General features: G+C 38.0%; 2 protein-coding genes and 1 long non-coding RNA gene across 8 annotated transcripts; 1 reads left to right on the top strand and 2 right to left on the bottom strand.

The window, feature by feature from the left end:
* Window positions 1-4,939: 4,939 nt before the first annotated feature.
* On the bottom strand, window positions 4,940-54,975 carry SLAIN1 (SLAIN motif family member 1). Of its 2 annotated transcripts, XM_059839192.1 has the most exons (8): window positions 54,480-54,975; window positions 51,233-51,372; window positions 26,734-26,883; window positions 24,702-24,851; window positions 22,305-22,643; window positions 12,610-12,774; window positions 10,364-10,655; window positions 4,941-6,400 (listed from the first exon to the last, which is right to left on the bottom strand). In XM_059839192.1, the coding sequence occupies exons 1-8, from the start codon at window positions 54,926-54,928 to the stop codon at window positions 6,325-6,327; spliced, it is 1,761 nt and encodes a 586-aa protein (XP_059695175.1). In that variant the 5' UTR covers window positions 54,929-54,975; the 3' UTR covers window positions 4,941-6,324. The 2 variants fall into 2 exon arrangements, with proteins under 2 accessions (XP_059695176.1, XP_059695175.1); XM_059839193.1 differs by lacking the exon at window positions 22,305-22,643 and having other exon boundaries at window positions 4,940-6,400; window positions 54,480-54,971.
* A 9,941-nt stretch (window positions 54,976-64,916) lies between these two features.
* Window positions 64,917-133,968, bottom strand: SCEL (sciellin). 5 transcript variants are annotated; one of them, XM_059839186.1, is made up of 19 exons: window positions 133,740-133,968; window positions 112,104-112,209; window positions 111,914-112,026; window positions 105,664-105,742; window positions 102,449-102,566; window positions 101,771-101,833; window positions 101,395-101,466; window positions 97,252-97,320; window positions 95,482-95,547; window positions 94,243-94,308; window positions 92,163-92,195; window positions 90,803-90,874; window positions 78,032-78,088; window positions 76,969-77,028; window positions 75,397-75,486; window positions 72,005-72,079; window positions 70,636-70,744; window positions 68,229-68,331; window positions 64,917-67,205 (listed from the first exon to the last, which is right to left on the bottom strand). In XM_059839186.1, exons 4-19 carry the CDS (start codon window positions 105,704-105,706, stop codon window positions 67,189-67,191), a joined length of 1,113 nt encoding a protein of 370 aa, XP_059695169.1. In that variant the 5' UTR covers window positions 105,707-105,742; window positions 111,914-112,026; window positions 112,104-112,209; window positions 133,740-133,968; the 3' UTR covers window positions 64,917-67,188. The 5 variants fall into 5 exon arrangements, with proteins under 5 accessions (XP_059695169.1, XP_059695170.1, XP_059695172.1 ...); XM_059839187.1 differs by lacking the exons at window positions 112,104-112,209; window positions 133,740-133,968 and having other exon boundaries at window positions 101,395-101,463; window positions 111,914-112,084; XM_059839189.1 differs by lacking the exons at window positions 101,771-101,833; window positions 112,104-112,209; window positions 133,740-133,968 and having other exon boundaries at window positions 111,914-112,086.
* On the top strand, window positions 125,388-133,330 carry LOC132323686 (uncharacterized). The gene is made up of 3 exons (XR_009485400.1): window positions 125,388-125,543; window positions 131,370-131,625; window positions 132,509-133,330. It is a non-coding gene; the product is annotated as an uncharacterized LOC132323686 (long non-coding RNA).
* Window positions 133,969-144,179: the final 10,211 nt, after the last annotated feature.

The raw sequence follows: 144,179 nt of genomic DNA, 5'->3' as shown, positions 1-144,179 counted from the left end.
AAATTTCAGCCCTGGATACAGATAATATACCTTGTTTAGTAACATCTGCGTGCAGACTGCAAAGTATTAAGCACTGGCTGGATTGCTAGAGCTCAGTTTGGGAATTTGGCCACAGGCTCATTCCTTCTATATGTCTGGCCACAAAGACAAAAGAATATTTTGTTTTTCTAGGGGAATAACAGAAATGTCAGAGACAAGAAGTAACAGAAACAAAGGAGAAATATTATTTCAATTTTTTTTAACACAGAAGAAACATTATTTTAATACTTCTAACTGAAAAAAATTAGTCAAAATAGAAAACCACAACAACAAATGCATGAGCATAGTGAAAAAACTCTACAGAGCAGAAAGATCATGTCTGAAAAGGCAAAACATTATCTTTTAGCTATGCTCACAGAACAAAAATAACATGTTTGAGTATCACTGTCTCGTTGGACTCTGCCCCAGAAATTAGACTCTTTTAAGCACTCAATCTTAGCAAGAAAGGAATGTCTCCTCTCTGGTACCTCCACAGAAAGCAGTGGGCAGCCATGGCTGCATCTGGGTGCCAGGTGTGCAGAGGGGGCACCTGTGCTCCTGGGAAACAACAAGGCTACTGCAGAGCAATGGATCTGTCCTGCTGATCCACACTGCATGGCCAAGTCTACTCCGTGGCCAGGAGCCACAAGGCTTTTTTCTGACCAGCCACAAAAACAACTTGCACAGCTCAGTCTCTTTCAGATGTTCAGTCCCTCTTCAAAGAGAGAATTGAGTAAAGAAAGCAGTGAGTACCTACCAGAGTTGCCTTCATTTTTGTGTATTTGTCACATTATTTTTCAAGTACAAGCCACTTAATAATCTGTCAACGCTATCTATTGCCTATCTAACTGTAGTTTCATACAATTTTGACATCTGCATCTGGGAAATGTGCACCCCTTTTGACTGTGTTAGAAACTGAACTTCTAAAAAGTCAAGACAGATTAACTTTTGAAGTATTTCTCTGCAAAAAGTTTAAAGTTCAACCACCATTCATTGTAGAAACTTCTTACCATGGTTCAGACAGCCAAATCTATACATCTGTCCGTTGTTCACATGAAGCAGTGAAAAACAAGACTTCCAGCCACTTCTATACATATCATATACCTGCTCAAAGTAATGCATAAATTAAGAAATGTGTTTACTTCTTTAAAGAATGAAACAAGAATCACAGAATCATTAAGGTTGGAAAAGTCCTCCAAGATGACTGAATACAACCTTTGGCCAAGTAACAGAAATCAGTATGTATCCTGGGCTGCATCCAAAGCAGTGTGGCCAGCCGGGACAGGGAGGGGATTCTGTCCCTCTGCTCGGGTAAGACCCCACCTGCAGCGCTGCATCAGCTCTGGGGTCCCAGCACAGGAAGGACACGATCTGTGGGAGGGAGTCCAGAGGAGGGAAACCAGTATGATTAGAGGGATGGAGCACCTCTCCCTTGAGGAAAGGCTGAGAAAATCAGGGTTGTTCATGTTGCGGAAGAGAAGACTTCAGGGTAACCTAATTGTGGCCTTCCAGCACCTAGAGGGAACCTACAAGAAAGCTGGAGACTGTTTTCTAGGATAGGAAAAGGGGGAATGGCTTCAAACTGAGAGGGTAGGTTTAGATTAGATGTTAGGAAGAAATTCTTTACACCAAGGGTGATAAGAAATGGGAACACTTGCCCAGAGAAGCTGTGGATGCTCCATCCCTGGAAATGTTTAAGGCCAGGTTGGACAGTGTTCAGAGATCCCTGGCCTAGTGGAAGGTGTCCTTGCCTGTGGTGGTGGGTGGTGGAACTAGATTATTTTTGAACTCCCTTCCAACCAAAACCATTCCATGATTATGCCACAATCAACATTTGGGTACCAAAGGATTCTTGTTTGTTTGTTTACAGGTAAGGGATTCATAATGCTTAAATCACCAAAATAATTCTGGCTTACATAAAATGGCTTATTTAAAAGAGGAATTAGGTTTCAACAATAAGCTTATCTAATCGCTCCCTTCCTTCCATGAGATACTTTATATAAACTATTGTTGAACTGCACATGTAGAAACAGCACATCTTGGACCTCTTTAGGTCAAAGATAATCCCTTGAACTCCCCTTGCAACAAGCAGGCAGCCTGGTCACATCCAAGTGCAGAGCTATGACCCCTACTCACAGACATGCATGCAGTTTAAGCACAACTGCTTACCTTGGCAGGTAAGAGCTGAAAGTCCCACTTATGGAGACAGAAGACACACTGAGCACTCACTGCTCCCCAGCCTGGAGAGTAAGGAGCAGCATAGCAGGGTGGGAATCTGCAGGTGGATGGTCAAGAACTGCACCAGTCACACAAGCCACAAGAGCCACAAGAGCCACAAGAGCATGTGTAATCACTGAGAGAGATAATGAGGTTTGAATCTGGGGAGTGCAAGAGGTAGAAATATTGATGAGGGGGAAAGATGGCTGAGTAGATGGGCTGGTCAAATAGGAAAAAGAGAATTAAATCAGACTAAGCAGAACATACCCTTTTCACCTCAACGGTGACAGGGCAAGTCATCCAGGCTTAGTCACCTCCTTTTTTAACCAATATTTCTGAATTAGTAAATCATGCCTGAAGATTAAATAACACATATCTGCTTTCTAGAGTGATTATGCTACTACCCCAAATCCTTCTAAATGAAACCTCACCCATCATTCACAGTGGATAGTAAAATATCACAGTGGATATTTAAATAGTGTATTCTGTATGAAAATGCTGGGTTTTAGTATGTATATTAGTATATAGGCATTGTAATGGTGGGCCTGAAATCCTACTGGGCTTCACGCCTTAAAAACCCAAAGGAAAAAGACAGCAGTCCATGTCTCCAACAATCTGTAGTTCAGGTATAGCTATAATCACCAGTCAAATTTAAAATGATGGGCTTTAAACCAAAAGATGACAACACTGATAATTTAACAGTTGTCCTGCTTTGACTGGTACCGTGGCACAGAAAAAAATCTTTTAAGAAGGATTTGATGGTGAATTAAAAAATGAGATGCCCAGCAATCCCCTACGGCGAGGGACAACACAGAGGGAGCTAGCAGGTGCTTTGCTTGCAGCATGCACAATGCAGGCTGGCATCACGGACTTTGATAAGGGAATTTGCTTCAACACTCTATGAGAAACTAACAGTGGGGATGGGATAGTGTCCATGGCTTTGCGGAAGAGTACAACTAGATCACAACAATTATTTTCAACAGAGAGGGGAAAATCAGCAATACACATGAAATGGTCAAAGCAGTGACACTGTCAGAGCAGAAAGAGAGAAAAATTATCTTAGCAGTTTTACTTTGGACCAGATTTCACATACTGAAGCCACTACAAGGCCAAAGACTACTTCAGGCGAGGAAGTAATGGATGAATTTCATATGTAGGGGTGAAAAAAAGAAATGTGTATCTTCAACGCAGGACTTCGACTTAACCAGACTATTAGCCTGTGGAAAAATCAAAGACAATGCCCCCGATTATGGGGCTCAAAGACTGGAAACACAGGGGTTTTATTACCATTGACGTAGCTCAAGAGGTGAGGCCAAGAGTACAGTTAGGAATGAAGGAGATATGTCATTGGTGGGATGCAGCAACAAGGATATGGGAGCAGGATTTGCATTCATGGACCAAAAGAGAAGAACCAAAGAGAAAGAACAGCTCTCTTACACTTACAAATTATTTTTTTCCTTGCAAAAAAGTAAGTTTGAGTCTTTATCTTTAAAGATAACTGTGTTTTCCATTGTCCTGGAGGAGATTTTGCCTCTCACAAAACTGAGCCTGACAGAAGTAACTTTGTTCTGCATATTTCACTCAGTTTGCTCCCACTGAGACTTGTGGTGAAGTCTGTGACACTGTGCAGACCCTGGCTGAGTGATGCAAATTAGAGGGGAAACAGCCAGTTCCACCAGCTACAGGCAAACAGCAGCAGTACCACAGCCCATGGCTGAAACTACTGTGATTCTCTTGATTCTTAGATTCAGGTGCTCACACCTTGGGTTTCCTTCTAGAGCTTGTTGGCATCCAGTGTGAGATACTTGACAAAAACACTTAGAACAGAAAAGCTGTAAGGTTACCAAATCCTGACACGATGTGTTAAAAGGGAACAGGGTAATTAAAAAGGGAAAATCAACTGGATCTTCTCAAAGAGCTCATAATATTCAGAGCCTGGAAAACAGACCAGCTTTAGCTACCAAAAAGAAAATATTTTCAAAGTCTATACTGCCCTCTTGTGTACAACTCAGTATTAAATCCAACAGCTGCAACCTATTTCAAAAACTGGAAGTAATGTGGTGCTGTGCTGTCCCAGATAATGTAGGAACAGTGGTAAAATCCTGGCACCAGGGAACAAATTGAAGAGATAGTTCAGACCAGGGCTGTCATCAATGAGAAACTGATCACTGCCATGAGCCTTCATCCATCTTTTATGAAGATCATGCTGGATATCCCTAGCACCAGAAGCCATGAGAGCTGCAGAACTCCCCACAGGCAAAAGGCAAAGCACCCCCAAGCTGCCTCTGAACCCCACCACAATCACAGATGGTACACAAATTACTGACTGCTTTAACTAAAAGTAATTTCTTCTAATTAAAGCATCTAACAAACAATGAGTTTGTTGATTTTTTCATTTCATTTTCATTCACATTTCTTTTTTTTGTGAATTTGGCACACTCCTGCTTAAATACTTACCTGTGTCAGGTTAATTTCTTTTTTGATCATTCTTGATATCTTCTTCAACAGTTCTGTTCTTTTGGAAAAGAAAAAAAAAAAAAGGATTTTAACTGTATTAAAAGAAATTCAGTGTGAAAAATTAACCTTTTATTTCTATTAAACAATACTATGCTGTGCAGAGATCCTACTGCACTAGCATATGTCACTTCTCACTGAAAGTTTTACTCACCACTAAGTACTTCTCCTCTGCTTTTTATTTTAGCTTGCCCTTTTCAGAAAAGCAGGTCCTCAAGCAACTGTGGAGCAAAACTGAGAGCAAATTCATAGCCACAGTGAAAGGTGCACAATCTCTGTTTCCCACTGCAAGTCATACTTGCATGCTCTAAACTGAAAAACTCTCCTAAGATCATAGTAAGATTGATTTGAAAATAATACATATTTGTCTTCTAGCCATACCATGGCTTCCTAAGGCAATTTTAAAAAAATAAATTTTTAGGTAACTCAGTTACTATTTGCAAAAATCTAGCATAATCTTTATAAAAGTTAAGTAAAAACTTATGGAGCTAAGTAGTTGTGAGTAGCTAAATTCTCACAATGTTTATACTGCACACTGAAGAAGAGCATTATTGCTGAAATAGATTCTTTATTTCCTGAAACATTCCAAAACAGCAGTATACACAGTTGTAATCAAATATTAAGTCATATGCCATTATAAGAAAGCATTGATTAGTGCAACTGGATTTGTAAAAGATCTATCAAAAAGATTTATTTGCATTAAAACTCATTTTCCATAAGCAACTGTTAATAAAACATTACAATTTTATTCTTTGTAATAAAGTACTGAAAATCAACAGTAGTTTTAGAGATCACTGTACCTTTGTAAGTGCAATGTGTTTTATGCTGCCATTTAAATACAAAACACTATGACAATAAATTAACAATTCAACAAATGGTGATAGACCAACAAAACCATGCTGACCCAGCTGGATGGCAATTTCCAGTGAATGCTACCTTTTTTTTTGTGCTTCTGCAACATAAATATACTGCTTTGTATTGCCAATTGGTAAGATTTTGTAAGATATGTTTCTAGCACTAAAAAAGTACATTACCCCAAAAATATTTTTTATGGCACAGAAAAAGTTAAATTATCTCTCTGTAGTTCAAGGTTCAGGCAAGTTTAAATGAACTTAAGTATACAAAATAAAATGTACTGAAAACACTAGAAAAAAATTCAAGCACATACTTAAGTACCCCGAAATTCAAAATAAAATGTGTGATGCCTTTACACCAAATAAATTATCTCAGAACTTCAGTATGGCAAAGCTGCCCAAAAGCAAAATCTCCTAGTTTGTTCCAAGGAAATATTCTTGTATTTTGCACATTTATAATACTTTCTTCAGCTCCAAATGCCAACACTGCCATTGTTAGTTTGATAACAATGCAGCTGTTCAGGTAACTGATTAAGTGCAATATTAAGTATTTGACAAGATGTTCATTTTTTAAAAATGACATAGAATTTTAGATGGTTACACATTAAGATCCTGGGGAAAATAATACTGTATGACCCTCCTTTTCCAAATCATTGTTACCCAGCCAGCTGGGTAATGAAATCCACATTATGTGTTCTCCACTGTCGAGGGACATCCTCCATCAATAGCAGCCATCTCTCCAGTTCCCATCCCGTATCGTGCTCAGTGATGACAGTGGCTTTGGAGGCTGAAGGAAACTGTATTAACCAAATGACAAGGGGGGAAAAAAAAGGAAAAGGAGGTCATATTTCCTGTGAAAGATCAAGGTAAAAGACATCATTTACTTCTGCAGTAACATTGGCTTTGGGGCTTGCTTAGAGACAATCCTTCTGGTGCATTTCTGGCTACATATTAATGCACATACAAAGATCTATGGTGAAATTAAGGCTACTTCCAATCAGAAGAGCATGAAAAATTTGTAAAAAGGAATTGAGTGAATAACTGTAGTCATGAATGAGATGCCTCTAAATGGCTAGATTTGGGGTTTCAGTGCTAAAGATAGTAAAAACATGTTTTTGTCACTATGGGCAGCAGAGAGCTAATGGGAAACACTTTCCAAAAATCTATTATGCTCAGCATGCTCATGAAAAACCAGCAGTTTATAAAAATACCGTGCAAGCAGCAAAGAATTTTATCAGCTGGAAAACTCCACCAATTTCTGCTCCAGACCCTCATTTATCTGTCACAAGACATGTGATGATGTGTTTCCAGAGCCACCAGTTCCAGCACTGCAACTCCTGATGGGAACTCATCATCCCCTAGGTCACCACCCTCACACCTGGGCTGCATCTCTTACTCATCAAGGAGGACTTCCAAAACACTTCCTGACCATCTTCCAAACCCTCCAGGTACTACTGAGGCAACTATTTAAAGTAAAACTAAAAAAAGGAAAAACAACCACCTGACTTGATCTAACTACTGGTAACACAGCAGGCTCTGTACCTAATTTGCCACAGCCATAATTATATCACATCCTAATTTACTGAAAAAAATGTGTTCTATTTCATATAAAAGCAGACCTCAAGCCTATTTTTCACACTACTCTACTTTTGTTATAAGTTACTGATGCCTCCTCTACCTTCCAAACACTTTTTGCAGTACAAAGGCAGGGAATATCTTGAAAAGCAGACAGTCAGTAGTCAGTCAACAGAGCAGCTTCAACTCTCTGCTACAACTGTTTTTCTAGTAGCAAAAGCACTGCATCTAAGTAAAAACACTTGGTTAGATTCAGCCAAGCTGCTTTTGTGCAGTTCCACTTTGGTGCAGCATCATTTATCTTTGATGTAAATCCAGTTACTTGAGACTAAGAACATAATCTGCCTCTGCTGTTTTCTGCAACTGCTGCTTTCGTTTCCAGAGAAAAAAGAAAGTATGTTTAATAATCTTCAAAAAAAAATCCCAAACCAAAGAGGGGAAAAAAAAAAAAGAATAATTAGCGCTAACTTAATAATTGTAAGAATACTGCTATGTATCTAGAGGTGAATCTCTGCTACAGGGCATTGAAATCTATTTCAAACAAGCACAAGCTGTGAGTATGACATCATGTTGTTGGAGACAACAGTTTTGGAGGGGCCATAGTGCATTTCTACTTTTCCATCACCAGCTGGATAGCAGCAACTGGCCCCAGTACAAGGCAGCATGAATAAGCAAGCCCTGGCTTTGCAGGTATGCTTACATTCCTGCCACACTTGTGCCTGGTACCTGGCATGATCCAGACCCTGAGCTGCTGACTTGACGTTCTGGCTTTAGCAGGAACCTGTCTCATCACTGTGGCCTTGTCTGGAAACTGGGAGTGTTGGCTGACCATGCTCATTATCAGTGCTGCTGTAGGCTGGGTACTGCAGGGCAGCCCAGCTGTCCCACTCAGCTCCCTGCTCACCCTGCCCTAAGGGCAGCTGCCCCCACCACCCTTCACACTGCATAAGGTTAAAACACAGAGAACTGGAAGGTGGGGTCTGCAAGAAGCCCCACAACTGGAGTTGGAAACAGATGAAGGTTGTGTGGATCCACTCAACAAGAGAAAATAAAAAAGGTGCTGTCTGAATTCTAAGGCTAAGAAGAGATGGATTACACTATTACAATTTCTTTACACTGCTTGAATCGCTGATGGTAAGGAGAAAAACCAGTCAATATTTAGTTATTTATCTCGGCTATTATAATTTTTTATTACAAATTATTAAAAGCACTCCCTTATTCAGTGTTTTATTCTATGCAGTAAATACTAAAGTTCCCTAATGCCACTCCAATATAATGTGTCTAAGAACCCATTTTAAGTATCTAAAATACCAGTAACTTGGCTACTTAACAGTCTGGCCAAAGGTAGGAAGACAGATTTGCTCTGATTGTGCACTTCTCCCTAAACATCTGATTTATTAAAAAAAACAAAAGACCTGTTCTATTTTTAATCAAGTCATGACTACAAACACTATTTAAGCTTGAAAGAAGACTCTTAAAGTGATAATCAGAAATGCCATTAATTAGAAAATACCACAGTGAAAAAACGGACAACTGAATTCCTTCCAAGGAAAGTCTGTACAAATTGAAACCACTTGTGTTTTTCCAAATGAATCTATAAAACTGAACGAGAGTGTTGAGGAACTGCAGGCTGACATCCAGTCTACCTGTGCCTTTCAAGTCCTGTGAACTTCACACTCCCCCAGTGCAAAGGCCATCCATCTTCAACCATCACTGATTTGGCTCTATGGCAACACAGGATGCTGCTAAGGCACAACTGAAGGAAAGGAGACAGGAGCCCACACTTCCTGGACTATAAAGAGCTTTGTAACTGATTTGAATCAGCTTCTAATAAAAACAGTGTTGAGAGTACAGTGTCTCAGTCTCCCACTGAAACCTCTTAATTTTGTTTTTCTTTAATATTGTCTGTTGTATGAGAAGTTACAAAATAGCAAGGGACTGGTCTTCATGACCCAGAAAGGCTTCCTCGCATGTTGCTATGAAAGATTTAAGAGCTCTGCAGAAGAACATGAAGTAGAGGAAAGGAAAAAGAAAAAAGGAAAGAAAACCCTCAGCTATAAAGAAGTCTAACTGAGAGAGCTTCCTGCTGAGAGCAAAGAAGGTTATAATAGAAATCTCATGGTAGAGTCTTCATCAAAGAAGAAACCTGACGGCTCTTTATCAAAGTTTCACCACAGTTGGTCAAAATCTGTTGTTAGTCACATCAGTGTAATCGCCAAGTAACTCAACCAAAGAGAGAATATGAACAATTGAACTTATTCTGGATCTAGCCCGTATGTAGTGAAAAGCACAAAAATGCTGAGAGCTAAACAGTGATAGTTCATCCAACAGAAAATGAAGTGGTCACACAGCAGGCAAGGGGAGACAAGAGGAGGGATGTGTGCAAGGCAAAGAAATAGCTGGAGGAGTTAGCACAAGTTGAGAGTTTTTCCTTGAGAAGACTTAATTCCTATTAATTACAGAACATGCAGCTAAGCGTTTAAGTCCCAGCTATGATAAGGTGATTAAAACACATCTTTCATCCATCAAGACTATGTTATTACTTGAGCTAAAAATAATTCATTTGAAGATTAATTTCTCTCTTTTTTTTTTTTTGCATGCAAAAATTTGCATTTGCTTAACAGTACAGTTTATTGCAGCTACGTGATATCCCTGGACTCCCTGTGTGCTTATTGTCTCCCAGCTGGAATTGAAAAGACGCTGGTTCAACCCATGACTGTACTATCCAGGGTATTTCCTTCTTCACAATGCTGTAATGGTACAACCTGCATTTTTACAGACTACTGCCATTTACAACAACAGGGATGCACCTCTTTCTTTGTGAGCCCTCTAAGATTAGCTCATGCCGTGACACTGAAATAGCAGTAGGCACAAGTCAGGGAGAAGGTAAGCCACATAAGTTAATGATATGAGGTTTGTGTTTGCTTGGATTTCTTACTGACAGGTGGCAATCCATTCCTATTCAAATGTGATTACACACTATCTATTATCAGAGTTTACAGGGGCTACCAGCATGAATTGGCCATCACTATTTCTGGCAAGCAATCTTCACCCATTCAGTGACTCAGCACTGGGAGACAGAAGCTTATGTTTTATAGTTCCATATTCAGAAGGTAAAAAAATTCCACAATTTAAGCCTAAGCCTAAGCCATCCACACAGAGACTGAGGCCTGTTTAACTCTCACCTTCGAACTGGCTGTGCAATTTTACTTCTGGGAATGCCACTCCCATTGACGGCCAGCGATGGTCTTGGAAGAGCACTGCGCCCTACGATGCCTTGACCAGCAGTCTTGTTTGGCATTGGGATCCCAGTGTTGGAGTACAGCTGTGAGTTGCTGGACACTGGAATACTGCTACTGTTACTACTCCCTTGTACAGTTGGGCTTACATAGGCAGTAGCTTTGAGAGGCTGTCTGACAGACACTGGAAAATGTCCCACACTGTGAACTCGGTGTTGAAGCTGTCCCGGTGACGGAACTGTGAAGAGTGGTAGAAAACAAAGCAACAAGGTCAGCATGCAACAAATTAGACCAGGTAGTAATGCTCATTTCTAGATAGATCTGAACCATTATACAATTTACTTGCTGCTTACAAACTGCTGAAAAACCTCTTGAATCCAATACTGTATTTTAGTTCAGTACCACTGCACTGAACTAAAATATCATGTTCCACTCCTATCCTGAAAAAAAATCCCATATTCATATGGGAGTTCATATTCATCCTTCTTTCTCCCCTCAAAGAGATTAAATTAGCCATTATAAGCACACTAAATCCACCTACACACTTAAGGTTCAAGAGGAGAAACTGCTGAAGGTATACATTAGTCACTGTTAGGTGATTTTGATTTCTGTGAGATGGCATGCAACAACCACATCTTGTTCAAGCAACATTGCATTAAAGCATTATGAAGCATTACAGAAGTTTAAGCTTTATGCAGAAAAACAATAAAAAGGCTATAAAAGGTCTTGGATGTAACAGCATATTCCACAGCTGATGTTATGTAAACCATCATTTTAAATCAAGACTATGAGCTCCAGAAGCTTCATATATAGATTTTTCTACCCAATCCTGCCCTCTGGTGTATATTTGGCAGGCATCACTTTCTGAGTCCACTGTCAACAGCCTGAAGCATATAAATTAAGACACTCTAAATTTAGAGCAATCCTTTTTCAAGTCTTTGAAAAAAGGACATCTTTAAACCATTTAAAGACACAGGAAAAATTGCAGGGGAGTGATTCAATTAAACTATACAGCCAATATATTGTTATGGAACTGTTATCACAACATAGCTCCTAAAATACCCCAGCACCGCCACTTACTAACAACTTATTTTTTAAAAAAAAAATTTCAAAAGATGGCATTTTATACACACACATATGTAAGAGCATGAACACACAAATAAATATGTATTTCTAAAATAATAAACAAAATTAAACTCTCAGTGCACAACCATGAAAATCCACCTGGGAACCTGAACTATTTCCATTCTCATATTCAAGCAGGAAAAAATACAACAAAATAACCCATCAGTCAACAATATTTTCCAGAAAATAAGCAATTTAATTGTTTTGAAGACATTTGTAACTTGTGCTCAAATTTAAAAGAAAACACCAACAGGAAAAGATTTTGCCAACCTCTCCCTCCAAAAATCTCTCGAAATGGAGAACATAAGTTAAACCCCTTCTTCCCAAATTATTTATTTTTTCCTCTTTTTCCACAAGCTTCTGCCTGTATTCAGTGAAATCCACTTCTCCCATTTCTACTCAAGAATCTCAACCACTGTGCTAGAAAAGATGGGTCTGGATCTTGATCTATATCTTGATCACATTCTACATTAATAATTAATCTACTAGATCAATATTCCCTTCACCCCCCCATGAAGAAGTTACCTAAATGAAACCAATTACAGAGAAATTTTAATTCCCCCACTCAACATGTATATTATACTTGAGAATATAGCCCTCCTTTTACTGCATTTCCTCAGAAGAAAGTGGCTCAACTTCAGTAGGAGAGCGGTCATGTATTTTAAGACAGTGTACTGTACAATCAGCATTGCATAAATTACCAAGAAAACCAGTTTTCAATTGTAGTATCAAAACTAAAAATGTGAGCTTACAGGAATTAATTGCATTTTTGGTGTTTCTACAATATTACTACTTATTATTACTACCATAATTATTATTTCTGTTTTAATGCTGGCACTAGATAAATGGGCAAAGAAAAAAGAAGTGAAGAAACTTCCAGTAACAACACTGGCAGAATTTGCTTTCCAAAACAGAAACTTTGAAAATTCTGAGGATTATTAAAATCTGGTGCAGAAGAACAGTTTGCTTTTAATTTTTCATTGAACAAAAGATCAGTGACCAGGACGTGTGTTCCACCACTTTCTCCATCCATCTCTTGTGCTCAGCCAAAGAACACAGGTACTTACTACACGACTGCATCCTTGAAATCCCATTACTGGCTCCATGTAAATTGGAGTCAAAGCTCTGACTATTCCTCACAGTGACAGGAGAACCAGCAAAGCCAGCAGTGCTGCTGATGGTGGGGGTGCTTGGCATCCGAGCGAGGTTAGGCATGCTCCTGCGGAGTTTGTCTGCAGCAAAAGAAGACAACATCCATACTCAGGTCAGAACTTCCAACAAACACAAGCAGCCTCAGTGTCAGTCCTGCAGAAAATCAGGAAATCAGAATTATAACAAACGTTTTCAACAAAAAGAGAGGTTTTGCTCTACTAGAAGACCATGAATATGTTATTGACAGCCTTCAAATTGAACCATTATGTCTATTGTAACAGAAAGATTGTTCACAAGGAATTTTGAAGACACCAGTAGGCAGTACATTTGCAGAACTGCAAGGATTTAAACAATAAATAATGATGAGTTTCACATAGATGTGTAAAGTAGGTCAGGTGAACCATGCCCTAAATGTGCCTGTTTCTTTGCAGTGAATACAAAAGCAAGTCTGCACCGGCAGTCAGACACAGCTATGTACTCTGTGGATGTCGAAAGACAGGTCAGAAATCCACCCTAAGTGACTGAAGTCTTGCTTTCAGGTGCCAGTAAGATGCTAAATAAATAACTCCATTCAGAACCTAACCATATTAGCATGTTAAGTTTCTGCAGGCAGCCACAAGCAAAAACCGTAAAGTCTTGATGCTGTTCAGTTGCTTGGAGCCCTGGGTCAATACAAGAATTTTCAAATCTGGTGTTTCTCCCTCCTGCCTCACTTGTGGTACCTGATTTGGTAGGCATTTTCAGAGTAGGTTTTTTTGTAAGGCTTTTCACAAAAAGAAAACTGCAAATGCCCCATATGTTTTTAGGGTAGGAACATCAGCTAAGGCATGTGTCTTAAGAGGTCAGAAGATGTCTTCAATCCCATTCACACTAGATTGCTTGAAGAGAGAAACTGAAACCTTCCTGACATCTCAAGGCAGCTTCCCGACCACAGCACCATGAGGCAATAATCTAAAGCAAAACTCTTCTGGTCTCTTCTGCCATCAGGGCAAAGGAAGATGACTCAGTTATAGGCAATCAGAAGGGACAGGGAGAAAGGCACAGACTGAAGGACCTGGTCTTGTGACATGACAGACTTCTGTAAAGCACTGCTGTGGGAAAACAATGGGCAATTATTCAATTGTCATTGACAACACCACTGAGGTTTGCCTCTTGGCCAGGTTCAGAAGCAGAAGTGATGTGCCCTGATGAGGTGGCTACATCCTCCCCCACAGCATGGCCAGCACAGAGGTCACCAGCTCCTGTTCCACACAGGTTCCAAAGACTAGCAGATGACAGAAAGACTTACACTTCTTACACTGCAACAGAAAGCAGGGGTGTGCTTGTCTTGTCACAGCAGCTAGGACTGCTCTCTTGCACAGAGAGCAGGGCATTTCCAGACTGATGCTTTGGTTTATGCATAGGAACAACACAGCACACTGCTTGGAACTGCTGGCACAGGTCGACCTCCTGGCTCATACAGGGCAAGTTCAGCTCACAGAAACTGCAGATTTATTTAGAAATCTCTGTTGATCAGTCCACATAAATATACAACCTATTTAGCATTTGTCTAATCCTTAAAGCTGCTAACAAGTGAAAAGTAGTAAGACGTGACAGTACAGTTCTATCTATACAAGTTATTAGAAGTCATTGACAGTAACTTCAATATATGTGATGTCTACATAACTCCAGCAACCTGTGTCACAGAAAGGCTGTATCTCCAGCAGGAAAAGGAAATGTAAGGTTTGAATCCCTGGAATCCAGAGAACAATCAAATCCTAATAAAGAACCACAGTACGGACAATCTTTCGCCAAACGAGTCAGAATTGTGCTTCAGTGACTCACTACTGACAGTGGCAGACTGAAACTATCAATGGTACAGCAATGAACACTAGCAAGGGGATCACCACTGTGGTGCAGCCAGGTAGTAAGTATTAATATCAGGGATGTAACAATGATAAAACAGTTATCAGGCTTCCAAAACTGTCCTGGGGATGCAAACAATAGCACCCATACAGCTATTCTATGTATCTATCTCTAAAATATTCAAGAATTTTGAAAACTGAAGAGGGAACTGTCACCCTATCATGCAATCCTTGGGCAAGATTGGCAAAAAAATCATTAATATGGGATGTCTGTAGTACAGTTAATTCTGGAGTCCTAGCCTACTCTTTCAAAGTCCTAAGTCCTGAAATCCTAATTCAACATTACAGAACTTGGCAAAGAAAGGTTTGAGCAGCAGGATGGCACTAGGGAAGACAGCACTTCACAAAATAGCTTTTTAAGTATCGTGTTGTATAGCAGAATTCTTTGGACTCTACATGCTCTTTCCCTCCAAGATTGCATCAGCCACCCTAAGCACTATTAGTGCCTTGAACTGTCCAGTGGATGCAGCTGCAATAGCAGAAAAATAGGTACAGAAGTAGCTTGGATTTCTTCCATATCTTGGGTGGCCATGTCTTTTGCCTCCTGTTCATTAGTCCCTTCTTGTTCCAGCAGTTTGCTCTGCTGCTGATTCATTCAGTCCTCAGGCAGCAGATTCCTGCTGCACCTGCAAATTCTCATCCATCAAGCAGCTGTGTTACTTCTCTGATGGGTCCTTGTGTCTGCTGAGATAAATGGCCCTGAAAAGCAATGAAAATAGCGGGTCAGTTTTGTGCTTGGAGAAAACCCAGAAACGTTCGCCTTGATGGCATTTTGCAGCTTTTATCTCCGTGGTGATGTATCCTCTTTCATCTCCTTCTTGAAGTTTGTTCTGTCACCCGCTTCCTCCTAAGAACAGTGGAAATAGTCTTACGAACATTTTGTTTGTAAATGAAACAATGGCTCTTGTAAGCTTAATACGTGGAAGCAGAAGGTGGGAATTATGTGATTTCAATATTATTTCAGGCCACTGAGATGTGACTAGATAGGAACTTGCTGAAAATTTATGAGAAGAAAACAAAAATATTTTTCCAATCTGCTTTCCTTTTCAGACCTTTTTGCTGTCCTAAGACTGATGAGAAAATTAATAGAGAGGAGAAGGAATAGAGATGTATTCTCGGTTGAGAATTAATTTGCTCAAACATCCTGTTTGTGATGAACAATGTAATTTGCTACAGTTTCTCCTACCTCTTCTGCATTAATCTGGTTCAGTGACAAACCTAAAAAATCATCAGCTGCTTGCAGTTGATTTTTTAGGAAGAAGTGGATGGTAACACCAGTAAGGGACTTCAAAGGACCTACACCTGTTCGAGAAATGACTGGATGTGGCACTTGGCGCCATGGTCTAGTTGGCAAGGTGGTCGTCGTCAGTCAATGACTGGAGTTGATGATCTCCAACAGCATCGGTAGTTATTACTGTGACCCACTACTGAGTCTCAACTATAACTTAGGCTGAAAAAAATATGGTGTTTAAGTAGAATGCAGCCATATAAATCATCACAGGTGTATCTTCACCTTTCCCAGCCTTCTTTGAGATAAAATATTATGACCTACAGACATTGTATTGATGAGGTGTTTGTATGTGTGAAGAAAATTCAAGCATAGGTCATGCAAGGGGAGTTAATAATCAGTTCCTGGTTCTTACCACTTTCTAAGAACAATTCATGCATATACACACATGCTTGTCATTTCATGAGCTTCCTTTAGGCAGTATATGTTGCACTTTCACACATCTGCAGTAGAACTGCCTACTGCATGTTTACACTTTTCCCCACATGTGGCATTCATGCTGAATAAGCCCATTGCCTCTAGAGCACAAGAAAACCTGGGAACTGTGAAATACAGATCCTCTACCCTCAGCTGAAAATGTACATGAAAAGGACACCCCACAGCACAGATCGTATTCACTACTACTAGAAACAGGTCAAAAAGCAGGAAAAAGTGTCCCTTCTTTGTCAAACATTCCGCAAAATGACAGTGAAGACAAGAGTTTGCTCCTCAGCCAGCTGCTTCAGTTCTGATTTTTTGCCAGGAAGTTCTTCCCCTGATGCTATTTCTTCTCTGAAGTCAGCTCAGGATCAGTGGCCCAGCTTCTTTCTGGCAGGACACCAGAACAGGCAGCACCTGCTTTCTGTCTTCTGATCCCCGCACTGCTGGTGGCTGTCCCTGTTCCACTGCTGCTTTTCTCTTTTCCCTTCCCTGACCTAATACTATCACTGGCAAAAGATTAACTCCATGTAGCACGCAAACAGACCTTGTCCTTGGAGCAAAGCTGCTCCAGAAGAGGTGCACTCTTGGTGGGCTGCCAGATGGGGACTTCTGTAGCAGTCCTTGGTCAGTATCATCTTCTATCTGCCAAAATGCCTCATCCAATGAGGTTCTCCTTGCAGTTGATTTTACAGTGTCTTCAAACACATTTATTCCTTCACAGTTATTCTCTGCAAGTGTTGTCAATGTTTTATTTGAACAAAAGGACTCCCAAACCTCACCAAAAGCACAGAAATGTAATACAATTAATCAGAATTACTGGTGTCTCAGAGAAATCTGTATCACTGTTTGAGCTACCTTAGCAGTTTCTCACACACATTTAAACCTTTCACAGAAATCCTGCAAATTCAATTCTGCCTTTATTTGTATTGTATGTACAAATTAGGTCAGGGTAAAGCCATAAGGAAAAAACCCATGCTTCTCAATTTTAAATATTATGTTCTATATTATGTAGACATTCAGAGTGTGTTCTGAAATCCTTAACAAATTTATAGACTCTATAACAACTTCTCTGGTAGACTCTATTACAACTTCACTTTGTGGGATTCATTTCTCTGCCTCATCTCTGAAGATGTGAGATGAGTATCAGCATTATATTTGTCACAGTTATAACATTTGTAACATCCCAAATACACCAGGGTCTTTTTAATGGTCTGTGGAATCACAAACTAACACAACAGAGACATCAGCATGTAAAAGCACAAATACAGATTAAAGCAAGTCCTTCAGTTAAGGGAGTGATCTCATTCTCAATAATGTCAATACCTACATTTTATTCAGAATTATAACAACATCTCATCCTGGTTTCACATGCATATGTCTCCTGCTACAGATTGTTAGAGCAAATTAAAGATTTTTCCATTAGCCTTCCATGAGCTGTCCCACTGATCACTGTCCTCAATATAATCCAAAGGCAGCAAAGTAATATTGTTTTACTCCTTTTCTGTAATAAAGTCCGCAACAACTTCCTAGAAAAAAATTTTTCCTTTCTTACTGAGCAAGAGAGGTTATGAGCAGAGAACACCTCATAAGTCTATGCTGAACCCATACCTAAACACAATGTACTGCTACTCTTCTATGTCTGCCTGGAGTTTGCTTAAAAAACCCAAACAACAAGCAGAAACCACAATTGCAGTGTTCAAAATGGGCAACTGCCAATGATGTCCATAATATTTTTAAAGTGTAGGCAAGAAACAACTAGTAATTTCTGGAAAATAAAAGCAAAGTTTTTTCAATTGAATGGTATCTGTGGTTTGTTTATGAAGGTATATGCCAAGTCAAAAACTTAAAAAGCAACATGAAAAGGAAATAGAAAATATACATTAAGATTAACCAGACTGAATGCATTACTACTCCACGAACCATGTATTTTTCATCCACCTCTCCTTACTATATTATAAGAAACTCCTTCTTTACCTGGAATAATTTGTCCAAAAAAAAAGTCTCCAATTTTTATGTATTATAAAAATGGACACTTTAAAATGTGCGTAAAATACCTGGTGCCAGGACAAAAGGTTGTGAGCAAGCTGATCTCAAGAGATGGAAAGTGGGCCTGAACATAAGAAAATCAATCCCATTTTCAGTATCTTGTCTATCTGGATTTTGATTACTCTGGATGATTTCACAGCACTATAGTTAACCATAACTTCTGAAAAGTAGTAATGTTTCAGAAAATCAGAAGTGTAAAGGGCAAAAATACTATCAGCTATTAAAAATTAATAACATTACTAAACAGAAATAAAATATAATTTTAAAAACCTGAAGTGAAAGCAGTTACGTTTGCATCAAAGTAAGAAAAATAATGCATATTTATGGACAACATAAAGCAGAAACCAGCCTGGTTTTGTGAATTTCAGTGGTATTTCTTCTATGAAAATGATTATATATAAAGTATTTTTGATATTAATAGTTGACAGTGTTTTAAGTTGCTAACCAGTAACTTCTTCAAATTAGACTAAGGGGAGAGAGACATAAGCATAAATCTTTCAACTGCAAACATATTAAAAGCTTTATTAAAGCATGAAACACACGCTAACTAGACAAAATCACTTCAGCTAATTGAAACAGATACTTAAAAGTGTTTCACATCCTGTCTCTCTCAGATTTTCTCTAAATTAATCTATTTTCTGACCCACCAACCAATTACAAAATCCTCACAAATCAGGATACCTTAAAAAGTTTGCAAATGTAATTTTTCTGATGTAACTCATCATTACAGAAAATTCAGGTGATTTAGGAAGAGGATGTAATTCAACAAGAAAAACAGATCCAGACAGATTTCACACAAAGCTTATCGATATTCTTGCCAGAACTGGCAATAAAACCTATTAGAAAGCAAAGAGAACATATACACTCTACAGACAGTGGCTGTGAAAATGCTGTTTAAAAGGTAACAACAAGTACACCTACAGCTCATGCTACAAGTGGCCCCACACACACCTCAAATGCATTGCAACATATTTCACATCTAAACATATTAATACTGGCACACACCTGCCACTTTATGCTGGTGTTTTACCAGGAGCCTTCCAGTACAGCAAGCTGTTGGGGACTGGCACTGAATGTGACTGACACAATTCAATCAGACATGAGAGGAATAAGGCAAGATAAAAAACCTGGACTTGAGAGTGGGGGTAGTATGGTATGGTGTGTTCCAGAGGTTTGTAATTTTATCTTCAAATAGATGTACAGCAATTTAAAACAGGGCAGAGTGTCAATATTACAGCAGGGGCAGCACTTTGCTACAATACATTGGCAAGAACAATGTATGAGCTCACTAAAGGATAGCTTCAGACACAGCTGGAAAACCTCTGAGAGACTCTTCTCACCCCCAGAAAAGGCAGAAGATCACCAGAAACTGCAAACCATTTATCTGCTACCTAAAGTGCAACCATGTGAATGGAGAACAAGCAGACCTTTGGCTCCAGTTAGAGACCAGACACCTGATGCACAAGTCAGTGCCTTTGTGAAGGTACCTCATGGCATCCCACAGATCCTGGGTTGTTTATGGAAGCTAACCAGCACTGACACAGGGTGATGGTGAAATCAGGGTGCATCAAAGTACCTCATGCAGCTCTATCCTGGCAGCTGAATTAGGCCCTTCATACACAGGTGGGCACCCATATCTCAGCACTTAAATGTAGGTGCTTCTCTTCAGGCAAACAATATTCTACTCCTAAAAGAATTATTGAAGTTTTCCAGGTTTATCACACCTTTACCACCATATTTTTCACATGCAGGTAATTAAGTACCTCCCCTAGAGGACCATGACAAAGATCACTGAAAACAAGTAGGGCAGCATCCCTCAAAGTATTTGCCTAAAGGCAAAAAATTGTAATTAAGCTAAATATGTAGACTAGGTTAGCAGAAATACTGTGCCAAAGCTAAATACTGGGGTTTTTACCCTAGTCTGAGTGTCAAAATTCAACAGTTACTTGCTGCTTGTTATTCTTTCATGAAAAGCTCTGTGAATGCCCAGATGAAGCACAGGCCAGACCCTTGATTGCACATACAAGAACAAAAGTGATCTCTTTGAGGGAAGACAAAGGAATAAAGAATTAGGAGACTGCTGGAATGGCCAAGAGCAGTACAGCATGTGGTATGGATCATGCTTTCCACATATACTGAAGGCAGAAACTAAAAGTTCAGTTTTTCCATCTTCCACATCCTTTCTTCTCAAATGCCCTCGTAAACTAAGTGTGGAACACACCATCCATCACAGAGAGCTACAAATTTTTGTTTTGCAGTCTACTTCCATTTCAATGTGCAGGAATTCTTGAGAGACAATGAAATTGTTGCCAAGATGGTAAGTGCCAATAAGCTGTTGTAATACTACACAGACACCCTCAGTACAGTGAACACCTGACTCCTTATCTCCTTGTCTGCCAAAAGAACACAGTGAAACAAAATGCTTCTCACCATCAGTATTTGCCACTCATGTGGATCAGAGTTTCGTGTGTTAGAGGTTGAAGGTGTAGAAACTGAGGAGATCATTCCCTCCCAAAGACAGTGGTACTGACTATTACAGCACTGTTTGTCAATCCTGCAAACAGGTAACTGAAGTCACGTCCCCAGCTTCTGCGTTATGCCAAACACATTATCCAACACCTCAAAGTTCTTGGGAAAAAAAGTCAAACAGGTGATAAAACTGGTGGTCTTTTACATGTATACACTTCACAGTTAAATCAGGAGTCTAATGTTTTTAGTACCTTAAAGGTTTCCATGCCTTTCCATGCAGGAAATCCAATGCTTAAGTTCCACTGACATGGAACAAAAAAAAAAAAAAAAATCATTCAAAACACATTTGGGAGCCACATAAAAACATGGCAGCAACAAATCATTCTCTTACTCCTGAACAAAAATGTCCCAAAGCCTTCCTTTCTACTCCCAACATTTCTGCAAGCCCAGCAATGCTGTCCCACTTTTGTACCTCCCTGACAAGAGAAGTAACATTAAAATTATTATGGCATAAATGCTGTACCAACAGACACCCACGCTGCTCTACCCTCTGTTAACATCACTTCTCCTGCCACTTGACAATTATACTTCCATGCCAGGGCTTACTTTGAATAGAAGTGGTTTGGGCACCAACCTGTCACGTCCTGTTTGTCAGAAAAGCAACATGCATACCTGTAGCACCATAAATAGCAACTATATGTTGTTTTGAACAACACATTTATTTTCTTGCCCAAGGGTGAGCTGTAACCTTCAATGCTACAAACAAGACCCTGGCTGGAAATGGATTGTTTAGAATTAACTTGGGGGAAAGACTGAAGGTATAGGAAATTAAAATGCAGCAGAAAGAAGAAAAATTGTGATCATAATAAGGAAAGAAAAGAAATTAACAGCAAAAATTGAGGGAAACTTAAATCATGAGTAAGCACGGAGATATGATCTTCCAAATTCTGGAATGCATCTCAAATGCAGTGCAAAAAAGCAGCAATATCTCAGGATAGTTTGGGAGTGACGTTATCATGATTCTTTAACAATCAGTCCTATCAGACCTAGAATAGAAGCAAAGCACCATAAGCACTCACCACAGCACAGCTGCACTAACAGCAAACTCAGGAAAAAGAAGGGAAATAAAAATCTGAAAACTCAGATCTGTATTTTACTGCATCCACAATGGACATGTGTACATCAAGCTTGAAAGCCCCAGGGGTTCTTCTAGCCAACTATCAGCCTGCTAAAACATGCTCTTCTTTACCTTCTGTTTCTTTCTTCACTTGTGGCCATCTTTGCTGCATTTTAAAACAGACTAAAGCAACAACTTTCATGACCAGGTCACAGATTACATTCTGCAGAAAACTGCTTAGCAAAAACATCCCTTAATCATACGCAGGCTGAAATTATTTGTCACAACTTATGTACAATTCATCTTTAAAATGGCACTGGCACTTGGCAGAGAAAAGACCACTTCTCAGAAAAGCATGCAACCCACCTCCATTAATCCTATTTGGTTGCTGCTCTGGAGTTTGGGCTTGAGGAGAGTAGAAGGGCTGCTGATAGGTATTTGTAGGGAATTGTGGGGAAGTAGGGCTCCTCCTGCAGTCCCGGATACTGGAGAAAGTCTGTGAGTGAGGAATCCCTCTCTGGAAGGGGGAGCAGCGAGTCAGACGCGGCTGTGGAGGTGGGAGGTGGTCAAACTCTTCCTCATCCTCAAGACTATAGCGGTCATATTCCTGGTCACTGCATGTCCCTTTTTTTCCCGCATGCAGAGAAACACTGGAAGTGTGCCTTGACACAGATGCTGAAGTTGAAGCATAATCTTGCCTAAGGCCTGTAAATTCCAAGAGGAGGATGATTCAGCTTCTGCTAAGTGATTAATTTTAAATATGCACTCCAATCTTGAAAACTACACAGGTAAGTAGAAGGAATTTTACATCAAGAATTGAATTTAAAATGTAATCAGGCTGAGAATCTGATCAGGATTCATCTGATCCACCTTTCAGACATCTAAGCCTGAATTCTCTCCTTCAAAATATTTTTTTTAATAAAATACTAAAAAAGAATACAGTAGTCTCCAAAAGATGTCTTAGATGCCTTTCTTAACAGGAACCACTCTCCATAGGCACATGTTTCTCTGCCAGTAAGGACTACTTGAGTACTAAGTTTTTAACTTCTCAATACTCTTAATTAGAGGAATTACACACATGTTAGTTTTCCAAGCTATTGCTATTGAACTTTTGAATTCATGCAACAAAAATGTTTACAATGACCTTTCTTAAACCTACAACCCATCTAAATCTTCTGGCTCTCCAACCTCCCTGAACAAGAATTAGCTCCTGATAGCATCCAGTCTCATGGTCAAGGCTTAACAGTAACACAACTGTATTTTACACAGGTACACAATCCTACCACCCTCTTCTCAGAATGCCAGGTTTTGAAAACCATCTTACAATAAGCACTACCCTGTAAGAGCCTGTTTGCTCCAGGTCAAGTGAGAGGGAAACATTCAATCCCTTGCACATCCCTCCTTTCTCCAGATGCACAGCAACCAAGGAAAAAACACTACACTTCCAGGATCCAAGTAACTCTGAAGTAGCAGCAGATAACAACCTTCCAAGATCTTCAAGAAGCCCTAATTTTTAACAGATGTCTTTGCTTCATAATGGAAACTTCTTAATATGCTTCCTCTCCCTCTCCTCAAGTGGGAGTTTCTATTTGTGGCTGTGAAGAGAGCGTGCCTGTGTGCACGTATAGAACTGCCACTACTTTCCACGGGATTAAGTGGTCAACAACTGTCACGTGCTCAAACACTCTCCACCAGCTGCTACTACAAGGATGACATACAATAAACTGCACATGACACAGATTTGAAGAGAAACCAGCATTTTTCTTTCCAGTCTGCCAATGCCCTGATTCCTTAAAGAGCTAAGTACCTGAAGTATTTTTTTAACCTTACTCTGAAGGAGATGAGCACAGCTATCATTTAAATAATTCAATCCTTTGTATGCTGGACAGTCATAATTTTTTTCTTTTTAAAATGAGAACACTTGTTAATTTCTCAGCTGAACATGATGCCACCAGATACTCGGCAAGCTCTCCTGGCGGCAGGTGATCACTCTGTCTGCCCAGTCTGGCGGCTTCGGCCCGATCACAGCTCTAATATTTTCTGCTCATTTTATTATTTTTGTTTTATATAAACACTTATTACTTGGCATTTTCATTCAGGCCCCGTCTGTGAATTTCTCTTGCTTTTAATCACATCACTTCCTCCTTGATATCTCACTTGGCACTAACAGGATACAGGAGAAATACTCCACTTATTGCCTCAGTAACCTCTAAGTCAAATGCCCTTTATTTATTAATAAAGACATTTTACAAAAATTACTATTAAGCCAAACTATAATCTATGGCAAAGAAGACTCTAGGCTCAGATTTGTGCATAATTACTAGTTTTAAACCAAGATACTGAATTTAAAAGCCCCAATTCTGTATTTAAGTGGGACTTCATTTCAAAACTCGTCTGAAAATATAAGAAAATTGAAGTGGAGGCAAAGAAAACCAAGAGAGCTGCTTATTTTTACTTTTCCCATTAAATGCATGCATGAGAAAAATGCTTTAGGATCCTCTCTCTCCAGAAATAAAATTATTTCAATTAATATTCAGAAAAACATAAACATCAAATTTTGAAAGATCCAGTACCAGTTCAGATTAACATGAACCCAACAACATGCACACCTTCTCCACGCAGGTAAAGAGTACTTCCATCTGCCACTCAAGAGGCAATACCACTTTAAAAATATTTACTTCATTGAGACCAGACTGGAGCAGTTTTAACTGTTATGGAAAGTCTTCCTCAGACAGTTATGAAAACCAAAAAAGTGCCACCTACTCTCCTCCTGTAGACGAGCCATGATCTGAACATCAGTGAGGTCCTGCAGCTTGTATCCCATGGAGATGGAATCATCTTCCAGCTCCGACGTGCTCAGTTCACTGTCTATCGATGACTGTGGACTCAAAGGGGAACTCCTAGAAATGTACCCTAAGTAAGAAAGCATACACACTTTAGGCTACAAACATCTCTGGCCACCTTCATTCAGAATCATCTGCTCTTTACATTATAGTAGCTTAAAACATTTTCTGAATAGCACATAAAAACTTTCAGAAGTGTAGTGCAATTCACTAACAATTAGCAAAGAGCTTTGATATTCATGAGAAGTAGTAAGTGTAGGAATGGATCATGAATTCCTTGGCTTGTTCCCAAAATAGCATTGCATAGCCCAGACAATGAATAATTTACCCAATACTGTTCTGATACAGCTCAGATTAGTGTAGTCTAACCAACATCTGCATTTGCCTCTCTCTTATGGGACTGTGGTTCTCCCCACTCTGTTTTGAAAAACAAGCGGATATCTGTCACTGACTTCTGCTCAGTACTCAAATGCTGCATCAGAGCCATTTAGCTAAATTTTACTATTCTTTTTTTAAACTATATATAATTATCATATAACCCAATCTCAGTAACAATTAAGGTTGAACATTATGCAACAGAGAAAGCATTACTTTCTTCACAGAGCTACCTTTTGGAAAGGCTCTGGATTCTACTTTTCCCCTGAGGTGATAGTAAAATACCAACTAATCTGCAATTAGTTGCATCAGCTAGTTGTTGTCCAACTTTAAAGAAAAATCCCATCAATTAAAACAGCAAATAATTTTCTAATGTTCTCTGGACCACCAGAGACCCACAGCCTGCAGGGCAAGAACTGCTGCGACTACAGCTCACCAGCGGTGCTTGTATCACAGGTGTGTTGGCATCCTCCAGCACTGCTGAAAGCAGCCACCTATAATCCATCCTAAATTCAGCCATTTTCTAGTAATATCTCCATAAGAAAAGGACAGGCAGGGGATTACTTTGCTTTGGAAGGATTGTATGGAGTAAATGTGTTTGCTTTCTTACACGTCCAAGTTACAGCAGTCCCTGAGGTTCTGCAGAGGTAGTAACAGCTGTGCTCTTTTGGAGCAGCAGAGGGAAGCTGGACAAGGTACCTGAGGGTATCTTAAATAGCATGAGTTCATTTAGGAACTAGGCTTCATCCCATTGAATAGGGAAGACATTTCACTCACATGCAGACAGCTACAGCAGGCACTCTGTTTCTCACTCACAGTGCCCATATCTCTTAAAATAGGGATTTCTGCTGTGATTTCAAGCATTGTAAGGAACACTGCACAGATGGGTGTGACACTGATCATCAGCCCATCCTCAGCCCATGCCTGCTCCTACCAGCAATAAAATGTTAATGCCTCTTGCCCAGAAGATTGTTTTCTCCACTGCCACTGCAGTTTAAGGGAAGTCACAGATACAAAGTGACTCCCAATATCTGTAGTGAAGAAGAAAAATGCAAATCCTTGCAATTTACAGACCACAGAAAGTTTTCTATTTTCTTAGAACTTGTGTGTTCCCTGAAAAATAGTGGAAAACATAAAATAAATCTTGAACATTAGCAACAATACCAGCTTGAAACAGGCATGATTCTGCCAGCTCTTCTTACTGTAAACTCTCACTGCCAATTTCATTACACAGCTGTACATATGTTTCTGTGGACACAAGGAAGGGGCACCATGGGGCAGAAATGAGCAACAAAGCTGGGGACTGTTTAAGCTGACACAGTCACAACTGTACTACTGGGTAAATCATTAGTGGTATTTACTAGCATCACTCTCCCACAACATGCTGCATAACACTTGGAGTTAAGAGCCAAATTTCAGGGCATTTAAAAAAAAAAGGCCCAAACCTACAATTTCCCTCTGAGATATGAGTTCATATACAACCATCCAAAAAGAGTACTGCTGTTAAATGCTAGCAGGATTAGATAAAACCAAGCACTTTTGTAAGCACCGTAAATCCATAAAAAGATAAGCATTACCTGTCCGTTCAGGTGTTAGTATTGCTTTACTGGAAGTTTTAGAGAAGCTGGGACTATTACAGCCATTGGTATATGGGGTGAGTCTTGCAACAGGACTATAGGGAAAAGCCAAGGAGACAGGTGTAGAGAAGAGGTTCCGCCACCGGCTAGCTGTTATGGATGCGAGGGAGGAGGGGGAGAAAACAAGATTTACAGTTATTAATAGAACAGTACTGTCAGAGAGAAAAATCATCTCATCTTAATCTTTTCATCATACATTTTCTACTTATTACAAGAGGAAAAAAATGGTGAAAATTCAGCAGCGAATCAGAGGATCAGCACAGTCTTCTGCATGTAAAAGTGAGCTCTAAAAGGTTTTTTAGCAAATATATCTGTTGACTATATTTTGCATATACACTTTTTTGGTATATATTCATCACATATATCACTGGTAAAAACCGCTACAGTTAGCAGAGAAATTAAAATGAAATTTATAGCGCTCTTCAAGGAATTGTTCATGACAATTAATCATCATACAATTGAATCAGCAGCTAAATTATCAGTTATGGGAGTTCAGAGACAGAGCAGTAAAAGACGCTTAACCATCAAGTGCTAAAAACAAATGTAATCCCACATCAAGCTTTTAAGCTACCATATTTTCCCTTCTCTTTTTACACCACCAAATTCCTGACTGCATAAGCACGATTTTTTTTCCACCCCTGTTTCTGGAATAACCGAACAAGGCACCCCTTTTTCTATACATTGCTTACAAAAAGCTTGCAAGGCATCTGGTCTTCTAAGCAATATCACAAGCAGTCAGAGTCGGCAAAAATAAAGCTAAAGGCTTATTTAATTTACATTTACATTTATTTAATTTATATTTTCTTACCCACCCAGTAAAAGTACTAATACAGCTGTCCTTTGTTTGCCTATTTTACCTACCTTGAAAAAATAATATAAACAACACTCACATGCTCTTCCAAAAATAAATAAATATTAGTAATAAAATTGTTTTAAGAAAAAGGAAAATTTAAAAATATATAAATTTCAGATAACTCATACAAATACAAGGAAAGATGAAAAACATATGATGGGATTGCTTTTTTTTTAATAGAATCTATTTTCTACTCATAGATGTTATGTATAGTGAGACAAGAGGGGGAGTCATGAAAATACTTAAACCTAGCTTTGAAATCAATGGCATAACCTCAATGTTCAGCAGGTGTTCTTTGCAGTGTCACATGCCACAAACCGATTTTCAAACCCAGAAGGGTCCAAAAGCCCCCAAAAGCCATTCTGCAACGCAAGGCTACTAAACACCAGAATCTGCTGTGTATTTGGACTTGTTCATCGGGTCATTTTACATGCTAACAGCCATTCCAATAATACTCAAGTTTTCTGTTTTCAAACCTCCCTACCACCAAAATTATTTAGCAGGACATACAAACTTTATTCCTCCTTTTTGCTAACATCAACTTCAAGTAGCCATGGGAAGAATGTCTTGGTGGGCTGTCAGTCACTTTCTCACAACTTTTGGAGTAATCAGTTTGTTACCAATCCAAACAGTGCCATTTCTCCTCCTATTCATTTTGCTTTGACCTAGTTAAAAGTATCCTGGGTTTTATGGAGTAAAAGCCTCTTCAACTTTTCCCACAAATGCCACTAAGCTCGGAATGAAGACAACTGCCTGGTTCCAGCACAAGCACACAGCAGTCTGCTGGGGACAGGGAGTACCTGCAGGGCTTTGGCTCTGAGGAAGGTAGCTTAGTACACATAAGTAACATATAAAAATTCAAACTGTATTCTTTGCTGCCCCCTCACTGAAGAATTATTGCAATTATCTCATTTTTGGTGATTCTAGATCCTTCAAGCTCAAAGAAACCCAAAGTTCTGAGATCTTTAAAGGCAGCATCAGCATCACTTTCAGATATCGCTCGATGCCAACCAAGGCACACAACACAGACTTCACAGCTGGACTGTTTGTCCTCAACATTCACTAACACGATTAGTTCTAAAATGAAACATGCAAGTGTCTCAGGACAAAAAGGAGAGCAAACACAGATGAACATAACTCTACAAACTAGCAATTAACATGAGTTCATGGGGATGAGATTAATTCACAAGGTGTTAATAACAGCAAATTGACCTGAGATATTCACTGAAAGAAATCCATACAGTAAGAACAGACCTCAGTATCACATCCACAGCTAATGTCTGTCATTTCCACCAGGAACCATCAGTAAGAACAAAGGATGACAGCTGCCTGAGATTTTATTTTCCTGCCTAGGACAAGCTACTGCTTTGTAGCAGCCTGATCATTTGCCAGGCCAATTAGCTGCCAGCATGTTCTCACCCCCAGATGTGGTTGGGCACACAGATAAATAAACATCATTCATTACCCTCGACAATAACCACTGTGAGCTGGCCCACTGAACACAAGGCAACAGTTATCGTGACTCCGAAAGCAAGAACCCACACCAAGAATTTAATTAGTATTTATGGCTAACCAGATTTCAAACTCCTCTTTCAAACAGCATGTGTTCTCAAGGAAAGATGGATGGATGGATGGATGGATGGATGGATGGATGGATGGATGGATGGATGGATGGATGGATGGATGGATGGATGGATGAGGCCAAGAAGTTCTATCTACACTGACCTCTATATATACTAAATTCTAGGGATACCAATGTAAAATATTCCCAATTCTACAAACTCCTCTCACTGTGCCTAAAATAAAACTTTCTAGTTTAAGCATCAGGAAATCATGGATACTTTTTTGGCATATTTGTTTAGGATCAAATATAGAAAACAGCTTTCATTAGATTTCAAATGGAAATATCAACGTACATATTGAACACTTTACCATACTAACAAAACCAGCAAAATTAGACTTTCTGAAGTCTTGTGCTAATGCCAAAACCATAAAAAGGTATGTATTAAGTGAGTGCTATAGACATGTAAGCAAATACGTAAATTCATGTAAAATTTGTAAAATCCTAAAACTGTGCAATAGATAAGTCACTTTAGAACACTTATTTCGCTCCAAACTGAACGTGAGACTGTCCTGGTTAGCATGATAAGCACCACTCTGCTATGCATGGATGAGACAATGTTGTTGAGACCTTTATATTAGGTTTAGAATCCCAGCTATTCAGGTCTGAATTTTACACTATGTGTAGCTTCTTCTTACCGCAGATGAAGTAAGATGACGGGGAACCCTTTAAAGACAAATAAGTTTCTAATCTTTGCACTTGAGTACAAACATAGATAATTCTGCTCTGAGTAACTCATACTAAAGATGCACTGAAGGAAGGAAGAGATTCAGCCATGAAAAGGAAAGCAGGGGCATCTAAAGCAACAACCAAGAGAAAGAAGCCAAAAAATCCGTTTCATTTGCTGACATCGAAGATGCTTTAAATTTCACTTCTTGAAGCGTTAAGGTGGTGAAATGAATACTGTAATAAAATAAGCATAAATTGTCCCAGTTATCTTAAGTCTACAGTTATTAGAAGTGTCCAACTTTTTGTGTATGATTTCCTTGGTTTTGATAAATTCTTAGTAACTAGACTGCTGATAATGCACTGTGTTACATAGTACCTACTCTAATATGTTAAAAAAAGGACTTTCAAACTGACCATGTAAGTGAGCAATCAAAACATTTCCTTTCAAAAATAAAATCAGCAACAAGTGAGACTGCTTATACCTTTAAAATATTTACTAACTGAACTGAAGGTTTAAAAATTAACTAACCTTATTTTTATAACATCCCTGGAGATATCAAAATGCTAAAACAGATGAAAATAGTAACTCATATAGGAAAATACAAACAAGTAATTAAAAAAATAAAAATGTTCACCATACTGACTCCTGTGAATAATCCGTATTTAATAAGAACTGTTGCAAAATTTCACACGAAAGCATTCACAATTCTGTGTGAACAATCCACAGAATTGCAGTGCTCAAAAGGAACCACACACCCTGCAAAACCACAGAATTCTGTACCATCTTTAAAGCAATCCCCTTCCTAAAACAAATCCCTCATTTAAGCCACCTAAGATAAAAAAAAAAAAATTATCATGTTCTAAACATATACAGAAGCATGTTTTTGAAAAGGGAAGATGAAATTTGCTATTTAAATTAATGGAAATGTTCATCAGCTGCAACACAAGGTAGTAATGGGTAGAGATCCTTGTTATGTTGTTTTAGTTATGAGGGGTTACACAGCTGTGAACAGGGACAGTTCAAGAACAGATCCTCGGCTTGACGAATCAGATACACCTAGAACATCACATGTGATATATCTAGGACATGTGGGTGACCAAGCACTGGAACAGGCTGCCCAAAAAGATTGTGGAGTCTCTCTCACCGTGCTTGAAAGCCATACAGACACAACCCTGTGCAATATGTTATAGGATAACCCTGCCTGAGCAGGGAGGGTTCAGATGACCCACTATGGTCCCTTCCAGCTTGACCCTTTCTGTGATTCTGTTATCATATTAGCTAAGGGTATAAGGGTTTCCAAGAAATCAAAACAAGTACATGCACATTTTTAACACCTTCCCATTTTCAAAACTCCATTATGAAACTCAGTGAGCTCAGTTTGCCAGAACAAGAACTTTCTTTCACTCTAAGCAACACAAATAAACAATATTTTTTTGCTATAAAGACATAAAACAATAAAATCATATCTATCAGTGTTGTACTACTGACTAAACATACTAAACTATATGAGGCATCATCTGACTTGTTTATCCACTCAATTAGCTAACTTTTGTATAGGCCTCCAGGCAAAGTCAAACATACTTTTTAAGCTCACATACTTTTTAAGCTCAAGCTTAAAACAAATTATATTGCATACATGCAGACATTTGAATATGGGTTCTAATTACAAAGCCTGAACAAAATCCCCTTTCAAGCCAGCACTGGAGGAACATTTACAATACTGTCAATCTCCAGTCCTGCAAATAATTTTCTGCCAACACAATTTCTTTAGAGCAGAAAACCCAAACCACTTCCCTGGTATATTCTGCATATGTGTGGTTGCACAGCAGCCACATTTAAAAGAAAAATATCTCTCAGGGGAGTAAAATACAGAGACCTACATGGAAAACAAAGGCATTCAGCTGATCACAGGAGAAAATCCAGAGTACTAAAAGGGAAATCAAAACCCTCTATTTACCATAGATAAGAATGCCTAAGCCAACTAAGAGGCATCACCTCAGTGAGGCACAACTAATATCTCCCTCCCAAAGAAAGGTATTTAACCTTCATTTTTAGTCCCTGTAAAAAAGCAATCCAGAGTTTGAAAACTACTCCTGCAGTCGGATATACATTTGGGAATTGCTATGTGTCTAACATGCCTGAAAAGACTGACAGAGGAAAACACAAAGATACTCCCCACAACTCACTGATTAGGGCTGTTATCCAATAACAGTACTGGCTCAATAAGCAGGGAACATGGGCTTCCACTACTCAGCAGCCTGTAGAGATTTATGTGAGTCACTTGAAAACCCAGAGTTCATACAAGAACTTGAAGCAATACAAGGTAGAAGACAGGTGCTAGATAGTTACCAGGAACCAACACTGTCGCCCCTGGCCAATAAGAGAACTTCAGGGAGCCAAGCTTTCAAAAAAGCAGAATATGTATTTCAAGTATTTCAGTAGCTCCTGAACACATGAACCTTCGAACCACGTGCAATCCTTTGGTCTGTTTCACAGGGTGAGGCATTCAGCTTCTGTGCTCAGAAGGACTATAATACGTTCCACTGTTTTTCAAAACACTGTTTCAAAGCTTTCCTTTGCAAGTTTAAGTCCTAAAAATTCACTTTTTTGAAAAAATTATGGGTTAATCATTTACAAGACTGTAAAATCTGAGCTTAAGACAGCAATGTTTTCAGTTCTAATGATAGTGAGTAAAGAGCATTGAGTTGTACCTGCAAATCTGGAAGTTAGTTTGGAGCACATCCATCTTCCCATCTTGTTGAGTGTTATACAGCAAACTTCTTGACTTTTCAAGCAGCACACTCCTAGTTCCAGTCCCCCACAGCCATCAGCTTTGGTCATCCCATCAGCTTATTCCAGTTTGATTTCCTAACCACAACTGTAGCTCAGTCAGCCATCCTACTATTGGCAGAAACTTTGCTATCAGGCATCGTCACACCTCATATGCTTAATGCACATTTGCAGTCACACTGAAACTGTCATTGCCCAGAACTATTTCCCTGCCCTGTCACACAGAGATCACAAAATGCTTGAGGCTTGTTTGTCGTTTCTGTCCGTTGATTTCTCCATCACGAGAGGGAGAGCACCCCCTCATCCCCAACTGCAAAGAGAATAGAAACTTCCCAAGTATAGACTGCACAAAGGGACTCCTTTCAAGAGTCAGAAGAAGAGAGGGGTGGGGGGAAGGTGTTTTAAGATTTGGTTCTGTTTCTCATTATTGTACTCTGATCTGATTGGCAATAAAATGAACTTTTCCCTAAGTTGAGTCTGGTTTGCCCATGACACTACACTACTTGGTGACTGATCTCTCCCTGCCCTCATCTTGACCCACAATCCTTTCACTAAATTCTCTCTCCCTTGTGCAGGTGAGGATGGGAATAATAGCATAGTTTTGGTGGGCAGCTGGTGTCTAGCTAGGAGCAATGCACCACATGGACAAACAGCAACAAATTAGGAGGAGCTGAGAAAATTAATAGAGTGTCCATTTGCCCCTAAGCCTAGGAAACTGAAAAGCAACTTCAAGTGTATGTGAGAACTTCAGTTTTAAAAATGTGAAAAAAACTGGGAGTACCTGAGAAATTTGTTTCCCAGTTCATTCACATGAACTGATCTAGTATTAGCATAGAATGAGAAAGCAGTTCAGTTGGTATGCATCAGTATAAAACTGCTTGATATACAGAGCTACAGCATATACCTCAAGAGCTGCCCCAGAAAAAATAGCACAGACCTCTTTTAAAGGTGGAATCAGAAAGCCTGTCTAAATTGCAGCGGTTCCTGTAACTTTCAGCTAGCACAGCAAGGAATGCAATCAGCAGTGGTGCCTGGCATACTGTTATTGGTGACAAAAATGTAAATCTAAGATTCAGGACTAATACTTTGCATGACACAGTCTAGTTGTGCCAATGATTACCTATTGGTGTGAGCAGGGAAATTTCAAAGGTAATTGTAAATTACTCTTCTAGTTTGATGTATTCCAGTAAAAGACTGACCTGAAAATTGTTTTTGTACACACTGAATGCTGAAAACACAACCACAGCACTGTCCAGCTGCAGCATGCTGAAGAGCATGGAAACTCCAATCACCATTCACTGACCCAATTTTGTCACAAGAATTATTTTATAACATCAAAGGATTCAAAAGACTAGAAAGGAAATGGAATTGCAAGGTGCAAGCTACTTCCTACAAATTCCTACAAAAAGAAGGATACTACATTTTAGCTATGTGCTTTGGAGGGTAAGGTTGTGGGGTTTTTCTCATTTTGTTGGGTTTTTTTAACTTGGCTCATTTTTTAAGGCAAACCTTTTACTGTACAGCTATGTAAACAGACAAGCACAGGGCTTTGTGAAAAATGCAGCTGTCTCAGCATTCATTTTCCTCCTGGGTGCACAACTCTACCTGCATTCACACATCCAAAAGCAAATTTTCTGATTAGAGCTAACAGCCAAACCTGGCTTCCCAGCTTCCCTGCTTTGAGAACCTGACCAAATACTATGCTGAAATACTATGCCTTAGGCAGGACCTTGGGCCCAAATCTCTGTTCCCTCCCCAGTTCCCAGTTCTTACACAAAAAAGTCAGTCTGATGTATTTTTGTTCTATTTGGTGGATTGACCAGAACCCATGAACATACATCAGCAGCTCACATTTCAGCTAGTTTGAAGTAAGACAGACCTTTCTGAGCAGAAGACTCATTCTCATGTACCACTACACAGGGAAACCTGGAAAACAATATAGAGTCCCAGATTCTTCTATCAAACCATTAATATCTCATTCATTAAGAGGAGTGTTTACCCCACTCAATTTTAGAAGCCTTCAAATAAGGCCTTAAGAGCCTTCAAAAACAGGATTTTAGTAAGGATTCTTACCAAAGGGCACTGTGAATGCAAAACTTAACACAGGAAGAATACACAAACTCACAAAAGAAGAATCCACCAAAGTTCAATAAATCACATCTAATAGAGTTCACATCTGCCTCTGTCAGTCACTGAACTGGCTACACAGCTAGGATGGTGTGCAGGGCAGGAATATATACTATTTCCCCACATTCTCTCTCTTCCAGTACCTATTTATGGTGCTTTAGGATGCTGGATCCTGTGTCCCAGACACAATGAAGATGCTCTTATGTACAGACATCAGTGGCTGACCTAGTCACCTCAGGACATTTCCAAGTGGAAGGACAGGGCATGATTCATCTCACCTCTGCTTGCAAAGGACAAAGGGGTATAGCTCCCCTTGCAAAGGGAGCTATATCCCTTTGTCTGCTCTGCCTACAATGGCAGCTCAGTGTGACTAGCTCCAATACAGATCTCTGCACACATTCAAACTAAACTCTCTGACAGCATTCATTACAGAGAACAATAAACAGAGCTTAAAAACAGAGTTCAAAGACTGCCTTCAGTTTTCACTTTTTCTAAGCAACTGAAAAAGACAACTCTCACAGCACTAGAGCACTGCAATGCTTGCACACATCCTCCTGAAACCAGCTTGTATCCAACTGAAGTCACCAAACAACTTTCTCAGCAGCAGATCCAGTTGGAAGGGGACCTCTTAAGCAAGGAAGAGTTTCTCAATCCCCTTTACCAAGAAAATGAAGATCACTTGTACCATCACATTTAAGGGAGATATGGAGAAGTGGAGAACAGCAGCAGGAAGGTGGGACAGCTGAAGTAACACTGCCTCCAAGAGAAACCCATCAGAGAACAGCCTCCGAGGTGTGTGTAAGGGCAGGCAAGATGAACTCCATGTCTGACACCAGTAATTCACACACCCACACAGCACAGAGTAAAGCATGTGCATTTTCAGCATATTTTAACAATTAGCAACAAAAAAGAAAAGAAAATTGTAACCACCTCATGATGCCACTCACTGGATAAAGATCTACCATCAGGATATGCAGACAATGCACCTCAGGCCACTAAATATCTTCCCCCAACTCTTTCTGGGCCAGCTGGATAGACCTCCTGCTTCTGCTGGTTCTGGCTGTACATTCCCAGGTCTCTGGTAAGGTTCACCCAGCAGGTACTGACTGAAATGGGCAGGGAAGCCATCATCCAATCACCTCTGCTAGTAGATCTGAAGGGGCAGCAATCGCGGTAGGCACAAATGAAAAGCTCTGAAGAAGCTCTGAGGAAGTTAGTGCATTACCCAGGGGAAGGTAGGACTGTGGCAAGACACTAATGTCTCTTCTACAATCAGCATATTTTCAAGGCAGCCAGCTGCATCCCAGCAGAAATTAATTTGTTGAAATAACTTTGCCAAACCTCAACACCACACTAATTTAGGAGCTGTGGCCCTACTCCTCTAACGTGGAAAGGGTATCTTCACCAAGACTTTGCTATTGCAGTCTGTGGCACTAAGATTTAAGCAGAGCTGTGCCACAAGTCACATCATATCACTTCAACATTGCTGGAGCATTGTGATCATCATGAATCACATTTTACTCACTGCCTGCTAATCCAAAGGGGAATCATTTCTGCTTGGCACAACTTGTCAAAGTTGTTTCTATTTTCACAAAGAGTTTCTATTTTCCTTAATGAAACACAGGTCTATCATTGATTACACACATGCACACGTTACCACATCATCATATGCAAAATCCAAAGTCTCATATTCATTTTGCAGAAACATTGTGAAACTCATCCCAACCCGGTTTTCCCTCTTGAATTTGCTACCTTCGGTAACTGCTTTGTTTGTATTTCAGTGACAGTGTAATACAGCAAAATCCCACAGAGTACTGTGGGAAGAGTTTTACAATCACTCAGAACTGGTTTAATTGTTCTGTTTGCCGCAATACTCCACAAGCAATAAAAACAGCTATGTTTTGAACAGAAAAAGGTATTTTTGTCTTTTTCTTTAAATGCTGGTTGGGTCTGTGGCATCTCCCAGGTCTGAGAGACAGCATGTCTGGGTCTCAGGACATCTCTTCACTGCCTACTTGTAGAGTGCTAGCAAACTTTGTCTGCCATACAGTTCATACCTTATAAATAAATCCACTGGAGATTTGCTTTGCAGACCAGTTTGACATATTCTTTCTAGGTCTGGAACAGTCAAGGGAATGCCTGCAGATATGCAGCAGCAAGGAGTATGTGGCTGCAGGCATTAACTCCACAGCTGCTGTAATTCCAAACTTGCAGCATCTTCAGCAGAGATGCCTGCCCAGGATGCAGCTCACATGGTAAAAGACTGGTGACCAGTAGTACGACAGCCACTGTGCCTGGTTTATTACCACCACAGTTCTGTGGCTTATGGCCATTACCCAGAATTATGAGGATGTAGGCAGATCTGTTTTCTCTGGCTCAAAACTCCCATACTGTCATCATCTCGCAGAGGGGTGCCTTGACCATAACTGGATCAATGATATATCCTCACAAAGGAAAGAGGCACAATTTCAGCAACCTCATTAGAAACCATGTTGCTTGTAGGGTTTGGCACTGATTTTCAGGTCTGGTGTAAAGAAACAAAGAAAGTTTACAGTCTAAAGCCAGGCCCTGATCAAGATATTTATTAAAAAAAGACAAATTACTTCAACTTTGAGATGGAAAATAGTTACCAGAGCTGTTATTTTGCAAGACTGCAAATCACTTAACAGAAAGGTACAGGAGAGCTGTAGCTCGACAACCCTCCCTGGGCACAATCCCCAGGGGCAAGCTGAGCCCTCTAACTTAGAACTCTTGATAGCAAAGATTCTGGATCAATGAAGAAAGAAACCTAGTATTACATATACAATTAATAATGTATGTTGGAGTGGGAGTTGCTTCTAATATAGGCCCATGATCATAAATCTGTGCACTTAAATAAGCCCTTCATTCTAAAACTTATCCAGTGGTGAAGGTGACTGAGAGGAATATGGCCTGCTGCTTCTTTGGACATGCTTATTTATCACTCAGAAGCAGGCTTTCAAGCTCCCAATATACCTGGTACATACACTGATTATGTGACTTTTATTAGATGTCCTCTTCCTCCCCAGCCAGTCAGCTCTGTCCCTGGTGATTATCCTTATATGAGGAGTTTGCCTCACCATCCAAGAAGAAGAAGCAGTTTCATGCCCCCTCTTCAGAGGGCTTCATCCACCCTCGTACCATCATGGTGGCTGTAGTGACAATTTTTTCAGTTGCAGTAGAAGCTGGTAAATTCATTTTTGAATAGTTCTTTGTCAGATAACTCACTGTACTACTGCTTATGACAGTGCTGCTCTTATTGGGCATCTGCCTTGCAGCTAGAAGATACTTGTTTCCCTTAACCTGTCTACTCCACACATCCACTCATCTGTTTTAGATTCCTTAATATGAAAACCAAGTAAGCCTGTTGGTGAAGGGGCATTTTGCCAATACAGTAGAATAATGTCTGTAAATGACTCTTACACCATTGAGCAAAGCTCCTCTTTATAAAACAACAAGCATTGCCATGAATTAGACAGGCTATATCAATACAAGGAAAACTTCCCAGAACAAACATATGTACGTACCAAGGACTTTGGCCAAAGCAGGTTATGGATGTACATTTTTTCACACTCTTGATGAGCAAAACTATACTGCATTCACATCTTTAGCACAGACCTGACCTTCCCAACACTTGTACAAATGGCAAGAATACCACATGTAGCTCTGCGATATGAGTCAGAAGAACCCCATGGTGTCTATGCAAGTTTTGCAAAAGTCCCCCAGTAGTAAAATCTATAAATATAGGGCATCAAACTCCAGAGTTTGAAATAATTTGTACTGATCACTGCCAGTCAAATCTAGAGCATAAAATTACTTTTTTCTTTCAGCCATGTAGGAAACAATACATGTGGAATCTCATCACATTTTTAACCTCAAATAAAAAGCAGAAGACTCCTCTCAAAGTTATTTGACATTCATCCCCAAAAGCATACAATTCATTGGCAAATACCTGAAGGAACATAAAGATAATGCACAAAGCCCAGGTAAATTAAAAACTTCTAACGACTTCAGTAGGCTTTGGATCAACACAGTCTTTTTCTCACTACATTTCTACTATTTTAAGTTTTCTACTACTTCTATCTAGAGTACGTTAAACATAACCACGGAAGATTTTTTTAAGTGGTATTTATTTAGTTACCTTCCTTTGTACCACAAAACCGGAGACACTTGTTTCTTGTCTCAGGTTAGTCCTGAAGTTCTAGAAAGCCTGTTTTCAACAGATCTAATTCCAGTATACCACAGGGTAAGCAAAAGCTGGAAAATAATTTTGTTTGATGATTAAAAATTCTTATGAGAGTTACCGTATGGAAACCAATGAGAATTTCAGTCTGAATTACAGAGTAGAACATTTGGCAAAATGCAGCATATCCTGCATCTTTAAGAAACTGTGATCTGTATCAAACTCAACTAGTGTACAATATTCAAAGGTGACCTCCAGTCCTACCTAAGCAATGATGCTACTCTCTGCCACTGGAGGAAGACACATCTCATGCTCCGAAGATGTCCTGCTTTTTCAACTAATAACTGATTTCAAGCCTGAAGTTTAAGATGGCTTAAATAAAGCAGTATGAACCTTATCTTGAAAGCACTTACAGCATGTTTAACAATGTTTAACAGACAGAGAGACACACATGGTAACTAGAAACCTGAAAGCCGAAATATGGGAGCTATCATGACATTCATTCATGTTGGATCCCAGCGACAGCTATACCAATGTGCCTTCTCCATGTAGCACTGAGCTGTGTAGATATATTGAAGCTAGGCTGCCTGGCATGCTCTGCAGGGTGTAGAGAGGCTGTATGCACTGACGGGATCAACTGTTACAGTCTCCTGTTAGGTACTTATATTTTGGTAACACAACAAGAACATGTGAGGTCTTCTGTGTGCCTGGATATGCTCTGTACCCTTCAAGGCTAGTAAGAACATGAGAAGCTTTTCTCTCATCAGCAAGCTACTTTCTATATAGCAAAAAAATTATCAGTCTTACAGTATTTTCTTAACTTCAGCCTGAGAAGGAGGCCTGTTTTCAGGACCGCTTAGACTAATCAGGCTTTCTTTGCTGCAGAAATAAATCTCCTCACTCTTTTAAAACTGTATGTTAGACACCCCCACTTCAATCAGCCAATAGCAGATTTAAAACCCCCCTGATAGCAATTCATCCACTCTTTTAGAAATGCTCTCAGTCCTTCGAAAGTAAGAGCTGCTTTGTAATTTCAATTCTTTGTATTGGTTGGTGCTGAGTCACTGCAATCACAGCAATCCCAGAGAACTCTACTGGACAGACTGTCCTTCTGCAGCTTCCATTATCCAAATTGAATAAGTGATAGAAGAAGACAAAAGTAACAGTACCATTGCAGAAAAACAAATTAAGATCAAATCACCACTATGCAATAATCAGGACAAACATTCAATCACATTATAAAAATTTTTATTTTGAAAAAACATTGAATGTATTTCAAGAAGAGCTCAACTGCTATTGACAAAGTGAACGAAGATGAAGGGTGCCTCTGCCCTTTCACTCTGTAAGTCCACGCTTAGGGGGTTCCTCTAGGATAAAGGAGCAAGGCTTCTCTGTGTGATTTAAAGAACAGGTATTAGTTAACTCCCCTTGCAGATCAAAGCTCAGCTACTACACAAGGTACTCTCATCCTAAAAAATGTACCATTCATTTCGTCTATACACTGCACTAGTATTAAAAAATTGCTATTATGAACTGTTTTAGTGGACTCTTCAGAGACAGTAACTCCAGTTAGTAGAAGAGAACTTCATCTCCACACAGAATGTACAACACTTCTCCTAAGTGGACACGTGCTATACTGCTAATCAGATAAAATAGCAAGAATTTGAATCAAAGGTGTATTTTAGCTCTGAACAAGTTGCTGGAGGAAAAACACAGTTAAAAATATGTAATTACATTTCTTAAATTTAAATTTTCTGGTAGCTTACATAATTCTCTCTTTGTTGCCATACTATCGGCAAAACAGAGAAAAATAAAGGGTGAGGGATCCATTCTGTCAAAAACAGACTCAAAGAAGGACCATTTTCCATTCTTCTCCTAACAGCATCTTTTTTATATACCAGGTATAATTGAAATATATGTGGCTATTGGGATATAACTCTCTTGATCATTCATAATAGATGAAAAGACAGAAAAAAAAAATTAGTCCAATTAGTCCAAGATTAACCATACATTGCACTTGTCTTATCATTTACTGTTTAGTCCTGAAATTGCTCTGCATTCCAGCAGCACCAATACAAACAATACAGCTCCCCCTAAAACCGTATCTACTTGCCATCTGCATTCATAGGTCAAATTTTCTGGCAGGAGGCTTTTGCCAGAGAGCTCAATTTACAGTTTCTGACTTCAATACTGTTCCAAGATGCCACACTCCCTTCTTTGTTCAAGCCTATCTGCTGTCTATATTGAGGCAGACTGCAAAAGCTAAATCTTAGGCTCAAATCGAGGTCAAAAGCAGCACTTGCCCTCCAGGAACCCTGTGGCTTTTGGATAAATATAGCAGGTGTCACAGTTATGTGATTATCATGAGAAACTGTTAACACTATTACCAAAAAGCAGAGCAAAGACACAAAACACTTTAAAAAAAAGATACTGTGAAACAGATTTTTCATACTTCTAAAATACCACACAGGAAAAAAATTTGTGACAGTTTATAATTAATAAAGTTCTACTAGAGGTTTAACTGACTGTTAAATATAATAACATATTCAGAATATGTATTCTCATACAGATTAAGGTTCAACACCAACCTTGAGTCAAATTAAGAAGCACTAACCAAAAAACTGCTACCAGGAAAATGGGTAAAGTGACATAAAAATACCCTTGTCATTACTGTCATGGGAGTTAGGGCTTCTGCAACAACTTTGAAGCTAAGCAGACCAGCCTCTTCAGATTCCCTCAAGAAAGACCAATGTCTCCTGACACTAACTCAGAGCACATTCCCACATTTCAGGTTCCCTGGGGGGATTTCAGGTATCTCAAGGGAGACTCCTTAAGTAAACTTTGTCTTGAGAGTACCTTCCAGATATACACTGCACCAAGAACTGCCCAAGCATTTAACAAAGAGGCATTCTTTGCTCCTCACTAACAAGCAACACAGCTATAAGCTGGCAGAAGAGAGAGGAGTACAATATCACCCAAGAACATGGTACAATAGGGAAGGCATGAGAATGGCACACCAACAGGAGCAAAAAGCACACAAACTGCAGAAGCACCATCAGTACACCTACTACACTGCTGCAGCATCCTTCTGCCCCTGTCTTACTGTTCAGGATAAAAGGTACTCTGCAGCATCTTTTACATGCTTCCATCACCAGAACCTGTCACGTCCACAATAAGCAGAAATGGGCTTGGACAATATATTTTGAGCTGTTTCTTCAAGCTTTTCTATAAAGAAACATTTCATTCCTCCAAATAATTATTTCAGATTTATCAGCATCCACATAAATCAGAAAAAGGTAAATATTTTTTGGACTATGTCCAACACAACAAGAACATATGTGCCTACTTAAAAATTGAGATGATTTATAATACAAAAAAAGAGAGATCCATTTGGGACAACAGTGAAGTATTTCACACCCAGGGCTTCAAATGACAGTAAGAAACAACCGTGAGGCAAGTCTGAATACTTGCTATACAACTACAATACATGAAGCAGAAATGACAAAACAGAAAACTGATAACACTATGGAGGAACATGCTGAAGCCAAGATTCTGCCACTCCACCCTGCCCTGTTTCATGCTGGCCTGCAAATCACTCTACATCCTGCCTTTCCTATGGGTTAGGAAGGAGGAATAAAGAACATGGAAAAGGTCTGCTAGCATTTCACAGAGCTGCTTGAAGGACATGGTGGACTTTTAGGATGAAAGGACATCAGTATGCTGAGCCAACTCTTCTATACCTGTAGGCAACAACACAACAGATGACTCAGCTGCTATCACCCACGTAACAGCAGGCCACAAAACCCTGCAAGGACATGTTATGAAGAAAAAATTGCCTGAAGACAAAAGTCACAAATACATCAAGTGCCAAATAAGTCTAAAATAAAAGAAAATAATTTTATAATATGTGGTACTAGTCAGACACAAATTCTAAAGACTTATACTCCATCCTACTCTTTTATTAACTCTACACTGGAATAGGACCTTGAGCCCAATGAAATTGGAATTTCATTATATGAGCCATTCCTACAGAATAAAATAAATTAGAGCCCCTAGCCCTAAGAGCTCACTTAAAATTCTAACACAAATCTTTACGTAATTTTCAAGTGATTTTAAATCAAGTGGCAAGCAGCTAATGCTACTTAAAGTCAACTTGCAGTGGCATACTTTCACCACATGAGTGATCTTGCACTTACTTTCTTGTGTGCTGATAATTTTTCTATGAAATGACAGCATCAATATAAAGTGCATATTGTATTTTCTTATATGTAAAAAGCAAATCTAAACAGAAAAGACAAAAAAAAATGGATACATATACACAGAAGGGCCTACTTGTAGACAGCCTCACTTTAACACCTACAGTCTGGAGCAGAACCAATCCTTCAGCATAAAACAGAAAGGGCATGATTCAGTCATCTAAAACCAGAATGTAATGACATTTTGGTGCTCCAGCTGGTCCAGTTCAGTAAGGCTATTGTGCAGATCCTGTATCATACCCACCTGCCCACCTAGATATGCCAAGGATGCAAAAGAGTGTCAGATTATTCTTGGCACCCTCACTAAGATCAGTGGATCACAGTCAAAGTAACTGAACCTTAAACTATATATTTACTAGACATAAATCTAAAATTAGGTGGAACAAACCTGGACCATTACATGTTCTATGAATTCACATAAATATCTGAGACCCAACAACAAGGTCCTTACAGCTTTTCCTCCATACAAGAGGAAAAGCTCCATGTCTGGAGATGGAAATTGAGACACAAAATTTATGTCCAAGAAAGATTCAATCACACAGATGTCCCTCTGTGATACAGATACAACACAAAACAATATCCCGTGCATCTAACCTAGGACTGGCAGACAAAACAATAGAATTTACACCATTTCATCAGTGATTGGAATGCGGAACAAAACTTTTGTGCCTTTCATAGAAGGATACAGATAGCTACTGGTATGTGAAAACACAAAAAAATCCACAAGAATCCTGTGTCCTCATTTTGGAGAATGAGCTTAGCCCCTAAACAAGTGATTACAAACAAGGTCAGAAATACCATGATTGAAGAAATAGGAGACCATGAGAAACTATCTCTGCATGAAAGGCACCAGGGCTATTGCTGCAAAATGCAGAATGTTGCAGAATGCAAAATTCAAAACTTCTTAAAAATCCTAATCCTTCTGATGCTAAGTACTCCAATGTTTTTTTCTAATTAGTGGAGAGAAATTACTATCTCCAGACTCAGTTCACCCAACTGCTTAAAAACAGCTGGGTGGACTGTCCTTTGGCTTCTTCAGCATCAGTGGACAGAGTTTCTCCCAAGCATCTAGCTTAAATGACTTAAGGGTCAGTGAAATTATGCGTAAAATTTAGTATCAAAAAGGGCTCTTACAAATCCTTATTGTACTTAACTCAGAAACAATCTGTCCACCATCATCTACAGACAAAACAAAGAATGAGCAACTGATCTCTCCTATGCAGCAGAGGACACAATTCATCAACATTTACAGAAGAATGTATCTGACTGCATGAGGGTATCTTCCAAGTTATCCGCCTCTGAGTAACCATTTTAGAATTGTGCACTTCAAGGTACAAGTCTACTCACCCTGAATTAATACAAGGCAGGCAGCAAAATCAACACTGGTACTTGGTACTACCTTATGGGAACAGACAAGTGAATACAAAGGAGCTTTCTTTCCAAATAGCAGGAGAAGTAGGAGACTTGTTCCAAGTCACAATGCAAGAAGTGCAATGCCCCCCTCTGCATTAGAGGGGCACACAGGGTTGGCTAAGTAGAGCAAACAGCCAAAGTGAAAATACAGAAATAAACCTTTTAGTAAAGAAGCAGTGCTACCTCTATCACACTTGTCTGCCTTCTGAAATGTTACTCTCAGCTCTCTTCTGCAGACATGAAAAAAAACAGACTGTGAAAGAAAGACAACATAAAGACAACAGCTGCAACAATAACGTGGGGACTCACAGTGAGTAAATGAGCACATAAGACTATCAGAAGCAATAATGAAATGACAGCATCCACAACAGTCCAGTATTGAAAAGATCCTCATTCCATAGAGAATCCTCATAGAAAAAATATCTCCAGAGGATAGGCTTTCAAATGCCCCCAAGTCAGTTATTAAAACCTAGGTTTCTTTTTAATTTCTATATAGGAAAGTAGTTGCACACTTCAGAAGCCAACCCAGGGACTAGTACTCTGCTAGGGACCACTACATGTGCCTGTACTTTAAGCATAAAGCAATGTTGATCAGACTTCTATTGCTTTTAGACACACACTGCATTGCAGGCTTTGAACTTACATTGCGTGTATAAATTATTTTAAATAAGAATAAGCCTACTGAAGTCCTCACATGAATTTTAACAGTGTTTCTAGCTGTTTAACCACTCATGATGAGATGATAATCCCAGCTCAGTAGTCAGCATGGATTAAAAAAAAAACACACACTAAAATGGGATGGGTGTCTTCTCACCTCAGGCATGATCTAACATCACGTCTCTACCTTTACAGACACTTCAAAATTCAGCCTCTCCTTACAAGTAAAATAACCAGAACTCTATTCTAAGCAAATAATTATGACCTGCACATCAATTAATCAATTCCTAAATATGAAATTAAACTCTTAAATTGTATGTTGTAATTCAATAAAAAGCAGAAATCATATTTAGGAGCTGTAGTAAAATGGCAAGAGATATCTCTGAAGTTAAAACAAAAGTCAAGTGCATGATCTTATACACACTTGTTGCCAGAAGGGTTTTAAACCAAACACTTCCATCTTCAAGTGTACTTGCAGAGCAGCAATGTTACAGAGACAGAGAGAAATATTCTGCTTGAAATGCGAGTCAAGTATCAAACCTGAGTTTTTCCAAACTGAAATACTCTCCAAACTCTCAGCAGCTGTGCCACGAGATCCAGAGAAATCAGCATTTGCAAAACCTCTAAGAAGTGCTTGGGATTATGCAGCTGTTACAAGAAACTATTTCAAATAAATAAAATCTATTACAAAGTAAGTGATGTGCATGTATGGGTGCCCTCCAAGCACTAAGTCTGTACTGCAGCAGAAGATGCCTACACAGCCTAACCTCCAAGATGTCACATTCCTCAAAAGGTGCCAAGATGTGGATAAGAGCTATGGCTGCTCATCATTTTTTATAATCAAAACATACACAAAAAGAAACCAAAACTTCATGCCACTTTTTTCATTCTTTCTAGAGCTTTAAACACTTTATTTATGATGGAAACAACAATCATCTGTAAGCTTCTATACATTATTACTTCCTGCCTCAAAAGCATTTTACATAGAACTAACCTGCATTTTACATGATCAAGAAAGCTACATGAAATTTTATTAATCCAGTTAAGTATCTCAACATACATATCTGATCCATCAATGGACAGCAAATAAAATTAAACCTAAAAAGATCTACCTTTAGGAAAAAAAAAAAAAAAAAACCACCCAAAATCTGCCTTGCCCTTGTTTCATACCTGGATACACCTCAAGCATACAAGATAAAAACTTCTGTTCACTTTTTTTTCCCCCCACAGTATTTTCTGTTTGTTTCTGGTATTAATAAACTACAGCATAAAAATTCCCTATGACAGTGGTTTTTAACAGTTGAAGTGTATTCCATATCTTGAAGATTCATTATTTCATTATGAAGCCATGGAAAGTGAAAAAGAGTTAGGATAAGGGGAGAGAACACTGCCAAGATAAGGGGAGAGAACACTGCCTCTTCCTGCATAAGCCACAAGTTACACATCCAGGTGAAACCTTCTGCCTGGTGTTATAGTTGCCCTACCAGTTCTAACCTACCAGATTCTTTTTTTAATAGGTAAAAAGAACACAGTACTATCAAAATTAATGATTTTGTTTGGTATCCTCATGGTTTTTCTTCTGGGTATGTTGTATGTTTGGATATCAACCTTAACAAGTATATATCACTGGGAAACAGCACAATAACAAATAAAATTCCACTAATGACAATCTTCGTTTTGTGGAATCTCAAGCAAAGGAGAGAAACTGCAATGGATCTGTTTCACAACAAATCTTGTCATCCACAGATGACATAACAGCATCCATTCTGAAGCACAATAATAATTTAAGAAAGAAAACAGAGTTTACCTCTTTAAACTATAAACTACTGCAGCTAACTGCAACACCTACAGACTTCAGCTGCCTACTGTTCCTAAACATCTGAAATGGTGTTTCTGAATAAGAACTCATCTAAGCCAAATTCTGAATCAAGCCAATATTTCATATTCCCCAATAAAGAAGAGCTTCCTATCTGGAAGGCTGAACTGGAAGAGTTACACTTTGAGGCCCTGCATAAAAGCTGAGTTCCTACAGACTGACTCCTTGCTAAGCCTCTTAAGTCCTCAGTTTATCCACCTGCCTGTTTCAGAGCTTTTTCAGAAGCTAAGCTAGGCAGGCTATCTTCAGCCAGGGTGCCAGTCACCACCATCTCATCACCTTCAGAGGGGTTACACCCATCTGCATCAGCTAGGAAGTTTATATGTCACACTTCTCTGCTCACTGAATTAATGCATGTCCCAACATCTTCAACTACTGCAAAGAAAACACAGAATAGGCTCTACCACACCATTAAGACTGTTAGGTGGCCCCGTTCACATCAATTAACCTAAAAAAATAAAATAAGACAGCAAGACTAAAATCCAAACTGCAAGCTAATTGACCCTACAATATATAAAGAACTGCTGTAAGCATAACAAACCAGAAGGGTTTCAAACAAAAGATAACTGACGAAGAATAAGAAGAAAGATGTGATCCAGTTGAGCCCACAGAGATAAAACAACTGAAACAAACAAATGTTACCTCAACACTGTAACTGCTCATGGAAAACAGGCACAATTCCAAGCAAAGATCCTATCACAGGAGGTTACATTAAACTTACATCCTCCTTAAAGCTAGCACGTTTAATCCACAGAAACAGGGTTTGTAATAAGCCTAGTTCATTATAAACATTATAAAAGCTTTACCTACTTAGTGGTAAACCGGAGGAATGCTGAGAAGCTTGCCCAAGTTCTCAGAGTAGCTCACAGAAGAACCACCTGCTGGAGACCACCTCTTTGCTTATAATAAACCTTAAGGATTTATGCCAAAATGAACTCTTAACTTCCACCATGAAATACTCAAAACAGTCATTTTCACTAGAAAAGAAACAGGCTGGCGAGCACAGCAAAGTGAAAAGAAAATACCACCATTCAAATGATTTTCTGGCCTGAAAGACCAAGTAGCTGTTAAACTATTTCACTGCCTTAGACTGCTCTGGCAGAAGTCTCTTACAAGACTTTTAGCCTTGTTATGGAATATCCTAATGCTGGGATATTTCAAAAAACAGATGAAAACTTTTATTAAAATCAGGATGTAATGCAGTAAGAAAAATTCACAGGAGCAGGAATAAATGAGGGCAGGATTAAAAACCTTAATAAGAAAATCAGAATTAGTTACAGCTCAAAAATAATACTGGCAATTTTTAAATTTTTTTTTTTTTTTTGGCTCACAGCTCTTCTCCCTGCATGAACTTATTCAGATATGCTGACTTTGCAGTCAAAAATCAGTTTTTATAGCTTTTTATTACCATGTGCACTATGCTGCCTGAAGAGCTGTAACAACTAAACTGGTTTAATTTTTGGCTAACGCACCATGCACTAAGCGAATTCTACCAAAAGGCCACTTCAGAAATCACACTCTGCTACACTATAAATGTTTTCTGACTAGTCATTTAATAGTTCTCAAGTACTTCAGTGTTAACCATTGATTCAGAGCCAAGCAGAAGAGGCACAAGTAGATTTCAAAATACCTTGAAAATGCCCTTGCAAGGCATATGGCTAAAAGGGGAAAACAGCATTAAACTTAAAAGTACAAAGTTTGAAACTTTAGTCCCAGAAAGAAGAATGCCATACTTAGTGAGTCACTTATAAAACCAGGATGGATTATGTGTACATATCTATACATGTATAATACTGATTGAGTGCCCCGCAAAACAAAATATGGGGAAGTCACATGTATAATACTGATTGAGTGCCCCGCAAAACAAAATATGGGGAAGTCAGGTTACAGAAAGTTTGCTGTACTTCAAAAACCAAATTATCAGATTCTTACAAAAGTCTCACTTCTGGTTGAAAAACTAAGGAATAAATAAATATAGTGAAATCAACTTCTAAAAATTTAAGAGTAAGAAGGATGATGCTTGCTTATTATGTATTATTTACAAAGGTACAGGTGCTAAAAGAAAATATTTAGAAATACTAGTGTTAATCAAGTCTTAACTGAATTATTAATTAAAGCAATTCTACCAAAGAATTGCTGCAGTATAAATACAAGTCTATTCACTCCTTGAACATACTGCTCCCATAGTAGGTTTTATTTATGGCATATAATTTCTCAGAAACTTTTTACAGAGCTCAGGAAATTCATGAGCCAATTTCCATGAGCAGAACATATGGATCAGAGTAACTCATTGTCAACATAACTAGGTGACATATGCCATTTGCTGTGACTTCTGCAGAGGGAGAGATTGAACTGATAAGCATAGAGTGATTTTCATTTGAAACCTTTATTGCCTATTCAATTTAAATAAATCCTTTAAGGGGAAAAAAAAAAAAAAGGTCATGCAGTCCTCTTGCTTGTCTCTACACTGACACTACAGGCTTGACTCAATTGTCCATACCTGGATGTGCCTGCTGACCTGAGAGGCCCTTGGGGAGGCCAAGGTGTCATTAAAAGACAGTAAAAGCATAGGACCTTTGGAAGGTCTGCATCTGTCCTGAACAGAAAACAGGGTAACAGGCCATCTCAAAGGGCACTAGCTACCTATGCAGGGCAATCTGCACCCCACTGTTGGATGCCCAGTCCCACAAAGACGCACCTTCAGGTAAGCATGTGGGATTGAGTGCCAAGCACCCACTACTGTCAGTGGACTCGAGACAGCTACTAAATTCATTGTACAGTAAACACCTAAATCTTGTCACTTGAGCAGCTCCCCAGACTCCTCGGACTCTACACACAAATCTTCCATTGATACTCAAACAAGACATTGAGCTCATCCTACAGACACCTGAAATCAGATATCCAAATAACAAGCCAAAGTCCACCCTAAAACTAGATGGGATGAATACCAACCAATATAGGAACCACAGTTTGGCCCACGTAACTTGAGGCAAATAGGCTCAACTAAACATTTCCAGATCAATAATCATTGTAGCATCTTTTATAGTCAATGCAAAGAGGCTGATGCCTTCAGAGCCTGATTCACTTAAACACTTGATTTTGGATAAGACTTATCCAACTACCCATATCCTCCAAAGCATCCAGGAACATGCTCAATCTCTCTTAATGATGGCTGTAGCTAACTTATACAGCCATATGTTCATGCTGTCATTAACTTTATTCCTTCTGTCATGTTCATGTATTGTTCATTTTCCACTTCTTTCCTAGTGAGTTACAAACCTTAATATCCTCCCTTAACCGCTTTCTTCAACAACACTTAATACAATTTTAATGAGACCCCAGATGGTAAGAAAATAAGAAAAGTGCTGTCTGATATTTATTTAAAACAAATGTTAGAGCACGTAGAGAACTCCACAAGTTCACCAGCACTGATCAGCCATCAGAGAGATTCCAGCACCTGAGATTACCGAGAGGCCAACAAAACAGCACCACAGTCAACTTACAGCTCTTCTTGGTGGGTGCTAAACTTAGCAAAGTTCTAACACTACATCATATGTTGACAAATATGTCTTTAAAGATTTATAGCCCTATGATAATTCTGACTTTACAAAAAAGGAAAAGCACCCTTTTTCAAACCTCATAGATAAACCAATAGTAAAGTTAGCATCAATATTTCCTTGCCAGGAGGTCCTCTATTTTAAGCCCTGGATGAAAACTGACAAGTTAGAATAAGTTGTGCAGGAGGAAAAATGGGTAACAAAGAAGGCAAATACTTTAAAAACTGCATTATCAGAAACGAAAAAATTCAATAATTTGTTAGCATTTATGTAATGAAGGAAGAGTTGCATACATATGAAGAAAACTCCACATCATCCATGTGTAAAGGCTGCTAAACTGCGCAAACACCAAAGAGGAGAGGAACACCAGATCAAAAATGCCAACCTCCTAATAAAGAAATTAACACAATAAGATTACCTTGCTCCAATCTAAAGCATAGGGAACGTTTTGCAGCTTCTATCTCAGGAGTTGGATGATCCAGAACACGTCTACACCACTGCAGAGGACTCAGTGATTTCTCTTGAGGAGTGTGAGTCTTGGTGGGCAAGACGTACAACCTTAACCAAAACACACATAAGTATCAGCAAGATATGCAATACTGCAAAGTTTGCTTTTGTATGCTCACTTTCCTATTAGATCACTAATAATTTATAACATCCAAAGCCCTGCAACAAGATATCTAATAAAAATAAATATATCCTGAAGTAGAAGAGTTTACATTTGTTTTCCTTCTTCCCTCCTCAGAAAAATAGGTGGAAAAATATCAACTCTTCAGCTCTGGCATGTCCAAACAAAGTTCAAGTAGATTTCACATTGAAATCTCCTATCTAATCACTACCATTGTCTGAATTTCAGCACTGCCCAAAGTTCAAATGTATTAGGTGCTGTACACACACCAAAGGTGCTCTTGCTTTATATTTACTGGAGATTTAGACAATTTCAGCATCTGATTTTATCTTCACACAGATGAACCAGATGTTGTTCAAGTCATATTTGTAATGATTAAAAACATGCAATGAGAAACACTGAAAATCTATTTTCAACATTCAACACCAGGAGAAAAGAAAAAAAAAAGCACATTTGCAAAAAAAGGTAGCGTACATGCATTATTCTCAGACAAGAGTTGGCAACTGATCAGTAGCACATCAGGAAAGCAGGTTTCAAAGCACATTTCATGGGAGAATTCTTGAGGCTGAGATCTGGGTTGCTGCTGTCGCCCTGGCAGATTAGCAGGCACAGCAGATGCCAACTCACCTGGGACAGTGCAAATCTTCCAGGGAGCAAACTATTCTTGTCTGCAGGACAAGACTCCAACTCACAGCTCCCTGGCCTGACCACTTCTGAGACATGGGGCTAGGGACACCCAGAGCCAGACTCTCAAGGCACCAGAAAAACACTTAACACACCGTAAAGGGATCTGGCCTGTACAAAGGGAGAGTGAAAGGCAAGACCAAAAACTAAACAGGGGTCACTAACACGTAGCAGCAGCCTTTCACCTTCAAAATTTTGGCTCAAGAGCTACCCACGTCCCACCAGAGCACCCCTTCACCAGTGTCTGCTCCATGGAGATCTTTGCCTTTGAAGTCATTCTGCACTGTCTAACCAGCTCTCAAGGAACAAATATCCTCACTACGACTGCTATCTTGCTCTCTCTTGGCAAACCCAGCAGAGATCAACTACTGAATTGCTCTGAGGAGAGGACTTACTTTCCCAGACTTCCTCCAGTGCCTGACCACACGTTTGAAAAATGATACTGAGAAAACAAAAAAGGAATGGACAGAAAAGCTTTCAGGTTTCCTGTTAACCTGCAGAAGTGCTTCAAAAGCTAAACATCTGACTGATGATCTTCCTGTCAAAAGCTAAACAATAAAAAGTAGTTTGATTTGTCTGCTGTTCAACAAGGTTGGTTGGTTTTGGGGTTTTTTGTAACTGCAGTCAAAAACAAAAAAAAAAACAAAAACAAAACAAAAAAAAAAGGCAAGGAAAACACAAAACCCCAAGGGGTATTTAAGGCCTAAAATTACTAATCGAAAACTAGGATATGCACCGAAGGCTTTGGCTTTCCAGGTAGCAGTTTGCTTTAAAGACTGAGATTACAAAAAAGCCCCAAGCAACTGGCATCACACGCCTGATCTTTCTTGGACAATGACAGATTTATCCTTGAACTAAAAACATTCAACAGCTCAAGAACTACTCCTAGTGCAATAAATTTGTTAACAAATTGCTGTCATGAAATTCTGCCTGTGGACACATACATGCGTGACATATAGGTAAATTTTAGCATCCAAATCTAGGATTGCTCCCATGGAGGAAATCAAATCGGAAATTTCACTATGGCACATAATGCAACCATGACTGACTACAACCGTAAAATGTAAACAAGGAAAGCATTTTGTTTAACAAGACATTACCAAACAAATGTGATATTCCTTAATGCTAGGAAAGACAGAAGTTAGAAACAACGTAAAATTTGATTTAAGTCTAGACTGACAAGTCCAAACCAGCTCTGCAGACCAACCACACACACAATGAAGCAATGCTGACAAAAATTTCCACACAATTTGTACATGATTCTCAAAATCCATTTTCAGAAACACAGTATTGTGTACCATGAAGCACATACAACAATTAGAAACACTTCTGATATTAAGATTAATTTTGAACATTTAATCTTAATTAAGGACCAAAATTAAGGATATTTTAACACATCTCAGCTTCTTTATACTACATTTTTATTCTCATCTGACATTAACTTATAGCTTGATTCAAAAACTAACCTCATAAAAAGCAAAGCTGCATGGAAGCTTAAACAGATAAGCTAAAACTTATTTAAATAAAGGTAATCTATATATTACTATTGACAATTGAAAACAAATTGAGGATCATTGACGTTCCACACAGTAACACGGCGAACACAGTATTCCAGCACTGCCTCTGCGATGTTCGCCCACGTCGCTGAAACAGGTTTTAAGGCACCAGCTTCACTGATTTACTTATAGCTCTACCTTGCAGTCTCCCCTTCTGTTTCTTTTTACGGGTTACACACGTTAGTCCAGGTCGATTTCATTTTTTGCTCTGTTCATTCGCTATTCATTTCCGATTTATTCCATTTACTAGCACTCTGCCGAGCCTTTTGCAGCTACACGGGTGCGTTAAGATACACAATTTAGATCAACATCTAAAAGACAAAAGCCCTCCCAAATCCCTGAAGATGGGAGTCAATTTGGCAGAGGTTTTAGGATGAGCAGGCAGCGCTGCTCAGATCAAGGCTTTCCCGGAACGAAATTCCGCTATTTTTAATTCCTTATGTAAACACGGGGCTGAAACTAGGCTGAGATCTGAACGATAGTCCTCGGGGTGGAAAACGAGCTCTGCTCCCCACGGAGGGCGCGACGCCCCGGGCGAGCCGAGCAGTGAACACCCGACCTGAGCCGCGTCTCGTATACGGGGCCCTTCCCTCGAGAGGGCGGCACGGTTTGGAAGGGGGATGGAAGGGGGAAAAAAAAAAAAAAGGAGAGAAAAAAGCAGATTTCAGTCTAAGCGGGGAGATCAAGTGGATTTGGGGGCTAATGCTAATAAGAGCCGGGAGACCGCTGCGGGAGGCCCGGCCGGGGTGCACAGCCGGGCCGGGCCGGGGAGCAGGGCAGGGCCGAGCCGCATGTACCATGTATCCTCGTCCTCTCCGCAGCCGTCCTCCAGCTCCAGCACCGCCACCTCGTCCAGCACCGTGGCCGCCGCCCCCGTACCGCCGCCGCCTTCCTGCCCGCCACCAGCGGCCGGCGGCCCGGGCGAGGGCTTGAAGTAGGCGAGGGGCTCTGGCGGGCACAGCAGGGTGGGCACCGGGCTGGGTATGCACGGCGGGCCCGCGGCGGGGGGGCTGGCGGGGCGCAGCCCGCCCGGGGCCGGCGGCGGGGCCAGCAGCAGGTGCGGGCTGGGCGGGCCGGTGGCCACCGCGGCGGCGGCGGCGCGGCTCCGGAGCTGCTCGTTCTGCTTCTCCAGCTTCCGCACCAGCTCCTGCAGCTTCTTCACCTCCAGCTCGGCGCTAACGGCAGAGCCGGCGCCGCTCCCCTTCACCTCCGCCATCATCGCCGGCTTCAGCAAGGCAGCCTCCATCCTGCCGGTCCGCTGCCGCCGCCGGCACCTGCTCCGCCGCGCCGCCGGAGGGCAGCGCCCGGCCCCCGGGGGAGGCGGGAGCGCAGGGCAGCGCCGCTCGCAGCGCCGGGGTCCGGCCCTGCACCGCTGTGCCGCCCGGCCGGCCCCGCTCCACCGCTCTGCGCCTCCCGTTAACGGCGGCGCGGGCGGGATCCCCTCCCACTCCGGCAGCCCGAGCGCCGCGCACACGCACTCGGCAGGAACAAAGAGCCGCCCGGCGCCCCCGCCATCCAGCCCCGGGGAAGGGCGGCAGGGACCACCTCAGAGGGGAGCCCCGGGTGTTTAAAGAAAAGTGCCTTCCCCCCACTGCACCCCAGCACGGCTCGCCCCGCCTCGCCCGGGGCTGGATCCGGCCCAGGGCGCCGCGCCTCTCGTGAGCCGTGTAATTAGAGCCTGGTGGTGTCAGGGTTGTAATTATGCAGATTGAGAGTGTGAGGGGAATGGGAATCACAAATAGAGGCTTTGTTGGGCTTGAAAGGAGCTAATTCAGCCAAAAGCCGCCGTTTGTAGGTTTGAAACATGCTGATTCTGGGAGTTTTGGCACAAAGCGAGGAAAGCGACACGTTTTTGAAGTTGCGTTGGTGGTGAAGCAAAGACTGAACCGAGCATTGCTGAAAACTACGTAACTATGTTTTGGTTATGTATAGGAGAGCTCCTGAGGTGAAAGATGCTGAAATGTCTTCCTTAACACAATCCAGGTACATAGGTGGGCTTGTAGCTTGCAAACCTGAGAGAGAGAGAGGTATTACTAATGTTCACTTACGCTAGTGGTTTTGCGTTGTCTTTCATTGCCCAGCACTGTAAGAAGCCATTGCCTGTGTCCCTTGTGTCACCTAGGAGGTGAGCAGGGGTTCAGTGCTGCCCAGGAGAGCTCAGACATCACACAGCCCTCGTTCAGTTCATTTCCTCTGGCTGCAGCTTTAGGAGACACCCTTCTAAGTCGCATTCCTAAGTCACCCACGGCTCTGATATGAAATCAGGAGCAAATCTCATGAAGTCAGGGCAGGTTAAGATTAGATATTATAAAATATTTCTTCACCAAAAGTGTCATCAAGCATTAGAACAGAGTGCCGAGGGAATTGGTTGGGTCACCATCTTGCAAGTATTTGAAAGATGTGTAGATATGGCTAAACTTGGGGATGGTTTAGCCAGGAGTTGGCAGTGCTGGGTTAACAGACTCAGTGATCTTTGATGTCTTCATCAGCCTAAATGATTCTGTGGGTCTAAGGGTTGTAAGTTGCTCAGCTGCCCACTAAAAATAGCTATTGGTCAGTCACTACCCAGTTCTTGAACATCAGCTTTAGGCAGAGCAGTAGCACTGTCAGCCCCTGCTGCCTTCACCCTGCTTTGTTGCTGTCTCAGGTTTCTGGTGTAAGGAGGAGCAGACAGTGATTCTCTGTTCAGGGCGTAAGTCAGCTTTGAATTCATCCAGCCTGTCACAATTTTGTCTCTTTTGTTTATAATCTGGAAACTTTCTTCTGCATGTGCACAGGACAACAGCACTATTGTTTGTCAGTCTTTGAAGCGCTCTTGCAGTATAGATAATAACAACCAGTCTTATAGGAATCGCTATAAAGGAAGCTAGAGTGGAGTACAAAGCATTGACTTCCAGATGATACAATTTCTATCAGAGGAAAGAGAGAGAGAGTAAATATTTCCAGTTGCCCCCAGTAGCCCTCAGTGTACTACTTTGCAACCAGATAGCATTTAACCCAAAACTTTGGTTGTGTCTTCTCTGTCCCTTTGGAAGAAAGAAGGGGGAAATGTTGAGTGTAAAAACCATCTGGCCCCAATTCTGCCATGTTTTATTAGAATGAGTAACAGAATCCAGTTTGCTCTACTACAGATGGCTGTAACCTTTATTCCCACAAGTAAAAGGAGAATTGAGCTTCTACGTGTTTAGTCCCAGGCAAAATGTGCATCTCTCAGTTTGTTATCCCTAATAATGGTACTAGCCTTAATTCTTAGATGTGCATTGCTACTCCAGTAAGATTGCAAAATTATATAAAAAGATGAATTAGCAGCATATGTAATATTGAGTTTATTATTCATCAGTAGTGTGTAATGAAAAAAAGCCAAGAAGAAGTTTATTATAATATCAGTGCTGGAGGATGCAATCAGGCAGTAGAGCTTCAGTTATATATCATAGCATTTTTTTTCACTGAAAGAGTAGTTAGGCATTGCAATAAGTTGCCCACGTAACTTATTGCATTAGTGGTTCCACGACTCTCTCTGGAAGCATTCAAGAGGTGTCTGGATGTGGCAGTTTGGGATATGGTTTAGGGGTGATTATAGTGGTGCCAGGCTGATGGTTGGACTAGATGATCTTGAAGGTGTCTTCCAACCCTGATGATTCTGTGAAATACTGAAAAGAGATTCAACATGGAGGATTTTTTTTTTTAAATTTGAACCAAGGACCCAAAGTCTTTTAGTGGACCAGCAAAAAAACCCATTAAATGGGTTTTTATTATTTAAATTTCCAGTTATCATAACAGGAATATGACAGTGTGATCTGGATATTACATCAGATAATATCTTGATGCAGACACCAGTTTGGAGATACATCTGGAGACATATTTGAAGGCAGGGTAGAGCATGTAGCATCATAGCACAGGATCTTAAGAGTCACCATCGGACTGCTTGTCCTCAGTTATGAGTACAAGCAGTTGAAAATTTTCAAATGCCCTCTACTGTTTGTGCCACCTATACAAATGTTTCTTGCAGGCATTCATTTCAGAACTCGGTTGCCAAAGAGAAAAAGCTTAGGACTCAGTGTCGTGCCCTAGCATGGGTACAAATGCATCTTTTCCAGACAGATGCATTGATCACAGACATCATATCACCAAGAAACGATCCAGAGATTGGCTCCTCCTTGACTGGGACTTCTTAAATGAAATACCCAGTAGTATGGGTAGGAAGAATCTTGAAGTTCTGCATACTTCAGCTACTATGCTCACAGTCAGTGTGAGACTGTCTTTTTCAGGCCTTTCCTGTACAAGTGGATTTAGTAAAGGATAAAAATGCGTTTCACTGTGTTGTATTCGTTGCTGTATTTTAAGTGTACTTGTAATTTCACTAACACATAATTCCACTGAGAACATAGCTTCACAGAGAGGTGCTGGCAGGTAAAATGTATGTTGATGAATACACTGTCCCATGGTTTTCAGGTTGGTCAGTTTGAATACTGCAGAGATGATTTGAACATCTTAGTCGTTTAAATCGTTAACCTAATTGTTTGGGTTTTTAAACATAAATTACACTCTTCCCAATATTGACATTACTAATAAATTGTTAATGAGGTCCATTCAGTATGCCAGCAATAGATGATGAATTTGATAAACCCAGAACTTCATCAGCACTTTACAAACCACACTGAAGGCTTGATGCTTCCATTCTTTTTTTAAGGCATAGATAAAATGTGTCTAACACTAACCCCAAACATCTTAATTGGCCCATGAAACCTGTTACTCCTGGACTTGAGAAATTATATGCCCTAAATCAGTAGAAATCTACTATAGAATTCTTCTTACACTACATCCTATGTTAGGAATTTCTGAATCAGTGTAGTCACTAATAGGGTGTTGATGCAGAGAACAAAGAAGCAGGAAGTCCGCAAATCCCATCTGCTCTTTTCTGGTAATAAGCTTGTTGCTTTATGCTGCAATAGCTGCAGGCTGGATCTGCCTTTCAGGCAAGCCAGTAAAGAATTAATTGCTGTAATCCAGTCTGGGCTATACAAAAGATATGTGACAATAAGGTCAGAGCATGGACAGTAAACTCCCAGTCTTGTGAGATTATTTTAAAATGCAGTTCCAGTCTGAAAAATTACTGTGAAGGTAGTTTTATAAAAATAGAGCCGCTATCATACCAGCAGAAGTGCATCCTATCCAGTATTCTGCCTTTAGCAAGGGCTGATAGTAGCTTTGTAAGGAAAATGTCTCAGAAACAAGAAAAATATTGAGGGATATTTTCCCTCTTTCAGAAGTCATTGAATCAGGACATCTGGATCATTTAATTTTGATAGCAACCAATGTGTAATAATATTCCATTTGCTGAGACCCATTTTTAAGCCATTTAAACATGAGGGCTCTACAGCCCCCTGTGGCAATTAGAGCTGCAATTTAATAATGTATTGTTAGAAAAACTACTTCTTATTATCTACTTTAAATCTGCTGCTTAGTAATTTGATTGGGTGCCCCTTAGTTCTGGTTTTCTGAGAAAGACAGAATGATTAATCATTCTCTATTCAGCTTTTCTTTGTCATTCATGACTACATAAAATTTAGATACTTCTCTTCCCAGCTGACAAGCCCTAATTTATATAGCCTTATCCTCACAGAAGTCGGGCCAAACCTCCCATTGTTTCCTGTCTCACTCCATAATGAAAATGGAATTTTCTAACCCTGTTTTCTTTCTATTCTCACTTCGTGTTTTCTTATAAAGCCAAATTTTCTCAGTTAAAGGAATCAGCTTAACCAAGAGCATATTGATTTCTTCAGAAACACTCATATATTCATGAGCATGCCTTGCTTTAAAAAAATCTGTGTAGACTCTCCTCCAATATATCATACATATCCATAGCTTCTGTATTCTGTTATTTATCCCAGTTGGTACAAATTGGCTTTTTAAAAAAAAAAAAAAAAAAAAAAAAACAAACAAACAAAAAAAAACTAAATGAAATGTAGTTCCCCAGAGCAGTTTTTGTGGGTTTTTTCAAGGCTGATGTCCCAGCTAATGCTTCCAATTTGTTTGGCACCAAGCCTGCTTTGATTGGTAGGGTAAATGTTTGTGAGAAGTTCAACATTGTCACACTTGAGCTGCCATAGATATTTTGCATAGATCCTAGACCTAGCAATTTGTTTTTGTTAAATTTATATGTTTACTCTGCATTATTTGAGCAATCAATCACTTTCCTGAAGTTACAGCATGGATTCTTCATTCTGTGTGTCTTGCAAACATTTTGACTCTCTGGCTGTTGCTAATTTCATGCTAATTGACTTTCTCTTTTTTATACTGTTTCCTTCTCTGAACTGCTTTAGTTCCTTTGGGCTTTTTCCTTATTTAATTAATATTAAATTGTAATCACCATTAGAATGGGTTTACTATAAGAACAAATCCAAAATTGCATCATTTCAGTGAGCTCAAATTGCTCCAGTGCCTATGGTGTCCAGAGATACTGTCTGTGAATTAAACTTAGGGTCTGCTAGTTCATAGATCCATCTAGACAGAATTATCCATGACAGCTCTTGTGCAAGGGGTTGTTATTTGATTGTTATCAAATCACTCTGACTTTCAAATGCTTTAGACTTCCTTCCCTTCCCTCCCCCCCTTCCCATCCCTTCTGTTTATTATAAACTGAAAGCATCAAGCTGAATCTTGCAAATCAGGATGGGTTTCTTTCCAATGATCCTCATTGATAACAAAGACTAATTAGACTTTCAAAGAAGTTTGAATATTTACATTGTCTCCAGTATACAAAGATATTGGAGAGTATAATTTGGTTTATCACTGATGAATAAGAAAGAGAAGGTTGAGGGGGAGATGTGGTGTTCAAGGTTGTTAATAAATGAGCTGATAATCTAAAAGTTAAGTTTTTGAAACACTGAGTGTGAAGTGCTGAAGATCACAGTGACAGAAATACAGCTTCTCTACAGGAGGCTAAAAATCCATGACACACCTTCTGCCAAGACTCTAGGTTTCAGCTTGACTTATCTTCAGGGAACAGTGGCAATTGATTCAGGAAAAATGCCTTATTTCCTGATAACATGATTGTAGGAATCATCTAATCCTGGTTATGATTTCTTCATTCTTTTTTTTTTCCTTTTATTCATCTTCTGTCATCTTTACTTTTTGTCTATTTGCATATAGTTGGGGAAAGAGATTGAAGAAATTCATCAGCTTTGCAAAAAGGTGAAAAAAAATTGCTATCCATATTAGCAAGTCCATCATGTGGATACATAAGTGATTTTTACAGTTTGCAAAATGTTAGTAAGTGTAGGCCAACAGACTCAAGACTTTATGATGCTGCAAAGTGGTTTAGAAGTTATCATCCTAAAAAAATAAACAGCAATGTGCTTAGAATTGGTTATGTGATGTATGTAGGAAAAAAATTAAATCATAGAAAAAACCCTCAGTCCAGCAGTAATTGTGTTTGAGAAGACACATCTGAGTGGCACCATGTCAAAGGAGCATGGAAAATTTGCAGTTGCTTGAAAGCCTTTTCTTGTGTCACAGTGGGCATGTCAGCTTTTCAGATAGGGGATGGTTTAAAAAAATAAGTACCTGAACTTTCATCCAGGTTTAGTTAGGTTGAGCAAGAATCTTTGCTGACTATCCAGAAAAACTCATGTCATTTATTTTTATAATTTATTTTTTACTGTCAGGTGGGATAGAAAAAAAGCCTGTAAAAATATTGTGTAAAAACTTGTCCTTGCACTATCTATTACCCACTGAATCACAAAAGATACAATAAAATGGCAGAGATACCTAGAGGGTAATTTAGGTACAGTTAGAAAACTTACAGCCAAATGCTTTTTCCTGGACCCACTATTTCATAAACTGTATAACTTGCAGAGTACTTGAGATCTTTGCTGCAGCATCACTAGACTGACATAAAATGCCTTGCCCTTCCTCCTGCCATGCCAGAACTCCTGGGTCTGGGTAGTGATGGATCTATGACAGGCAGTGATGGATCTATCAATCTTAATCCCTCTGGGTCCCTTTTGTCCATCCTTGAGATGTACAATCAGTGCTGGATACACTTCCAGGGCTGGAGAAGAGCTGGTCTAAAATCAGCCCTTTCTGGGACAGTCTGGAAATAGAAGAAATGCAGTACAGCAAAGGTATTTCTTGAGTACATTCACTGGATTGATGAAGGGTGTATGAATTGTGGTTTTACTAAAGGAGTGTATTCTTCTTAGCTATATCTTTTCCTTGTGTTCGCTTCAATTTCATCATGAGAAGCAAAGTCCCTGCTATCTTCACTCCCAGTTTCATTTATGTTTCTATTGAGGAGATTCTGATTCTGAATTAGAAGGCAGAGGAGTTTTTAAATAATCCTGGTGATCTCCAAATTAAAACCCAGAAACCACAGTTCTCAAAGCATGTGCCCTCCTCTGACTGGGTATTTGGGATGTCTCTCACTAGAGTAGAAGAGGCAGAAAAAAAACCATTGCTCCTTCCTAGCTTTTGTCCTCCAGCTTTCCATAGATGTCAGTCATGTCAGAACTGCTATGCTTGCTCCCAAGACAGAATTTTGCTCTGAGAAAACTGGTGTTTTCTTCAAAAGGCTTTTCTGTTACTTTCACATATGTCACTTGGGCAAATGGATAAAGTCAATGCTCAAATGCATTATCAATTGTGAAAACAGCTAAGAACAGTGTTCAAATGCATTATAAGTCACATACTTCTGTAGATTTCCCAAATATTGTTTAACTATTTGTCTATTTGAAATTACAATGCTGCAAGTATGGATCCAGTAGCTGGATTCTCAATCTTAATTCCAAGATTTGAACTACATACAGGGATAATATAATTCAAAGTTCCATGGGTGGAAACTTCCTGGAGGAGTTTTATCTTCTCCCTGGAGAAGATATGATGACAGACCAATGTTTTCTGAAATACTCATCTTACAGTCAAGTTTGACTATTAATTTCAATGGCACCATTATTTACAACAACACTAGTACTGTTAAAATTCCTTAATTGACTTATTTGCATAAGGCTTTCATCTTTTTCATAATGTTTTCTCCCTTTTCTGCTTCTTTTAGTATTTACACATGCAAAAATGGCTTGAATGACAGAAGAAGTTTGTCCTTTCTTTCCAGAATTGATTGTGTCATCCTTTTTTCCTGAGTAAGTAGTTTTAAAATGTTGGCTGTCAATTGTTTTGACCACAATAGCTGTCTAAGCTCCCTAAACAGATGTCTGATGACTGCACAGCAATGCCAAGATTCAGACAAGTGCTTTTGGCATGATTATATTCCAATATTGATTCTAACAGGACCAAACCAGTCACTTTTTAAGTCCTGGCACAGCCTACAATGCTGTAGCTGTCAATTTATAACTGACGAAGTTATAAAAACTCCATGAAAAAATATTCCATTTCCAAGCAGCTTTCTTGGAAAGGGAGGTAAACTCTGAATTTTTCTTGTGTCATTCATACAGGTGCAGCAGTACCACCCAGAGGCCACTGCTGTGCTGGACACTGCACAAACTGGAGAGAGTTCCTGTCCAAAAGGGCTCAGAGGCTGGAAAGGCAAAGAAAACACTAAGGCTTAGAAGAGATTATCGTACAAAGATGTATTTGTAATAGTCTTCAGATGAAATCCCCCAAAATTTCATTCTCTCACTGTCCTACTCAAGCCAAATCTGAATGTAGACATCACCTCTAATCGTTGACACTGCTTTTAATTCTTAATTAGACCACTTGGACGAGATGATGAAATTCCAGGATTTGGTCCTTGGCCCCAAGGCAACGTATTTTTTGTTCAGGAGTCATTCCTGAGCTATCGATAAGCATATAATGAATGTACAAGCAGTGTGGCTGCAGTGTGGCTAGTGGAACATGGGCCATTAAGATCCAGCCTGCTCTGGGCAGGGAATGTGGCAAAAAGACTACCAGGAACATCTTGTTTATTCTACACACCCAGCTGTTCCACTGTGTTACACAACCTCATTAGGTATGTTGGGGGAGACACTGAACCTGGCACTCCCATTTTCTGGGCCCAGTTCCTCTGTTCAGAGAACATAATCCATGGTTTTAAAAGATGGTTGTTATTGAGGTATTCAAGAAGGTCTCATTTTAGCAGATTGTGCCAAACTTATTTATTTGAGAATACCTGCAGATTCTTCTCTCTGAAATGCAAGGAATGTTTGGAATGCTTTTAAGTCCTAGTTTTGCTGATGATATTAGAGTTGAGTTGCTCTGACCAGGCAAAGCACAAAACAGAAGAGGAAGCCTTTGAAGTCAGTGAAGGACCTTATCAGTTTAAGAACTCAGTTGTTCTGCATCAATTAAGCAGCTAAACAGAGCTATTTTGGTCAACAATTTCAGACTTCAGCACATCAAACCTACCTATGTATTTAGTTTCTTTATCCTTTGCCTTTATGAAATGATGGATGTCTCTGCTGCTGTGAGGAAAAACGAGGTGTTGTGATGCAGCAGAAGGAAGAAAATGAGGCATTTCTCCCTTGTAGTCTGGCATCAACTAGTCTGAAAGCTGAAATTACCTCCTGGTGTAATAGAATAGCTACAATGAGCAATGTTCAAGTATGATCATAGAGCAAAATCAACCAAGAAAGTGGGTACTTTTCATTCTAAGCAATGAGATTATGTTAAAACATCAAGTATCAAGGAAGGCAAGCAGTGTAGGAGAGTTCTGACCTTATTGTTGTGAGTAAATAAACTGAACACCTGAAGCTATCCCAACAGTACACACATCCCTATACGAAGAAGCAAGGAACAGAGGTGACCTACGAAATAAATGCAAGATCCATTTGATGTTTTTTACAAGCCTAGGTAAGGAGACTCTGCAAAGTAACAGAGAGTGTGTCTTGTCATACTGACATGATCTTTATTTCTGAGGAAGAGGATGAGTGGACAGTGTTACAGATGTTGATCACTCTGTGTCAAGCACTGACAGGGAGGGATGCTCAGGCTGAGTGTTCTGTGGGACCCTACACAGGATACAAAAGAATATATTAACACTGCAAAGATGTTCTTATGACATTCCTTGTTCTTGTAAGTATCAGTAGTTTTGAAGCAATCTACATATTTAAATGCATCAATATGCATTATATGCATTATTTCACTCCTTTCCTCTGATTGCTTGATTCCCCTCCCCATAGAGCGATGCCCCAGCTTTGTAAAATAAAGTATCCATTACACACTGAAAAAAATGGGCCTGATGAATCACAAACCCCCACATAATTTAGTACATCATCTCTCAATACAGCTTTTCAGTCTAATTTAATGCATTATTGAAGATAACACATTCATTAAAACAGCTGCCAGCAAACTCTTCATTTGTATTGTTTCATGGAAGGACTAGTCAAAGGGAAATGAAACACCACAGGCTAATGATATGCAAAAAGGACAAAAAACATTTAAGTTTTGATACATTGGTATTGAGATGTTAATATGATTTTTCTTAATGAGTACTGCTCTGCCAGATACGGTAAATCACAAACCTGATGTTTCTTCTTAGCCAGCTTGCAGCATATAATAAAAAATAACAAAATAACACATGGCAAAATTACCGGGGCTGTTCAGTGAGGATGGCTTAATGAGCACAGAATTATTGTTTCTTATTGCTACTTCTCTGTCAGTGAGCATTTAAGTAGCAGATATTTTCATCCAGAGTTCCTGGTCTCTGGGGGAGTGAACCGAAATCTCTCATCCCCTCAAATACTAGGAAGTCCTAGATTCTAATGTGCTGGCGCAAATTAATGTCTAATATCTTCCATTGTAACTGGGCTTTAGCAATAAGTGTTGGTCTCTCAACAGGACCAAATTTGTGACGTTAAAATTTTGCCAGTACTTTTTACACCCCATTGTACCATTGTTTACTGGTAAAGCACAGAGTTTTAACAATTATAGTTTAACTAGGACATGTCATCTGCAAGAGACACACACACCAGAAAAATTATCAATAACTAAAGATTTATTAGAGTTACTGACATTAATTAATAAGATATTCATAAAATTAACAAAACAAAATATCTGCTGTCTCATGTCTCCATTGCATAATCAGTCTGAACATCCTTTAAGCCAGATACATACTGATTCACCTGCAGGCCCAGTGGTTTAAATTACACAGACATCCATACCTCCTGCCTCCCCTATGAAATGTGCAGTCAAGGAGAGAGAGTTTGACTGGGACAGCTACTCACCAGTCTAATATTAACCTATGGCTGTAGTACTTTGCATGCTTTTAAGCTCTTGCCTAGGTCCAGCAGCCTTCAAACACTAGCTCTGTCTTTGTCATGTCCAGGAAGTCCATTTAAACTGAGATGTAAGAAAGAAAAATCCATTCTGAATAAACCATAATCCAAAGCATCTCATGACAAAGACTAGTAGTCAATGCGTTTGTCTGTCCAGTAAGCTACTGAACTATTGATTATTTTAGACAACATATTATAACTAAGCAGGAATTCTTCTTTCAGTTTCTATACTTATATTCTCTCCAAAAGGAAATTAAAAAAAGGTTTCATTGTAGTCTCAAAAGAAGGAGTGTAACTGACATAGTGTAGATGTCTAGAAATCTGAGCTGTTCATTCCAGGTTCCTTTGCAAACCATGGAAGTAAAGATGTATATTGATTAATGTCACAGTAAAATAGATGTTTGCAATCTGACCAATTGAATTGCTTCCTGCAAATGTCTGCTTTTCTATATAGGATAGAATAAATCAAGTATCTCAGAAACAGAAATCTACACTGTATATGTATAAATTTAGGCAAGATGAATCGATCCAAAGTGTTTCAATAGCCAATTTAAGTAGGAAAGATAAATACAACAAAGTAGATGTTTCATTATTTCATGGCAACTAGTAAGTGTGCACTGCTTAAAAAAATGGTGATACCAGAATTGCAAACATGGAGTGGTGTAGTTCTTAAAACCCTCTAGCAATTTTTGTCCAGATTCCTTCTGCAGTAGTAGAGATGCATTTTCCAAAAATTATTTGTTCCATCTCAAACTTATCATTTAAGTTATTTGAAAAGAACCTTTCTCTGGAGTTTGATGTCTCCCCTTGGAGGTGCAATATGAACCCACTTCCCTCTGCATGAAAAACAATAGTTTAAACTGAATTACTGACTTCTAAATGGCTAATCTTGATGAGGAGAATCCCATTCATGCTATATTAAGCAAACAGGTCTTTATATTGGAGGAAAAGAGAATACAGCCCCTTCAAAACAAATATGTAGGAATGTCCTGGCATTCAGAAAATTTCAATAAATTATCATTGATTTTACATAAAATTTAGTGGTTTCACAGATCTGATAAATATACTGACCAATGTCTTGTTTTTCCTCCTGCAATGAGTGTGAAAATGCATCTAAATTCTCATTAAAATAATTCTTTTAATAACCATGCTGTAGGACTTCATTCAGAGAATTCCCAGCAGTAAAAATGAATAATTTCCCACAGTGTTTTGAATTAACAGGCCAATACAGGTAACTAAACGATAGTAATTTCTTCGTCATACGTTCTGTACATCAAAATTAGTAGATCCATTTTTCTGCAAGAGAGAAAAGATTGATCAGAGATGCCAAGCAAAGCACTATGCTCTAAGTGTCCTACAAGGAAACTTCAGATTTTTTTTTTTCTTTTTTAGAATGTCTACTGAAGTCTGACTCTCTGTCTTGTAACTTGATGAAATAGGACATGCCAATTTATTGTGCTTAATATAGAGATCCTTGGTATGTCTTTCTACAGTTTTAAAACTGTTACTATGCTTTAATAATTTTCTAATCTGATTATTTGCAAAATTCCCCATTCCCATCAGATTTTGTAATGAGTTACTAACAAAAGTATTCTAAGAAAACAAATTTTTAATATAATTTTAGTTAACATGATCTTATCTCAGAATTACATAGTTGAAAATGAGCTTGTCAGAGTATTTCATCTATATCTCTGTTTGTATTAATTTGGTACAGAGGCTGATTTATAGTATTGTGAAATAATAATTGCCATGAAGAGAGAAGACTTAAAATCTAGCAACTTCTAGAAAAAATAAAACAAAATGTTTATTTGTTCCTGCCTTGCACATTTTTTTACCCACTTTGCTCCTCACAAAGGTAAGCATCATAATCACATGTAATATCTTCATTATGATTTCACAGATTTTGTATCTTCTCTCATCATAATTACTCCACTAGGTGAAAAAACCTCTGCACCCTGGCTTATTTGTTTCAGTAAAACAATCTGATTCTCAGGTGGCAATTTATTCTCACTTCCAGGGCAAGATGCCATTGCCTCCCTCTGCATGTCTCTATTGATTGCACAGGTATAACTCTACAGAGAGACCTGAAGAGATGAACTTGCAGTGTGACTAGATCTCCCTCACAGATACAGAATAATTGTGTCTAGAACCTGGGGTTGGATATCATCCTAAGCACCCAGACTTACTGAAGTAAATGCTTTGAAAAGGTTTAAGTACACACAAATGATCAAAAACTGTGTTGTCATATATTGAAGTCTTCTGAATGAAGTTCACTAAATGGTTTTTCCCACCTTCAGTATTATACATCTTGTGCCTTACCTTTAACTTTGGAATAACAAGGCTCACAGTGCACAGTTTGTTTGTAAATCCAAATGCTGTCTCCTGCTTTTAGATCTTCCAGAGGTCTCTTACATACTTCACACTTCAACACACAAGTCAAAGAATGAAGAAAAATTAAAATGAAACATGTCTCTAATACTCTTACCCACCATGTTTTCCTTTAGGAAACAAACAACCCCAGACTAGAATAGGAGTTATTAGTACTGCAATATGAAAAATGAACTCTGAAAGAGTAGTTTAAGAAAAGAAGAAGTTAGATATCTGACTATGTCACTTTTAGATATCTAAAAATCAGTTACCAGTGTCTCAACTGGTTGCCTAGGTACTCATTGCACTCAACAACCCTGTCCGTCCTCCAGACATTTCCAAAGGGCACTGTTACTTTCTCTGTCTTAGCTTAGGGTTTTATCCTACAATAAAATGAATTACTATTTTGAGAACCTTTTCCTTCTTCACTGAACAAAGGGAGAATGATCACACATAATCATCTAACAGAGAATAGATCTTAAAGAATCTAGATCTGCTTATTTCAAAATATCTTATGGCACTTTATCTTAACAGTTAACTGTGTTTCCCGTTCTTGCTGTTACCTGGACACTGCTTTCACAAACGTCTCAAAAAGGGTAATTTTTTGAGATAGAGAAGCATTGCCCATGTTTCACATAAGAAAATGCACAGATACACACAGAGTATGTTGACTTAGCAAGATCACAGGGAAAGCCTACAGTGGATCAAGAAGCATGGTAATTTGATACAGAAACTAGGATCTTGATACCCAGATAATTTTATTTATTTATTTAAATCTGGTGAAAGAATAGTAAATTCTGGTTTCTTTGGATATTTTATCCACTGATAAGTGAAAATCACCATTAGTATTAAGGTGCTATTAAAACAATCTGCTGTCTTCCCTGATTTTGTATTTCTTTGTTTAAATCAGCAAAAGGGTGGCCATGTGTTCAAAGCTCTCATGACCAATATAAGCTAGAATTTTTACACAGAGGAAAAAAAAGATCTAAAATTTGGGTTATTTAATTAATGTACTTTTTGTATATACCTTTACAAGGAAATTAAGATGGTGTACTGCTGTCAGCTATGTGCAAATCTCTAATGGATACAGGGTATTTGTAAGGAGCTAAATGAATATAAGAAATTGCACTACTTAGCTAAATATATACCTACAAGCATGAACCACAGACCTGCATCAATTGTTTAATTTTTTTTGCCAATGCTGTCATATTTGTAGTTATACAAAAATTAAGCTGAATATTCCTGGCCAAACAGGTCCCTATTTGATAGTAGGTAACAAAAAAAAAAAAAAATTTCAAAAATGTAAGTATTTAACAGATAATTCAGCCACTACCAGCATGATAATACTCCTATAGAAAAGCCCATTCTTTTTTATGTGGGTTGATCTGTCTAAAAAGAATGGAAGCAGGCCAGAACTTATATTTATTTGCAATAATAGTATTGAGGACATATTATATAGTAGTTCCCATGGAAGAAAATGCCTTTCTGGTGCTCAGAGAGCTCAGAAAGCCCACAGTAAACAAAAAGGACGTGAAGCTTCATACATGTGAAGTGCAACCTTACTGCTGTATTCTGATTAATGTTACTTTTCATGTAGTAAATAGGGACTGCTGTCAGAAGCAGAAGTAAAAGCTGTGCATGACTGGGTAGAAATATGAGCTATGCTAATGCAGTGACTTTGCTGAGTATTGTTTGTTAGAACAACAAAGTCTCTGTGTAGATGCAAGCAGAAATAAGACAAATGAGGCAGAAAGAGAACAGACTATGGGACTGAGAATTGCTAGGCATACCCTGAGAAAAGTTTAAGAGTGAATTTTAGTCTGAGGCCTAGGGTTTGGAATTACAAACAAAAGACAAATTTCTTCTGTGCTTTCATACTTAATGGAAATAGGAAAAAATTACCTTCTTTTTAATAATTAAGACTGGTGTGGATGTCAATCAAGAACAGCTAAAAAACTTCATAAAAACTGAATAAAATTTTACAACATGAAGAAAGTATAAGTTGATATGATTCACTGTATCAGACTTGAAGTGAAGGCTTATAAATGTGTAGGACTTTAAGAATACATTTAGCTGCATCCTTTATCCTGTTTATGGTTGCAAGGGAAGAGAGGCAAGGAGGAGAATAGAGGGAGAAGGAGAGAGGGAGATAGAAAGAAAAAGGAAAGGATTGTGTAGGGAGGAGAGGGAAACAGAGAGATTAGTATTTCCTACATTAATCTTCTCCTCCAGTCTCAAGACTACTTATTCTCACAGGTGGAGAAGGCCTAAGGCCTAAATAATCTCTTATTATATGTGTACTATAATGCAGGTATTACAATCAAATTTTATTTCTTGATAGCAGGTGAAATCTTCTTACCTTGAAGCAAGTCGAGTGACAGTGAATTTGCAAGGCATCTAAGATCATTTTGGCATCTATGCCCAAGGGCTTCCTGCAGTATGTACATATATCTTTTCCAATTATACTCCTGTGTATATAATATAACATCAGCTGTCAGAAAAAGAACTGCCATTGAAATCTCAAGCAGAAATTTGATAAGGTTAGCACACTGTGTGAGAAAGACATTTGTATACTGTACAATGGCCATAATGGGAAAATGTCATTTGTGTATTCTCTCCATTCCTGTTGACAGGTGTCATACACATGCTCCTATGATGGGCAAATTGCTGAGCTTAATTTTCAAGTTACAAAAATACCTTGGTAGATAGAATGGTCTTCTCTGATAAACTGAATTAAGCTGCTGAATGTTTGAGAGCATGTATACTAAACAGGGATAAGGTGGAGGGGAATGATTTTAATGTTTTAATCTCAAAAGTAAACTCGTCGTTGAATTCAAAGTGCCATAATTTGATCAGTCTGGTTCAAGAATTCTCTGTGATGCAGAGGTGCCTGAAAACTTTTTTGACTTTCTGCACTGCAGGCAGAACTCATACCTTCTTGGCAATTATAGCAAATTAATGTATGAACAGCCTACAGGGTATTCGTGACAATAACATTTTAAAAAATTTTCTCAGCTCTTGCTGCACTCCTATGTGACATCACTTTGTATTTTATCTAGATACAACTGTTGGTGTTGTTTTAGCATTACTAAATCAATGGCTCTTGATCCTTCCCTGTCAGTGACAAACTGCTGTACTAATATGTAATAATCCCCAGAGTTCCTTATCCTTATGATGGAAAGGATACAAGTTTTTCTGATTAGGTATTTCCAGGTAGTAGGGCTGTCCAAATGGAATTGAAAATTGTGGGCACTTTTCATTCTTTTTCCCCATGAGGTAAGTTATTACAGACTGAGCAAATATCCTGCTTATATTTGGGAATGTCTTACTGGTGTGAAAAGATGGTTTTCAACAGCACTGTCACGTGAACCTGTTCCTCCATGCTAGTACATAAATTTGGTCATTACCATTCTCACAAAGGAAGGAAATTTTGCAGAGTAAGCGGCTGCCTGAGATAGAAACCTACAGAATCACAAAGCCAACTTTGTCACTTAAGGCATTGGCTCTTGTTTCTATAGATATTTTCAAATGTCAACTGTGACAAACATAATATTAGGCTGCTGAACTGTGGTAATGATTTGATGGCAAGATCTCACTGAAAGAGAGCTTTGTACGAAAAGCTGTCTGATGACGGTGACTTCCAGGGCTCTCTTTTGTCTGAAGACTTGAATGCTTATGTAAATGTCTGTGTCCTTTGCTACTCTATGATGTTATTAATGTGTACTTACCGATCAGAAGTAGAATAAACAGTTTTGATAGTATTTCCAGTTATATTTTTTTCATAGCCACCGAGTGATGATTTGCTGTGAAGCAAAGAGTACATAGCTATCACTAAACAGTACTACATTTTTAAAGGCTTCACTACATTGATGATAATATGCAAAAAAAACTAAGACAACATGCTTGTAAAAAAACTCGGTGATGAGTTCTTTTTCTGTTTTTTTTTCACAATCATCAAGAATAATATATCAAATAAAGAGTTTAAACTAGTAATATAGTAAAATTTGTAATATAGTGTCCTTAGACTGTGTTCTATTTTTGAATGATTCTTCAGCACTTCAAAATTAAATCCATGAGCCCATTGAGCAAAATTTACATAACAGTATTGGGTTTCCTGTGCTGATATCTCAGCCTAAATGATACATATCAGAAAATGGTGACAGACTACTTTTTTTCATTTTCCTTTTCTTCTTTCACTTGTCCTCAAAAAGCTGTCAAACAGCCAAACAAAATTATAATATGTCCCTAGAATTAGAGTGAGAGTCTTCATAATACAGGCTTTTCAGTATATGATTTGTGTTCACTACAGTAACTGTATTGTTCCTTATATCAGAGTGGAAAGGAATATACTGAATTTGATTATCAGGGAAGTTAAATCTTGCATTTTTAACACTCCCATTTCCAAGTTACATAAATGTCAGTTTTGTTTCCATGAAAGGGATGAACATGTATGTGACAGTTGAAGAAGTAATCTTGCCATATGTGTTTTGAAGATTTCTGGATTGATTTATTTATCCTATTCTCCATAAATTCTCAAGGTATATAGTAATTATTACATGTTTCATATCACTCTTGAATAATGCTCTGCAGACCAGGAAATACAACAGATTGATAACATGTGTGTGTAAGGTGTTATGAAGCTCAGATACTCTTTTCTACATACCTGCATTTTGTAAAGTACATATGTCTTATTTGATTTCTGTGCAGCACCAGAAATGTGTTTAAATTGCAGTTACTGATAAGCTGAAATGATAAATGTTTTATTTATATTTCATAGAACATAACATAGAAATAACAATGGGCTTGTTATTTAATCAGAATGTAACAAACCTGGGTTTGCTCACCACAGAGGAATTATCTCCTCACATGAACACCTAGAGCTCCATTTACATTTCAGGTGAGATAAAAGTAAGCTTACTAAGTAGGAATGCAAACTAAAGTTAAGTGATCACCTTTTGAAAGAGTTTCTCTGACTGAGAAATTCTCTTGACCAAGAATGTGCTCAACACATGCCACAGGGTGGAGTATATTGCTAGTGTAGTTGCCTAAAGTTTCTTGCTACAGTGAAAAGTGGCAAAGGTATATGATTTTTTTGTTCCTGTAAAGTATGAGCCTGTGCTTGTTATTTTTGTTGTTAGGCTTATTTTTTCCCAAATCTTCCATTCAGCTTGTATTTAACTGTGGAATCTTGGGGAAAGTCGTGAGTACTGTGCATTGGACACTCAACATAATATGGGTATTTACATGCTGCATGCCTGAAAGTTACTTTATCTTACTGGAAATCAAGTGTCCTAGTGTAGAGAACAGCAGCCCTTGGATTTTACTAACTGTATTATGGTTGAAATACTCAAAAATATATATAATCACAGCTTAGGAAGAAAACCACAACTGGAGTGTGTAAAACAAAAAACGCTGAAGCCACAGCAAAAATATTTCCAAAGCATCAGTTTCTAACCTTGTCAACTGAAAGTGTATGGAAACTCAGAACATTTAAATAAATGCATAGTCTGACAGCTTGACAAGACACCAAGTGAAAACTGAGTCCCAGTGTAGCCTGAGAATTGTGCATCTGATCACGTCCCTTCTTTCAGTTCGTATCAGTCGCTCCTTTACTTGCTGTGGTGTGACTTGTTCATACAGCAAGTTACTCAACAAAAATACTCTGTAGAACCCATTGCATAAAACCTGAAAGAATACCTGACAAAGACCATTCATTTAATAAGTTTTCATGAATTAAAATGGGATTAGAGGTTCAGGTAGAGGGTATAAAGTCTATCAAGTGTAAGGTAACGTTGCATATTGCAGCACATTCTTTGCCCTGTTATTCTTCTACTACTGTTCTCTATTTTAACTTTCAAAGATAATCGGAATATTAAAACTCAGAGCCTGTATGTGCACAAAATGCTGAAAAATGCCAATTAATTTTTCTGTTGAATATTCATTTTTAATCTTAAATTGCTTTGCTTTTATTCTCAGCCATTGTATGGGTTTGTCCTTCAAGGTCATGCAGAATTTTCAGAATACACAGATTTCAACTGTACTCCAACTACAGATATAAGAATATGAGGGATTAAAGATCCTGTGCCCAATCATATCTACAGGAAGGATCAGGTGTGCATAATGTTAAGGATGGGGACATTGACTATAATTCCTATTAAGTGTCAGACTGTGACCTTTACTTTCCCTGTCAGTAAGCTCAATAGATTTCTCCTCTCCCTCCTGAGTCATCACCCCTGGCTCAGGCAGTTTGCAACTATTATACAGCAATACAAACCTATAGGTTATGCCTTTAAACAATCCTTCCTACATAAATAATCCATATAGATGGGTGGATTGATACTGAAGAGAGGTTTTCTTAATCCAAAAAGGTCTTTCACTCAAGAACTATATATTATACTTCTTGTTGTCATATTTTGACAAAAATAATTTTGACCATGAAGAACAAGATAACGTTTCCTTTTATTTCAGTTATTTTCTGATACCAATAGACATGGTATACAGCTAGTTCTATTAAATATCCCTACATCACATTTTTCACTCAGGTTTGCAATATGTGGGTTTGTAGAGGCAGAATCCAGCCAGGGCATAAGTACTGCAAGAGAAATGGTTTTTAAAATAGTTTGTTCTTGGTCAAAAAGTCAGAATCCCATGCCACAGTGTCAGTGGTTGGGTTGATGATATGTGGGTTCAGATTCATCCCATATAGGTTTAGGAAGTTAAAAAGGAACTTTAAAGGAAGGCACTTTAAGGGGCACTGTTTCCTTACAGTCTCATAAAGAAACAAGTTCATAAGAAATAAGAGCATTCAAGAAATGCCTTTCCTCTATTGATTAGATAAGAATTCTGGCTTAGCTGCCCTCTTAAATTTTATGTTTCAGCTCTCTCTCTAGAGCTACACATGGTGTGTCTTGTACTCTCTCTGTGCAGTAGAGTTAGGATTTGTGACCCTCTCTGCCTGGGATCCTGGAAGCAGATTTGGAAAGGGGCTGCCATGATTCCAGAGACCAATGAGAACTTTCTAAGCATTCCTGAAATTTCTTGCATAAAAAAGTTTTTTATGAATTTTTTTCAAGAAATGCCACTTTAGCCATTACAGTACCCAATTAATTTTCCACAGTACCTGGTCTTTTTTTCACTGTCACTAGAGTAGTTTATTTCTGGGAGATTATTTGGAGCCCTTGGAGGATTTTCATATGCTTTCTCAATTATCCTAAAATAAAAAAGAAACCACACAACAAGAAAATAAACAATTTTTAGAAATATGTTTCAGCTACACAGTTTTAATTTACACTTACAGTCATGAATTCAGAAGCCTGGACTAGAAAAAGCAGGTAAAATAAATTAACTTATTTTGGTTAAATCATTGCTGGTGAAAAATAATACAGTCATTGACCTATAATTTTTAGTCCTCCTTTATGCTGATATATTCATATATATACAACTGAAACTTCATCTAACTTTAATTGAACTCTATTTTCCTCAAAGTGCCCACTGGGGTTTTCAGCTATGCAACTCTCAGTTGTTGATAGCATTCCACATTTTCTTGTCAGTATTCCATTATGTTGTATTCTTAGGCTTTTAGTTCCAAATTTTCTTTTTTGGATATACTACAGTTGTGTTTTAATTAGAAATTACCAAATAAATGTAGATACATAGACTAATTTCAAAAAGCAGGACTATAATTCAAGCAAGAGAAACCTCCTCCTGCAGTTTTCCCTGCCACAAAACATGACAGGCAAACAAACATAAAAATAGACCTTGTCATACAAATTATGGGATATCAGGAATAAGTGCTAATAATATTTTTGATGATTTTACAAAGTAGCTCAGACAAAGGCTGCTCTTGTTTGGTTCTGCCAGAGGTTATATTAGGGAACAACGTGATCATTATCTGCCTTAACTCTGGATGTGTGGGCTGCAGCTTGATTATTTCAGTGAGCTTGCCAAGGACAGAGGCTCTGCTGAACGACCCTCACTCAGTGCTTGTGGTGCTTTATATGCAGAGCGGGGCTGCAGGAAGCAGCACCTCCTTTGTGCCCGACTCCTGTTGGGGCAGGCCCCTGTCAGAGCTGAAAGAGAAATTCATTCACTGGAGATGCTCAGTATATGCTTCCCTGATCAGACTGTCGAGTGGAACTGCTGGGATAAAAATATTTTCTATTAAAAAATAGAAAAACTGCCTATCTATACAGATGACTACATTCTCTCTCTTCATGTGGGTATACTACTAAATGGAAGACTCAAAAAAGACACCATCAGAATGGTGCCTAAAAACATATTACTAATCTCACTTTAATTGTCCAAAATGGATCCTAGATTTTGTAATAATGAAATCTAGTAGCAGTAAAGCTTTTCTACTAGGAATGCATTTTCTTATATTTGTTTGAGATGCCAGCAGCTGAATTCACAGAATACTTAGATAAGCACAAAAATACTTAGGAGGATCTTGTCACTAGTCATTTTCATTCTCCATGAGAGATTATAGGTTTGACTCGTTGCTTATCAAAATACATGCAGTTTTATTGTTATATTTGGTTAATCAGGCACATTTTAGAAACAATACAGATATCTTAACACTGGGCAAATTCTGTTTGCTTGTAATAGAAATTCATATTTTCTGGTTCTGCTAAACAGCTACAAGTCTTGATATTTGATCATTAAACTTTAGAGGGAATTATGCATTGATTCTCACCACTTTTTACTTTGGCCATCAGGAGACTTTACTTCAGTGTGATCCCCAAGATCCTCATCTCTGAAAGTGAGAAAGACCTCAGAATTAATAGAAGTATTTTATTTAACCTAAACATATTAAATGGTCTAAATTATTTATGCTGAAGAAGAAAAAAAAACTCTATGCATTTCTCAGGTAACACTCCTGACTACAACAAGTGAGTTATCTGTTCAGGCTTCGATATTTTTCAGTTTCTTTCCAATGTGACACTGCAAAAGAATTACAAGTGGCTCCGAAATGTCAAGTCCATTATAGTATTGTAGGGTAATTCAGGTTGGAATTCAGGGACTTCAGGACCTCTTTGGTCCAACCTTCTTCTCAAGGCAGGGGCAGCACTGAGGCCCGACCAGGCTTCTCAAGTATTTGTCTAGCTGGGTCTTGAAAACCTGCAAGAAGAGAGATGGCACAATCTCTCCAAGCAAGCTGCTCCAGTGCTGGACAGCTGTCCACACAGCCAGTCAGAATGTCTCATGTTTCAGCTCATGGCCGCTGTGTCACATCGTGGTGCCACCCTACCGGTGAAGGTCCTGCCTACATCTTCCAAACTGACTGTGTCAATTCAACTTGGTAACTGCCTTTCATTCAGTTCAGGCATCAGTAACATGAGCTGTGGAAATGGCTATCAAAGTGTGTCCCTTGCTTTGTTATCATATCCTGTCCAAATCTCTCTTCCAACTGCTGTTATCTAGGGTTGTGTACAATCTCTAGGTCCAGGTAGTCACATTTATACCAGTAACTCACCAATCATTGGCTGTGAAAAAGCTCATTTAATATAATAAACTTCATGCATTAACATATGTCAGGTATATAAAATATAATTTTATATTCATATTTTATATTAAATGCTCTATAATAAAAAATATTTCCCATTGACAAATTAAGTTTGAAGAAAGATCACAGTTGTCCTCATTTGAAAACAAATAAAAATCTAATTGTTTTTACTGAACAGAATCTATTAATACCAATATCAAATCCAAAATAAATATTTTATAAGTATATAAGAGGCAGATTATGACAGGCTTACCTCTTATTTTTCTGATCAGCAGTATTTTTCTCAGTCAAATCTGAAAGGTCTTTTCCTCTGAAAAAAAAACCAAAAAGAAATAGAACTGCTAAAATATTCCCTCTATCTAGGAAGGGATAAAGTGTCGTAAAAGAAAAAAATATATCTATGCACAAACATTTAGTTAATTTTATGTTCAAAATTTGCAAAAACTAATGTTCTTGAAGGAAATATGTTTGTTATTTTCCCCTAGGGAGGGAAAGTTCTGTACTATTTATTTATTTATAAAAATTGTTATCTAATACATCCAAGAAAATAAAAATGCTTCTTTAAATTGTATTAAATCCATAGTTTAAGATTGTTCTTTGCCTGTCAAGACAGTGAAGAAGAAACATGAACTTTCAAAGAATTTAGAATTAATTTACAGATTCCAAGCAGCTTAATCCATGTTTGCATCATTTATTTGCAAAATGAATTTTTATTTAAACTAAGAAACTTCAGCTTCTGAAGATAATACCAAAATATATGGCCAAATGTCCAAAATTTCACTTCTGGAATGACAAGAAATTATCTCTGTGTGTCATCACGGTTAACAATTAAAGCACTGATCATATCTGTATTTATATTGAAAATGTTAGTATCAGAACACTCGCGTATTTTACACATAAGGAAACTTTTTTCTTTGATTTCTAAATACAGTTGAACTAGAGACTAGATTTTCCTTTACTATTTTTTAAAATGGTTCAATGAATTCAAGAATGGAATGACTTATGCAAATACTGTAAGAAAAACCCCATAGTTCTCTTTGGGTAGAAGTAGAGAGCAAAACAGAAGGCCAAGTTAGCTCTGTGAAACTCCTAATTTGGTCTCTTCAATTCATGATAAGCATAAAACTTTGAATACTACTAAAATTCAATAGTGTCTCAAAACCTTGGACTCTATCCTATTAAATTCTCTGTGAATGAACATAAAAAAAAAAGATACCCAACTTAGAGTTTAGTGCTAAATGTGTATCTGTATTTATGCCTATGTGTGCATATATGTAAGATTGTCTGCTGTGAAACAGATGATCAGAGGTTGGCAACATTTATCTGCTGTTACTGTTTAGGACATGGTTCTTGAAATTTGTCTTTAGCATATCAGTGCTCAATGTGACAAATATTACATAGCTCTCACTAGCACAGTACCCCACCAGTTCCTCTCTTTCTCTGTGCTGAAAAGCTGCTTGCAGACCTCCAGAAACTTGACTTGAAACTCATTGAACTGACACACTGTTCAAAAAAGAAAATTCAAGCTTTCTTTCTTTATGGATTACTTTCCTTGCTGATTGAAATGCTTTGTTACACCTTGCTGGGCAAAACATTATCCCTGAGTTCTATAATATTTTGCTTACTGCCTCTTCTCTAACCATATCAAAGTATTTCAGTGATAGTTTAATTGTGGAAACACGTGAGGCATGTATGGAAGCTTGCCATAGGTAGTACTGGTTAAACTGACAGTGCACATGCCAGTGAATTAAGCTGTATTTCTATATTCATCTTTCTGTATAAGGAATACTACTCATTAATCTATTAACATTTTACAGCTTAGCAACATTACCTTCCCTGACATTCTCATAGTTGCAAACTACTCACTGCCTTGGAAAAGTCGGAACTTTGAACATTTACTCTTTGTCACTTGTGAAAGAACTAGGAATCACTTTGCTGAGGTTATTGAGGTCTTGGTTCCTTTAGAGACAGAACAAAACCCAGATCAAATCACAATTAGTATAGCCAGCTGTCAATTAGTCAAATTAAATACTCGTTTTAAAAAATGTTATAATTGACACATTCTTTATGAAAGAAAAAATTTAACTGATGACAATCATTTTAGTAATTCAAAGGTATTCATAGATACAGCAATATGCCCACCATATGCACATTAAGCACATACTCTTCCTGGAATAAAAAGACCAAATTATGTTTTGGAAACAAAGAGTTATATCTAGTGCTATTTTCAAAATGATAATTCCTGCTGAACGTGCATTGTGGACAACTTCAAAGAGTGTCTGACCTCAAACATGCTATGAGACAAAAAAAATCTTTACCAAGTAGCACAATCAACCAAGTACTCCTGATATGCGTGTGAATCATATCTTACCTAAAAAGTGATTATGGACTAAGTCTTTCTGTCCAAATTTAAAAAAAAACAAAGTCCTTTTGTCTATTTGGTAGGCTATCTAGATGAGCTTCTTCCCAAGTAAATTCTCATTTTTCACAAGAAATGTCATATTTGAACTGAGGGGTGCTGAGGTCTGGTTACACCCACTGATTCTTGCTCTTCCACACAGGGATAGAATGTCATTTATCATTACTATCTGATGTAAGGAAAAAAATCTCCCTTGAATTACATCTTGTTGGTTACTAATATTAAACATGTATTAATGTAACAAAATTATTAAAAATAGAAATGTAAATTAATGTATTTTATACTTTTTGAATGAAACTTTTAGAAGTATATGGCAAAACATGGAGTGTTGCTTTGAGTACCTTTATTTTCCTTCAAAGTATTGCACTGGTGTTAATGTTTCTGTCAAATACTTCACTTCTGTGAAAGTACATTTTCAAAAGACAAACTCCTCTATTTGAAAATTTTCAAGCAGCTTTACCTAAAAAGCTACCATCTAGCTCACTACAAAAAAATTATAATTTTACTCCTCAAAAGAAAGCAATGGGGAAAGAATGATGCCTTTGATGATATGAACTCCTATAGGACCTGTTATAAAACCTGGCAGTCCACAATGTTCCATATGTTTGTTTACTGACGTTTCATTCTGACCTGTTCTGTCATGAAACAACATCTCCATGGAACATAAAGGTAGCCTTTCAGGTTTCTTCTTGGTCATATTTGTCAGATTTGGGACTCCCTTTGATAAGTTTATCAAGATTTCTATTTTTTTAGTAATTAAACAGTCCAGTGCAAGGAGAGTCAACTGCCATTTAGCTAGAATTCCATAGCAGTCATTAATAAACTATATACTTGTGGAAAATCTCTTTATATTATCACAGATTTAGCACTTTTCAGAGTATTCCTTCAGAAACTGAAGCCTTGCAGTTATCCACAAATATCCTTTCCTTGCTGAACTGGATGGCAAATTGCTTCCTCACAATGTGAAGGTAGCAACACTAAAATTACAGTAAGTGTAAGCAAGAGCTCAGGTAGTACTTAACTTATATTTTTGCAACTTTTATTAAAAAAAAAAACAACAAACAAACCAACCAAACCAGATGTGCATATATCTGGCTTGAGTAAATATGTATTATTATTCTTGTCTCTTGCATCCTTCATGTCTTTCTGTTCTTAGAGGTATTTTAAATATTCACTTCCAGTCTTCTCTAAAGTCTGCTGAAGCTTTGAACTTGCAGCAATCTCAGTTATGATCTTTATGGTCTGTGCAACCTGTATTGTATATTCACCCAAAGCATAGGAAGCAGATTTGAGGCTCCTGTTCACATTCTGCTTGCAATCACAGGATTATGTGCAGTTTACTCAGCACAGTTATCAGTAACCTTTCTGCTGACTTCTGCTGCCTTTCCCAGCATGGAGCAATGGGAAAGCTGTGACAGTAGCAAAGCTGTGCCCTGCAGGCCACTGTCTGCATCCTCCTGTGTCTGGTTGTCAAAGGCATGTAAGCATTTGCAGAACCAAATCCCAATGTGCTTCCAATGAGATTTAGCTCAGTAATACAGATATTTTTGAAATTGTTACTCATGGTGTAGATGTAAAATATTCCATTCACTTTTTTATAATTTTCAATTTAATAGTTTTAATAATTCCTGTGGGCTCTTTCAGAATTAAATACCTTAATTGAAGAAGCCTTCCTATAAAAATATTCCAATACAATGCAGATAAAATATGCTCGGACAAGGTCCAAATACTGGAACTTTCTGTGTTAATCTTTGTAAGAAATGTTAAAATATCTCAGTATTATTGAATACTACATAATTGCATGAATAATGCTATAGAAATGTATTTTAGAGCGCTGGGAAGTTGTATCACCTATATTTTCTTGTACGTAGTAGCTTTCTGTCAAACAGGAAGCAAGAAACTCCTTTGAGATAAGCAGGAAAGATTCTGGCTCCAAGACATGTTCTTTTTAAGTTTTCACATATATTTTAACACTCTTCCCACATAACTTCAGATTTCTTTACCTTAAATTGCTCTGTTCACTTTGCACAGAGTTTTCAAAAACAGAATGACAGTTAACTGAAATAGCTGAAACTTGGCCTACTGCCTGTTTGGAAATAAGAGGGGAAAGAAATTTCCAATAATTTAAGACTTATTCCTTCAGAAATGCATGTACTAGCCCACATTAATCCTTGGTGCAACTCGAAGGATAGAGGAGTTAGTTCCCTTCTGTAATCTTTAAATCATCATGACTTTGTTGCCAACAGCATTTTGTTACTTCATCTCACATTATTCTGCTCTTGTCAGTGCTTTGGGTATCCCAGTGCACTGACTGGCTTGCAAGAAAGATTTTACTTGCTATCTAGGTGAGCACTCATTGTCATCTACTGATGTCCTGCAAGTTCTTTTCCTTGAGATGGCTGGCTTAGTGCAAAGCACAGGTCATGGGATACACAACTGCAAGCTATTGGTTCAAGCATAGTTTAGGTTTTTAGCAACTGAAATTAAAGAGCTGTTATTTATAAAAAGGACAAAATGTAAGGTAGAACAAACTGTAGGACATGGGGCATAACTCAGAATTTATCTGATTGTGCTCAGGGCATTCTTTTGCTGACTTTTTACATCTCTCTTTTTTCGCAAAGCTACATTTACTTTAGCATTAGCACACAGCACTATCAACCAGTTGATATTAGAACATAATCCAGCCTCACATTGAAAGTTAGAGTAGATCTGAATTACAGAACCTAAACAGAATTTCAGGTAAGGTTTCATTTGAGAGTTGTTACTGTGTTAAAAATCAGCAATATAAGTTACATATTTTTTAATACTTCTAAAGGATGATAAGTATTAAAGTAGGAAAAGACTAACCTATATTCATACATTAAAAAAGCTCTTTGAATATCAGAGTATCAGATGCAGTGAAAGGCTCCTGTGGAGAAGAATTTCCAATTGCAAGTATAATTTTCGCTTGAAAAAATAAACTATTGTTGTGTCCAAGGCTGGTAGAACTGAATTCATACTTCTTATATTTGTCAACAACTTTTTAAAACATAGATGATGATGGAAAACAGCAGCATAAAACTTCTATACAAAGCAGTTTAGACAAACTAGGAGGAATATATTTCAAATACACTAGGTGGCTTTGAATAGATGTTGACATTTTTCATAGGTCATTCCAAAGGATGCCACCTCGAAGTAGAGTATTTTCTGAGACAGCCATTAAATCCCTGTGAACATTCTGCCTAGGGTGAGTATTTTTGAAATGGATGAGAATGAGGTAGGTCAGACAGCCTGCCAGGAGGAGAATATATAGTTTGCTCACAAATTTAATAGGATGAAATATTTTAATAAAGACTCAGGATAGGACTGGAAGTTTTTAGGAGCACCTAACTCAGGATAACTAATATGCATTTTTGCATTCTACATAAAAATACTTGGAATGGCAGTGCAGAAGATTTTGTATTGCACATTTTACAAAAGGCTCTCAAGTACTGAAGAAAACAAATTAATTTATTTTAAAATAGAAACATTAATATTTGGATTAAGACCTAGGTATGCTTGTCATTATTGTTAAAGTATGGAAGACAATTCTCTTGATTCATTTACTTTTCTGTTTGTAAGTGACCATCTCCTGGAAAAAAAAAAAAAAAAGCCTATTCTGCTTTTAACAACATCTTTGCAGAAAAATGCACAAATTAGCTCTGTGAATACAAAGAAAGCCCCACCCTGAATGTGCAGCTGGGCTGCTGTGGGCCTCATGCTATAGACTTGTTAGCCATGAAATTTGCTGCTGCTCTCTGCTATTTTGCCTCTAGCTGCCTGTGTAAAATAGGATTAGAAATCTGACAACTAATGAAGACAGTCGAGCAGAATTAAAGAGTAGCAAAGAGTATAAGTAGGTTTAAAAAAAGCTGTCAAGGCAGGCTGCATGCAAAATGTATTGTTCAGTTTAGCCAGGGACTCCTGTTCTGCCATATCTTGGATCCCTATGCCTCTCAGACACAAGCAGAAAGGGAAATTATATAAGGCTTGTGTGACAAACTCTACAGAAACCAGCTAATATCTCAAAAGCTGGATATCTCTGATCCTATATCAATATCAGCAAATGTTCCTTCTTTATGGAACAAGTGGGGTTTGCATTACCTGATTGTATTAATGTTAGCTATCTCATGCCTTCCTTGATTAAATATGGACATTGTCTCTAAGCAATCTTTAAAAGTAGAAAAATTAATATAATATGTAATCACAAAGAGTGGTTTTTTTCTTTTTATGGTCTGTATCAAAAGTTAGAGAAATTGAATCGTCTATGTTTTGTTTTGCTTTTCAGTCTGCCTTTGTTTTCTAACTCAATTCACTTGAGATAGAGCAATAATATAATACTTTTCAGTTCTTCTGCTCTGTGATCTGTGCTTGTGAATCTCACTTATTTCAGATAGTAGTTTTGAAATTCTGGTGTATCTGGTGACAAGTCAGATTACCATCAAAAAGAAAAACACAAATTAATCTGATCCACACATTCAAGCACATCTCCTAGTTCTTTCTGATTTCTTGGGGTTTTTTTTAATCTTGAAAACATACAGATAAAGTTTCAATCAGGAAACATGAATCACACCTACAAAAAAGATTTAGTGATGTTATTCTTTAGTGAAAGCAATTAAAATCTTTCTAATATTTGCATTTAAAAATTCTGAAGGCAATGAAGAAAGCATCAATGCAAATAAACTGTCCCTAATGCTGAGGTGAAATTGAAGTTGATCCTAGACATGTGGGAGTGAAAAACAAAATTTTGAACAGATCCAGCTAAGCTCTTGAACCTCAAGAATCAGGAAGCAGAGTATGAGCCCATGACTCTCTCATTATTTAGTGAATACTTACCTAACCTGTAAAAGTCCTGAGCCTCTATCTAGTTCCAAATGTTCCCTAATTCTTGAAGGCATTCTTGCCTTATTGCCTAGAATTTTATCATCCCTCTTTGCTGCTACACCAACAGTTGACATAATACCCAAGCAACAATAGCACCAATACTTTGTTATTTTATGGACTAGAAAACTAAAGGACCATGCATATTTCATATTTGTTGGAAATGACTGGGGCACTTGATGTGAAATCCAGGGATACTCAGTGAGGCTTTGAATTTAGTCACTCTGTCATCATTGACATAATCATGAGCAATCCAAAGGCAGCTTTATGAAAGCAATCATATACAGTATTTTTAATAGATCTGCATCTGTTTTCTGATTAAAAGCCCTGAACAGGATTACAGGATTATAAAAACTACCAAGATGACTCCCTATTTCTTTTATATATATATATATATATATATATATATATATATAAAAAATATCATATTATATATGATATAATAAGATTATATATATATATATATAAATATCATATTATATATGATATAATAGGATATATATAATATGCTTAAATGTGATACCAAACAAGGTGCATCTGATACTCCTTCTTCAGTGATCTCCCTTTTGACCTACAAAGCATTCTGATCAACAGCTTCTTCTTCTGACGTGATGGAATATGAAAAGAACACAATAAGAAAGTCTGGCTAAAATCATAAGGATATTTTTGAATTGGTAATATCAGCATAGGAGAAGAGAAAAACAACCAGTTGCCAAGGGGGCCTTCCAATACTGAAATAAAAGAGTTGGTTTAGAGTATATTAAACAAGTCAGCCATCTTACTGGGTAAAGTTTAGCATCATGGCCCCAGCTGATTTTTGACCCTCTGTTATGGCTGCTTTACTGTCCCTGTAAATCCCTGTCCATCAGCTTTTGTGAAGTATAACTGAGGATGAATAAAGGAACTTTTTGAGAAAAGATTGGCATTTATCCTGGAGCAGGGTGTGATTCCTTCCACATTGCTATGCTCTCTAATCACTGCCAGGAGCCTTTGCTCAGACCTTTCATCAATAACAGCTGAGAGTTAGGGCACAGAAGATGACTGCAGTCAACTGTGAAAACCAATTTATAATGTGCCAAAACAAGTGTAATGCTTAGCCCAGAGGATTTTGGAGTTAAATACAGAGGAAGAAGCTGTTGATCAGAATGTTTTATAGGCGATAGACTGGGAAAGATCACAGGAAGAAGACAACTTATTCCATTTTTCTGGAAGGATATGTATCACCCTGTAAACACTGAATTAAAATTTCATTTTGGAATAAGGGGCTTGGATCTCTTAAAGAAGCTGTGCAACAGTGAATCATTTGTATCAACATGCAGAAAAGCTGCAAACAAGTGTTACAGTGAATGCCAAATCTATCAGAATTGAGAAGGAGCCTGTCACTTGGAAGGGCCTTCTGCTGAAATGCAAGAAAAATAAATTAAAAAGTACTGTATTGACTTATATTATAAAAAAGAAAAATTAGAAAGTGTAAAGCGACTTCACTTTACCATAAATAAAAGACAATTGTAATTGTAGCAAAAGCAAGCTAGTGAATTATAGATGTGCTTATGTAGTTCTGTTTCAGTATCCTTGCTTCCAACAACTTTTGAGGGACTCAGGTGACCTCCAGAACATTTTGGAGGTCTCTAGATGGTCTAGCTAAAAAGTCAAAGCAAATAAAAGACATCCCAAAGGATAATTCATACAGGAATTACTCATGTAGGAGCCATGTCTTTAAATTTTGGCCATTTAAACCTTAGTCCAATCTGAGATAATTCCATTGAATATTTCTCATGGCTTTTTGGAATTGCATATCTTACAGACTCATAGAATGGTTTGGGTTGGATCTAAAAGACCATCCAGCTCCAACCCCCGTGCCCTGGGCAGGGACACATTTCACTAGACCAGGTTGCTTAGAGCTCCATCCACCCTGGCCTCTCCCAGGCCAGGCAATGAACACTTGAACACTCCCAGGGATGGCAGTCTAATGAGAACACATAATTGGTCAATGTCTCAAAATGCACCTACATGTTCTTTCAATTTTGTGCTTAATGCAGCTCTAGAGCAAGAAAGGTTTTGTCAATAAATGTTTGTTTAGGACTTGTTATTGAGTTGGAATGTTCCAAACCAGTTCTATTGGTTTGGAACATTCCAACTCAATAACAAGTCACTAATGTTTTTTTTTTAATAGAACCCCTGCAACTTATCTTTTTTTCTACTTTTAAAAGTTCCCCAGTGTTGATAGACACAGCAATGTGAGTCCTTATTAGAAGAGTTAGTTTAAGCACAGGTAAATAATGTGTTCTTCTTTCACAATCTATTGCAATGATAACTGGGAACACATTTTGGGTCAAACAGGAATATCATTAAAAAGGAGCATAATACACACAGATGTACAGCATTGTCTGAATTTTCTGCTACCTGAGAGGAGTAATAATAGCGAGTTATCCTGTACACTAGGAGAAAAACTTGTACAGGAGCAAGAATATAGCATTCTCTTAATTATGCCAAAAGAATTTATTCTAGTCCCTTGTTTCTGTTCCCTAGAAATTGCCTCTCTCACCCACATACTTACAAATAAACAGCTGAACTGTTTTCTTCAAGACAACTTCTGTAGCTGGCCTACCAAAAAGACATCTTTATGTAAGGGTTTCTGCAATATGCCCTTTGCCCTCACAGACTAATAGTCTTTTCTTGGTAGCAGACAATCTCTCTACAGATGCTTTAAGAGCTGAGTGAGAGCTCTCTCTAATCTCTTGTATAGCCCCAGTTACTATCACCTCAAAGCTTTTCCTAAGTTATGTCTAACTTGAATTAATTCTGATATATCTATGAAAAATAAAAGATAAACCAATTAGTTCTACAGTTTATGAACTTATGGAAATACAACCTTTTGATTATTCTGCAATCTTGGGTGGTAATAATTTTGTATGCCCTGATAAATGTGGCTCACTGTGCCAAACACTATTACTTTGTGTGACTATGTGTAGTTCAATACATGTGAACCCCATTATAAAGCCTTTTTATAGAAACATCGATTTTTTTGTATCCTAGTAGTAATCATTATTGAAAGACTGACTAAAGCTGTGTTAAACACCCTCAAAATGTTTGAAGTGGTTTAACATGATTTTCAACAGAACATTGTTCTTTAAAAAAATGCCAGTTTTAAACACCTGCATTTAATGGTTAATACAATTATGGAAAGGAAAAAGTCAGAGTGAGAATCTTGCATCATCACTGATGTGGAGAAAAGCACAAAAAGGACTTGATTAGCCATGAATAAAAGGCCCATTGAGGAAATCAGAAAAATGTCTCTGTATATATCCAGTGTAGTGCTCATCTCCTGCTGCATTTGTGAGATACCAAAAGACCTAATTCAACCTGTTATGCTCTTAAATGTGCACAATTTTTAAGCAGCAATCTTCTCTTCTTCTGTGTCCTAGCCTACTTATGCTGCCTACAGTATCTGTAGATGCCCTGGCTAGTCATGAGATGCCCATTCTCTTAATCATATCCAATGGGTCAAGGTCCATAGATCCATGCCTTCAGATGTGAGAATATATATATTCACACACTCACACACACACACACACACTCTCTGTGTTTTAAGATGGATGCCAGGTCTAACTTAACTGCTGTCCTTAAAAACAATGCAATAATTGCCTTTTTTTTTTTTTTTTTTTTTTACAATTTTAGCCAGAAGAGAGTATCTGACATTCTTTTCAGGTAAATCCCTTCTGAAAGATTTTCCTTGTATCACTGAACAGTTTGTTAGAAAACCAGTTGCCATTTTCCAGTTATTTTATATTTAAATGAATTTCTTATTCCTTTAACATCCATATCAGAATCCTGAATGACAGACAATTAATCAAGTAAGTCTGATGTTAAAAGCATGACCTGAAAAATCTTTCTATTCCAAGTAAAAATATAGCTAGCTAAAGGATGTAAAAACAGTATTCTAATACACATTTATATTACTATATATACTCTTCATGTAACTGTTTACTTGCCCTGTATGACACAACCATTTTTGCCAATAATGTAGTATTCATGTGACAACTTTAAAAAAAGGGAACTTTTGCTGGCAGCTGATTAATACAATTTTTGTCTAGTGAAAATGTAACAAAAATCTGTAGTTTTGTGAAGCTAACCCATCAGCAGCAGATGGATGACATCTGAAGCACCAGCCAAATGTAAGGGAATTATAGCAGCAGTAGAGAGGGCTGAATTTTGCCCGCTAAGATTACAGACTACTTACAGTTTATATACTGACACAAATAGCAGTGCAGTGTTGCCATAGAAACTTGTAGACCAGTAAAATATTCCTCCAGCTCTTCACCAATGAAGGGACAGGAATACAGAGCTTGGTATGGTAATGAGAGCAACCAGGGGATGATTAATGTGAACTGATTGAGGGTGAGGATTAAGTCAGACCTTAACAAGCCCTTAGCAGTGAAGAATGGCTGTGACTTCCCTAGTTAATACTAGGCGTATTTAATTCTCTAAGATCTCCCATGTTTGTTGACAGGAAAATGTTTCACTGAAATGTTGCCTTTTTTTTTCTTTTCCTAGGGATTACACTGTCAGACATCTTTGGGATGCTTTCTTAGTCATTTTGTATGGTTTTAGGACTTTGGGGGAGGGGAACAGGATTCAAAATAGTATAGACTGTAGCTTCAGATCTCATAAAACTGAACTTTATGAATCAAATTAAATAAAATTAATTAATTTTAATTAATTTTAATGGTTGCACCATTTAATATTTCCACATAAAAACTGCAAATGAGCTATTGTAATTCTCAGTGCATATCTAGAAATCTCTTTCTAATTTAGTTCATTTCAAAATTGCATATTCAGGCATTTTGACTCTGGTCAAGGTCACAGAGTAAAATTTTTTGCATGCTTTTAGAATCATAGAATGGCCTCGAGTTGGAAGGAACCTTAAGAATCATCCTGTTCCAATCCCCTTCCCTTTGGCAGGGGCATCTTCCACTAGACAAGGTTGCTTAGAGCTGCATCCAACCTGGCCTGTAACACTTCCAGGTATGGAGCAGTTATTGCTGATTGCTTTGAAAAACACAACATCTCTATCAGTAGATAACCTTAAAATTTGCTGAAATTTTAGTTTAAAATTGTAAAAAAAAAAAAAAAAAAGTCGGTGTCTTTTCCACCAACAATTTTTATGGTATTCTGCAGACTTTGAAAGATTAGTTGATCCATCTAACTCATCCCTCAGAAAAAAGTCCATCTGTTGAGACATGCTAATTTTGTCACCCTAAAGGGTATATGCTGGGTTTTCACTACTCAAAATGCTTACACCTCAGTGCACAACTTGGGGTGTTTTTACATACATAATAAAGTATATTTACTACCTCTCCCATAATGTCTGAAGAGCAAAGAAAATACACTGTATAATCCATACTACCCTGATTTTTCTGTTTCCAAACATTTGCAGCAACTTAAGAAACATGCTGCTTTTTAGGATGCAGGCTGGACAGACTGGAAGATTAAAAAATGAAACAGTTGAGATAACCTAGCAAGTAAGTGAGAGGGAACTCAGAGTCTGGACTTCAAGGCCAGTAGTTAGGACTGTTTAAATGCTGCATTAATCGCACACCATGTCCAAACAAGCTATCAAATATAGAAACAAAGCAAACTGAGTACTTAATATCCCAATAACCAATGCTTGTGAAAACACTGGTTTGATTATACTGTTTATGTTACCTTGCTGTAGCTTGATCATCCACATCAGTCTCTGACTTTTGAGGGGTCACGTGTTTTGATGAAGGGGCAGCCCTGCAACAGCAATGGTGAAAACATACTGAATACATAAGGCACAAGAAGGCATTTGAAAACATTGTATCACTTAAACGGCTTATCGTTGTAGATACTACACCTTCTTTCAGGTGTAACTACAATGAGTTCGCATTGTCTTTGAGAAATTTTTTCTGGTTTTTTGTTTAAATATATATATTTTATATATATATATATAAAATATGTATAAATAACTATACATTCATTTAAAAAGAAATATAATGCTTTAGTTCACTAGATTACCACATCTGCTGGGCCTTTTGATAAACAAATATCCCTAGACTAGTTAATTGGCTAGTATGGATATAGTAATAAAGTGGAGTTTCTTTACTGTCCAAAAAATTATTTTAATAGTTAAAAACTTGAAAAACCTCTTCTCCTACCTAATGTATCTTGCTTGGTAAAGAGTAAACTTTTATTTAACTAGAAAAGAACCTATTTTAAAAAAGCTAAATAAATATTTACACTTTCCTATTTTTCTTTATGTGAACAATCAAATTGGTCACTACAGGGATACTAAAATTATTAGTAATTATAAGAAAAGGAGAAGGTGGCAGATAGAGTTGATGAGGGTTACCTGCTTCTTTAGAGTACTTTTCTATTAGTATGGCAACTAAAACATGACAAGTTGCATAGCTCTCTTAATTACAAGTCATGAAATTGCAGGCTGGTTAAATAATCTTTTCTTAATTTAGACCATGTGAAATGGACATTTAATTAATGAATTAATTTAATAAATTTATTTTCTAAAATTAAAGCAATCTTGCAGACATTCAGGTTTAGAGTACTTTGCGTCAATTAATCTTGATGCCTTCTGTTACTAGCCTTTGCATGTGCAGAGCTTCTTGATTTAACTTTCCTTTTATTCACATTGCTTACATACTCATTAACAGTTTCATTTTCTTTGCATAGCCCACACTCTCTTTCACTGACTTTTGAGCAGCAGTTGCATATAAAAGAGTATTTGCATTAGCAACATATATGACTGTGGAACTAAAACTGCAAAGCAGTTTTTAATGTTTTATGCAGTTTAATGTTTTTTCAATTTGAGTAAATATCTAGTGAAATATTTTAAGCTATATGCAAATAATTGCATTTCTGCAGGGAACGAAGTCTTATTTATGCTCTTCTGCAACACCTACTACAGAGGAACCCTCCCAGGTAAATTATACAGTGTTTGTATTATAAATAAATGTAAAAGAATAATTGAGATTTATGCAAAGGAGCATGTTAAATTTCTAAATCTACTAAGAAGCAAAGTAAGACATACGTTGTTGGAGCCTCTGAGTTTTCTGAAGTGGTTCTAGAGAAAGAAAAGAGTATGGATTTCAGAAACCAAGTAGCCAAATGCTAGTATTGAAGTACTTTGCAAGATTTAGGTCAATCAACAGCAATTACTTTTACTTTCCCTTCCTTCCAAGATAATTTTTTTAAAATGTAGAATATATGTTTAACTCTGGAAGCATAATACTAAACTCAAGCCATATTCTTTGTATCACTGAGACAATCATTCTTCAATTAACATTCTCCAGTTAATCACTTTGATTAATAGTGTTTTGTTTTCAGCACACAATCCACAACCATAAAACTCAAATACAGTGAGCTGCTTATAGTCTTAGCTCGAACTGCAATTTCTTTCAAGTGTTCTGTAAAGTGTGTTTAATCAGCTGGAACTGAGGCAAAGAACTCTGAAAGTTTATATATCATGTTTAACTACAAAAGTCTGGAGCATCTCAGAATCACAAAAGTACATAAATAACCCTGACCAAGAAAACCCACATATCCAATCCATGGTTGCTGGACTTCCTTCCTGAGGATAGCAGAGCAGTCAGCCATTCTCAAATGTGAAGAAAAGACACAAATAGCAAATAGCTCTTTGCTCAGTCTTTAAGACTGATAGTGACCTTTAGAAACTCTGCTTATTAGCATCTATGCATGGCACTTTATTTCCTGAAACTCACAGGCAAGTAAAAGGCTTTCCTTTGATGACTATTTTTGGGTATTATAATATTCACAACTTGAAATAGCTTTCACATCTTCAAAGCACTTTTAAAAGCTAAACCAAGTAATCATTAAATGCCCATCACTTTTTTTTACCAGCTGTTTGTGATGGCAGCATTGTTAGAGGATCTAGGCAGGCTCATGAAAGCTTCAGAAAGAATATGCCTGTTTGCAGTCTTCTCTGAACTGTGATGCTGGAGGACTAACTGGATAATTAGTGTTAAGAACAACACAGGAATTCCATCTTGCTATTGGAAGCTGGGTGGATGCCATATAGAGCATTATCCTATGCTTTGAAAATTACCATGATCTTAGCAAGATTTTGAAATGAAGCCAGATAAATTCTTCTCAGTTGACACATTGAGAACATCTAGTAAGGACTGACTTCAAAGAAAATAAACTTTAACATCTTTGAGCCATCTTTCTTCTGGGTGGAGAGTGAATGAATCTTGGCCAAAAAGATAGAGGGTAGTAAACACAGCATAAGATTAAAAATTATTGCTAAACTTGGTTTTAAGTCTTCCAGTGCCAGACATTCCATAAACTCCTAGGGCAATAGTCTACCAAGGTTTATATCTAACATCACAGCGTATCCATTCATTTCTGTTTCATTTCATTTTCATCATGAAAATGCTGCACATGAGACTCATGTTGGAAATTTCCCAGGTAAAAAATAAGGAAGCAGAAGGCCATGCAGCAGCAAATAGTGGGCACAAGAAAAAAAGATCATGAAGGTTTATTTATTAATATTTTAAACCATCCAAATTATGTTTTTAGATAAATGCACAAGAAACATTCTCTGTTCTCTTTCTATTTGCCAGAAAACAGCTACAACTTCAGAAATAAACATCAAACATTCATCTGCAAGTAACTTAAGTCAGATTGTTTGTTCTTGGATACTTTGATGACAAGGTACTTAGTAGATTTTGAGGTTTTGTTCACACTGGTACCCAAAAGGGCCGGGCATGAGCCCCTGACTGTCAATCCAAATGGCACCAACAAATCCCTGCCCTTATGGCCAGTCTCTCTACAACTCATTTGTCTTGAGGAGAATTAATTGGAATAGTCCAAAGTGAAACCGTGAAGAAAGAATTGCAAGCATGATAGAAAAATTTTGCCATCACTCACATAACCTCAGCTTGCTGGCACTTCATATGCTCAGGCCCCAGTCAGTGGCGGGCATCAGACCAAGAGCCAAGAGCCCAAACACGTACTTGGGCATGGGTTGCTTTCTCTTTGCATAGCATCTTCTGCATCGAGCTCAGTCCACTCAGACTGCCCTGCTTTCTTGCTCTCACAATGACCTCTAGCCAAGAGTTAGGAAATAAGCAGTGATCACTGATACACACCGTTTGCTTTCCACTTTTTCTGTTGGAGTCTTACTACTCGAAACTGGGGGAGGCATCCAAGATTGCCTGTAAATTTAAATAAATAATTTTTTCAGTATTAGTTTAATGCTCTGGGCCTCAACAGTGAATGTTAGAATAGAAGTGAAGTAAAAATACCTGGAACTTTCCCTAAATTATCAGTAATTTTAAAGTCTGCATGTTGATACTTTTTAGACCATATTTACAGAAAACTGAGTGGAATAGGAAATAGTACAGTAATTTTATTTATTGTGAAAAATGTTCTGTGACTCTAGGTGTTTTTTTTCTCCAATCTGAGTGGTATAAATAAATGGATCATTCATGGAAAGGACAACAGATAAAATGCACAAAGAGTGTCAAGTATCAACACAAGAAACACAATCAGGCTATTAGAGGTCACATAAACAGCACAAACAATTTCAGTTCCTTTTTTGTTTGTTTTTTTTTTTTTACCCTCACAACTATCAATCCAGCAATTGTTTTTGAGATAAAAACAATTACACCAGAAGCAGTGCAACTCATTGATGGCCTTCCATATCTTCCAAGAGCCTGAAGAGAACTACTGGACTGAAAACAGCATAAACTTCCACTAAACAGGTCTGTTAATATAAATACAATGACATTTTCATTTCTACATTCATTAGTCTACTGATCACTTTTTTATGCATTAAATATAAAATAGAAAATCATGAATGAACAGTATTTTCAGCTGGGAAGGATGCAGAAAATTATGGCTATCACCAGCAGTACAATTTAAATTAAAAATGTGTTTAGTTGTATACCCTGTTTTTATTCTTGCCTAGATAATGCTATCTGAAATCCAGATTTTTAAAGGTAGCTGTGTATCATTAAGAAAACTGTGTGATTCATATGCATTGCAACAGCACAGGGTGAAGTTTGGCATCAGAGATTTCACATTTATCGTGAACTACAATGCTTTAAAACTGGACACTGAAAATGAGTACACCAGCTGAGTTAGCAGCTGTTGCCAAGACTTAGCACCCATTGTGCCATGGCTCACCAAACTGGCTCTACAGAGACAAAAGCTGTAAATCACCTGGAAAAAGACAGAGGATGTAAAAGTTTAATTCTTGAAGCTTGCTGAGGAGTTTGAGTGTGCTGGAGGAGGAAGTAGGTAATTTTTTAATGTAATTGTGATACATTACTGAGATTTAACACAGTGCTATAGACACTTTGTCAACCAAGCCGTGGTGATAATACCTCTTTTTCTTGATTGGAGAAGTGACTGTAGTGGTTGTGGATGCTGCATTAGGAGTCCAAGACTGTCTGTAAAGGAAACATATTTAGTGAGTTAATCTTCAGAAAAAGCATAATTTTAAATTATTAAATGAAAAAATCATATTTCTGCTATCAGAATGATATAAATGGGTATGGTAAATGCTATAACTATGTTTATATACTTCAAAGGACACAAGATGTGGGAGACTTTAAGGGGTTCTGATGTTTACACAACTGCATTTTTACTTGATATCCAAAGTAATTTCTGACTTCTTAAAATCTTGACTTCTGTACCTACACTTTAGTCTCCAAACACTATAATAATAATATCTTTCATTTTCTTACTTTAAATTTTGTTTCTTTTTCAATTAGAATGCTTTATGTTAGGATATGTTTGTAAAACTAAAGTATAAAAAACCAAGCCAGTGATTTCTTATAACATTTATCAAAAAGTTATTGTCTTATCCTCTGCAATTCCTAATGATAGTAATTGGCAATTCATAATAACAGTAATTGAAGAAGAGTGCTCTATAAATCATTTTGCTCTCTGGCAGGAAAAAAATACATACAATTTAAGTCTCTTTTAAGTCCCACTTCAGAATTAATTGTTGGTCTATAAAAAACCCTCTCCAAAAAACACCCTATAAAATTCAATTTATATGATGCTTCATGTGTCATCATCAGCATGATTTACAACATAATAGTGCAAAATTATAATTTGAAAGAGTGACCTCCGTTGACCTTTAAATGCCAGAGATACTGATTTGCTTTTCAGAGTAATATCTCAATTCTCCACAAGATGACTTTTAATTGCTGTGCTCTCTAGCAACTATGTTCTGTGTAATTTATTACTGACACAACTCTACTGACATTGATGAGGACACAAAGTGATGCATTTACAAGTATGGTGGCTGAGCTCTTCTGACTTTCTTAAATGAAAATGAAAATTTCAATCAGGTACTAGGTGGAAGTTTTTTAGAAAAAAATTTTTCAGTGTTGTGGAATTATATGACATATATAGAGTGTCCAACTATGAATTATAGCAACTTTTAAAATAATGTATCAACAATGTTGTGCTAATTTCTTTTAAATTAAAACTGTTTTAATCAAAATACTGGCCTTCTGACCAAAGAAAATGTTTCCACTGGAAAAATCAGCTAGGTTAGTAAAAAACTATTTTTTATGTTTTGGTACTCAAGGTTTCCACTGGCAGTGTACAATGGCATTTTCCACTGAAAGCATTAAATAGATTTTTTTTTTCTTTATCCTTCCTCAGAATTATGCATTGTATTTGGTAGATTTTATGCAGGGAATTCTAGAGCTCTAGAACACGCCCACATTTTTCATAATACTCTTAGTCTTTTTTTTTTTTTTTTAATTTAAAATCCCATTATTATTAAATAATCATTATGCTGAGTAAATGTGTAATCTGAGGTGGTGTCCCTTTTAAACTGTGTGGAGAAATAGGATTCTTTAAGGAAAATTCTTCTGGTTTTAATGATTTTTTTTCTCCTCACCAACTATAAAAAGAGATAATTTAGATATAGTTGCCTCCATTCCAGAGGTCAGGTGGTCAAATGAAGCCTAAACCAGGCCATATGCCATACAAATAAGTTCTCTGTATAATCTTGGTGTGTATATGAATTCTAAAGTTATGGAAATATATAACACTTAGATGATAATGCATGATGAATGATACATAATAAATTATAATACATAATACTTAGATGATAATGTTTCTGAAATTCATACCTGTTGTTTTGCTTATGGTTCAGAGTTGGCGACTTATTTGTTTTATCAGTATCACTTCCAGCTGGAATTCTGTCAGGAACAGAGGAATTATTTATAATACACACTCTATTTTTTAAAATCCATTTCCAATTAAATTAAAAGATGGAGTATAATTTTGTGCTGTGTACTGATATCCCAGTATCACAAATATCCCAGTATCACTAAAGGTAGAAAACAGAAGCTGAAGTTATATAAATTTAGTACATTATTATCTAAAGACTCTGAGTAGCTCACTGAAAAAGTTTTCCAAGATGATCTTCAAACAATAACACTGTATTAAACGTCACTGTTGCTAACAATTTATTACAACTCCTTTGAATTAGGTCAAAATACCAGAAAGAAAGCAATGTTAAGTCAAGCAGTACACACAGAACTACTGCCTTTTTCTCTGCCTCACCATTCCTAGAGAGATGCAACAGTCTTATTTTATTTACAGATTTAATGGATCAATGTGATGCGAAAATAATCTAGTGCAAAATCCCTGGCAAAGCATGGTATTGACCTACAGGAGTAATTTCTATCAAAGAAGTTGGATTCTTCGTGCTTGAACTGATTTCATTAAGACATGAAATTTACATGACGAAACAACCACATGATTTTCAAGCTCTTTATGGATTCTACAGTTTCTGCCTAAAACCCTTCAAAATTTTTACAGAAAACACCATGTAGCTATCATAACTGAAGCAGTTGAGGTTCTTATTTTATTCCAGCTTACTTCCTATATAGGGAATATTTTTTAGTAAGGACTGGGGGACTCTGAAAGGCTTAATGTATATTGAAATAGAGGACAAATACTAAGTTGAGAGGGTGATCTTAAATATTTGATTAAATCAGCTGAAACACATCTTGAGCTACAACTGACATGCTTTTTTTTTATTTTAGTTATTTGTTCTCATCTATAAACTGAAACTATAGATGCAAAATAATTAATCCTAGAAGTAAAATCTGATGTTATGTATAAAATATTTTGTGTCCTGCCTTCAAGCAGCAGAGGATACTATTGTATTTAATGAAAAGCCTTCCAGGAAGTTCTGGGAGACAATCTGCACCAGCGTGTGCTCTGTGTCTTTTGCAAATCTTAAATGCAATTTTGCAAAGAACCCTCTCCTGTCAGGGCAGCAAGTGATATGACAGCAGCTATAGTTGCCGGGAAGGTCACTAGAGGTCTCACTAACCCTGCTGGCACTGCTGCGGATGCAAACCCGAGCGTTCCCTCTCATTCGCCAGCGAACCACCTTTTCTTTCACGTTTTATTACGTATTTTCAAAATTCCAGCACAATGCTTTACATAGTTTTGTATGTTCTCATTTTAAAGCCAGCACTTTTTTTGCTTTGGAAAAAAAAAAAAAAGTAAAAGAAAGGTAAGCATTGTGTTAACGTCTTGTATAACTTTCAAGCTTCTGATAAGGAATCAAAGAATATCCTCGGTTCTCACCCACAACGCTGTTTCCAACAGACACCCCTGGACCAATGGTCCATTTACACAAGTAATGTTTATCTGAACCAAGTTAAATTTCTGGCCTCGACAGTATCCTGTGGTGGTGACTCCTATAATTAACATGCGCATTAAAGGAAAAATAAATGTTCTTTTCCTTTTCTTTTCTTTCATTTTCTTTCCTTTCTTTCTTTTTCTTTCTCTCTCTCTCTTTCTTTCTTTTGCTTTTTCTCTCTTTCTTTCTCTTTCTTTCTGTTTCTTTTTTTTTTTTTCTTAATTCATTACTCAAACATTCATAGAGTATCTCCCCATTCTTACAGTACAACAAACAGAAAATATTCTTTCATTTTTCAGTTTCCCTATATTATTTTTTCAAAGCTGAGAACTTTTTGTCTTTTCAGACATTTTTCATATGAGAGCTATTCCATCCTTTCTCACCTTCCTCTTTCATTTTCTTTTCTGTTCCTATTGTAGTTTCTTCACATCAGTGAAATGATGCATGCAGCGTTCCAGATGTGGAAAGCAGGTTCATACCACACACTGCAATGGTTTCTGATTTGCTCTTTGATCCTAGTAATTTCTATCATTCCAAAGTATTAGATTATTAATAAAGCAAACAATGAAAGTATGTGATTTGCTTCTGTCTCATCTATCCAGATCTAATTGCTATAGAGGCAGTTGGGATTTAGTGTTGCTGGAAGCTATTCTGGGCTTAGGATCATTTAGTACATGGAAAAATAGCATTGTCATTTTCATCCCTACCTGACTTACAAGGTTTGTCTCATCTTTTGTCAAATACTAGTGAGTTCCTAATAACACTTCTGTTTCCTCTGGGAAGGATATTCTCCACTTGGTACAGTTCTTATTTACACCTAAAGTCCTCCTTTGTTATACTTTGTCATCAGTTGCACATTAAGAACCCTTTATGTTAGATATTTGTGTGTATGAAAAGACAAAGGTAATCATTTTATAATCTGAAATAATTCAGATACTTTAATATCTGAGCATAAACCAAAAAGATATTGAGTACAAAAGAACAGTGCTCCTCAGTGACCCTGTAGAAACTGGATTTGTCCTATGACTTCTAAATTAGCAATCAGGGTTTGAGGCATGAAAATCAAACTTTAAAAATTGTTTTGAAGTGAGTGGCCATCTGAGAAAGTGTGACAGAGGTGATATATGCTACTTGAATTTCCAAAAAACTTCATAGAAGTCTGTTTTAAGTGTTCTTAAGTAAACTGACCTCCCATGGGTAATAGAGAAAAAAAACTGCTTAAAATGTAAGAAACAAAGGTTTGAAATAAATGGCAAGTTTCCAGAGTGGAAGGAGAGATCTGTACAAAACCTGTGTTCTTCCATACATTCGTGAATTATCTGTAAAAAAGGAGAGTGGGATGATGTTGCTTGCCAATGTCATTACTTCCTGGTAGTCAAAACAAATGGCGACTGGCAAAGCTTTTCAGAAGTCATCTGCTAACATGTCAGATTTCTAAAATGGCAGATGCCATTCACTTTTCTTGGATGAAAAGTAATGCCTGTCAAGAGAAACAATTGATCTCTGAACCAGCAATTATCACTCAGAAAAGAAATCTTGGAATTACATAGATAATGTTGTGAAAATTAAAACTCAATTCTTAGCAGCACTCAAAAGAGCAAACTCAATGTTATGAAGTACAACGGGAAGAATTGCAAATGAAATAGAAATCATTGTTATTACGTCTCTGTGTACCTATAAGGTGTGCACAAATCTTAAATACCTACTTGGAGATTTGGATTCCCAGATCAAAAGACTAATATGGAAATAGAAAAGATACAAAGAAGAGCAACAGGTAAATTGAAGTTATAGAATGGCTTCCTCATGATGAACAATACAGTGAACCAGGATTCACTGGGCTGTACAAGAATAGGCAGGGTGATGGCACTGCACAGGTCTCTAGCCTATTCATTTTCAAACTCCTGTAGAGAGGGTAAATTTTATGTAACAATTTTGCATTGTTTCCTAAAAGAGAATTAAGGATCATGAAATAAAATAACACAGTGCTAAACCCCAACTAAATAAAGTGCACTTTTCCCACAGTGTGCGTTTCAGTGCTGTGTGCATTTAAGTACTGGTTCTCGTAGCCTCAGCATGTTCTGGATACCAGATGTTAATGCTGATTGGATTTTGAAGATGCAACACAGAAAGAATCTGCAAACACAAGCATGGTCATGTCTTCACTGAGCAGGGGTCAAGGCTGAACAGAACATTCAAATTAAGCACCTCTATGACAAGCATGACTGATATTGGTACTGATCGTAGTATTTGCAAAGAAATGTGGGTTTAGCCATCTTGTGCTTAGCTATTGAAGATAGGACTTGGGTTTAGAATTTGTAAAGGAGGAAATTAGGGAGGAGTGGTTATCAGCTGTGGAAAGATACATTTATGAGGACAAGAATACATAGAAACAGGTACCAAAAAAAAAGAAGATATCAAAAGAACCTTTTCTCAAATCACATTTTCATTTGTCTCATTGAAGATTCAGGCAAAAATCATTCAAAATGTTTTGTTTAGATGCTTAATAAATAAGAAAACTTTAAAAAAACACTGACTTCATTCATGCTTTACTTTTAAAGACCTCTCACAGGTATGACAATCACAACATACAATCCATCCAGAAAAAGAGTCCTACCTGTCCAAGGTGGTATCAGATCTGTATCGTCCAAGAACAGCTTTCTGATCTTCCTTTCCATTTGTGCTACTGCTTAATAAAAAAATTAGAAATGCCACTTTGGTCACTGATTTTATTAAACAACACATCATTAATGAAAGAGTATCTATGTCTCAGATTAAAGTATCATACAGGGGTTTAGACCATCCAGGTGTCAACAGATCAAACCCTGGATCCACTGCAGTGATCAATTATTGACACTGGAGTCAGATTTACAGTGAAAATACGTATAGTCTAAAACCGAACAAAGTTCTTTGCTTTGTTCATGATATAGTAAAAGGATACTCAGTTTTCTTTGGTAATATAATTAGAAAGGTGTTCAGATACTCCACCATACCTGTGTAGGCTATCTTGGGATTTGTATTGGTTAAGCACCGCCCTTCCGTAGTTTTCATCAGCACTTCAAGCAAAAGTAAAACAGTAAGTATTAAAAATAGATAACTTTTTCTTGGCAAAAGATATTCTGTCTTCAATCAGATTTCACAACCATCCACTACCACTGTAACTTCATCAGCTGCAGAACTCTGCAGTAGAAAACTCCAGACATTTTAGAGTAAGAATTATCTCTTTCTACAAGAGTTCACCAGATAATGATAACATGGTCCCAAGGCATTGTTTCTGCTGTAATTCAAGTCACAGTTTACACTAGAGGAAATTTAACTGATTCTGACTTAGGCTCCTTAAAAGAACTTGCCAAGATTTATAATCCTCTTGCTTATAAAAAGATCATAGTCTTGCAACCTAGATATGTGGAATGTGGGATTTTACTTGTAGGGCAGAACTTCATTAAATATTCATCACTCAAAAGTCCCAATGAAAAACAGTCAGTGAATATTCAGCAAACTAAAACTTCCAAAAGGCAATCAATACCTCATCAAGATAAATAAATAAGAATTACTTGATTGAATTCCCCTAATTTTGGTTGACACCATCCATGCAAAAGTAGATGCTCCATGCAAAGGTACATGGCATAGTGAACTAAATATGGAAGAAATGCATTTCATGTTTTTCTTACCTTTCCTCCTCAGGCCTCTTCTTTATCCAGCTGTTATCTTGCAAAAGGGTCCGTCGTTTATTAATATCATGAGTAGCCTGTTGTCTGCTTTTAATTGCAACAGAGGGGCTCTTCTTATCTGCAAATGCAGAGAAACATGTCTTGAAAATGAACATGTAGAAAAACTTTGGAAACCTAAAGTACTATTACATAGGTTGAAAGAGGCAAAAGTTTAATACCAATTGAATTTTCAGTTATCACACCTGTTTAATCCAGATTGCTTCTTGAAAAGTTTGTAGCTTCACCTTGAAGGGCCTGCAGAAGCCCAGCTTAGCAAACTAAATTCAGTTTCATCCTTAATATGAAACTGCTTTGCCTGTTTCTAATGTAAACACATTTCACAGATCTGATAAAGGAATTACGAAATTTGCATACCACAGTAATCCCAGGAAAGTCATACTAATGAATCCTGTTTCCTGGGTTGTTGTCTGTGGGTTTTGTATTTGCAGATGTGTGACAGAATACAAATTTTGAATGACAGCTAATCTTGAGGTGACCACGTGGCACTCCTACTACACCCAGCTCAAAATATGTGGATTTTCATGTTTCTCAAAGAGTCAGACTCCCTCTGAAGCTTTTTCCTCAAAGGCTGAATGAACAGAGTTTCTTTACTACTCAGTTATTTAATCTTAATCTGAACTTTAATCAAAGCAATACCTTTACATCAAATTTAACTAAAATTGGTGTATGGTTTCAAAGGTTATTGGGAAAGACAGACTGACATGCTGAACAAACAGGGAAGCCTTACTTTTGAAAACAAGCTAAAATATCTTTGTCCAACAAGGCTGATATTTAGTGTATTGGAAAAGTAACAGTATGATATTCACTTGATTTGGGAGAATACGAATTCTTCCCTGTATTAGAAAGCTGATGTTTATCTCCTTTGGTTTTTTCATGAAGATTTTGGCCCTTTTTGTAAGCAAAATATGCAATGACTATTGTTTAGTATTCTCAGTCCACCTAAGTTTCATATCATCAGCCTGTTTGAGGTAAGAGGAAATGTTGTGATATTTTAACATGGCCTATTAAAATGAAAAGATAGAAGTTCAGACCAAATAGAAATTCCATCTTTTTAATTGCTGTATTTGCCCCAATTTTTTTCAGAGAAGAGAGGGTGAAATATTAAATATGCAAAATTTTGGTGAATACAGCCAATTAATTAAGAAAAAAAAAAAGGATGAAAAGTACAGAGGGTCTTGTGTTTTCCTCTAAAGACCCTCATGGTTTTCTCCATTAATTCCTCACTCTCTGAGCATTCAGGCAAAAGGATTTTCAAATTTCAAGAGACATCACTATCTGGTGTTCAGTAATTAGACTGTAAACATCATGCGTAAAAAGAACACGCTCCAGAGAAAACACATGCAGTCAGTAAAATGTCATTTTTCAGAGCTGTGTTTTGGCATTCTGCTCTGATTTATAAGAAAATGTACTCCTTGCATTTAATACAAGAACTTCACCTGTAGTGATAACATTAAAAAATTACAAATAGCTACAGTGAGTGGAAGACCAAATTGTAATAAAGCACCAAAACATTTATCTTTAGTGACAATGGCCAAGAGTGAATTTTTAAATATTTTTTTCCCTAAAAGTTGATAAAATAGAGATAAAATTCTGTAAAAAGAATAAAAAAGAGATCTGTAAAAAGAGATAAAATTCAGTCTAAAAATGTATAAATGTCTGTAATTCAAACTGTGCCTGTTTCAATTCCCTATAGATATTCCATACTGCCTAGTGAAAGAGAAGGAATGAAAGGTTTGGACTCATCACTGATATTGCTTAGTTGCGGATGTTCTCTGGTTCTGTGTTGGACTTGCTCTCCCCAAGACTGAGGTGCTAGAGAAGTGGCAGGTGTTTTAGGAGCCATGGCTGTGATAGCACAGATGTGTGCTTCCATCTCTTGGCCTTGATACCCAGGTTTAGCTTTCTTCTTTTTAAGCAGCATAGATCCAGCCAATTGACAAATGACCAGGGACAGGAAAAATGCTCTTTGTAAGAATGATCTGACAATCATGGTAAATTAACAAAAAACAATCTATCCTCACTGCATGAATTCTGCATCAGCCTGTTCACTGCCTATTGAGCTAGTTTTTATATTAATAATATTTATTAAAATCTGACTTTAAAGTCTTCCAAAAAATTATGGCATCCCAGGCTTGCCTGAATAGCTTCAATGGGTTGTCAAAAATCACTCAGATTTCTCAAAAATCATGGCTTTTAAAATGGCTAAGTGCAAAGAATGCTTCAAGAAACCTTGTATAAAGCTGGTACCCCAGGAATATATATTGTTTTCTTGTTAAGAAACACTTGACAAGTGTTTAGCAGATTAGCAAGCAATCTGCTAATGCCTGAGGCCCTGGGCTAGCAGAACAGTACTCTTTTCTGGTGTAATGAATTTTCTCCCAAGCTTCAGCTTTAAAATTAAACATAGATCTGATACAACAGATTAGGTCACACGAGCACAGGCAAATGCAGCTCATCCCAGTCTCTATTTGACAATAAAAATTTATGTCCTCAATACAGTAGAGCCAAGCAGCTCCCTGCTGTGGCTACGTGAATTTTGGTGCACTTGAGCTTGGCACATCCCACCTGAACCAGGTCCTCATGCATCTCAAAACCTTTCAGTCTATAGAAATATTTTTGAGGTTCAGGGAAATGGAAAATTTCATCATGTTTCTAGTTTGCTTCTGGTTATTTCTCTGCATAGAAAGCAAATTCAAGCCCTCCTCGAGTTTTACTTCTCCAGAGGACTAAACAAACCCATCAGACAATGATTAAACAGCTTTTTTCTCCCCTTTCCCCAGTCTACTTTTCCTCATTTTCTCCTCATTTTCTCTGTGTGAGTCAAAGAGATGGTGGGGAGCCCAGTGATCTTCCTATTGCCCTTGCAGCCGCTTTGCTCCTGCGGGCTTTCCATGACAAGCACACCCCCTTGCCCCTCACCACCCGGCTCCACCACACTCTGCTGCCCAGTGGGACGTTCTGGCCTCAATCCCTGCCAGCCACATGCACAACACCAAGAGTTTGGCACTTGGAGCGGCTCACGATGGCCCTTGTCACCCCCGCCACTGCCCCGTGAGGGAGCTGCGCCAGGGGCACGGAGAGGCCTGCACAGGAGCAGGGCCGCGCCTCAGCCTGCAGCGCCCCGGCAGCAGGAAATGGAGGAGACTCAGTGTTACCTCCTTGATGAGGAGACTGTTTTCGTATGTTGAAAGCTGACATTGGTCCCGTGGGGTTGTTCCGTCCTTCTGCGGGAATCTGAAAGAAATAGTTACAAAGAAAGGAAGTGAGCGTTGCCAGCAAGATCGGGAATCTGCCCCAAAGACAGGTCAGGTTTGCTGTCCACTTCGGTCATCTCCTTGCGCAAGTTTAGTCCGACAGGCTGGAATGGCTGAGGGCTGGCCACAGCCCTGCTTAGCCCTGCGGATCTGGAGGCTTTTCCCTGCCTGGTGACAGCTATGTGCATCCCTGCCCTGCCCCTCTGCCTGTCACCCTGCCCCTTCCCTGTTGGGAGCTCCTGCCCTGAAGCACTCTGTGTGCTGAGAGCCCTCAGGGGAGAGGAGAGCTGCGGCATGGGCTGAGGTGACAGGCTTCAGGGGAAGGTGGTATCAGTCCCTGGCACAGCACCTGGAGCGCAGGTGAAGTCACCCAGCCCTGCAGACGGGTCCCTCAGCCTCAGTGGCCAGCAGCTGGTGCAGAGGGCCAGGACAGAAAGCAGTTCTGCTGCTCTGCAACAGTTTTCCAGTCACTGACTTCTCCCCTTACTTCAAATCAGGTTAAAAGCCTCTAAGACTGATGATTAAAAAATAAAAAAAAAATTGGGAGTTGAGCCACTCAAAAGATTTCATGTTTTGCTTTGAATGTGGATTGTGAATACCAGGTTTCCTAGAGAAAGCATCAAGCAGAACATAATGACATTTTGATGACAGAAAATTGTCCTTTAAGTTAAAAAAGCCCCATGTGCTAACATTGACTTAAGAGTTTGGGTAAAACCATCCCTCTTTAGCAGATGGATTCCTTTTTGTAAAGCAGCATTTTCCAAGAAAACAGTGTTTAGCTGGAAAGCTCACAACCAACTCCACTGTCTCCATTATATTTTCTGCAAAAATTTACAGAAGAACCAGAAAGCTGACAGAAGCAGTCCTTAAAAAACAGAAGCATTCCTGGTTCTCTGGATGACAGAGCTATCCTTTTTTCCTTTTTGCAGATGTAAAGTGTATTGCTCACACACCTAAAATAGAGTGGAGACACCAAGGCCTGTGGTTCTTTCTTTACTGATGGAAAGTGAAGATTTTGGATTCTGGCAGAAGCTTAAGAATAATGCTTATGCTGACAAAAAAACATTGTGGATGTCACAAAGGATTGCACTTAGAGCAGATTTTTCTTTTCTGTGCTTTTGCTGCCCAGCAATTACTAAAAAAAGCTTATGGTCAAAAAACAAACATACAAACAAACACACAAAACAAACAAAAACCAAAACAAAGCAAAGAAATCACAAAAAGAATCCCAACCACTCCCCCAAAAAACCCAAAACAAAAAATAGCTTCTCAAAAAATATCACAACATAAACAAACAAACAAGCAAACAAACAAAAAGAAGCATTAAACAACTAGAGATTTTTCTAGAAAGTAAATATATAAACACAAAACTAATACTAGAGTCCAAATTCTTCATGAATCTTAACCAATTGTGAAATTCTAAATATTTCTTAGAGTTTAAAATTCTGGTATTTTGAAAGCCTCCTACCTGCATTCCAGGTTTTTAACCTTAGTTGTTGGTATCAAGCAAGCATTAGCACAGTGTGTGTAGAAAACATGTGACTGCTGGATCTGGTTCCCACACAATAAAAATATGCTCAGGGCTATGGCGAGGCTTATTTATTTTGCAATAGGTTATAAAATGCCTTTTAAAAATATCTATGTAAGGTTTTAAGCATATATGAACTGAATTTCCTAGAAACTGTTCAGATAGGTTATCAAGCAATCAGGTTTTTTAGATAGTTATCACTTTCACTATAAATTTTCCTGAACTGTCCCAAGGTGATGGAGAGGTCTCTGATTTACTTTTTCAGCTTAGGTACAGCTGGACATTTGATGTAGTCAGTCCCAGGATAATAGAAAGTTTGAAATTTCAGTGCATTTTCAGGCAATGAGAACTGGAACTTCTTCATCTCAAGAAGTAGTAGTTTGCATAGAAGGATTTTGGAAAATTTAGAAGATAAATAGAAGGATTTAGGATTGATTTTCTATTAAGTATTTTAAAGCCATTTGCTAAGGGAAATTAATCATAAGACTTTGAAAAGGGAGACTTCTTTTGTGAAAATTAAACCAAATTACAAACAAACTATAAAGAGGCTTACAACTCCTCTTGTATCCATGAGAGTCCAGTGTGTTTCTTTCATCCTCCAACATTTAATTAATACTGGGTTTTTTCTCATCCTATATTAATTTTTTTAATATTTTTAGGGCAAAACAATATTTCTGTTTCACATGTGTACAGCATCCAGAATAAACTGCTGCGTAGTGTCCCAACCCAAAAGCAGTATGCATAAATGAATCTAAGAAACAGGTACACTCCCTTTTACAGTCAGCACTGAAAATGTGCCAGGTAGTCTGAAATTTTAAACCCAAGCATTTTAGTCCTACAGAATACTGCCATTTTGTCCTTAAGGCCTTCCTCTTACCTCTGAGCTTTCAAGGTGTATATCAAAGATTAATTCATTAAAATTTAAAATTCAAATTAAAAAAAAATCTTACTTTAATCTGTAGCACAGACAGTCAAGAATCATCAGGGTAAGATTTAAATTTTAGGGCTTAGAAGTGAAAAGAATCTTGCATAAAGAGTCAGAGCTCATCAAAGCATTTTTCCTTGGCCTTCACTATTTTGAACTGTGTGTGTTTGTATCTGTGTATTTGAAAAGGAGAGTGGACTAGACATTATGAGGATCCCATTAGTTTAAAAATATCAGCTCATAAAGATCTGGAACTATCACATTATTCACATAGGTCAGTGAAGAGCTCATCTTCCTACCACAGGGAGATAAACAACAAGTTTTTAACTTTGTAAATGAGATAGTGAAAAAGCAGTGTTATAGCTTTCTGTACTATGCTGTAGTAGTAAATTATGTTCAGACATTTTTAATAAGATCTCAACCACCGAAGCAAAACAACTCCACTGGAATGCAAAACAAAAACAAACAGGAATGCAACTCCAGTGTAATTTGAATTTAAAAACAGCGTCAGGAAACTCTAAATGAAAATTAAAACTGCCCTGGCCAGTCCAGTAAGCAGCTCCTAAATGGTTTTAAGACATGCCAGTCCTAGATTCAGGCCCTCAAACATTTTGTGGGAAATCTGCACATAATCCCAAAGAAATTCAGAAAAACTACAGACACGGCTTCAGGGAAAGTAAAAGTCCATCTAACCTGGCAGGAAATTCCTCCAAAAGCAGCACAAGTCTATAGCACTATTTTTATCACAAATACCTATATTTACACTTCTCCATCTCCTTTTCATCTCCTGCAGTGACTGATCAGCAGAATACCTCAGGCCTGTCTTAAATTCTGAAAGCCAGACCTTCTAGTTTCCAGATCATCTGACCACACCCATTCCTCCACCACAGTCTCCTTTTGCCTTCCTTCTGCTCTTGGCTGTATGTCTATGTGATTAGGCTTCACACATATGCATTGCTGTATTTAAAAAAATACATAATAATAGAAGCATTTCCTGTAAGATTCATGTTTTCCACATCAGACTAAACTAGTTCCAACAAAAAAATCTTTGCTCTTTGCCTTCTAGCTATGACAGTCATTAAGACCTTATTCATAAGAAGTCAGTTGATATGTATTTTGCTTCTAATAAAACAATATTAATTTCCACAGCTTAGAGGCAAGAGGCCTCTGCATTATCATCCCACTGTATAATAAGGAATTCAGCATAGTAAATGTTGAAGGAGTGTCGAGAGAGATACACCTTCTTCTCTTAAAAGTCAAAATATTTGTTTTTATACTGAGGTTTTTCATATAAATCATTGCCAAATTCAAATGCCTAAAATGTCAAATTTCCCACTATTATTAATGAACTGGGTGATACAAAAAGTGGTAGCTGAACAACTGACTTAATAAAGAAATGTTTCAGAATTTGCCTGTCATCCAGCTTCTTGTGCTGTATTGCTAAACTAGCTTCAGTTGTAGAGAAGTTGCTGAGATTGTCATGTCCACATGAAACACCAGCTAGAATAAACGGGTTCCATATATGGCTCTATACAACCAGAGCTTGCTGGCTGCTGTTTGCTACATGATCTTCAAGTTCCAGCTTTTTGAAAGCATCTAATATTTGCCATGTGAAAATAAAAATTGGCCTATACTTCATTCTTTCTTTATCCCAGATATGAAGCTTGCCACCAAAATTTGATCTTCTTTAAGAAGTATTCTGCTCTGATCCAAGCCAAACAGTCAGTATCCTCTGAGCAACCAGAGCTTAAAATTTTAGAATCATTCCATTAGAACTGAAGACTTACTTGAGCTCCACCTTTTGTTTTCCTTTGTTTTCTCTTGTAACTCTTAATCTTAATTCTATAGTATGTGGCTTATCTTTCATTTATGTGAGCTGAATGTAGAGAATATGATGGTTTAAAGAAAAGCACATTTGGTCTGAATCACAGTTATGAAAGACACAACAGTGTTTCCATGCTTTCAGTTAACAACTTTCAAGTCAGCAAACTTCATTATTTCCTCCATCATTTCTCTTGAATATAGCGTGAGCAAGCAACTGAATTAAGTAATCCTGACTTGATACAGGATAAAGATTTCCAAGCCCTACTAAGACACTGAGGACACACATAATTGCAGCTTTTCTTCTAGACAGGCACCCATAAGTGTGTGAGGTAAAATCTTTCTGGTCTGGAAGTCAATAGCAATTTTGGTGTTGTCCACATCCATCCTTTCTCCCCTCAGATAACAGTGCTGTAACTGGGCTGTCAGATCTGTCTACCTATACTTACACTCAAATAAGAATTTCCTGATTGCAGATAAAGGCTGTTTTGCAAATCACTATCACAGCCAGAACCATTCAAGGCTGTACAATCCTTCATAAATCCAAACTTGTTATTACAGACAGGAATATGATCTCTTCAAACCGCCTTAAAGGCCCCTTCTGTCAGGTGCAGATCTCTATGTATAACTGATGCTCTAATTTCTTCCCACACAATTGCCAACAGTAACATGATTCTGTTTGTTTGGCAATTAGCTAGTCTTTTTGTCTTTTTGCTGAAAACTACATTTAAAAATTGCTACATTTATTTTACAGATATTAAGCAATCACAAAAATGTGTTCCTAGACAGATTTTTTTTTTAGGAGTTACACATCAGAGCAATAGCCATATAATACGTTCGTGAACTTCTGAAAATAACACATTGTGTTTAAGTAAATATTTTACTCTATCACCTCGTCCACAGAACTAATAGCACAGAAAAGAGTTCACACAGAAAATGGAAATAACATGTGTATTTGTGTATGAAAGAAAACAGGTAAGATAGGACTAGAGACCACGTGAATGTATGACAGCAATCATTCATGTATTTGTAGCTGAAAGAGCTCTCAAAACTGGTTTTTCAAGATGTGGGCGGAGGAGATTCTGTTTTGAAAGAAGCTGTGGAACTGTCACTAATGTAAAATCAGCCAAATCACAATCCAAATATGTGTGTATTTTCAAATTAGAAATACTCATTCAGTTTTAAATGGTTTTTTTTTTTTTTAATAGAGTGTAGGAAAGGGGGTGAGAATTTTAATTTTCTTTATTCAGCTCTGTCATTCAATTCATTAGATTTTTGATTAAGAACCCTTCCTGTTTATACATGTGTTCTGGTCATTGTATAGATAAGTCCTTGCATTAAAGTAGAATGGGCATTTTTGCAAGGGTGAAAATTAAAGGGAGCTTTTGTTTTAGGTTTGTTTTGGTTTAGTTGTTTTTTTCCCTAAAATAATAAAGATAATTCAAGAAAATTATAAAAGAGTAAATACTCATTAATTTTAGACAAAAAATCCAAATAAAGAAAAAAACTAAACACTAGAATGAACCAAAGACCAAAAAGGACATTAAAACAGCCATTCATGAGAAGTGGTCTGAACAGTGAATTCACCAAAGAATTATCACTAGAATAAAATACAATTAGCAATATAATATAAATAATGAAATAATTAAGATGGTATGGACAGAAGAAGTCAGAAAGGACCCAGGAATCTGAACACCAAAACTGTATAATTTTCGGAGCTGCATTTTCATAGTCAAGTTCTCCATACTTTTTGAAAATCAGATCCTTTGAAATGGCATCCTAAACTGGCCATTAAGAAATCATAGAACAACTGAAAATGTAGGAATTTCCCTACAAGGTAGAGAACAGTATAAAACCAGAACAGTTAACATCCTTACCTAGGTATGGTAGAAGTTAGTGTCCTAGCGTGGCTCAGTGTGGTTAGTCAGCCTGGAAGGGAGGCACAATCAAAGCAGACTGAGAGCTGAACTGTTCTTCCCCATCCAGCTGTCTGAAAAGTCAAGAGATTTCTCCTTCAGAGGCTGAGTCACGTAAGGAGGAGGTAGGAGGTGTGGAAAAGGGTGGCACCTTGTAGAAATACCAGATCAATTAAGAGTACGGGTGAGTTGTTGTCCTTCTGTGCTTGCTGTTCTTTTCAAGTGCAGTAGGGTTGGGTTTCACTGCCTTCACAGACCTTGAAAACAGAAAACCAAGCAATTACCATTTGGAAAAATATGCTAGAGTAATTTGAATTTTCCACAGAAATACATGTTGCAGAGCTATAGGGCTGCCTCTCAGTCAGAGTTGCAGGTATTTACAGGGATGAACATGAAGTATCACCATATTTCACCAAAGAGAAGTTCTGCAGAAGTGTTATGTGGGGATCACACACTGGGATCTGATCTGCATTAAGCATTTACACCGTTTGGGTATGTGGGCAGAGGCAAAAGATCTGGGGGGAAATCCCTCCCGCATGTGATCTTGTTGCATGCCTCTCTTATCTCTGCGCATTTGCATTTCTCCTTCTGTACTGCCAGCAATAAACAAAGGAGGGAAAAACTTGTGTTCACTTTTTTTTTCTTTCTTAAAAATGGCTGCAGATAGGTTTGTAAGCTAACAACTGCCTTACTGTTAGTAAATACAATAGCATGAAATCAGTACTTTTCTTATAGGAATACTGTATACAACTCCATGCTTCTCTTTAAGATACAGAGGCTGGTTTTAATGTATCTAATACAAGCCCAGGTTATTTTATATTTGGGCAACTTTTGTAGTGACATATGTGAGAGGTCATTTAGCAAGATGCTAGCCAATCTTTAGTCCTATTATATTTTGTGAAAATTAAAAATTTCTTTGAACACAAAAAAAAAAGCAAACTGACATGAATCAACTTAATATCCTGTATTTTTGTCCATGGTTATCTTTTCATAGGCTTGGTACTTAGTAGTATGAAGCTATTCTCCAAACATTGGTTCTATTTGATAAAAGACAGCTGTTGAAGCAGAGCAGCAGACAAGAAAATACCACATATTATACAAATGGTATAAACTATTAACTACCACAAATTGAGAATTAATGAATACAAGCATGCACACATTTCTAAATTTTGTACATCTCAAGTTCTGTGTCTCTTAAAGTCAAAATTCTTTACAGCAGTCCTGGAATTTTCAGATACTATGTGTTTATCTTTTTACAGTCCAGAAGAAACTTCTGTGAATACGGCTTTACAGACACATTGAGAATTTAGTTGCTTCCCATATGAAACAGATGCCTTTCCCCATAAGAAATGAGGAATTAGCATTAAATGGGAATTAGCTTTAAAAAATCTACATGCACTTTAATTTGAAATTGACATCTAGCTTTTATTTGTAGTAACACCTGAGAGCGGGAATATCTTATTTTTGAAACATTTTTCTTTCAAAATTTAGGTGCTACGTGATATGAATTTGTTATCAATTTCCATTCAGCAAGACAAGCCCCACTTGTAAATTAGACATATGCTTAACCTGTCTTACAGCACTACTTTCTTTAGCCAAAGTGTTTGGGAAACACAAATAGAGATGCAAACAATACAGTCTGAAGAAGTTAAGTTTATGTTTTCCTGGTTTTGTGGCCTTTGAACTCAGAGACGAAACTTTGAGGCAGAGCAGGCCAGTTCTGCTACCCCAAATGAGCCCAAGGCTTATTCTAAGGCAGTCCTTGCTAAGTCTTTGGTCTCTGGTGTGGTGGAGTAGACAGCCTATAGGAAGATGCATGCATATGAAATTCCAACAATGGTGCTGACCTCAGCCTAGGAATGAAGTAGGCCAGCTGTCTTTTAGTGACAACCACTATATTATTCATTGGATGGTGAATTTTTGGTGTTAGTTATGCTGATTACTTAATATTTCAAAGCTGTAAAAAATAATTCAACCTTTTTTTAGACTAAAGTAAACTGACTTACTTATAAACAGTCTCATTTTCTGTGTTGTAACCACATGCAGGCATTGTTCCTAGAGAATAAAGAATATGTGATGCAGTGCTGCATATCAGGAATTGAGCAGTTTCAGCATAACTATAACAGTGAAAATCACATAACTATTTTCCATGAAAAAAACTGCTCATACTCTGAAGAAATTCAGCTTTCAGAAATTCAGAGGAACTCAAACTTTGCCTTTGGATCTCAGTATAACATGTAACACTTACAAATCCAGCCATGCCCAGAGTGTGAGAGCTGTTCTGCAGTCACATTTCATTTTTCTTTCAATTCTCTAGCATAAAGTCCATATTAAATTGAAGAAAGGATAGAAGTGAAATACAGCAAAATGTAATTTCTCAGACTGTTTCAGAACTTGAATTATATTTCCCTTACTACCTTTCTTGCTCTTAAGAAACATCCAAGTTTAAGCACAGGGAGACAGTATTCTAGACACAAATTTTTCTACAGTGTCAGAAAAGAGCAATGTAAAAAATACAAGTTTGTACTGACAACTGATGACTATTAACTGAGTAATAATTTAATTTACCTAATCATTACACTGGGTCATGTGCTACTATTGATTTATCACATTTTGAGGATTTTTAAATTTTTCTTTTTAGTTCAACCAGTGAGGTGCTTTGGTGCAAACAGTAACTTGTTTCATAGCTATCTATCAATAATCTACTTGCTGGAACTTAAGTAAATACTCTGCTTTTGCTTGTTGTTCTCTCAAGAGGAAAGGAGGAAGTTCTCTGAAAAGTAGATACAAACATAACTGGCAACATCCTAGGCTTATATAACCACATTCTGATAGCTTGATTTAGCAGAGTGTGTGGCCTATCCTAATTTATGATAGAAAACAAGAAATATCTTAGAATTCCTCCCTACAATAAATCCTCTTTATCCTTTATTAATAACCAGCAATAGGGACACATCAGTGATCAGTAATGAGAGGCCACTATCTCTTGCAGCTTAGATTTTTGACACAGTTTGGAGGGCATTTCAAGCAGGTTCATTTTAAATACCTCATCTACAATGAAGGCTTATTGGCCATCCAAGGAATTCTCACAATGCCTGCTAAGAAACTGCCAGTAGGGGATGTTGACTTTTAAAACAGAGTAGCACTGGCAGAAAACTGAGCAGAAGTATTTCACAAGTGCCATAATTTAGTTTTGAATGGCTTATTCAGTGTCATTAAAGTCAAAAGCTTATAGCACCCTACAGTGGCAATACATTACCATATTTCCCAACTCTCACAGCTTCCTGAACAAGATGATTGTGTTCATTGTTCTTAGCTTCAGCTTATTCACTTTTCTAAAAATTCTATGTCCCTTGATTGCTAGTAAAATACATTTTTCTCTCCATGATTTCCTTGTCAATTTTTGTTGGTTTTCCATTTTTCAGTACAAAGCCTACTGCAAAATATTGTGCTACCTCCTCCTTATAAACCTTTGTTAAGGTTTATAAGACAGCATAATGAAAATAGCATAGAGTAGCTTAGCTCCATTGAGCTTTTATGTATATTCACAACGCAAAGTTGGGAATGAGCAGTGACTCAGAAGAAAATTTTTAGACAAATATGGTTCTGTGACTCCTCCCAAAAAGGGAAGAATACTTTACTGAATATATTTTTTCATACACTCAGTCCTCCAGAAGAAAAGTCCTGTAATACTTGAGATTTTCCAAGTAGGATAGGTTAACTGTGATGTTATGGATTATGAGATTCTATAACTGGTATGTCCAAAAGATTTGAAGACAGCCTAGCAAATAATGTTCAATTTTTTTAGTTTCAAGATAGGGTAAAGCAGCTACATTTAAGCTATTAAATGAAACATACCATAGCCTATTATCTGGCCTGAGGGCAGGGAGCACAGCATGTTCTGTACCTCTATCACTAAAGTTGCTTTTCAAAAAAGAACTGTGTGGCCTCATCCACACTCCTACTGAAAGCAGTCCAGAGCTTGTAACAGGGAGATCTGTCTATGCCTAAGTCTTTTTTCAGAGACAGATAATTGTCATGAACAATACTGTGTCAAGGACTGTGTGTAAAAATAGTATGGACAAACAGAGGATATTGCACAGGTCCAGATCCTATTCCTACTAAGTTAACTAGTATGGTCCTATTAATTGGCCCTGCTTTCTCCTAATTTAATTGTGTTCAGTAGAGGTCATGTCAAAAGATGACTAAAACTAAACACTCTGAAATGTATCAACAGGTGTAGGCAGTGGTGCCCAGCTGCAAGGCAGCATTTAGCAGACCACCACAGCTGGGTAATGTAATCCCACAGATGTGGGTTGCACATCTGTGCCACGTGCACATTTTTCTTGCTCAAGCTTAGTGTAAGCTCACCTATGTACATAGACAGCAGTTCCTACGGTTTAAGTCAATAGGGAAGGGGTCACTTATGCAAAAAACCCAGTGCAGCAAATAGAAAAGGAAGTGATGCTCATGCATAGAGTGACACCTTCCTCTTGAAGGTGACTAACACAAGGCCTGCTCCTCCCTGAATTCCCAGTCCAGCCCTACATAAAATACACTGATGGTTGGGTCCTGTGCTATGTCTTTATACAGAGTTACTTTTCACTCTGGTCAAAATTTTCAATCAAGAGAATATATTGCCTATGGGTGCACCCTTACTAAGAGGTATGTGTGACTCAGAACCAGATTATGAGTGTTTCTATAAATCCTAGCAGCATTCATGGCTGCAACATATAGGAGAGGGAGAAATAAGAAGTGTGACTGTTTTCCATGGGCGGGTTATTCTAACATTATGAATTCCCCCTGGAGATCCTGGTCCTCATGCTCCTTGATAGACATCCTAAAAAATGTATATACTAATGATCTAATGGGAGATGGAAAGCCCTTTTCTTCATGGGCTTCCTTGTTCTTACTAGAATATGAGTTTTAAAGGTAAATAAGCAATGTCCTGGGCTTCCTTGCAAAGGGCAACTACTGGCAGTGCCAAGTACCTGCAGTACTTTGTAACAACTTTGTTCTTTCCTTTATGCTCAAAAATTAGAATTCTTCTGCCTAATTCATGTGCAAGGCTCATGCTGTTACAACCCAATGATTAAGATGTGCCTCTGCACAGGTTTGGGTGCAGATGAGACCATATGCCCAAGTCAATATTACAGATTTATTTGAACAGTGAGTGTGAGGTAGAGAGATAGAAATAAATAGAAGAGAGGTGAGGGAGACAAGGAGGATGGGGGGGAAAGAAGAGGGAGAGAGAGAGATAGAGAGACATGGGGGTCCCAGGCTTGTTCAAAACTTTTCTCTACTCTACTCTAAAGGTAATTAGTCTGTATGCTCAGTCTTTCTTTTCTTTTGATTTGGTGGGTTTCATGGGTCAGTGGGTTATGAGTCAATGGTTATGATCTCCCCCTGTGAATTGTGTTTATTAGTTTTTTCTTATCTTTGGAGTTCTGCCAAATGTCCTTGTGGTCTGTAGACTCTGCATTCTTTGTGTCCACAATCAGTGATACATTTTTCTTCCCAAGCTTTGCTAACCTCCCCCTAGGCCTGAGATCACTGAAGTGTGTCAAGCCCTAAACTTCAGCAAGTTCTACAGACAAGTAATTTATCCTCCAACACACAGACAACAGTACCACCTTTACACAGCCCAAGTTCCAGGTATCCACAGAGACATATTTTGGGGGCCTTGGTGGTCATTGGTGGTCGCAGATGCCATCTGTCCCATAATTGGAGTGATCCTTGTTTGACCAGTGGTATGTATATGAGCCATTGTTTCTTTTCACACAGTTTGCCATGGTGAAAATTTCTGTCCAGATCCATTAACCAGAATGTGCTGACCAGATGTTGCCTTTACCAGGCTTGGAATTAGGGCCTTCCTATCTCAAATTTGTCCCTTCTGTGCCCATTGTGTGGCTTATTTTGTGGCAAGTTCCTTCTGTGGCCTAACAGTGTTTGAGACAGGCAACTGTGCTCTTTAACTCTTCGACACACAACTCTCTCAAAGAACAGGACAAGAAAGCAATAGCTCACCAAATGGAAGGGTCACTTTAGCATATGACTAAACCCAAGTTCAAATAATTTCTCCTTTTGCTAACAGCTTATTTTTACCAGCAGACTACCTTAATCACCAAGTTATAATTTTTTGTGTAAGGGAACACAATTACCTGGGGTTTTCTACCTCCTGAAATTTTAAATATTCACTGGAGAAAGAATAATGCTACAGCCCTTTTACTATGCCAGACAAATATTGGCCTCAGTACTGTCAAAATTAATATTTAGATAATATGTATGGAATTATCATTTTTATTTCATACTGTAATTTTTCAGCACTTTGTCACCTGAATGATTAAAATAGGTAGACATAAGAGTTATTTTTTAATATGGTGGAGCAACAGCTGTTGTGCAGAAGCAGAAGAACTTAAAAACACTTTCACTAGATTAAATTACTGTCAAAGTGAGAACAGCATTTCACAAAGTCTGGTATGAAATATCATAATGCACCAGAGATAATGTTGTGTTTTATGGATTAACTTTTGCCAGCCAAGCCATTTCCTTTAGTTATTGTAGGTTGCTTTTCCTGGGGAAGACCTTTCAACTGGATAAATTAAGGCATGTAATCTTTTTTTAACCACACCTCTCTGAATACAGGAAGGAGCACTGTCAGATCTTTTTCATATGCATTTTTTGAATGCTAAGAAAACCTTAGTCACAATATATATGTATTTGCAGCCCATTGTTCTCCCAAAGGGTGTGGCAAAGTTCATAAACTAAAGGAGGAAGAAAAAATGCCATAAATATTATGCAAAATGTCTCAAACTTTTCAGATCTTCTAGTTGCCCCAGAAAATGTCTGAGCAGTGTCTTCTGTTTATAGCAGGTGCCAGTACATTTCATGGAGGTACAATGTTATTTGGCCTGATTTTCCCACAATTTGAATAGGTCCTGACTCTGCAAATAAGTAAAATATATTTCAGAAGTCCCCAGAAGTCTGGTCCATAGCATGCTAAACTTGAGTATTTTGATCTTGCACCACTGCCATTACTGCCTTAGCTACAGAACAGTTACTAGTTTTATCAGTTACTGATAAGATCAGTTATTTGAGGAAAATTGTGCTGAAAATCTGGCTAAGTCAAATGACATCTGTGTGGCACCAGATGAATGGGTGTAACCAGTTTTGTAGCTTATGTCATTGATAAATAGCTTATTTGTTAATTTGTTACCAGTTTTTGAATTAACAAAGAACATTCACATAGGTGGCTAAAGAATCAGATTGTGACCTAGAGTAGTAGAGGGAGTGTGAGAATTAGGATTAGATGGGTTTTTTCATTAAAAAGTGACTTTGTAATATCTCTATCAAATCCCCACTGAGAGAGCTCTGGGAAAGAACAAACAGTGCAGATCTCAGGAAAAGCCATCTCTAAAATATGTTAGAAGAGGCAAAGTTAAAAGGAGAAAAGTTTTTTCCTGCTCCTTGTCTGAAATTTTCTTATAGCATTTAATTGGTCATGGGCACTGTAAATACATAGGAGACAACTCCCACAGGCTGTTCTTTTTTATGGTGCAGATAAGGAGATGTATCTGCCCCAAAGAATGATATCCATGTGGGGAAGTTCACATTACACTTGTCTGATGGACTGGTTCTCTTCTCCTTGCCCTGGTATTGTGTTCCGATTTTCTGCTAAGGCTAAGCAGCCTTCTCTTGTAATTCCTTCTTTTATTATTTGGATCAAATTAGTTGACTGAGAACTGGATTGTCATTTGAAAGCCTACATGGAAATTCCATACCAATCAAAACAACCCAATGAACCAATACCCCACCTATTTAATGAAATCTTTGATTACTGGTGTAGTCAAAGGAACATTCCTTACTGGTGTTATCAGCTCACTTAACTGCTATGCATGATAGCCAAATGTTACAGATTGTGATCCTGTTCTCTATCCACATCAAAGCTGAATATGGACATGGAAGAAAGGAAAGTTCCTGGAAGGTGCTGGCTGTGGTATAGTTAGCACAGAAAGCTTATTGTAAAAGAGTTGTTAGAAAATGTGTTCTATAACCAATAACTGCAAAAATAAGACACAGACCAAAAATGTGAATCAGAAAGGATACAGTTGAACTTAAAAAGGTTCAGAGAAGAAAAAAAAGGTGATTGAAGATGCATAATTACTTCTCCCCACACTGAACAAATGCATCAGCTAAGAATGTCTTAGTGTGGTGAAAGGAGGTGTAAGTGTAAAAACATGACAAACAAAGCAAGAAAGGTTTATTTCAATTCTCCCCCCAGTACAAGAGCTATTTGGCATCAACGAGAAGAGAAGAGAAGAGAAGAGAAGAGAAGAGAAGAGAAGAGAAGAGAAGAGAAGAGAAGAGAAGAGAAGAGAAGAGAAGAGAAGAGAAGAGAAGAGAAGAGAAGAGAAGAGAAGAGAAAAAGGAAAAAAAGAGAGGTGTTTCTTTTTATATGTAGGATGTAAGCTGTCCTTGCTGCAGGAAGACATATCTCCAATAGTTTATGAAATGCAAGTTTATTTATACTCATGCCTGCCTGTACTTGTGCATGTGTTTGTGTTGTGTGTGTGTGTGCAAGTATGTACTTATTTAGGCATGTGTGTGTACCCATATGTCAAATAGCTGAATGAGACACAAGCTTGAGGAAGAGAAAAGCAATGATGGTTACTAAATAAACAGAAATTTCATTGGGCTAAAGAGGAGCCTGAGAAGCAAATTGATAGAGACTCTAAGGACACTTAAATGACTCTAAGAACACTTAACTTAAATGCTATCCCTGTACTTCCACTCTTTCCTGAACTCCTGAATTTTGCTTTTAGCAACTGTTGGGGCCAGTATATGGGGCTGACCAAGGAGTGCCACGGTCATGTTATACCCCTATGGTCAAAATTTGTATAATGCACATAATTTAAATTGCATTAAAATTCTTTTCTAATTCTTTGATGATAATGCAAACAGCTGGCAGTACAATCAAAGTGATACCATTTTTCTGTGGAATGTTGATGCATCAGGTATTAAAATAAGCCTTAGTGAAGGGCTTGTCATTCAGCCCCTCAACTGAGAGTCATACAGCGTTGTCACTTTATTTCTTCAGACTTTCTTCTCTGTTTACATGACAAATGTGGAAAATATGCAAATATGTAAACATGGAGAGAATTTTACTTTGTTCGTAGATGTTTAAGACCCTTTCCTTACTAATAAATACCTTTGCAATCCAGTAAAAATTTTCACCTGTTCAAATAACAGAAAAAATAGCAAGGCAGATTTATGTAGCTCATCTGCAGGAGTAAAATTGAAAATGGTATCACAGAAATGGCATCAGCCCTCCACATTCCCCTTCCCTGGAAAAGAATTCAGCTGGCTTGTTCTCCCTTATTCACAGAATTAGAAAGTTTAATAGCATTTCCAAGCATCTTCCAAGGAACAAACTTCAGCTGCAGATTTCAATCACAAACTGTGTGAAGGAAAGGAGAATATATTTTCTTAATCAACACATGTGCAGACAGGGCCTTATGAGCTGGGAAGCTGAAGGAATAACTGAGCTTCCTTCTTGCCTTTTCAAGATACTTGTCCTTTGATGTAAACTGGCCAACAGACTGGTATCAAAGTCAGTACGTTTTAAATATCAATTTTTCCTTCCCTTTTATTTTGAGTACATTATATTCTTCTAAAGTATTTTCCAAATTGTGAGTACTTTGGAAAGAATGTTGGCAGAAAAAAACCTTTCACATGAGTTTTAATGTTCAGTGCATGAAAAAGAATTGAAGCTTTTTAAATTTGTTTTTGTTGCTGTTGTTAAATGAAACTAAAACAAGGCTGAGCTTTGAAATTGGATGATTTTTAAATAATTTGGGTGATATTACAAGGGAAAGAATCAAAACAGAATGATTATAATTATCTGGATGTAATCACAGAGGCCCAGATAAGTTCCTCAGGTTCCAGATCCTGCCACAGTGCAGTAGGAGCATAATGTGAAGAACCCAGTAATTTCAGGTGTGGGCTTCTCTGGATCTCTCTCTCCATTAGCTCATCTTCTCTGGATCTCTCAGGCTATTAGCCTGAGAGAACTAAATGCCAATTAATGTGTAAGTAAGGAATTTGAATTCTACTCAATGAAGGAGACGCCAGAGCAGTGACATCAATTTTCAAACACTTGTTTCCTCGAAGCTGGGCGAGACTTCCATCACAGGCCCTATTTAGCAAAAAAAGCTAGACTACATCAAAAGCTAGGCTCCTATCTCTAAATTTATCTCTCAAGACACCCCTAATGTAATCTCACACAAAACAGATGAAAGTAGGTCAGAGGATTGGGCTGTGAAAGTTACTATTTCTCTCCACTGTTTTGAAAGGAAGCCTAAAAATGACAAGTCAGATGTAGGTACCTGCACTGTAGACACTGTAGGTATCTATACATGTCAAATGAATTCCTTGTAGTGGCAGAATTTCAAAATTTTTTTTTCTCTTAGAAAGCAATGGCTTCTTGTCATATTAAAAGGAAAAGTAAACAAGAATGCAGGGGTTTTTTTTCTCTCTGTCGGAACAAAATTCAAGCTTATTCTCAACAGTACTGCATGTATAAAAATGTGCTCCCCTACTGCACTGTGGCCCCTCACACACAAAAAATGTGTCTAGAAAACTATAATATGGCCATGTAGGAGTCTGACACAGAAAGAAATTGTAAGATGAGAGAAAAGAGAAGAGAGAAAAACAAACAAACAAGCAAAAAAGTGCTTTTCTGACAGTTTCATCCCTTTCAGTCACAGATACTAAGGAAATATTACTTTTATTCTTAGAAAGAATATGTCATGTTTTTCTGCATTTGACTCCTCTAGCTATAGTAACAGTAAGACTTGAATTTTGGTATTTAACTGATTTACTTGTAGGTGTCTATAGTCTCTGTGTTCACATCCCTGACCTCCAGATAAAACAGTATAAATGAGTTTTGGCATTTTCTACAAATTTGTGAATAGAACTTCATAGCATTGTACATAATCACAATCTTTGAATTCTAATTTTTTTTCATAGTTTTCTTAATATAATTTTGAAATGAGCAATTCTGCTCCAGAATATTTGAGACTTCTAAACTCACAGTGTTGAACTCATTTTAGGTTGAAGCAGAGAGCTCCAAGCCAGTGAGCTTTGTTGTAACTTAATTATATGGCCAAGCTGGGTGTGTGAAAATATCCAGTGCGCACTGGAGAATAAATTGCTGGGTTTGGTTTTTCTTGATTTACAAGTTGCTGTAAGTGGTGCATGTTCCCAGGGAGTGGTGAAAAGTAGGGGTGTGTAAAACAGGTTTAAGAACATTTTAAAGAAACACTGTCAGGTTTGAAACATAGTGGATTTGGTGTATATCCTCCCTCCTTCCAAATAACATTTTCTGTTCCTGTGGTTACAAACAGCTGATCTGCACGCTGACTCTCTGTTTCAGCAGTTCCACAAAATCCAGTGTAGCAGTTTTGTGTCATACTGTTGCTCTCCTTTTTTTTTTATTTTTGCCATCAGTGAGGAAATGAAACTGCTGTTGTCTGCACTCCTTGGAGAGCTCAATACACATGCCATTTAGTTCAGCCAGTAAAATCTTGTGGTTTTCTGCAAAAAATAGCTGTGGTGAGGATAAGCAGATTCTGGATCAAACAATTTCTCTGCTCAGAGTTGTACCATAGTTATTTGATAGTGTTGCTGGGGCCACCACTTCAAGGTCTGAAACTCCCCAGTACAAAGTCTGGGCTGCAAGTTCCCAGGAATCTTGGAAAAGTCACATGATTTTGAACCTAAATATTTTTTGTTTCTCAGAAGTTTTGCATGGAGAATGGACATAATTTTAAGTTTTTTATACACATAGCACTGATTTGGAGCCTTGAAGACCTAGTGGGTATTTCAATCTTCTGGATATCCTACTGGATCTAAGGATAATTCCAATTGAAAATAAGAGTAAATTTTCTTAAACAGAATTCACAAGAGATTTCTGGAATATCCACTTCAATAGCTAGTTTAGTGTAGGAGAATAGAATCAGCTGAGCAGAGTGTATATACAAAATTCTGTACATACAAAAAACCATTTGCCATTATTGCAAACAAAACTGAAGCCTTTGTTTGGAAGGATTCAATGTTATTCTCTAGGCAACATTTTGAAACCACTTTTTCTTCCCATAGCTGGTAAATCTGTTAATTTTATTTCTCTCTCCTGTGGCATTATGCTATAGTACTTACATTGTTAGTCAAAATTCTGTAAAATAAAAACATTCAATACCAGAAGGTCCAGGAGAATCATAGAATATCCTGAGCTGGAAGGAATGCACAGGATCATTGAGTCCAACTCCTGGCCCTGCATGGGACATCCTCAGGAACCACACCCTATGACTGAGATCACTGTCCAAACACTTCTTGAACTCTGGCAGGCTTTGTGTCATGACCTCTTCCCAGGAAACCTGTTCAGTATTTAGTTATTTGAGTAAATACATCTTTTAAATTCCCCCTTCCAAAGGTAATAAGGGAGCACCACGACATGCTCACAAATCATTGTTTGCCAGAACAGCACTTACTCCATGAAAAGGGGAGAGTGGAGTTATGATTTGCAAGTGCCGCTGTTTGGAAGACACAAAGCAAAGAGAGACTGAAATTTGGAAGCAGGTATCAAAGTAACTGAAGAGGATTTGAAATAAGAATGAAGGAAAAATATGTCAAAGGAAAAATGGAAGTAAGCAAGAAAGGATCTCAAAGGTCAAAGATCAGTCTGATTTCATATACTGACAATGCAAATCCTCCATGGCAGTGTTCATGAAAGGTTTCAAGAACAGTATCCTCGTAAATGAAGATTATTGTATCCTTCTGTTTTAAGCAATGGTAGAGATGTTTGTGTAAAAAATAGAAAATCCTTTGCCCGGAAATTGTACACTTTAGAAAAACCGCAATCAAATGAAGAGAGACGGGATGAGCAGTGGTGTTGCATGAGAACTATGTCACGAACAATGCATGGTATGTCAGCTATTCTATCCACATGGCTTGTGTTTGGAGCAGATTAATATCTGAATTATGCTGCAGAAAGAGCAAATAAAGGCAAACACAGAGGATGAGGAAAGAGGGTTGATGAGTTGCAAACAAGGGAACCAAATGATTTGAAGACAATGCCGCAAACAAGCCATACTCAGAAGTTTGGGCATGAGGGCAAGGGCAATTATAGCCTCTCAATACAATTTTTTCTCAGGGTTTTGCAAGGTCAGCCTCCTGAATAGCCAAAGGTATCACTGCAGGGACTGCATGTTCAGGAAACACCACAGAGATTGGCATGAACCATTATCTCTATCATTTATCTAACTGTACCATGCAGTGATCCAGTAAATGGGTGTTGACAATAGGTTTTGCAGTGAACAGCAAGGGTGTGGTTTCTTTATCAGTTTAAACTGATCTAGTACCATATTCCCACCAAAAGTAAAAGTGGTGCCTGGCCTGTCCTGCCTTTGGCTGTGCTCTCCAACTAGTCCCTTGGATTGCCTTGGTCAGATCACCAAAGATCAAGACTTAATTCACTGCAAGTCTCATAATCAAAAGGACTGAAGCAAAGCATGTGGAGAAAAAAATATTCCAGGTAGGCCAAGTCCGTTCCATTGCCAGAGTGTGTTTGGGTGGTTTACATCAGTCAGGAAACCAGCTCTTTCAAGTTAGCACCTTAACTTAGTAACAACTGGAACAAAAAAAACCCTCAAAATTAATATTTTAACCTCTCTCTAAATTCAGTCTTATTGTTATGAGCGATTGTTATTAGTAATTTCCCGGCCCTAACAGCTACAGTGTTTTTAATACAAGAGGTGTCCCGCAGGATTTCAATTGAAAGGATTTTCTAACACTTGGAAGGAACTGTCTATAGCCTTTCTGAGGGTGTCCAAAGTTTCTTGAAGTACTGCATTAGCTTTTCTCTCATCTACAAATCACACTTTTTTTCAGATCTCTACATGCATATTTATGGGAAAGGTTAGTAAAAGCATAATTTGGTATAGATGGGTAATTTGCCAATTATTACCAATTCATGTCCTTTTCCATATGGAGTAACTTTGTCTGATATCAACACTTTTTTCATATTAGTGGTGTTTCATATCTTTCAGGCACTTCTGGGAAGGGAAAAATTTGAGGATGGGATTTGATTGACAGAAACTGTTGTCACTTGAGGTTTAAAAGAAGCTGTCTGACCTCCAAAGTAGTGAAATGTGCTCCAGTACTTTAATCATCACCGCACTGGACTCACTCCAGTGAACCATATCGTTTTTGTACTGGGTAATCCAGAACTGGACACAGTAGTCCAGATGTGGCCTTACCAATGTTGAAGAGAAAAAGGATCCTCTTCCTCATCCTGCTGGCAATGCTCTTACAAATGTAGCCCAGGAAGCTGCTGCCCTTTTTTGCCATGAAGGGTGTGTTGGCAGCTCATGGTCATCTGGTTTTTCATTTCCTGAAAACTTTCACTCCAAGGACCTTTTAAGCAAAGCAACTTTCCAGCCAGTGTGTCCCCAGCATGTACTGGTGCTTGGGGTTATTCCTCCACAGATATAAGGGCTTGCTTTTACCATTGCTGAAGCTGAGATTCCTCTCTGCCCTGCTCTCCAGCTTGTTTCAGTCCCTCTGAATGGCAGCACAACCACTGGCACACCAGCCAGCCTGCCCAGTTTGTACCAGCTGAGAACCTGCTGCAGGTGCACTGGGCCCCTTCATCCTGATCACTCATAAATATGGAGAACAGTATCAGCCCCAGCAATAAGCCCTGGCATACAGCACTAGTGGCTTTATCTGATTAGATTCAACCTTCTAAAGCACAGACCATCCTGCTTCTTGTGATGAAAGCCAATTTCTTTTTTCCCTAAGAAGCATGTACACCATATAAATTGCTACTACCCCAGAGGGAAGACCAAGTCAGAATTAATAACTTTGAAAAGAAGCCCGTGCTTTCTCTCTTTAATTATATAGATCTTCTTTTCATGTGACAGCATTAACCTGCTTCCTTCCTCATTTTGTCCCATTCTTGCCACATCCCATCTCTGACAACCACGCAGAAAAAAATTAAGGGCTTCCTTGAACACTTCATTTAATAACAAACAAGAAGGAAGGAGGTAATCACCCATACATTGGCAACTCTATAATTATAAAGTCAATGAAATGTAAACCATCTTCACTACTGCCTTCTAAATAATTTCTTGTAATTACTAAAATGTACTGATTTATTTTCATTCTTCTGTTATGACAGAAATTACAATTAAAAAGTTTGCAAAAAGAAAGAATATTAGAAGCCCAAAATCCAAAATTCACTCAGAGAAAGATGTTTAAATGTAAGCATAAATTTGTATTAGAAGCAAAGGAGATGAACATAATAAATAGGCATGTTTTATTACAGTATTTCCACTGAGGTATTTAATCACTTGCAGTTTTGTGTAAGTACAAGAGAAGTTGTTCCATGATGAAGATCCAAGATAATCTGAGTACAGATGTACTGTATCTCGTTAGCAGTAGTACTATGGATGGTAAAATAAACAACTGCTCTGATTTATCAACAAGGTACAGAATATGCATTCAGGTAAATATATGACCACACACTAGAAGCAAACTTCATAGATAGTATGCAGATGAGTGAAACTTTAAGTACTAATTTATTTACTACTTTTAATTCCACAGTAAATTTAATGAATGTATAATATAAATAATAGTTTACTGAGATTAAATATGGTCATGTACAAAATTAAAGTTCCACATGATGAGCTTTCTCTACAGTTGTCCTGAAAAGCATGCCATCCTACAATCGGGAGGCGTCTCAATTCTTGCTCCTGGCACGTTCATGCATTCTCTGATCCCAAGGTGGCCACATGTCCCTTGCATTACTTCCTCATTAATTTGTAGTTAATGGAGTGGTCCTTAGTCAATACCTTGAGGAAATGGTGGTGAACACCCACCTGTCTCCCATTCCAGATGGCTAGAGCTCAGAATAAGGCTCCTGCAAGCCAGATGCAAGACATTCTCTGCCCTCAGTAATTCTGCACTGACCACTCCTGGGTGACTGCACAAAGGGAAAGGGAATTTCAGGTGCCTCTATAATCAGGGATCTCTGGCTCCATGCATTATTTAAGGCAGGGAGAGATGGCCTGACTCAGGTTTGAGTATAAAGTGGCAGACAAGTTACTGGTGTGGTGAGGTCACATATCCTCTGGTTATGTCTGACCTCCCTCAAACTTCTTTAATTTTATTGTTGAGACCTTTGAAAGCTCTACCCATAAATTCAGGGAGAAAGTTGAGATTAAGACCAAGAAAAGTACAAGTTCTGAAATTCTCACAAAGCAGCACCAAACACAAAGATTAGATTACTCCCTTGTAACAGACACAAGGAGATATCTGCTCATCTCTCTCAGTGGATAGTGATTTTCAGAAAACATACCTAGGCATGTCCAGGTGTGAATTGTTACAGGTCTTGGACTGGTATGTGCCCCATCTATTGCTGCCCCTGCCTCCCAGCCCCATGCAGTGCCTTCAAGTCACAGCAGTCATTCCATTTTGTTACACTGAATCTTCAAAGAAGGATCAGACTTGAGAGCTTCTGCCAGAGCTCAGAATCACTCAGTGCAATAGACAGAAAAATCTGTGAAGGGTTTATTCATTATCTTTGGCATCACAAGATGAATTTTCAGGAGGTTGCTCAAGCTGCATGGACAGATGTATTACTTTAATATTAGAGGAAGAGCACTGCCCTTACTTCTGACTACAGGTCCTTGCACCTTCCTCTGAAGCATCTCCCTCCAGGCTCTGTCAGAAACAAATTACTGCCCTGGATGGTGGGTAGGTCTAATCTAATGTGTCCATGCCTCTCTAAAGGAAAACATTAAAAGCAGAAGGGCACTTCTTCCTACCACCCTGTGCAACAGAAAAGAGCAATTCAAAAGATGATATTGCCATTGAAATGTTACAAATATTGAAGCAGGGTTACCCCTCATTTTTAAGTGCGATAATTTATTTAATTGATTTAATTTTCTACACTCTCAAAAAAAGAACCCAAACCATATTTTCATCCAAATACTCATTAGTGCAAAGATCACAGGACAGGACTATATAGACAAGTCTGAAGAGGAGACATAGTGCTAATTTAATTTAATCATCTATTAAGCATTTACATAAATACAGTCCTCTAAGGAAATAAGCTTTTATTTTGCCAAGAGCAGTTCCTTGAAAGATGATACGGCAAGAAACTCTAAACATATTATTACGAAAGATTATTTAGGAGTAAAAGTACTAATTTTAATTATATTGGATAATACTGAGGCTTCCCGTTCTTTCAAAAATTAATTTATTCTGCTTGCACCAGTTGATAGTTGCTTTCAGACACAGGCAGTAGGTTTTTCTCCTGTAACAAAGTTGTATGTTCCATCCCCTTGGAAAGACACACCATCTCTGAAATAATACAAGCCTCAGATAGTCTTCACCTGACTGGGCAACTGTAGAGAATAAAACAGCCCCTCACCTTACTATGATCCAAGACAAGAACAGCTGCTTCCAGAGGGCTGGGACTTTCTCACAGACCCCACATACAGACCCTGCTGTCTTCAAGGGCTGCCTTCTCTACTGCAGTCACATCCACAGCAATCCCTTCCCTACTTTACATTTCCTGCCAGATCATTTAAGGCCTCAAACCAAAGCAAACCTATGCTTCAATGCAGGAAACTTTCTTTCAGGAATGAGGAGCTCAGGTAGCAACAGTATAATACAATAGTACTGTTCACTTACACCTCCCCATGTATTCTCCATTAAAAGTACTATCTAATTAATATTATTTCACAAATACAGAGAAAATAAATGACTGTAAATAAATTTTGATTTTGCTATTCAAGCAAGAAGGTTGCATAACAGAAACTGGTGTAAACTTGAACGATTCTGTAGCTCAGAGTTCATTGCAATGTTCACAGTGGTAAAAAAGATACAGTATTTTAACATGGAGGCTCTGCTAGAAAAATGCTGACCTATACAGTCCTATGCACTTAGTCTTTTGAAAGAAGAAGTAAGTTGTTCTGTAAAATGAAATTTAAATCTAAAACTGGAACTTCAAAAAAACCTCAGCCTGCCTGTTGCCTCTACCCAGAAAAATGTAAACTCTGTAGGAAGATCACTGTATTTGGAGTTCCCTACTGACATACATATATGCCTCTGTAGAGGTATCTGCATGGCTTGAAGCAAATAGCTTGGGGTCTGCCTCACGTCTAAACTGTGAGAGGAGTTTCCAGATGACCTAAAAGGAGTTTGGTGCACTACAGGTTTTCAGGGTGGCTTAGAGCAGCAGTCAGTGCTGGGCATATAATACACCAGAGGAGATGCAGAAACTTTATTATAAAACAAATGTTATTACAGCTGGTAAAGTACAAAGGGGCCTCTCTTGTTTTATTTAGAGTTTATGACATGTTGTTTCATTTGTGATTGGTACCTTGCTTTTACCCAGGAAAAGGTGGCCACAGCTGTGCTGCCTCCTGCCTGTTAAACCAGAGGTTACTACGCTCTCCTAAACCAAGGACATGGCAGTTTCTTAGTCTGGGCATTAACTCATCCATATTTTGCACACACTCAAAGAGAAAGCACAAGGGAAAAGCAGGAGCTGAAGCTGTTTTCCTAAAGAAAATGTTCAAACTACAAATTATGGAACAGGAGGTTTCATCTTCCTACACGTCAGACACAGGAGAAATAACCATCCTGTGTTTTTCAGATGGTGCCTGTGGTACAGCTAAGAGTTATTTAGCTATTTTGTTTTTTATAACCATATATACCATAAAATTCTTTCTTGGAACCTGAAAATGATTTAAAACATCACTTGTCCTGTCTGTGTATGATTGCATCTGTCCATAAGGCTCCGGCTACATTTGACAGAGCAAATTGGCAAGTTGTGTCTTCAACTCTTTTCAACCTCCTGAAAAAAATACAGATTTCATGGTCTATCACAAAATCTCTCCTTTTTTTTTCATCCTGCAACACCATCAAGTTTTTGAATCCTCCATTTGTGTTACTAAAAAGTTATGCTTGTTTTAAATTGTGAAAGGTGCTTTATACCCTGAACATATGGGGAAAGACTATCCAGATGAGCCCAGCTCAGAGCTTCCAGGCGTCTTTCTAGTCTGCATCCCGAGCATTCGTGTTTTCCTGTGAGCATAATGAATATCTCTCAATTACTGTGGTCCTTTTTATTCGCATGCATTCATTTGTCTTCAGTTAACAAGAGAACTACCACCAAAAAATGCATCCACAAGAGGGATTCTAAGAGTTAAACCAAATAACTGACACTCCTGCTTCTGCACAGATCGTGCAGCAAAGACCATATAGACACTTGACAGATTTTATTCCGGGAACAGGTGCTTTTTATAAAAGTGATATTTAATCTTACACTTGCTTATTTGTACCGCAGATTCCCTGAAAACAGAGAGCCACGCCGAATTGCCGTTCTGGGTTCTAGAACATGCGTACAGCTTGGTGCAATGTGCACTTTGAGCACTAGGTGGAAACAGAGCAATGAAAATGAGACCCGTTATCAACCCTTCAGCACAACAAATGGAAGAGCTTTTCTCAACAAACGTGACGGATCCCAGAAGGGAGGAACGGCAGCTAAAATCCACTTCATTTTGTTGGGGGGCTTCTATCATTCTATCTCCTTTCACACACAAGTAAGAGAAAATATTATCCTTAGTCTTCTTAAAATTGATTTTTAATTTTCTTGCTTTAAATTTTGGGATACCTTTTTTCAGAATGCTCAGATACATTTCTGTTGGCTATTCTTCAATTTTTTCCATGGAAATTAGACACATAGCAATCTTTCCTCCATTGCTATTGCAGTTTTTGAAAATTTTATGCTGAACATATACTGCTGCTTTTGTCTGCTCCCATTTCCTTGTTATAGATTCTAAACAAACAAAATAGGGATAATGCTTTCCTTTCACTTGCTTATGCAACAAGAAAATCAGAGCTAGAAAAGTTACCCTAATTTTGCTTCTTTTATCAGACGGTTCTAGGAGACTGTATCATAATGTTTTTGGTGGGTTTTTTTATCTCAGGAAAAAGAACTGGAACAATATTTAGCTTTGGATGGCAGCCATATTTTATATATTATGTTGCTTGTGGAAAACTTGGCTACAGAAATGTCCATATGCAACTGCAGAAAAAGCCCACAGAAATGAGGTGGAATGATGTGGCATTACACTGGAAACCACAAAGCAGAAGTGAGACACACCACAGCAGTTCTGGTCCAAGCATTCATGGTCAGGATGGGACATCCAGGCCTTCTCATGCTACTTCCAAGATCAATGGTGTAAGATCATCCATTTGAAAAGATATAGTCATGATTTATGCAGCCTCAAAAGAGCCTGACCTAGTCATTCCTCACCCTTTCATCTCTGTCTGCAGAGCTTGAAAGGTCTGGGTTAAGAAGCTGGTACAATAGCAAGGGACATCTCTAGTTTTGTTTAGAGTTCATGACATGCTGTTTCATTTGTGACTGCTATCCTGTTTCATTTTCACTTCTTCCAAATTCTTCTATTTTTTTTTCTTTAGCTATAACACTGCTGATTACCAATAAGCTGCTCAATTTCATTATGCATGTTTGCCCAAGTTCTGCATCTGTGCCCACCTTTTAACCAAGAAGAGGCCAGACAACTCATATCTCAAGCCAATTTTACGAATTGAAGAAGATTTCAACTGCCTGAGGTGACTTACAGCTCAGATGCCAGAGCAAGTACTCATACTGATGGAATTCAAGTCAAAATCTGAACCGAACTTGAAACCTGTTGGAGCTTGGGAGTCACTAAGACTATTGTTCCAGATCCAAGAAAACATAATCTTCTATCTACTGAGTAAATATATTCAATAAGTTAGATTAAATTATTTCAAGCACATTTTCTAAACTCTGTAGGGGCAAATGCTAAGCTAAACTCAAAGAGCTAGTATCATATAGGTGCATAAACCTACCGTCCACAATCCTGAAAGAAGTTTGTGCGTGATGTGTACAATGAAGGTTAGATAGGTCAATATATAAATGCAGTTATAAAGTAAAGCCTTAGGATGTGGAAAGGTTTTGAGGAATTCAGTTACAGTTGCCATTAAATTAAACCTGCCAGTGGGATACTGTATATTTCCTCAAAGATTTTTGAAAATAGTTTAAAAAATAAATAAATTCCACAGGACAAGTAGTGTCTAGCTTAGTCCTTTATCCCTCATGAGGTGGTCATCCCAATCCTTATGTTTATCTTTTAGAGAAGACACACATTAAATAGCATGAAAATCTCCTTGCAATATAATAAAAGAGTGTCACTTATCCTTCACTTACAACTGAAAGGTGATGAATTCCTTAATAAAGTACAGGAATTGTTAAACACACCTTTAAGAGGCTCTTGTGTACATTCACTAACATCTCTGCTTGAAATAGTGTCAGAAGATACTGGCATGCATTCAATTTATCCTGTTTTTCCAAATCTGCTAAGTATTTAGAGACTGGATTTTGTACCAATGGGACTTTTCAGTAGTCTAGCTACATGACTGAACAGCTTCATGATGGCAACATAAAGAATTCACCTATTGGTTCTGAAATAAGAAGGAAAAAAGTACTTTTCAGGAGAGTCAGAGCCCACATTACAGATAGCAGGAGTACAGGGGAAATTCTACTTGTAAATTAAACAGAGATTATATGGAAAACAGTGCAAGTCAAGCACAGATGTTCTTTTATTATTTCAAATTAATTCCCATTTTAAGTTCCTCAGGTAAGCTTATTGCTACAACACGGACTTACCAATTTTGACCCTGAAGACTGTAGCTCAGGAGAGCTTTCCAGATGCAAAAACTTCTACTGCTCACAAAGCCTTTGAAGATTTGACCACTGAATAGAAGATGCCTGATGTGCTTCCAGTTACTTCCAACAGCTAAAATCCCTTTTCCACCAAGATTCAGTTTTTCAGACTAAAGCAGACTGGAAGTTTACCTCTGCTTGTTATCTGCTTTTGCTGGCTGGCAGTTGCTGTTGGTGACTGGAAGTGTTACTAGGAGTGGTTTTGGCTCTGAATAGGAGAGCTGTGAGTCAACATGTGGGATAAATCCAGACATGCCCAGCTTTCCTCCTGCTCTGTAAACACAGGGATCTGATACAGAAATCTGACTTTAAAGCACTTAGATGCATTAAGTGTATCTCTGCCTTTCTGACACATAAAGACTGGCTTCATACTCAGCCCAATAGTCATGTGGCACAGGTTCTTTTTTGAGGCACTTGAAATTGCAATGACTTCCTTGCCTGCAAGGTCAAGCATGAGTGATAAGCATCAAAAGTGAGATCCTGGCTGCTGTAAAGCCAAGAGAAAAATCCCATCGATCTCAACAGAATAATGGCAGTGCCTCAAGACACTGCAGCTCGTGTTAGAGACTTCCCACAGAACCCAATTTTTTCCCCCTCCATTGTACTGTTTTGGCCACTTCTTTAAATCTTCTCCATCTGAAGCCAGTATCTTCTACCAGAAAATTCCTCATGACAAATTTCCCTGTCCTATTTCTTCAAACAGGCTGCTTGTTGATTCTTGTTTGTTTTGATCAAGTGAAATTCCAGCTAATACTGTTATCTGGAATATTTACATACTAATTTTATTTTTTTTCTGGGTGAGTAGCTGTGTTAAAGTAAGAGTCATTCTTTAGAGTATGTCTTTATGCTACACATCAGGAGGATAGCAATTGCTTTCCTGGGTTTAATATCATACATACCACACAAGTCTTGGCAGTGTAGAGTATCTTCTGCAGACAGACTGGATTTTAAGCAGGTGACCAGCAGTAAGCTGTATTTATTCATTGAAGCTACTAATTGACACAGTAAAAATGTAATTTCATATATGGAATGTTAAACAAATATAAATGTGTTCAATAGACAAACTACTACTGTGCTTTTGCAGGGGAGGACATCAGGAATTTGTGTTTCAAATGTTTAGAAATAAGGTGGTCATAGACAGAAACAGACATACATGGCCATATTCTTTTCAGTCTTTGCCTAATCCTGCTATCTCAAATATGCAGAACAAACAGATATAAACACAGTTTTCAAAATGTCTATTTAGAAAATTCAAGGAGAAAAGGAGACAGAAAGAAATAAGAAGATTGACTCCAGTGAAGTCAGGATTCCTCAGTGAGTGGCTACTTATATCACCTACTTATGAATCTGTGCATTTTTGTCCCTAAAATATTTTAGGATGAAAAAGAACCCTTTCATCTTTACTCTGACATCCTGTAAAGGCCAGTGAACTGCTCTGAATTTTGTTTATATTAGAATGCATTTTTGTAAGGTGAAGTGGATAATATAATTTATCAGCCACTGCACTAAACATTTATCACAGCAGAAAACTGGATCCTTGCAGTGATGCTAAATCTGCAACCCAGGTATTTGCAAAATCCATATACAGGGCATAAAAAAATTTGCTCATTACTCAAATTAGGCCATCAAACTGGCAGGGCATGAAAGAATTCTCAAATGGTCCTCAGATAATTTTCCACCATCCTATAACACTGTAAAATTTATTTGCCATTGGATCTTTGAGTAAAAAGTATAGGTTAATCTATCCCTTAGTCAACATAATTTTGACAGCACTTGATTAAATTGTAAGCATCTTAGATGCAGAGCTGCTTGTAAGGCATATTTAGAAGTTGAAGACTTATCTAAAGCAAAAAGTATTTTATCTATGTGGCTTGCTTAGCTTTTGGATGCTGGTCTTCCTCTTGGTAACTAAAATAACTGAAAGCAATTAGTTATGAGCTCTGTATACACAGGTGTGCACATGCATGAGCATACTCATATTTAATTGTCTCTACATCAAATTCCTCTTAGGAGTCTTGGCTATCATAAACTGTAATGATATTATACAACCAAATAGACCAGTATCTGACAATACTCAGTGAGCAACACTGAAAATACCACTTATATAATAATACATTAGGTTGATACAACCCTTTCCAATTGAACTAGTTTATAACTGAACATTTTTTAGAATATTTAGCATATGCCATCATAAAATCACAGTGAATCATTAAGTAGCAGCCTTAAGAGCATTTTAATATGACAAGAGTGTATTTAATGTCAGTTAACAATGAGTGTAACTCTAAAAATACATACTGTCTGTGAGCCTGTGTTTCTTGGATAGTAATTCAGGATGTGTTAATTTTATAATGTCAGACCTCTGTCACCCCATCAGAACCTTTGATTCAGTGCCCTGTGCAAAGTGGCACAAGTTCAAGAGCATATCAAGGAGTGGAGAGCTGAAAGCACACACAGTCATTTACAAGTATTATCATGCACTCAGAATAATTGCTACTAAAAAAAGCCAGAGGCTATCAGGCAACATTTTAATCTTAATTCAGAGTAACTACAGTGTATTAAGCCCCTCTCTGCAGTTTCTAACTGGAGATCCTTAAAAATATTTTCCTTTCCAGCTGAAATTACAGGAACTATTGAGGAATTCTCATTGACTGGTGTTTCCTTGAAGTACAGGAAATCACAACAGATTTTCAGTTGCAAGTAGACACAACTCCTTTTTCATTGTTTTATTTAGATTAATTAATTTAGATGGTTTTTAGATAAACAATCCAAAACCAAGCTGAATTTGACTGATGCATATCTTCTCATAGCTGTGCTTTAAATAGAAGCCTATTTGGCACATGAAAAAGGAAATCTTGTCTTACTACACACAATATATAGAAGTGTAACTTGTATTTTAAGAATTCAGTTCATAGCATTTTGTGTTAACCTACTGTATTGTACTTTCTCTCACTCTAGAGAAGACAACTAATAAAAATGCATATTGTATATAAATTAAAATCGACTGCTTTTGGTCTTGAAATCACCAAATCGTGTAATCCTTTACAATGCAGTATGAACACATGAAACTTTAGGAGAACAAAAATTGAAAACTCCCAGAGGTGCAATTGTTTCATTCATAGAAGGTAGCTCAGCAAATCTGTTCTTCATAATTTAAGTGATACATCCTAAACTATTCCAAGACACAGAGGATGAATGCCAGTCTTAAAGATGGCAAGAAATTCTTATAAAATCTGCTGTGAACAAATCCAGGCCTGGTAGCTAAACCAGAAGGAAATATAACGTAATTACTCCCAGCGCTCTCACGGGGCCTTGCTCAGAGTCATAACAATGAGAAGTAAAGCTGCGCATCACTCTTCTCATCAATTAACCTGCTTCTTTCTACAGGTGTGACATAAGAAAAAATAAAATTATGGAGACATAAACTGTCACCAGGTCTCTGAGCTTTCTTGTGCAGAGGGGCTCCATGGGAAAACCCCTTTTTCACCAAGTAGCAGGGAGCAATGCCTGTGTCTTGCTGTGCCAGAGGAGAGCACACAGGCGAGCAGACAAAGCAGTCAGCTGGTCACTTCAGCTTCGCAGAACCGGTGATCTCACCCTCTCCTCCCACTAGGACAGAGTAAAGAGCTGCTACAATTTGACTGATTGGTTTTATTTTATTACCTACTCTCCTGGTATTTAAGAGAAGTTCACGCCCAGTTCTTGATCACTTAAATTCATTTCAAATTGTTGGATGCAAGCCAACTGATGATGACAGAGCTTGGGATTTTCATCTCCCTATATGAAAAGGAAAACAGTGCTGGACAGTTACATCAGCGCTTTTTAGCAAGGCATTAATAAATCTTGTGGAGATTACTGATACTGATGATTACTCACAAGCAATACTTGAGAGCTCAAGTTCCTGAAAAGAACCAGGTGCCTAAAATATGTATTTCAATGATTATTTGTGTATTGAGGATGTCTGCCTTCTCTGTGCTAATGACATGAAGCTAATTCATGAATTATAGAAATACTATGGAAATGCTTTGCTTGCTTCAATGTTATGTTTGTGTTAAAATAGTATGAATATGAATGGAATCAGCTTCATTTTGGGAATCTTTTTATCATGAACAGATGCCTAGGTTTATTCATTGTCATTTAATAGCAAAGTTTAATTTTGTCTCATAAGTAACAAAAAATATTGGTAAAAAAATTCTGCTTCTCACTGCCATGGAAAATAGCAACACTATTTTAATGGATGGACTGGTTATCTATAGAACCGAAAAATGGATACCAAAAAACAATCTACATGCCCAAATTCTATACAAGTGACTAAACTATTTCAGAACTGTGACAGCAGACCTACCTTGTCATTTTGCACACTGGCAAACTGCTGAAAAGAAACGCATTTAATATAGTTTGGCTCTTGTGATTCTTCCTTGCTTTGTGGTTTTATACCCATCCCTGGATGTTCTGCAACCCTGCTTTTCTATTTCTTTAAATGAAAGCTGCTGCTTTGATCATCTCTAGCATGTGCCAAGAAACACAAGACAGATGCTCCAATGGTGCAGTTGTGCACTCTCAGAAGGAAACTTAATACTGGAGAAAAAATTACCTCTGCACTTGAGATTAAAGAAAGGATTTACTCTTCCATTGGTTATTCTCCTGCTGCAGGCAAAGTGCAACTGCCTCTGCAAAAGGAGATTCCCCCTTTTCTCAGCAGCAGTGAAAAACAGCTTGGGCTGGATTGCCCAGATTTGCAAACACAGGAAACCACCTACAAAGAGCTCTCAGGAATTCAAAATGTGCAATGAAACATGTGGCAACACTGAATGATTAATAAATACATCACAGGTTACACAACTAAGTGGTAAAACAGCCAGCTTAACAGGATAGCTTATAGAATGCCTTCACTTTTAAAAATTTAGGGAAGGAAGGAAAGAAGAGAGGAGGCGAAGGAGGGAGAAAGGGAATTGAAGGGAAGGGAAGTGGAAGAAAATATAAAACAAAAGGGAGAGGGATGGTGCCAAAACTTTGTATTTTATTTATATATATATATTTATATATATATATATGGTTTTTAATTTCTTGATGAACTGCATGAGTAAATAAAAAGATTATATTAGAGCATCATGGAAGTTCTACAAAACAGCCTTCACAATTTACATATTCTGAGTTTATTTTTGTTTTAACAGTTTTTGCTGTAGTAGAAATCTGTGCTCCATCTCTTTCCCATCCCCTAAAGATGTTCTGACATAATCACCGAGACTGTGTTAACATTTCAGAATGACTCAGTCATGTTCTTCTGCCAGATCAACCAAGTGTTCCAAATCAAGCAGGAACTCCGTGGTTTCAGTTAGACACTTCAAATATTTCCTTCTGAAAATAAACATTATCCCTTATTTCCTACGATCAGATGAGAAGAGCCACATCTTAAAAGAGTCTTGAAATTTCTGAGATACCAAAATAGTGATGTTTATTGGTCCAAGAAAATCCCCTGTAAATAATTATCCAGAGTTAATAGTTTAAATACAATAATAGATTTATACCAGAAATAACATTTATTGATGCACCCATTTTGCTGTTACATTTTTGTACCAAAGAAATGACCCTCTCCGATGACCAGGTATGCAATCTCTTTCAGAAAGGAACAAGATGAAAAATAAACCATTCCCTTTTTAATAGGGCTCTGTCATCATTTCTTCTAAATCTCAGATGTATTTGTGCTTATACAAGAGTCAGTTACAGTTCATCATGTTGCTCCAGCTCTACATTTGTAGCAGCACAATGCCATTAGTCATTTCCAGAACCACAGCTATTAGGGATTGAAGTGACCTTTTAATGTCATCACATCCTACCCTGATTCCTACTATCCATGGCAACAGACTAATGTCAAACACACAATTATGACTTCACAAGTGCAGCAACAGAGAAGCTGGTTTCCAGTTTTAAGCTAAATTTCAGAACTCAGAGACTTTTGCCATCCAAATCAGTGAAAGATACTTGTATTCCATTTGTAAGTTGTTCAACAGTCAAGGTATTTCTAACCACCCACCTCGCACTGGTACCTAAATAAAAAATTGATTCTTTTTGGCAGAGGAGAGAAAATTAAAATGGCCACATCATGCAGAAATTGGTGTTTGATCCAGGAATCTTTCATACAAAGAACAGCTTTCTTATAATGTGGAGTGGACATGGTTTTTCTGTCTTCCTTACCCCAATCAAAGCATGAAGGCTCCTGTACTGCAGGGGTGGAGTATGTACAGGCTCATATCTATTATATGTAATATGGACTCCAGTGCAAAGCAGTTCACAGTTACATCCCCCATCCCCCTGCTGGAACCACCCTGCTCCACATCAGACTAAAATAACACATATGCAATACACGGTGTTGGAACATGGGAACCTGGGATAAACACAAGGTTCACCAGCATTGTAGTGTAAATACACTTTTGGAGATGAGCAGTTTCTATCTGCTGCACGTATCTGGGTGTGCATGTGTCTGAAATGCATCACTATGTGAAGATATTGCAGCTTGCTTTAGCCTAATTGCAATACAATGCATTTTCAATGTGGCATTACACTTATGGGAATTAGCCCTTCCTTGCAGGTGGGAATACTCACCCTGGGCCACTGCCATACTAACACACATCTACTGCTTGTAGGACCTGAGCTGATGTGCATACAAGGATATTTACTGGACCATACCTGCCCATTCCAAGTGCATTGTGCTTCACTGAAACTCACTGGAGGGTTTGCTTGGTAAAAACACGATACCTTAACATAACAGAAACAATCAAACCCCCTTTATTTGTGGTTAATGACATTCCTGCAGCAAAGTTGCTTGGCTTGCAAGAGTTTGAACACCAGGAGTAATCACATCAAGATCATTTATCAAGAACTGAGATGTGTGACTCGATTTTGTAGCTGGACCTCCATCTCTAATGGGATTTAAAGGACATTTCAGAAATAATTAAAACCCCTGCAATTATCATAGAGAGTTAGAGTCCTATGACATCTCACCTCTGATATAAACCCACAGGCTGCTGCAGCTAGAGACCTATGGTAATATAACACTAGGTAAGTGCAAAGTGCTTAAAATGTACTCCGACAAGGTCATGTGGGAAAGGGAAATTATTTTGTAATGAAGAAGATTCATTTCACACTGACATTCCAGCAATCAAACAGAACAAAAGAGTTATATTCTTAATTTGTCTCTATTCAGATGAATTCATACTGATATAAAAAAGATACCCTTAATTTCTCTTCAAAAGGACTGAACAGGACTACATAAGGGCTTACTTAAGGAGCTGGCTCAGAGCTTTGTAAAATGCAGTGTTGGGAAACTGAGCATCTGTGGTTTTATATTTCAGGGATGATGCAAGGTTTTTCAACCTTTAAATTACAGCTTGTGCAAGCAATACTCTGTTATTTATAAGATTTGCAGATGTGTCCATCTCCAAGGTAATGGGCATTGCCTTTCTGTCATTCAAAAGGCTGCAATTCAAACTAAATAAAAGAATGAATGAATCCAATCCTCTCCTTCTCTAAAAGCTTCTAAACACTACTTGGAGGGATTCTAGCTGAGACTATAATAGATTTGCATACAGATACTCCTTGAAGAGTTTACAGATAAAAGAAAGAATCTTCCATCTCTATTTTTGAAGGGGGGAGGGAAGGAAGGAAGGAAGGAAGGAAGGAAGGAAGGAAGGAAGGAAGGAAGGAAGGAAGGAAGGAAGGAAGGAAGGAAGGAAGGAAGGAAGGAAGGAAGGAAGGAAGGAAGGAAGGAAGGAAGGAAGGAAGGAAGGAAGGAAGGAAGGAAGGAAGGAAGGAAGTGGCGGAAGGAAGGAAGTGGCGGAAGGAAGGAAGTGGCGGAAGGAAGTGGCGGAAGGAAGTGGCGGAAGGAAGTGGCGGAAGGAAGGAAGGAAGGAAGGAAGGAAGGAAGGAAGGAAGGAAGGAAGGAAGGAAGGAAGGAAGGAAGGAAGGAAGGAAGGAAGGAAGGAAGGAAGGAAGGAAGGAAGGAAGGAAGGAAGGAAGGAAGGAAGGAAGGAAGTGGCGGAAGTGGCGGAAGTGGCGGAAGTGGCGGAAGGAAGGAAGGAAGGAAGGAAGGAAGGAAGGAAGGAAGGAAGGAAGGAAGGAAGGAAGGAAGGAAGGAAGGAAGGAAGGAAGGAAGGAAGGAAGGAAGGAAGGAAGGAAGGAAGGAGGGAAGGAGGGAAGGAAGGAAGATTTATTTGACTATTGAACATAAGACATAAATAGCTGCATAGGTTTATTACTAATAATATCTGCAGTGATGCCAGCTAAAATAACAGTTATTTCTTAGAAATAGAAGCTGAGTTCAATGAAAGGAAATAATGTTACATGTGTACAATCAGTGGGAAACACTGACTGGCATTTTCCCTGTTGACCTTACATGATGACAGTGTTAGATTCCAATGGAAAACAATGCCAAGTCTCAGTTCAGCATAAAAACAACACTGAGGAAAATACTGTGTAGCAAACAAACAGAACTAAAAACTGTTCCAATATAAAAAAGTCACGCTTGGAGCGATCAGCATTTCAGAAAGCCTGTTTATTCTGTTGCCTGAAATCTGACATTCCCATTATGAATTAAATGTACTACAATTAAAATAAGTGTTTGGGGCAAACTAGAAACGCTTTGTTTTCTTTTTCACACTAGGACTCAGCTGACTTACACGCCACATCACAAGATGCAAGGATGTGGCAACTGCCCTTCTTGCTGTAAAAATAAAAGCTATGATAAAATTAGAAATTGAAATCTTTAAAGCTTAATATTATGCATGATACTCTGTAATAGAGGAATCTTTTTTTTTTACACTTCAGTTTCATGATTTGGAATTTGTGGCTGTCAGTTTACAGAAATAAATCTCAGAGAGTCAGATTTGTGTGGGACTTGTATACCGCCTCAGCTCTCATAATGCTCTCTTTGCATTGGGTTGGAAATATCAGGCTGTTAACCTGCTTTTTCTGAAATAAAGAAATAATATCTTTTACTGGGAAACATGTAAGATTTTACCAGATTGTTGAAGGTGTTAGTTGAAATGAATCTTCTAAAAATTAACCTCTTTGCTGTTCTGTGCTGTTTTCCCTTCTGAAAAATTTTCGGACTCCGACCCCTGAGAAATTTTTTATTTCCCAAAAGGGACAGACAATAAAGCCTCTGTCTGTAAAAAAGAAGTAACACTGTTCCCGTACAACACAAGTCAGACTTCTCTCCCTTTTTCAGAGTCAGGACAAGGATACTGAAGAAATATTTTTGAGGGGGTCCTCCTGCACTTGTATTGCTACTGCCTGGGCTGGGAGCAGAGACATGAAGGTTTCCCACCAGCTCCAGAGGAGACTTTGGATCCAGAAAGAGACCCAGAAAGAGATCCAGGAAGATCTGAAAAAGAAGTCCACCTGGTTATGTCTATATTGGCAGACCGAGGCTGACATTGCGCTTTTGCCTTCTCTATTGTTAAAGAAGTAAAACAGTCCCTGGTATGGGGCCCTGACCAGTTCCCAAACAGATCCTCAGCTTAGCCCCAGAGTTGGAAAAAGCCATGCACTATTTCCCAATAGTTAGCTGGGATGTAGCAAACTTGTTTATGAGCCTTCAGTTGTAAGAACAAGACTAGTCCATGCCAGCTGGCCAGAGAAGACTGAAGCAAGGATCCTGGCACTGCTGTATTTGCAAGTACAGGGATAGGCCTGTGTTGATGAGACAAAATCTGTGGTGTTTACTACCAGGAATGGGATGAAATCAGCATGACTCCCAACATTAATAACACTTGTGGAAGAGCCAAGAGAGACAGAGAGGTGAAAAACAGCTTATATCCTGTAGAACAGAAATGTTGATTTGAGTAGGGATGAAAGCAGATGGAGTGAATGGATGTGCTGTTCAGAGGAGAGGGGGGAAATAGGCTCCTCCCAGCACATTTTTGATGTTAAAAGTCCAATGATTTTCTTTTTTTATTTCTCAGTGTTTGCGGATGTGTTCAATATTTTCAGGATTCAAAAATTTTTTTTGTGTTCCTTTGTATCTTGGTCAACTATATTTCAGGGCTTTGGGAGCTGTTGGCATTACAGCAAACCAAGATGGACTTTTCATGTCATGGGCTTTTGTTATAAATTCAAAATGCTGAGTAAACTCCCTCAAATTTGCCAATTCTTTTAGACAAACTATTGTGAGGTATAAAAGGCTAATCAAGCTGAATATAAAGGAGCAAAGGCGCATCTACTAAATCACCACGCTTTATAATCTTTTCAAATGGATTTTCTACCTGTAGACAAAGCTGACCATCAAGTTCAGTAGCAAAAATAAGCCCTCTTTATTAATTTGAATTCACTGGTAAGGTTCACTGCCTCTGCAGTAAGAAGTCAGATGAAATGCCAAGTCAGGTTGAC

The sequence above is a fragment of the Haemorhous mexicanus genome, chromosome 2 (genome assembly GCF_027477595.1).
Source record: "Haemorhous mexicanus isolate bHaeMex1 chromosome 2, bHaeMex1.pri, whole genome shotgun sequence".
Taxonomy (NCBI): domain Eukaryota; kingdom Metazoa; phylum Chordata; class Aves; order Passeriformes; family Fringillidae; genus Haemorhous; species Haemorhous mexicanus.
The sequence above is the reverse complement of the archived record's forward strand: the minus strand, read 5'-3'. Positions and strand labels throughout refer to the sequence as shown.

What these genes read in the sequence shown, in the direction of transcription:
- SCEL (XM_059839186.1), bottom strand. Translation starts at nt 105,706, where the DNA reads ATGTCAGCTTTCAACATACGAAAACAGTCTCCTCATCAAGGAG. An exon ending in GATGATCAAGCTACAGCAAG is followed by an intron (nt 78,089 to 90,802) that starts GTAACATAAACA and finishes TTTTTTTTTCAG; the next exon opens with AGGAAAAGACCTTTCAGATT. An exon ending in GCTGATCAGAAAAATAAGAG is followed by an intron (nt 77,029 to 78,031) that starts GTAAGCCTGTCA and finishes TCTCACTTTCAG; the next exon opens with AGATGAGGATCTTGGGGATC.
- SLAIN1 (XM_059839192.1), bottom strand. Translation starts at nt 54,928, where the DNA reads ATGGAGGCTGCCTTGCTGAAGCCGGCGATGATGGCGGAGGTGAAGGGG. An exon ending in ATGCTTTAGATTGGAGCAAG is followed by an intron (nt 26,884 to 51,232) that starts GTAATCTTATTG and finishes CATCCATAACAG; the next exon opens with CTAGCCGGTGGCGGAACCTC. An exon ending in ACCAAATAGGATTAATGGAG is followed by an intron (nt 12,775 to 22,304) that starts GTGGGTTGCATG and finishes CTTTTGCTGCAG; the next exon opens with ACAAACTCCGCAGGAGCATG.